The following is a 143,503-nucleotide window of genomic DNA, read 5'->3' on the forward strand; positions in this document are numbered from 1 at the left end:
TGAGGGTCAGAAGTTTGAGGAGGTGTGTGCTCATAAAAAACTTTGTTTTTCATCTGCTCTGCTCTTGCTAGTGTGTGTGTGTGTGTGTGTGTGTGTGTGTGTGTGTGTGTGTGTGTGTGTGTGTGTGTGTGTGTGTGTGTGTGTGTGTGTTGGGGGGGTGGGGGTGGCAATCTCAGTAAAGACCTGGTATTTTAAGTTATTATAAATCATATTTGATGAATTGTAAAATTATTATTGTAAAATTATGCTTCTTGCAAAATTCTTGCAAAAAAAAAAAAAAAAAAGTCCCTGTCAATGGTTAGGGGCAGGATGATCATTACAGAGTACTTTTGAATTAATTATTGTGTTTTGCGCATAATGCAATTAAACACGATTAATCACAGAAAAATTATGTGATTAATCGTGATCGAGAAATGTAATCATTGCCCAGCACTAGTTTCTGTAAATGCACTGGAGCACAACATGGCTGTACAGTGGATTAGCTGTCATATCAGACTGTCTGCATACTTTGAACTGGCATGGCTTCATAGTGTAACTGTGGTGTCCCTTCTGTAGCTACTGGCTCGCAGTGCGGCTGGTTTTTACGTGCAGCTTCTCATCTTCTGTCCAATGCCTTTAAAAATGACAGCATGAGACCAAACCATGGCTCTGAGATCAGCCACGCCATCCTGTTTATACTCGTGAAGCTACATATTGTTTGTGACAGCAGCAAACCGGCAAGCTGAATATCAATTCTACTGCTCTGCAGCTCTCTTTCACATCACTGTGTTTTAGCGGAGTGTTGTTGATTGATACAGCAGAGGAGCAGCTTGCATTTTAAAAACAAGCAGAAGAACAAAAGTTAACATCAGTCTGGTGAAAAACTTTTCAATCATTGTTTAAATGTGTACTTTGCAGGCAAAACACCAGCTAATTGCATCGGCTTTAATGAGCCTCCACAAAGACGAGCGCTCATCATGTCACTGCTGTTTGTGGCTCAGGCTCCACAAAGTGGAGTAATGAATGAGTGCAGGTGTTGCCATTTTGTAATTAATAGTTTTACAATTGGACAAATGAATGCGCAGCAGAATGAAATATCCGAGCAGACGTGTGGGGGAAGCAGTCGTCTCACAGGAGAAGACAGATTTCAACTGGTGTAATGAAGAAAAACTTGACTAAATTGCTTGCTCCACCCGCCATCTGCTTTTACTGCACCTGCTCTCCATGGCCTCAGCCACTGCAGGCGTCTTGATTTTATAGAACAAACAATAAAAGACGATTGTGATCGAGTGGATAGAGAGAAGGTGTAATCCTGTGGTCTGGTCCTTCATGTCTGATTCCGATCTGGTCTTCTGTCTGACAGGTTGTTCTGAGTCTCGGGGTGGACCCTCACAGCCATGGGCCGCTGGCTGGATCTTTGAGAGGAGTCGTCCTCCCCCCCCTCCCTCTCTCCTCTCCTGTCTTCGCTGCTCAGAAGTGGAAGCTGACTCATTGGAAGCCGGGACCGAGGCGTCCTTCCGTGTATTAGCACCATGCCGGGTCTTGTCGAGGCGGTTCCTGGCCCTTGGACCCGCCCCCTGCCACTGCTGCTCTACGTTGTGCTGCTGCTGCTGAGAGGCTGGAGCCACGCCGCTCCGTCCGGCCCGGAGTCCGACTCCTGCTCCACTTTAGTCCAGAGCCGCTTTTTTGGCTCCTTCCAGTCGTCGGAAGTGTTCCCCACTGTGCCTTGCTCCTGGACCCTCCAGAACCCCGATCCTCGACGCTACACCATCTTCATCAAGGTAACCAAACCCGTGGAGGACTGCGTCCCGGCGCAGCTGCGCACGTTCCAGTACGACTCTTTCGTGGAGACGACGCGCACCTACCTAAGCATGCAGAGCTTCGACCAGGTGGTGAGGCTGTGCGACGCCTCCGCCCCGGTGGCCTTCTTGGAGGCTGGCAAGCAGTTCCTCCAGATGAGGAAGGGCCCTCCTCGGTCGGGCGCGGCGCCAGCGGGCAGCGACGGGGAGTTCAAGACGGAGTACCTGGTGGTGGGGAAGCGTAACCCCAGCATGGCGGCCTGCCAGATGCTGTGCCAGTGGCTGGAGGACTGCTTGGCCGCCAGCTCGTCCAGCAGGCCGTGCGGCATCATGCAGACGCCGTGTCTGTGCTGGGAGCCGCCGCCACAGCTCAGCGAGGGCGACGGCTGCTACCACAATGGAGTTTACCTGGAAAACTGTTTGCCCAGCCTGAAAGAGACGGGAAAGCCTGGGCAGAAAGCCGGTGAGTCCAAACATCTCTATCAGTCAGCCTCACTGTGGATGTATCGGCTGCACTGCTTCTTCAAACAAACACAAACAACCATTCTTTGTCCTTCTCTGTGAATCACTGGGCGACTTGATTTAGAACTAAAAGCAGAATAGGCTGATTGATTTTGACCTCAAAAGGTCAGCCCGGCGTTCAGCATGCTCTCAGCACAGTGGCAGAGAAATGGCATCTTCAGAAGCAATCAAGCCGGGGAATGTGTATGATTGGTGAAAAGTGAGGACAATTGTGTGACATTGGCTTAAAAGCCAGTGGAGTGCTTCTGCTGGGGAGAGGGCCACGAGGCAAATGGAAGGTTTAGGATTTCATCCGATCGAAGCCGGCTCTGCGACCTTACAAGGTCGGCGGCTCACTGGGTATCACCGCGGTCCAGGAGAGACACTCGATCGGCCTCAGGGAGGCTTGTGGAAGCAGATGAGAATGGAAGCTCGTACCGGACCGCGGTGGGGGCCGGCAGAGATGTAATTAGAGAGGAATAAGGAAGACAGAGGAAAAGGCTGAAATGTGAAGGGCCGAGGGCCGTGGCTGCTCGTCTAATTGTCTGCTGCTTGATCCCGGCTCCCTGCCGTCCCTCCGCTGACAGGATGTGGCCTGACATCTCTATCCTGGCTTGGTCAGGACCGTGGCCGCAGGGACGGAACATTTCTCAGCTCCCCTCACCCCCCCTAACCTTTCCACCATCTATCGCTCCCTCCTTCCTCCCTTCTCTCCGCCGCCCTCCCTGTGGTCTTCTTCCCCCCATCCCCCCCCTCCGATGAGCCGCCGCCGCCGCCGCCGCCTCCCCAGGCTGGCAGTGGGCTGATACTGAGCCAGTCGTGGGAAGCCAGCCGAGCGGAGGAGATGTTTCAGAGGGTATCTCCGGCGCGATCCTCCTCCCGCCCCCCCGGCTCATCTCCCATCGCTGCCCCGGCCTCCTCCTCACCATTAGTTATCACACTTATATAATCCCACGTCGCTGCTTGGCGGCGGGGCGTGGGCTGCGTGCGCCTTCAGGTGTGAGAAGTATAAAAAGAAATCCACCCTCCACTGTTCGTTTAGGTGGAGATTAAAGGAGGGTGGCTTTTCTCCTTCTGCACACATCCACAGAGCTTCCTCCTCTTCCTCTTCTTCCTCTTGTGAGGTTGAGAGTGCAGGCGCCGCTCCGAGGCCATGATGAGCGGGAATGGAGGAGGCGAGCAGCGGTGAATATTTGGCGAAATGGATGAGTGGATGCTGTGAATTGGTGGATGAAGACAAAGGGAGACTGGGGAAGCGTAATGGATTCTGTGTGGAAATAGGTCGGCGAGCCGAGCGGTTATGGCCCGCTGTGCGATAAAGAGGGGATTCAGACAGGTGATCGTTGTGAGTGATGAATGAAAGAGAGACACTGATACAGAGAGAGCGAGAGGGCGAGGGAGAGGAGGATGAGGAGCAGCGTGGATGTGGAGAGGGGGAGTTGTCGGAGGCTGATGAAGATAGATGTCTGTTGTTTGGGTCAAGCGATGCGCAGCCGGCCCGGTGTGGTGCGAGGACCTTTAGCAGGCTGAGGACCAAGCAGCCCAGCGGCAGATGGAGGGGTGAGGCCTCCGTCACCCTCAGCAGCACTCCGCCTCCTATTAGTACTTCCTGGAGCTTTGCTCCGTCCTCCTTTGGCCCTTTGTACTCCACCACTCTAAAGGAACTTTGAATCAAGAAAACGGACAAAAGTGAAGTGCTTCCACAGTGAAGGTAGATAAAGCCTCTCTGGTGCTTCCTGGTTCCGTTTCACTTCAGCCTGACTATCAGCCGAGCGGCCGTACCTGACACGGCATCATTTAGCTTCAGCGCTAATGCTCAGCGCCGCTGCAGGGTGTAGCCTGCCTGTTACCATGGCGAGGGAGGAGGTTAAAGGTGGAGAGGTCCGGCTGGGGGATTTGCTCTCGTGAACAAAGGTGATTAATGATCGAGTTGACATTGAAATGAAGGTGAGGCTGCTGCACAGCGCAGGTCGCCGCATGAAGCCTGGAACCGCCTGAACGAGTGGAGGGGCCAGCTCCCATCCAGCAGCTAGAGAGGGGGGTTAATTTCTGACACGCTTGAGTTATTTGCCATCTTGTTATTTAGAACATAGAACATAGAACATAGAACATAATTGGCATGTCTTTGATTTTTAGCTCTTATTAAACAGTTATTAAATCTGATCCAGAATGAAACATGTCAGTCGCTCAGGTCAGACATTTGCTTCATCTCCAGCTGAAGCGGCTGGACAGTGTTTGGACTTAATATGAGCACCGTCGAGTCCCGCTGGATTCTGAGAAACCAGCCCCCCTTCCCCGAGCTGCGGTTCTCAGACCGACCCACCCGGCCGCTGCTAAGTTTTCATTTGACTCGTTACAACTTAAACTGACCAGAAAAATGGTCATCAGCTCTTCCAAGTGTTCTCTTCGTTCTCATTTGACCGGTGAGGGGTGGGTCGGGTGTTTCGGGCTTCGCTGGAGAAGCTGTCACAGCTTTTAGAATCTGTCTGCGAGTTTCTCTGAGACAACTTCTGCAGCAGCCTCAGCGTGTTCCAACTGTAGCAGCCCAGGGATCCAAGCAAACGCACGTGACCTCAAAACAAAACCACGGCTGGTCGTCCTGGACGCTGCTGTGAGACCTGGATCTGGAGAAACGTGAGACAGAGCGATGGCGTGCGAGCAGCAGGAGAGACGTTATGTTTACAAAGGTCAGTCTTGTCACAGACTGATTGCAGCCGAGGCTTCCCAGCGTCCTCTCTGCTCCCGCCTCGCTAATGATTCATTGATAAACCATTAATTACTGTTTGCCTCTGAGGAAACTATTAAGTGACGGTGTGCGGGGGAGGAGGGGGTCTTCACGTGTGTGTGTGTGTGTGTGTGTGTGTGTGCGTGCGTGCGTGTGTGTGTGTGTGTCTGCGTGTGTGTGTGTGTGAGCTATAGGATCAGACTGCTGTATTGACTTGCAGATGAATTAGCTCAGGTTCACCTCTCTGATATGATGGATGGAGCTCCAGCTCCAGTCAGAATCTCTGTTCTACCCCGAAACGCCGCGGCTGACCTTGGAGACGATCCGGCCGCTCCGCTCCGCTCCAGTGTTTGTGTCCACTCTGAAGTCCGTGCTGTAAAGCATGTTTAATTCTTGAGAGATGAATTGTGTGTGTGTGAACGTGGCTGTGCCGCTAATGAGCGTGAGTCCAGGCTTCCAGCCATCTCCGGCTCGCGGTGTGACGCCGGCGCCGCTGTGTGATAAATCTTTAACCTTTAAGATGAGCCGACTGGTGATTTCAGGGCTATTTTTGGAGCATTCTGACATTCAGATGGTCAAAGTAAAAGGTTCAGGGACAGAATATTGGGTGCAGAAACATTCTTCATGAAAGTCCATGTTTTGGTGGCACTCCTGTGCGTAGGTGAGAGTGTGTGTGTGTGTGTGTGTGTGTGTGTGTGTGTGTGTGGTCGGGGTGTGAGTGTGTGACGATGTGTGGCACGGAGCAGAAGAGGATTCATTTGTCGTCCCTCGGAGGACAGCAGGCGGCAGTGAGTGATTAAAGGATGGCTCAGAGTGATGTGAGGAGATGAGAAAGCACATGACTCAGTTCGAACAAAAGACTCCAAAGAAAAGAGGCAGAAGTGAAGGACGGACACCCCAACCGCCGTCCTCTGGGCCCTGACCTTGGTGGCACATTGTGCACTCTCAGTTCCATCTGTTGAAGTGTGAAATATTTAATAAAGCAGAAAGCATGAAAAGTACCAAACAAGGACAGAGTGAGACGGTGTGAAGGTTCAGCCAGGCCGCCGGAGCAGCAGGGGGCGCTCCAGCCTCGGGACCGGCACAGCAGCCGCCGCTGGAACAGGACTGGAAGCCCCACGGAATGAAACCCGACCCGCAGACTCTGTCCGGCCAGCCACCAATCAGAGCACGAGCTCCTGGACTGACCAGCAGGAAGACGTTCAGCTCACCAGTCCTTCTCTGGTCTCCAGTAGACCGCAGGCCGGTCACGCTGCAGGGCCCAGTCTCCGTCCGGAGGTCCAGAGAGTGAACATGTTCATCATCAGTGATCAGAAACCCTGCAGTGAGAATGAATCGACGCTGGAGCCTGTTCGCCTCACTGTGCCGGGAGTTACAGACGCCTCGATGAAGGCGATGTCGGTGTTTCTGAGCCGACCCGTCAGGCGCTGGCCTGTCTGATTCCACTCTTTTTTTTTGGCCGTTCCAGTTTTCTCAAGGCTTTCAGACAGGCTGAAATTACTGTATTACACTCATCATACTGCTAGTGGTGTGTGTGTGTGTGTGTGTGTGTGTGTGTGTGTGTGTGTGTGTGTGTCTGAGTGCGCTTTCACATAAAATTAGATGACTTGTTTGGGGGAAACACTGAACCTCCACAGAAACAGAAAAACGTGAATTGACTGAGGTTAATCCTGAGTGCTTCACCGTGAAGCTGCAGTGTGTGTGTGTGTGTGTGTGTGTGTGTGTGTGTGTGTGTGTGTGTGTGTGTGGGTGTGTGTCCGTTTAGCTCGTTTGCCTTCATAAATATGCAGTATTGCGCCTGCAGCGGGACGTGCAGACTCCTGGATGGAGGCAGCGCTAATAGACTCATTAGTGTTATTTACCAGGCCTGGAAGCAGCGCGCTCCTTCAGGATGGCTCCTGTATTTAAAGCCTTTGACAGGGAACGTGCACGTCAGCTCTCTTCCTCTGCCGTGACTGTGATCAGAAGCATGTTTCAGTCCATCGTACCTGACTTTCTTTAGGAAGGTTACTTTTCTTCGGTCAGAAAGCGAGCGCTCAGCCATCACGCTCACATTGACCAGCAGCTCATGAATCGGTCTGGTCCAGGTCTGCAGACTCCGCCCTCCTCTCAGGAGCTCCTCTGCATTACTGATGCAAGGAGAGGAACTAATTAAACTGCTTTGTTTCTCCACAACACTCCTTTGATCAACGTGAACTTCCTCTCCATGCTGTCCAAACCGACAGGTTTCCCTGATCACCCTGACCGAGGTGTCTCGCCATGAAACACGCTTCCTAATCAGTATTCATGGAAATGTGTTTACTGCCCTCAAACATTAAGTCCACAAATGGGAAGAAAACAACATCTGAAGTTTCCTGTCGATCCTGTTGACTTGGTCAGCTGATGACAACACTTCCTGTTGGTGTGTGAGCATTTCAACTGTAACAATCTGTCCTCCAAGCTTCGTCCAGCCTCAGCGAGACAGGAAATGAGACCTGCTCACACACTCCAGGAAACACTGCAATCCACATCCACGGTTTCATTCTTCCACTCATCACCTGGTCAGTAGGGCCTTCACCGAGCCGGCCATTGAAGAAACACAACAGAATGTGGTTTTGAAACTAACACAATTGCCCCCTGCTGGAATTTCCCCAGAATTACAGCTTTTTTGCAGTTCCGCATTATGGTCATGTTTTATGAGCGGAGGCTGGCGCCCGGTCAGAGCAGGATCCAACCTGTGACCCACAGATGAAGAAGACGGGGATTAGTTCAGTGTGTTTAACATCCTGAAGTCTCTGCGCTGGATTTTTTGGCACTTGTTTTCAGTTAATAGCCAGAAAAATCCTTCCACTTTTCCCTTTTGAGCAGTGAGAGAACTGTGTGAAGTGGAAACGGCAGAAAGCCGTGAGAGGCATCAATTCCGCCGCTCTGATCACAGCCTGATCGCTGCTGTCCCACCAGCTGATTGTGACGGACAGCGAAAGAAATAATAAAGGACCAGCCTCTTTAAAAGCGCGAGATGAAACACTCTGAAACCCTCCTGACTTGCACTTTTCCTCTGCTCGCTGGCAGCTGAGGAAGATGAATGCGAGTGTGTCTCCCTGCAAGCTTCTGCGCAGCTCCAGCACATCGGAGCTAAACGGAGGGATTTCCAGCCCGCCTCCATCAGGAGCGCCGAGGAATCCTGAAGCAAGGCTAATGCATTAACTCCTCTGCACACACACGCGCACACACACACACACACACACACACACACAATCAGCTCTATCTGCTCCCGCAGCCAGCCTCCCACATTCAGTCATGAGGGAAAAGTGCGTGGTTGCACCAGAGTATGAGACATTTTTTCAATGCGACATTTCACTTGCTGTGTGTGTGTGTGTGTGTGTGTGTGTGTGTGTGTGTGTGTGTGTGTGTGTGTGTGTGTGTGTGTGTGTGTGTGTGTGTGCGTGTGTGTGTGTGCGTGTGTGTGTGTGTGTGTGTGTGTGTGTGTGTTCACTCCAGGAGGGACCGTGTGGGTAAGGATAAAGTGAGGAGAGATGGCAGAAAATGGCAGTGTGTTGGTGTCCAGGTCTGTTGCAGGTCTTCAGAGAGAGACAGGGTCACAACAGTCTGAAAGAGCACAAAGCCGAGTATTCATGTCAACATCCTCATCTTCGTAATGATGATGATATCAAATTAGTGAGGAATTGTGGTTATTACTGCAATTTGAGCAGTTATCAGTGACGGAGCTGGGGCGCTGCAGTTGAAAGGTGACCTGATATATTCAAACAGGCGTGAGGTGGATGGCTGGAAATGAATTCCACTCTGGGTTTAGCGGTCAGAGGTGTCCAAAGGTGGAGCAGGGTGGAGTGTGGGGCTCATTATGACCTGACTGCAGTGGATATGATCAGTGTCAGTTAATAGGATGACATCCAGCCGCCCTGATGGATCCAGCTGCCGTGATGGATCCAGCTGCCCTGATGGATCCAGCTGCCGTGATGGATCCAGCTGCCCTGATGGATCCAGCTGCCCTGATGGATCCAGCCGCCATGATGGATCCAGCTGCCCTGATGGATCCAGCTGCCCTGATGGATCCAGCCGCCATGATGGATCCAGCTGCCGTGATGGATCCAGCTGCCGTGATGGATCCAGCTGCCCTGATGGATCCAGCCGCCGTGATGGATCCAGCTGCCGTGATGGATCCAGCTGCCGTGATGGATCCAGCTGCTGTGATGGATCCAGCCGCCCTGATGGATCCAGCTGCCGTGTGGAATCCAGCTGCCGTGTGGGATCCAGCTGTGTGGACATAATGAGAGGATCCAGTTTTACATCACTCTGAAATGTGTGCTGAAGTTTCTGCAGAAATCCACCCATCCAGATGGTGTTTGTGGCGTCTTTGTGCTGTTGTCGCTGCAGGATTTCACTTCTGAGCGTCCTCCTCCTCGACAGATGCACATTAAGCCTGGAGGTCAGGGGCCATCCTCTGAATTCAAGATAAAATGTGACTTTTCAGATGTGATATCAGCTCTTCCACTACCAAAGCTCTCATTCCTCAGTGAACAAAAGGTCCATGGAATGAATGTGATGCCTGTGTCTTGCTGCATTTGCATCAAAAGCTTTACTTTGAGGAAAAGAAACTGATTCAGATTATAAAGGTACGAACTCCAACAACAAAAAATCCACCCGAACAGAAACTGACGGAGGATATTAAAGAAAGTACTTCAGTCTGATTGACAAAGCTGATTCAGGAACAATGAAGATATGGAGTTCCTGACAACACGTCTGTATTCAGTCATGTTTAACAGAGCAAGAGAGGAAGATGGGACCTCTGGATGAATCCGGTGATTCTCAAGCTGTGGTGCTGGTAGACCTGATGGTGCTCCAGCTCCCACTGCTGGTGCTGGTCTGAGGCTGGTCTGAGGCTATGGAGAGGAGAACAAGCGGAGACAGAAGTCGCGGTATTCAGACGAGGTGTGACTCTCTGGTTGTGATCCAGTGAAGTGATTCCTCGGAGGCCGGTAGAGCAGAGCCGGTCGCAGTGGAGGGAGGTCTGAGGAGCGGGACTTACCGGGGCCGAGGCCGTCTTCTGAGAGCCGGGTTGCAGGTACTGAGCGGACAGCTGAGGGGGGCCGGCTGAAAACAGTGGAGGAAAACAGAGTTCACAAACGGACTGAGGTGTGTGCTCCCATCCAGCGTGGAGCAGAGCCTGAGGCGGAGCTGAGGCGGAGTCTGAGGCGGACTCTGAGGCGGAGCCTGAAGCGGAGCCTGAGGCAGAGTCTGAGTCTGAGGCGGAGCCTGAGGCGGAGTCTGAGGCGGACTCTGAGGCCTGGCACACAGAGGAAACCGTCTCCATCCGGGACCTGGGGGAACCCGAACCCCCGACCGGCAGTCGGTCCCTCACTGCTCTGAACAGCAGAGAGGAGATCAAGAACAAACCCACAGCGCCCCGACATGGCGGCACAAGTGCAGGTCGTCTTCTTTCTAATGACTTTTATTTTGATAGGTCATCATGTCCAACAATAATTTTGCTGAAACCTTTCTTCTCATCTGAAGCAAAGAGAGAAGCAGTTATTCACCTGGAAGGGTCATAATGTTACGGCTGGTCATTCTGCCCGATGTGTGGTTTGAGTATCGGAGGATAAAGGAGGATGGGGAGAGCTTTCAGAGGCCACTGGCAGCAGGGCTTCAGAGTGGGACTTCTGGACATTCTCACTGATGGACGTGTCCGTCATGGATGGCTCATGTGTCCCTCAGCCCCCGTCCGCTGTCCTGTTGTCCCGTCCCGTCCCGTCCCTGTCTGTGCTCGGCTGCAGAGACTGTCCAGCTGACGTCAAAACCCCAGGAGATGGCTTTGGCTTTATTCTGACCTCTGCAGACCGGCTGCAAACCCTGAGAAAAGCAGAGAGAACGTTTGACAGCAGCTCAGCAGGTGTTCTGGCCAGACCCCCCCCCCCCCCCCCCCCCCCCCCCACAGACACTCACACACACACACACACACACACACACACACACACACACACATCACCAGCATGTTTTTCTTTGCTGATATGTTAATAAACACTAAAAATATGAAAGCAGAACGAACCCCAAACATGCAGATTGTACCTCACACTTGAGTCTTTTTCCTTCTGCGATTCAGGTTTTTGGCAGTTAATGTCTGCTCTGAAAACAGCAACACTAAATTTAAAGCACGGTTTAATAAGAACACACAGTGTGTGGGAGGTCATATTAATGTGACTCAGCAGTGATGGATCTAATTCAGCTGAGAACACAATGGAAGAGAAAAGCTGCTCTGAAAAGGTTTGGATGAAGTGCAAAATGGAAGTAAAGACAGAATGCAATAATTTGGTCTTCAAAAGTGAAAACAGGTTTACCAGTCAACAGGTCATTCGCTTCTCTGCGCTGAAAAGAGCATGTGAGAGAGGAAGAGTGGAGGCATTTCAGAAGATGTTGCTCCACTCTGAGAGGCTCCACAGGGAGCCAGAGGCTTCATCCTGCACCAGGTCAAACCTCCACCACGTCAAACCTCCATCAGGTCAAACCTCCACCAGGTCAAACCTCCACCAGGTCAAACCTCATCAGGTCAAACCTCCACCAGGTCAAGCCTCATCAGGTCAAACCTCATCAGGTCAAACCTCCACCAGGTCAAGCCTCATCAGGTCAAACCTCCACCAGGTCAAACCTCATCAGGTCAAACCTCCACCAGGTCAAGCCTCATCAGGTCAAACCTCCACCAGGTCAAACCTCATCAGGTCAAACCTCCACCAGGTCAAGCCTCATCAGGTCAAACCTCCACCAGGTCAAACCTCATCAGGTCAAACCTCCACCAGGTCAAGCCTCATCAGGTCAAACCTCCATCAGGTCAAACCTCATCAGGTCATACCTCCATCAGGTCAAACCTCCACCAGGTCAAACCTCCATCAGGTCAAACCTCCATCAGGTCAAACCTCATCAGGTCAAGCCTCCACCAGGTCAAACCTCATCAGGTCAAACCTCCACCAGGTCAAACCTCATCAGGTCAAACCTCCACCAGGTCAAACCTCATCAGGTCAAACCTCCACCAGGTCAAACCTCATCAGGTCAAACCTCCACCAGGTCAAACCTCATCAGGTCAAACCTCCACCAGGTCAAGCCTCATCAGGTCAAACCTCCATCAGGTCAAACCTCATCAGGTCATACCTCCATCAGGTCAAACCTCCACCAGGTCAAACCTCCATCAGGTCAAACCTCCATCAGGTCAAACCTCATCAGGTCAAGCCTCCACCAGGTCAAACCTCCACCAGGTCAAACCTCCATCAGGTCAAACCTCCACCAGGTCAAACCCCAACCAGGTCAAACCTCATCAGGTCAAACCTCCATCAGGTCAAACCTCCATGAGGTCAAACCTCCATCAGGTCAAACCTCCACCAGGTCAAACCTCCATCAGGTCAAACCTCCATCAGGTCAAACCTCCATGAGGTCAAACCTCATCAGGTCAAACCTCCATCAGGTCAAACCTCCATGAGGTCAAACCTCATCAGGTCAAACCTCCACCAGGTCAAACCTCCATCAGGTCAAGCCTCCACCAGGTCAAACCTCCACCAGTACAAACCTCCTTCAGTGAACCTCATGCTTCCAACACAGCGTTTTCCCGCTAAATGGAAGTCATGCAGGTCATGCTGATGTTGCCGCAGCGGTGTCGGTAGATCCAGTGAGCTGGCCTGCTTCCACTCCCCAAACCTGCACCAGCAACATGTTTCAAAAAGCAACCGACGCCATCCGTTTGTAGACATGTGTACAGAGACCTGTTGCTAGAAGAGGTTCACTCAGGTGAAGATTTTCAATTCACTTCATTTTTATGTCTCCAGCTCTGAAAACAACTCCGTCACCCGAAGCACTTAGAGAGAAAAGCCAATAATTCTGCAAGAGCAAGAGGAGGAGACGGCGGAACAGAGAGTGAACTCAGACTGCCTCAACAGGAGGAAACCTGCAGAACCAGACGTCCTGCTCCTCCAGCTGCTGCAGGACACAGTGGCACTGATACTCGTCCTCAAGGCAACCCGCCCTGCAACTTAACCAGCAACTCAACCATTAACTAGCAGCGCTCTCTCTGCTGAGACTGGTTCTGTCTGGCTTTGTTCTTGAATTTGGTGTTTTCACCTGTTGGTGAACATCATGTCGAATTCTGAAGTAATGATGTGAAAAAGAATGTATTGTTAACACAACAGGGTTGTTTTTGAAGTGGCGTCTGATTGGTGGAACATGTTAACATGCACAGCATGCATGCACGGTGCATGGTGGGTAGTAATCCCAGGGGCCGGACCGTCTGGCGTCATCCCTGCCGCCGTGGCTGCAGCCTCATTACAGAGAAGACTGCAGCGTTTGAAGTTCAGGGCTGGGCGTTGTGCTCGTCACCGTTTCCACATGCTCTCTGTCAGACCGGCGCTGACGGCCGGTGAAGGATGTCCGGCGTGGCTGCTGGCGGCGGCTCATCACCGAGCGCTCCGTCTCAGGTTCCTCCCCATGCATCTGGAGGGTTTATTAAACATTCATGCTTTAATTAAGCAATTTTACCACCGATAGTTAGTGGGTGATGATAAAAACTCTGCTCCAGGATGAGCACGGCGAGCGCTCGTGTGTGTGTGTGTGTGTGTGTGTGTGTGTGTGTGTGTGTGTGTGTGTGTGTGTGTGTGTGTGTGTGTGTCCTCTGTGAAAGGCCATTAATTTCCTGCCATATGAAGAAGTGTGGGGATTAGAGAGAAGACAAGCTGAACTTTTTTACCTCCGTCATCAGTCATGTGTGGCTGCAGGAGAACGGCAGGCTGAGGATGTTGGGAGGTGACGGGAATCCTTCTGCCTCTCTGACGGCTTGTGACGACGGCTGCTCTTCTCTCCATTTTACACCTCATCACCCTCTTTTCTTCCTCTTTGCGTCAGATTCGGGTGGCGTCGTGGAGATTTGAAACTCTCTTCCCCCTCAGAGAAATACTCTATTATTGAGAGAGTGTGTTGAGGCTTCAAAGGGTGAAATTGTGTGTGAGTTGGAAAATAGAGAATTAGAGCGTGTGTTCGTGTCTCCTTGGCTGTGAGGACATTTAATGCGAGTCGGACTGTCTCCCCGCCGTTCTTCTCATTTCATGACTGGGACAATGAAGATGAATCGCCTCAGATCTCACTGCAGCGCATGGCTTTACTGCTGCCGTGTGTGTGTGTGTGTGTGTGTGTGTGTGTGTGTGTGTGTGTGTGTGTGTGTGTGTGTGTGTGTGTGTGTGTGTGTCCTTGTTAAGAGCGGCCCATGACTCTGCAGGGCGGCTGTAAAGGCCTTTGCAGTATCAACCTGAAATGACACCCAGAGGTGACACACTGTCAGAGCACACACCCACACAGGACACAAACACACACACACACACACACACACACACACACACACATACACACACACACACACACACACACACACAGCACAAAATGAGCCGATCTTGGCCAAGGCCTGCCAGGTCCAGGAGGAGAACTCATTAGTGCAGACATGTTTCATGAACTCTTGTAAACACGCACACCCGGATGCGGACACATGCAGGCACACACACACTGTGCAGCTGGACACCTATCGTAGTGCTGCACGATTTGGGGAAAAGGTGCGATTGGCGATTAGGTGGACAATATTGCGATTGTGCTTGCGATTTAATAAAAAAAGTTGGTTCATCATGAGTCTACAGACTTGCTTGGTTATCACGGGGAATAAATCAAGGAAAAGGCAGAGATGGATTACTGAGGATTTTAATTGTGTGATAATTCTCAAAATATCCAAACTTACTGTAAACAAACAACAGTGTCCAGCACAACAGAACTGTTTTGTTTTTATCCAAAATAGCAGAATTATGCATTGTACAAGCTAAAAAGGCACATCTCTGTAAACTGAAAGCAGTGTGAAGTATCTTCTGTGTGATACACACTGGAATGATAACACAGAACTTCACCACAGAGAGGGCTGGGCGCTACCACAAAGTCTTATATCACGGTATCACGGTAAAATCAGTATAATATGGAGACGAGAGACGTGAAGCAGCTGGAACAGAATGTCAGCTGCTCTGCACGGCAGTGAGGAGACTCCTGGTCCCTCATGTTCCTCCACTGAACCAGGAGATGACAGTCAGAGCTAGTGTTCATTCACTCAGGATAATTCCTGTATTCAAAGCAAACCTCTGCTTGTCCCAGACAGTTGGAGTGGAAAACTGCGAGCAGCACAGCTCCAAAGCTTTGAATGAGTGAATAATGGAGAGAGGTGTTGGAAGCTTCCTGTCTCTGACAGATTCACAGTCTGAAGGTTCAAGGTTCAAAGTCGTCATTATTTTTCTGTAAGAAAAATCCATATAAATCCATATGAATACGCACATGGCCATAAAAACAAGTGAATAGAAATACAGAGTTGTGGATTCAAAGGGCACAGCAATACAGTCCACTAAAATGTGCAAATCTGTATTTTTGCAGCGGTAAATAAATGGTTCAGTAATAAAGGTGAGGGGCTGCATGCAGGCCGGGGCAGTCACTGTCCACACGTTCTTCTCCAGTCTCTGAAGTGTCCGTTTTGAAAACCTAGCGTCCATATCACCTTTACTGTGTCACCAGTCCCAGTGAGCTTCATGACTGCCAAGCATTCGGTACACCCTCCACTAGGACTCACTCCCCTTCAGTCTTCCCCACAAGACCCGTCAAGGTCTGGTAAGACCAGATGAGAAATGAACTGCAGACTCTGCGTACTCACCCAGAAGAGCTACAGCTGGAGGAGCTTTGCATACCCGGACATGTCCGGAGCATGACCTGAACACACCCCGTGACCCGAATGTGTCCTGACCATGACCTGGCCATGACCTAGCCATGACCTGAGCATGTCCACAAGGTGTCCTGAACATGACGTCTCATGGCTGTGCTCTGGACACGAAAGGGTTTCTTTAAAGAATTGAGACGGAGGTTCAGACCTTCATCTTTTCTCTGGTAGCCAATCAGCGGGTCTGCAGTCCCTTAGCTCCTCCTCTTGGTGGTCTACATTCCTTTAGCTCCTCCTCTCGGTGGTCTGCAGTCCCTTAGCTCCTCCTGCTGGTGGTCTGCAGTCCGTTAGCTCCTCTTGGTGGTCTGCAGCCTGTTAGCTCCTCTTGGTGGTCTGCAGTCCGTTAGCTCCTCTTGGTGGTCTGCAGCCCGTTAGCTCCTCCTCTTGGTGGTCTGCAGCCCGTTAGCTTCTCCTCTTGGTGGTCTGCAGCCCGTTAGCTCCTCCTCTTGGTGGTCTGCAGTCTGTTAGCTCCTCCTGCTGGTGGTCTGCAGCCCGTTCGCTCCTCTTGGTGGTCTGCAGCCCGTTCGCTCCTCCTCTCGGTGGTCTGCAGTCTGTTAGCTCCTCCTGCTGGTGGTCTGCAGCCCGTTCGCTCCTCTTGGTGGTCTGCAGCCCGTTAGCTCCTCCTGCTGGCAGTCTGCAGTCCGTTAGCTCCTCTTGGTGGTCTGCAGCCCGTTAGCTCCTCTTGGTGGTCTGCAGCCCGTTAGCTCCTCCTGCTGGCGGTCTGCAGCCCGTTAGCTCCTCTTGGTGGTCTGCAGCCCGTTAGCTCCTCCTCTCGGTGGTCTGCATCCTGCTTCCGGTCTTGTTGAAGAAGACTCCTTGCAGGGTCCAGGTTCTGCAGGCTCCTCCTTCCTCTGGTCCTCTGCTGTCTTGGCTGTGGTGTGTCGCAGTGCCGTCAGCTGACTGTGTTGATTTGATGCTGTATGATTAAAAACAGTGGAAAGGCTGATCTGAGAGACCGCCGGCCCGGATCCGTGTGAAACACCTCCTGACGTACGCCTGTTCCTCCCGCACATGGTAACCTGCTGCAGAACATGTTGGACACACCTGCGTCAGAGAGAGAACTCTTCTTACAGGAAGTCGGCTTTTTTAAGTCTTCTTCCATCATCATCCTCAGAAACATTACTGTAAATACTTAAGTAGTTTTTGTTGTTTATGTGTAACTCCTCGCCATATTTATTGTGTTATTGCTGTTGTGTAATTTCTTTCTCTTAATTTCCTGTTTTTATTTTATACTTGTGCCTTTTAAATCTGTCTTTTCGATGCTTGCTCCTCCACCAAAACAAATTCCTTGGCAGTACACCTGTTTCTGATCCTGCTGCTCATCAGCAGTTGTGTTTGTTTGTGTGGCAGCAGACAAGAATTACAGACATTAATAGTAATATTAGCCTCCTGACTGAATACCAGGAATATTTCAGGACGGTAACGCCAGCCAAGTCTAAATAACCAGAGAGCATAATGAGGAGAGAAAACATCATTCTTGTATTTATACGAGCCATAATGCCAGCTTGTGATCGGCTCCTCGGAGCCGCTCGTCTCTGCTCACATTTATTTACTCGTTTATTTCTCATCAAAGCATTACAGCATAATTAAACGTTTGAAAATGTGCCTTTTCACACTTTCTCATTTATGTGCCTGATAGCTTTCTTATCTGTTCATTGCTTTCATATCTGCTGGAGATTATATTTCTCAATCTAATCTCAAACAAAAATTACAATTAATTATTGGTGCATTCTGGAAAACACATTGTGTGATTGCAGCGCAGACGCCGGAGGCTGACGGAGTGAATCCGCTCCGTCTTTCCCACTTAAATCAATCCTGCTGCTCCGGATGGCAGCCGGCTCTCAGCGCGGCGTGGCAGAAAGATCACTAATGAATTATCTTTATCTGCGCTGCGGCGAGCTGCCGCTCCGGCTTTCGGTTCAGGAGATAAATGTAGTTTTTAAATAGTTTGATCGCTGAAGGTTAAAAACCTGCGTCTGGAACGGAACTCCAGTCAGCAAACTCCTCCCAGCTGAGCTGCCAGGGACCGTCCGGGAGCCGAGGACGGGGTGTGAATGTTGACTACTAGACTCCAGTGCTGTGCCAGTTACTGAAAAATAGTAACTAAGTACAGTTATTAGTTACTTCATGAAAAAGTAACTCAGTTACTTAAACCAAAAAGTAATGCGTTACTGAAAAAGTAACTTAGTACTTTTAAACGTTTTTCCAGTGCTCTCAATAAATAAAGGTTGACTGATTGAACTCCCTGTTTTCCCTTGTTTCAGTCTGGACTGATGTTATGTTACAAACCGACCACTTTAGTTCATCTGCTCCACATCACTGAATCTAACCACTAACTGGCCATGGAATACTATCCACTGTGCACCAACACAAACGCCAAAGTATTTGTTCACTGCCTCTTTATTTTATTCAACAACAGCCTGCAAACAATTAAAGTGGCTTAAAGCTGCTGTAGGCAGGATTTTGCTAGTCAGTGCTAATTTTTCTGTGTTTTCTTTGGATTAAATGTTAGAGTATCCATTGATAATCCTTTAGGAGTGTAGCATAACTGCATTACCGCGAGGGCGCAGCGTTTCCATCTGTCTCTGTTCTGAGCTGAAAAGGAATCTCGACAGCTCCAGGTATCTTTGACCAATCAGAAGAGCCCCTGAGGCTCTAACCGTGATTGGTCGAGGGGCTTAACTTGCATAAGGGCGTGATGTCAGAGAAAACAGGACAGGATTGGCTGTGCTGGGTTTCAAATCACCATCTTAGATGGGTCAAATCGCCATCTTGCTTAGGTAGACCTAAGCAAGATGGCGGAGATGTGGAATCCTGCCTACAGCACCTTTAAAGCAAACATAGACATTGTGATACAATCATTCAGAATCAAGTTGGACAAATTAACGAGTTTTCACTCAGCACTAAGAACCTCTGTTAAAGACAATGAATGAAATATGAAATGCATCCTCATGCACAACACCACATGCAGGGAGGACAGAAACCTCCCGTAGAGCAGAAGGGCAAAAGCTCGCTTGATCTTGATTTTCAGTATGAGTACAGACCGTGAAAGCGGGGCCTCACGATCCTTCTGACTTTTTGGGTTTTAAGCAGGAGGTGTCAGAAAAGTTACCACCGGGATAACTGGCTTGTGGCGGCCAAGTGTTCATAGCGACGTCGCTTTTTGATCCTTCGATGTGGGCTCTTCCTGTCATTGTGAAGCAGAATTCTCCAAGCGTTGGATTGTTCACCCACTAATAGGGAACGTGAGCTGGGATTAGACCGTCGTGAGACAGGTTAGTTTTACCCTGCTGATGATGTGTTGTTGCAATAGTAATTCTGCTAAAATAAGCCAATTAGCTATATCACAGGGAAACAACAAAATCCCCTTTGCAACATGTAAACAATAATAAATGCAAAATGCACATCAAGAAAAAAACAATGTGCAATGTGCTGTAGAAACGCACATTGAAGATAAATTTCCATGTTTCAGAATAAAAACAATTACCAAATATCATAGAAATACTAACTATTATCCATTCTCGTGCGTCTCGCTCTGCAGCGCCCCCAGTGCGTCTTAGATACAAGATGGCGGCGGCGCTCCTGCAGTTATGCTTAAAGATGTCTCCCAGCTGGATGATGCCTCGGTCACGTGTAACATGTTGTTCAAAAGCTTGTGAGACGTAGAACGTCAGCAAACTTTATTTAAACTCCCAAAATTAACGACAAGCCCACAAGATGGCGACAAGGGGCAGCACATGCAGTCTGGTGACTACTCCAGAGGATTGTGAGGTTAGTTCTGGTCAGAGGAGCGCGGATAGATGGAAAATAACCACAAAACGGTGAGGAAATAAAACATGTTGTGTTTGGAGTGAACAGCTTTGAGGTTTGGTGAAGAAGTGTGTGAGAAACATGATCTGAGGTGCTGCTGTGAGATGTGAAGCTGGGTTCTGGGTGTGTTTTGCGCTGGCGGGAGGCGGTCGGCTCAGAATATTCTGCTGCTGTCTCTTAAAGTTCAGCTTTTCTAGTTTCATATGAGACCCAGCATGTCGGGCGGAGCAGACGGATCTGACGTCGTGTAGCGTTCTGTGTCTGGAGTTGGGGGAGGGGGGCGTGTCGAATCGTTGCATCTGGATTTTAAAGTTGTTGTAAAACAAACACTCGGTGGTCAAAGTGCAGCTGGAGCCTCAGGTAGTGAGATCAAGGCTTCTGGTTTGAGACACATTGAAAGAAATCATCCTCACAGCATTTTAGTCTCTTTTTACCCACAGTGAAGTGGAGCAGGCAGCTGCTGGACCCGGTACAGGGTCCGTCGGGCCAAACAGGTTCAATAATGGAATTAAATTAAATCACAGTCAAAGTAGTATTGCTATATGGAATAGATTGTTTCATTTTTACTGAAAATCCCTTGCAAGAATGTTCCCGGCGTCACACACGCAATAATGCGTGAAATAATGTGAATTTCTCCACGATGGAAACTCTTCTTCTCTGCCGTCTTGTTGCTCATCAGACCAGAGTGGTCGAGAGGCACTGACCTGAGGACCAGGAGAGAGAGCGCCAAATGCTTTGTTGTCAATTCAGTGAAACTTTATTGATGTTGGAATGTTACAGGACTGTGTGCCGTTGTCATGGAAACGTTTTATGAAAGCTCACCAAAAGGAACGGAGTAACGCAACGTTTGGTAACGGAAACGGAGTTACTGAATTAAAAAAGAACGCGTTGTGTTACTCGTTACTGAAAAAAGTAACGCTGTGTTACTACCCAACACTGCTGAACACAGACACACACACACACACACACACACACACACACACACACACACACACACACACAAGCGACCACATGCACACAACAGACCAAACTCCCTGGCAGTCTGCACTGTGCTGTATGTTGTTCACCCCCGTCCTGCTGACTCGGTGGACGTGTGGACGTGTGGACATGTGGACATGTGGACGTGTGGACATGTGGACATGTGGACGTGTGGACATGTGGACATGTGGACGTGTGGACATGTGGACGTGTGGACATGTGGACGTGTGGCTGCAGCTCGTCCTCTCATGTCAGTACAAACTCAGTCTGAGGCTGTTTTCTCCACCGCCGCTCAGAAATTCTGCTTCCCAATAAAACAGAGCACCAGTCCTCCCAGCCCGTGTCTCAGGGTTTATTAGTTTATGTCCGTCAAAAGAAACGACTTCACTCTGGAAAAGTAAAAACAACATTTCCACCACCTCACAAACCTGACGGCAAATTCAGTCTGACAAAGCAGCCCTCCGGTTTCTGTGTCCCTTTGCTTCTTCAGATCATCTACTTTCTCTGTGTGTGTGTGTGTGTGTGTGTGTGTGTGTGTGTGTGTGTGTGTGTGTGTGTGTGTGTGTGTGTGTGTCTGTGTGTGTGTGTGGTCTAACCTGTGTCTCATCACGTGGTCCGGGGTCCAGACGCGGCCCCCAGCAGAACCAGTCTTCTGCACTCAGACAGTTTTAACAATGTACCAGAGAAAGTGAGAACGTCCAGAAAAGAAGACATCAGGAGGGACATGAAGAGACATGAAGACACAGCTCCTGGCCTCTCCTCCAGAACAGCCGTCTCTGCAGCTGAAGTCTGCTTCACATTCCTATCAAGCTGAGGTCAGAGGGAGACACACCCGCCAATGGGAAGCCAGCTTCAGCAGCATGCTGCTGATAAATGAAGTTTAATCTTTCCACGTTTTCAGATTGAATCCAGCTGCAGTACCGTCACCTACCACCGGGGGGCTGCGCTCCACAGAACCACCCACCTAATCTCAGCTCCAGTGCACACGGAACCAAACACGACATGAATGGAACTTAGAACAGATCGAAATCTGGAAGAACAGAACGGAACAACATGTAGAAGAATGGAACGGATCAGATTAGAAGAGAAGATCAGAGGAAACAGTCCAGAGGATCAGGAAACACGACAGAACACAGAAACATGAGCTGAGAGGAGAGAAGGCAGCAGAGTGCAGCTGAAATATTTCATTTAAATGTTTGTTCATCGCCGATGTAAAACAGATGTTGACTGGATGTGAAAGCTTCCTGGCTGTGCCTGGTTCTCCTGCCGCCGCCCCTCTGATGGACCAGCCCTGGACGGTCTGCAGGACGGCGCCTCCTGGCCGTCCCGATGTGGACCTGCAGGGCGGGGCGGCCCGCTGCACGCCTCTGTGCGTCCGTCTGTCATCTGCTGCCGTGGCGTGAAGTCATGAACATTTATGGTCTCATGAATAGACGATGGCTGGAGCTCGGCCGCAGAGCAAATCCCAGATGTTCTCTGTTTTTAAAGTTTCACCAGACTGCAGGTCAAGGAAGCCTGGAATGAAATGAGGGGAGGATTATTTAAAGCCAGAGGGCAGCAGAGTGGTGCAGTGTGGGAGAAATGCTGTGTAATGTTGGCGGTGGCAGTGACGGGCCGTGTGGCCGGCTCCCAGACCCAGACCCGGTCGTGGCTCAAGCAGTTGTGGGGGGGGGCTGCAGCCCTGCACAAGGACCTGGAGGGGGGCGTGCACGTGCACGTGCTGTTCAGCAGCTACTCCTCTCACACAGGTAGACTCAAACCCGAAGGCCGAATGAACTGCAGACTGTAAGAGAACAGCTTCTCTGCGTCACATCAACACCTCTGCTGCCTGAAGGCACAACGGCAGACTGACCATCGCTGCACTGGCCGTTAGTCCTTCCTCACATCGCGCTCCTCGTTATTTAATGTAGGGCTGACGAAAGACCACACTCAGGGCCTTTTTTCAGTTTGACAGTTGGCCTACATGACACTTTATTTTGAAAGAAAATCCAACACGTGCCAAAAGGACTGTGTGTTTGATTCCCTGGTCAGAAATCAGCGGCTGCAGGAAGTCGCCTTGCTGACATTTCAACGCTGACTTCAAAGTCGACGTCAGAACTGAAGGTTGCCTGAGGAGGCTTGACGGTGTGGGCTGACAGCAGCATGCAGAACTCAGCTCACAGCCTGATCAGTAATTTATACATGATGAGTTCTCTGTCACTGTGTGGTCACAGTCTTCCTCCTGTGTGTGTGTGTGTGTGTGTGTGTGTGTGTGTGTGTGTGTGTGTGTGTGTGTTTGTGTGTGTGTCAGTGTGTGTCTGTGTTTGTGTTTGTGTGTGTGTTTGTGTGTGTGTGTGTGTGTGTGTGTGTGTGTGTGTGTGTTTGTGTGTGTGTGTGTGTGTGTGTGTGTGTGTGTTTGTGTGTGTGTCAGTGTGTGTCTGTGTTTGTGTTTGTGTGTGTGTTTGTGTGTGTGTGTGTGTGTGTGTGTGTGTGTGTGTGTGTGTTTGTGTGTGTGTGTGTGTGTGTGTGTGTGTGTGTGTGTGTGTGTGTGTGTGTGTGTGTGTGTGTGTGTGTGTGTGAGACGACTGACGTCCGTCCTCAGCCAGTTTGCCGCCTCACCGTTTCTCCAAACTCCAAAGTGCTGATTTCCTTGCGTGCAGCCGGCGCCGCTGATTCCCCGCCTGCTTTTCATTTTCTGTTTGTTGCGTTATATTCCAGCCCCAGAAAGAAGATAATGGTTTATTTGAAGTATGAAAACTGAAATTGAATTCATGCACTCACAAAAGGCAGCCTTGAGTGTGTTGAGTCCTCTGAGCTGCTGCATTGATTTTCCCTCCTTTCATTCCTCCGTATCAATCTTTTCGGATAATTCCATTGTTCCAGGCCGCTGTTTACTCCAAACTGAATTAAAGGCTGAATTATAAAGCCTTTTTTTTGTTTGTTCTTTTTGATTTAGGCCTCCGAAAATGTGGATCTCTGAGTTCTCTCAGTGCTTAGCACAGGTTTTCACTTGGAAAGTCAGCCACACACACACACACACACACAGTACAGGTAGATTCTTGAGGAACTGCCGTGTCGTCTGAGATGCTGATGGCGCTGGTGGGTGTGACTTTCTGAGACGCTCCTGGTGAAGAAGCAGATCCTCGTCCCCCTATGTGACCTGGGTCTCTGCAGACGCCTGCAGCTCCAGACCCGGGTCTTCCTCCTGCTCTGTCTGCAGCTGGTCCACCTGATCCTGCATCACAGTGGGAGCCTTATTTTGAGCAATGTTTGCAGTGTTTTGCTAAATAAAACAAAGAGGAGATGATTTTTCTGACAGGACGGCGGCAGGTTTCAAAATAAAACAGTCCGGTTTCAGTGAACATCTCTAACGGACTCAGGTCATGTGGCTGTTTTCCACCCTGGTTTCCTCAAACTGACATCCTGCATCAGAAAAACTCTGATTGTTAAAGCGGTTGGAATGAAACCACGCTGGACGGCGGCGGCGCTCTGAGCCGAGCCGGGAGAATCAAACGCTCCAGCTGCAGACCCGGAGCAGGAAGTGGCTAACTGAGTCTTCCTGGAGGGCTGGTGCTCACTCACATAGACATATTAAAGAGCAGCTCCTGCATCGGCCGCTGCCACCGATGGGCGCTGTCGAGCAATGCGGCCGCCATCTTGGTCCGGTCGTCCGCCTCGCTCTGCTCCGCTGTTTGACCGGAGCGGTGACGTCTCAGCGCATTAAATGAATCATAGTTACTCAATACTACGCTTTTTTTTAATCTGCAAACGTCATTCAAAGCGACATGATAGAGGCCACAATTTTTGACGTTTTCAAATGTTTATAATGAATAAAATAATATTTTAGAAGATGCTGGCAGAGCTGTATGCCAGAGTATAATAATTAATCATGGATATATATAGGTTTAGAGCTAGGTTCCTGCTGTGTCTCAATAATTATTAATAACTGGCAGTTTTAATAGGCTAATTTAATATTTTTAAGGATTTTCTTTAGTTTAATTTTATATATCTATTTATCTATTTATATAAACATGTCAAAATATAATATACTGTCATGTAGAAGCAGACTGTTTTAAAATGAAGACAAGACAAAAAGACATAGATAGATAGATAGACAGATAGATAGATAGATAGATAGATAGATGGAGAGAGAGAGAGAGAGAGAGAGAGAGAGAGAGAGAGAGAGAGAGAGAGAATCACAATGATAAGTAATTTCTGCCCTGTAATCGACGGAGTATTTCCCTTCATCAGCGCTAACAGCCTCATTGTGAAGCTGCTGCTCTCTGGAGGAGATCTGGAAACTTGAAGACTGAGAACACACTTAAAGCAGGTTTTCCATGTTGTGTTTTTGCTTGTTTTTCCTTTTCTTTTCTTTTGTTGTTGTTTTTGCTTTTTTCTACTCATTTTATGTGTCTTTTTGTTTTTTGGGGGGTGGGGGGTGGGGGCGTGATCTGTTTGGACAGATTCTCTCTATCATGATCACTGTGAACGCTGGAATCAGTTATTTCTCTTCACCAATGGGGGAAATCTAGATATTCCTGTTCCTGTCCCTGCTGCGTCTACGTTCAGCTACTAAAGCAACTTAAAGAACAATTTAATATCTTAATATCTGACCTGATCCAAACACAATGACAGACACATGAGATACCTGGGAGTTGCTTTAGATTGTCTGTTTTCTTTTATTCTTTGTTTATCTTTTTTGTAAGATTTCTCTTTTTTTCTTTTCTTTTCTCTTTATTTTTCTTTTCCTATTTTTGTGCTGGATCTTATTTCATCTTCTTATGTACGACTTTTACATGGTCATTTCTTTTTTTTTCACTTTAAGTTTGTGCAGGAGCAGCATTTGTACAAGCTTTTTGGCTTTTTTTTTTTGTTCCCATGCACATACTCATATTGTTTTTACTATATGTGGAAAAATAAAAAGATGGATGGAATAACGCCATCTGTAAGGCGGACAGCCTGTCCCGTCCTGTCCCGTCCTGTGGACGTCCTGCTCTCTGAAGTCTCACTAGCAGCACAGACGAGTCTCTTGCTGGGAAATTCTCCCTCCTCAGAGCGATCTCCCACTTCTTCCTCACATTTCTGTCTTTAGGAAATCTGCAAAATGAAACAGGAGATCAACACAAAATAATCTAAGAGTTCACTTCCTTCCTTTTTCATTCTATTTTATTCCTTAAAGTTTCTTAGAACCTCTCATTCTCATTTTTCAAGTTAATGCAAATCTGTTCCTAAAAGTTCCTATACTTGTTAATGAGCAGCTGTTTGCAAATGACTCTGCAGTCAGGTGTGATGCTGAAACAACCTTTAATCCTATCTGAGAAAGGTTATTCCTTGAGCGCTGCTCGCTGCCGTCCCACACAGGAGTCACAGAGCTCCGGCTGAATCCCACCAATGACCGGAGCGTCTGCGCCTCTGGACCGGACCAAGATGGCGGCCGTATTTCTCGTTGCGCAGCGCCCCGAGCGGGGTCCACTCTTTAATATGTCTATGCTCACTCAGCTTTTCCTTTAGCTTGACTTCCTTTGGCGTTGGCGTGGACAGCGTTTCAGGTTTAACGTTGGCGTTGTTGCTGGCCAGCAGAGGAAGAGGCTGTTCTCACTGTAACACATGACAGGAAGTCTCTGACCGGACTCTGAAGGAGTCAGCAGCTCAAAAGAAGCAGTCGCAGCGGAGACGGGCTGTCAGACGAAATCCTCACACCTTCTCTGAATTTACATGTTTATTAAAATAAAAAAAAAAGTCTGATTGAAGTTGTGTCGTCAAACACATCCCAGTCCCCCGAGCTGCGATACAGATGTCAGCGTTTCCACGTTTTCGCTTCCAGGTGTGAAGAAAACACCGCAGAGCCGCAGAAGCCTCATGTTTTTTCACAGAGTCGGTCCACATCCCTCCCCGCCCAGCAGAGGCCATCGAGGGGAAGGACTTTCATTTCCATATATCAGCCGCGATAACGGCGCTCCTCTCCGCGGTCCGGCAGGACGGAGCGGCGGCTCCTCATCCATCTCCTCCGCTCTGAGTCACCAGCCGCCGCCAGCCCACACTGTGGGAGAGCAGCCTCTGACGAGAGCCGCACAGCGCGTGGGAGAGCGGCTGCATTGCTCACACAGCCGTGTGTGTGTGTGTGTGTGTGTGTGTGGTACAGGTTAGTGATCCCTGGACGCCTCTGAATATGTTTCATATCGTGTAACTCGCTGGATGGCTTTTAAATGGAGCAGTTTAATGCACTCACAAAGTTCCTTGAAGAGACACTGAGAAGAAGAGGAAAAACAACGGAGCATTCATGAGCGGCGAGCGGGCGGAGGAGCGGCGGCGAGCCGAGGACACGGGGAGCACAGCGGGGGCGAGTTCAGCCTTAATGGCCTGAGGAGGAGGGATCCACTGCGGTCCACAGAGGAAACGGATCCGCCGGCTCCGGCAGTTCCCATAGGAACACTTCAGCCCCGAGGAGGAGGAGGACCTGTAAACACAGCATCAGCACTTCTCTGACACACACACACACACACAGACACACACACACACACACATTTAAGTGTGTTTTCAGTGGGTCGTGGTGTTGCTGACTTCAAAAATCATCAGACTTTATCAGGGAATCCAATGAAGCCACACCTGGAGTCAGGACGGACGGACACACGAGGACAGCGTCTGTCCTCGTGAGCGTCTGTCCTTGTGAGCGTCAGTCCTCATTCATCCTCGTGAGCGTGGGTCCTCGCCGTGCGCGCCTCTCTGGACGGATGTGTGTGGACAGCAGACAGTCTTGTTGGCAGCAGTTCCCATCAGGCTGGAGGGAGGCGTAGAGCCGGGGGCCCTGTGGCGAGCAGCCGGGGCCCTGTGTCGAGCCGGGGCCCTGTGGCGAGCCGGGGGCCCTGTGGCGAGCCGGGGGCCCTGTGTCGAGCCGGGGCCCTGTGTCGAGCCGGGGCCCTGTGGCGAGCCGGGGCCCTGTGGCGAGCCGGGGCCCTGTGGCGAGCCGGGGGCCCTGTGGCGAGCCGGGGGCCCTGTGGCGAGCCGGGGCCCTGTGGCGAGCCGGGGCCCTGTGGCGAGCCGGGGCCCTGTGGCGAGTGGCCTCTGGAGCCGTCCCTGTCGCTCCCTCCGGATCGGAGCGTCCGTCTTCAGAACGCAGTGTCTGCTGGCCGACCCGCTGCAGCCTGAGGAGTCCTGGTGTGTTCAGGCGCCTGCAGGTGAGCCTCCGCCGGGGCAGACATCTGCCGCGCTGAGGGATTAGCAGCCAGCCGGAGTGTGTGTGTGTGTGTGTGTGTGTGTTGTTTTGAAAATATGCGTTTGACTGATGGCGGGGCTCTCTCCAGCTCGTATCTGACACGCCTCGCTCCGCCGCGCTGGCAGCTTGACACGACCATCTCATATTCCAATCACATTTCTGTCAGGACGCCAGCAGCGGCGGACTGGATCCGATTCTGCTTCCTGTCAGACCCACAGCGGCTCACCTCACAGCCAGCCGGTCCCGCCCACAGAGCCTCCCGGTCCCGCCCACAGAACCTCCCGGTCCCACCCACAGAACCTCCCGGTTCCACCCACAGAACCTCCCGGCCCCGCCCACAGAACCTCCCGGCCCCACCCACAGAACCTCCCGGTTCCACCCACAGAACCTCCCGGTCCCACCCACAGAACCTCCTGGCCCCGCCCACAGAGCCTCCCGGTCCCGCCCACAGAACCTCCCGGTCCCGCCCACAGAGCCTCCCGGTCCCGCCCACAGAACCTCCCGGTCCCGCCCACAGAACCTCCCGGTCCCGCCCACAGAACCTCCCGGTTCCGCCCACAGAACCTCCCGGTCCCGCCCACAGAACCTCCCGGTCCCGCCCACAGAGCCTCCCGGTTCCACCCGCGGTGTTTGTCCAGGTTCTAAAGAAAAGGCCTCTTCCCGCCACACAACAGGCGAGAGGAGAGCGGCTTCCTGGACACGGCGGACCAGCGGCCAGCGCTCCTGCTTCATTACAGCCAGTCCCAGTTTGCATGTTCTCCCAGTGTGTCTGACCAGAGAACACTGTAGAACCGGCCGTGAAGGGATCCTGGAGGAACCGTTAACCGTGATGCTGCAGAGCGACCACTTCCTGTCTCCGTTCACCACGGCGCCCAAAGAGGGCTGAGCTGGCTCCACTGGACGGAAAGAACCGCAGAACCAGTCCACAGCTGAGGCTGCACGGTGCTGATGCTGCTGTTCAGCAAGATGTAGACATCCAACCCGCATCCACCCATCCATCATCCATCCATCATCCATCCATCCATAAACCATCCATCCATCATCCTTCCATCATCCAATCAATCAAATTTTATTTATATAGCGCTTTACAACAACCCAGGTTGATCAAAGCGCTGAACATGAGCAAAAAAACGTGAATAAAAAACAAATATATATAAAATATGTCAGTTCATTACATAAAAATAAAAAAAACCTCAACAGTCAAAGGCTGACCTGAACAAATGAGTCTTCAGCCTGGCCTTGAACAGGGACAGGTCCATGATGGAGCGTAACTCCAGAGGCATCATCTCACTCATCCATCTTTCAACCAGCAATCATCTATCATCCAGTCATCAGCCATCATCCGTCCATCAGCTTTACTGCTTCATCCTGACCAGGGAGCAGGAAACAATCTCAGTTAACTCTGGGTGAGGACAGGTTCATCTGGACAGGTGAGGACAGGTGAGGACAGGTCCACTTGGACAGGTGAGGACAGGTCCACTTGGACAGATGAGGACAGGTGAGGACAGGTGAGGACAGGTCCACTTGGACAGGTGAGGACAGGTGAGGACAGGTGAGGACAGGTCCACTTGGACAGGTGAGGACAGGTGAGGACAGGTTCATCTGGACAGGTGAGGACAGGTGAGGACAGGTCCACTTGGACAGGTGAGGACAGGTCCGTCTGGACAGGTGAGGACAGGTGAGGACAGGTCCGTCTGGACAGGTGAGGACAGGTGAGGACAGGTCCGTCTGGACAGGTGACTCACAGACCCCGGAGTAAATTCTCAGCGTGACGTTTGCAGCGTGTTTCAGTCGCTGTTCAACCTGTCAGCAGCGTTTCTGTCATGTAGCTGTTCACACTCATCCATTCACCGGCCGGCCGTCCTGCTGGTGTCCAGCAGGTGCAGCTCTGCTCTCAGCTCTCAGATTGAGCCATTATCTGCTTGTCTTTGTCCAGCGAGTCTGGCCGGCGGCGGGCTGCAGGCTGCTGACAGCGGCTCCACGCCGTTCGTCTTCTCTGGCAGGGTCAGTGGCGTCAGTCGATTACACAAATAATACCAATAATCACTTATCTGACTGCATTAACTGTGATTAATCACATGATTTGTCAACTTTAAATCAACACAAAATTCACCAGTTTAATGCAGAAACATGGTGTATTGTGGGTCTTTTAAGTAAAGTGCAGATTATTGATATGTATTTTAACTCATTGACTGCCGGATGTTTTCAAGGACTTTGGCTGATGTTTGAAGACCCAACTATCAAATGAAAGAGTGCACTCTCTTCTTTTATCTGGACGAAGAGCTGTGTTACGTTTTCCCATTCGTCAGTAATCAGCAGTAGAAGACAGGTTTCTCCACAAACAGCTCTCTGACTAGAACATGAGACAAGCTTTTTGACTAAAATCTTGACAAAATCAAGCAGAAAACCTACTTTGTACAAATATTTTTTCCTGAGTGACTTCTGAAACATCTGAGCTGTTGTTCCTTTCCCTACAGCTGAATGAAAACACTGGGATCAGGGACTTCGATTGCAAAATAAGCATTTATTTTCAGCAATAACTATGTTCAATTCAATTCCAAAGAAGTCCACAAAAAAACTTTTCCAAACATTTCAGTGTGTGTGTGTGTGTGTGTGTGTGTGTGTGTGTGTGTGTGTGTGTGTGTGTGTGTGTGAGCCTGATGGTCCGGGTGGACCCTGAGGTGAGGACCTGCTGGAACGTGGCGCCTGACTCGCCCATCGCCGTCGTCCTCGCTCATGGTCGTCTCACAGCTTCCTCTCCGGTTTAAACCAGCTGCTGCTCACTTCCCATCCTGAGTCGCTGTGGCGCCTCTACAGGCAGAATTCATCACTGCATCAAGTTCTCAGACTGAAAATCACTGACAAGACCCCCCAGGGGCCCCCAGAGCCACCAGGGGCCCCCAGAGCCGCCAGGGGCCCCCAGAGCCGCCAGGGTGGGGCCGATGCGGAGAACGTTTACGACAGTGAGCTTTCACAGGAGGCCAGTAGGGGGAGCGCGAGAGCAACAGTTGCATAGTTCAGCTTCAAGCTGCTCTGGGTCCGGCTCCTCGGGTTCTTCCTGTTGAAGGGAGTCCTTCCACCGTCTGCTCTGCTTGCTCATGTGGAATTGTTGGTTTTCCTCCATGAGTGTTCTGAAATGTCCTGTTTTCATCTGGTATATATAAAGTTGACCTGACCTGATATCAAACAGTGGATTCAGAGTTAGAAGGAAGACGACGTTCAGACTGACCAGTGGTGCCAAATCCAGAAAGAGAAGCACCGAGTTTCCTCCTCCACTGGTGGATCTGAAGCCGTCCGTCTGCCCTGAAGACCTGCGGCTGCTTCAGCTGAAACAGAGACTGGAAACTGGACGTGGACCAGTGTTTGGACTCCGTCTTGCTGGTGTGCTGACTGGGTACAGAGAGGAGGGAGAAGGGTTAGAGTGAGAGAATGAGTGGGATGAATGGATGAAGTGGCGAGCTGCCCCGTGAGCCTGTTCCTGTGAATGCGTTCACTCAGACCGCCGCTCCGAGCATCATGGGATTATTCCATCAGCATATTGTCTCCTAGAAGTGCCACGTTTTGACCGCCGCCTCTGTCTGCTGCGAGTCAGCCCGCAGTCAGCGGGAAAGAAATAAGAGCCATCATGGCTTCCTTTATGAGACGTGCATTTTCAATTATGTGCTCTTCTAACAGTGTGTTGAGTTTGACACAAGCTGGCTGCCCCTCCCCCTCCCCCTCCCCGCTCTGCTCTTATCTGTCCTAACATTTTCCTTGGCTTTCTGTTCCTGTCTTCCTTCATCTGGCTCCGTCCCCCGCCCTCCTTTCAGCCGTTATCTCTGCCGTGCAGTGGACTGCCTCTGTCCTCTGGGTGTCAGCACTCGCCTTATCCTTCATTCCAGCCGCAGCTCAGCCTGCACTCCATGTTTTCTCTCATTCTTTTCTCACATCCGCTTGTCTCTGTCTGTCTTAACCCGCATCACCCCCACCATCACCACCACCACCACTCCCACCATCACCACCACCACCACTCCCACCATCACCCCCACCATCACCACCACCATCACCCCCCACCGCCTCCCGCCATCGGCCCCTGTCCCCACTGTCTTTTGTCTTTTTACTTGTTTCCACAACATCTGTCAACATCATAATTTACCCATTCTTCCTGCTTTTTACAGCGACTCTTACACACACACACACACACACACACACACACACACACACACACACACACACACACACAGAGTTTTCAATCAATAAATGTGCAGTAACCCTATCTTGATGAGCTGTGTGTGTGTGTGTGTGTGTGTGTGTGTGTGTGTGTGTGTGGGTGTGTATGTGTGTGTGTGTGTGGGTGTGTATGTGTGTGTGTGTGTGTGTGTGTAACAGGAGATTCTCGTCCTCTCCTCTGCTGTGGCTTCAGATCGGAGGTGAAGGTGACTTTCAGAAAGTTGATTAGACTCAGAGGAGGAAGATGATGAACCATGAAGCATGTGTCAGAGTGTGTGTATGTGTGTGTGTGTCTCTGTGCCAGTGTGTGTGTTGGAGGTCAGAGTGAAGCGAGGATTTGCTGAGGTGAAGGAGGAGGCTGGTGGAGGTGACTTTGACTTTGCTGTTCTGACAAAAGAGCCTGCTGAATTATTGAGAACGGAATGAAACGTCTGCAGAGGAAGAAAGACACCCCCCCCCCCCCCCCCCCATCTCCAGTGTGAGTGTGGTGGTGGATGTCTGAGCAGTGATTTTTCCATCCCTGTAGTTTCGTCCGGGTTTCTGTCTGAGGCTCCACTCAGCGTGACTCCAGACCTGTCCTCCGTCCACCGAGCCACGGGCTGCTTCTCTTTGGTGGTTTTCGGGAGGAATGGCTTCCCCCCATGACCCCACCCAGCCGGACGGGAGGAGGTTCTGCTGGCTGTTGGTGGACCGGCAGAACATGGCAGAACACCATGTCTGGTCTTCTACCATTTGATTACTGGGGCCCTGTGCAGGGCTGGACCCGGGACCACATCCAAGGATGGACCGGGGTTTTTGGTGGGACAGTGGAGGGATGGAACAGGGCCCGGAGTGCCTAGAGGACTTTAGTGGGGGATAGAGGGCCAGAAGAGTCCTGGTTGCCAATAACTTGGTCGATTCATCTCTTTGGCACTGGTTCAGTGTTTTGATGCCATCGAAGGACCTGGTAGAGGACATCCAGAGGACCTGGTAGAGGACAGGTAGAGGATCTGGGGACTGCTGGTGCTCTGTGGGGGAGGATGAGGAATCCAGCTTCATATTCTGATCAGCAGAGCTCCTCTCTGGGTCTGATGTTTGCTCTTGTTTTAAAGTAAATGCCCTGGATTAGTAAGATGAGAAACCTGTCCCCTCCGGTCCTCCTGCAGCTCTCTGCAGCTCTGATGAGTATGGAGGTCTGTCCCTGTCCCATCCCCTCCGTCCCTTCTGTCTCCTAGAGAAGAAGAAACCTAACCCAGTCTGTTTTCTCTGCACCTTGCTGAAGTCTTCATGTGACGGGAATCTTCTGTCCTTTGCTCCAGACTGCAGTCATATGAGCATCTGAAGGTGACGGTCCGGCGCCGCTTTTAGTCAGGTTCACTATGTTTGGAATTTAACCTTCGTTGGATTTTTGTGGATGGTATCAAAACTATACATTTTTGGAGCCCTTATAACATGAACAATCAGAAAAACATTGTTTCCATTTGGCCCGAGTCCTATATTGCCACCATCTTGGATTTTACAAAATGTCTGCTGTGAAAAGCATTTTCGTCAATATCTCATCTTCTAAATAACCTACAACTTTTATTTTGACAGCTAAACTACCAACTGTAAGGCCAAGGATTCCAATGCTCCTAGCTGCAGGTGTGTTGAGACATTTGTTACTGCAGTTCTTTCAGATATTATCCAATTTCATAACAGCACTTCATCATTAAGCCATACTAGGAACCAAACACAAGGATACCTTTATCTAGTGATCTGATTATTGTAGTAGGTCTATATTATGTAATTTGAAAGTTGAACAGGAAGAGCACCAGTCCAGTATTAGGTTAGAGATGACACACACATAAAACGCATCCCATTGAGCAGGTTCCTTTCACATGACAAGACGAAGGCTGACCAGACCAACTACCTTGCTGCAAAGACTCTAGAGTACAACAGAACATCACACAAACTGGTGATCACCTCTTCTTCAGGGCGTACCAGGAGCAACAGAGACTTGCTCTTCCAGGACAACAACCATGAAGAAGCAGACACACTGTTGATCTATCAGACTGTCCTGAAATCCATCAGATGCACCGATGGTTTTCTTCTCCCCAGACACAGATGTCCTAGTGTTCGTCATAGCAAATTATGAGCTCATGTTGAAGAACACGTCCGTTTCCATGGCCTCTGGGTTTATAGGGATAGAGCCAATATGGAGAGCCATAGGGGCAGAGAGAGCAAAGGCTTTGCCAGCCTTCCATGCGTTCACTGGAGCTGACAACACTGGAAGGTTCTTTCGTATAGGCAAAGCAACCTGGCTACAAGTCTACATGAAGGCAGATACAGATGTAATCAGTTCTCTGCAGATGCTTTCAACAGAGGCAGAAGTGACCGAAACTATGTTGGCCAGTCTAGCTAGCTTCGTCTGTGCAGCCTTCTCCCCAAAGGCATCTAAATCAAGGCCATCTCCGAACTGTGATGGCATCTCTTCTGCAAACATATGGCAGAAAGTAACAAGCTACCTCCTACCCCTGTCCTGAGAGTCCATATCCAAGCAAGAGTGTGGGGACGGGCAAACATTGCTTTGCAGGATCCTGTTGGATCCCCTGCAGAATGGCTACCACCTGGGGTCCCATGGCCAGCTGAAACCAACCATGACGGATGCCCTTCCAGCTCCAAAGGCCATCACTGAGATGGTTAGGTGTCAGTGCAAAACAGATTGTTCTTCTGCCAGACTTTCTTGCAGAACAAAGAACTTAAGCTGTACGGATTGTTGCCAGTGCAGCAGTGATTATCAGAATGATGAGGACACACAGAACAAGCATGAAACAGATGATGATGATGACGATGATGGTGAAGATATGTAAAGACTTGCTGTTTGACTAAAAGATTAAACCCATTTCTGTCTTGAGGAGCATGTAGGTTCTAAATGGGCACTAACTTGGTGAAACGTTCATGTCTGATCACTTGTTAAACATTCAATAAAACGGAAAATTTCAATGAAATAAGTTTGTGGTTGAATTTAGCTCATTTTTTGATAACATTGAATTCCTTGGCCCTGAAAATGGTGGATTGGCTGTCAAACTCAAATTTCTAGGTTATTCAGAGGCTGAGTTATTGACGAAAACCTTTTTTATGGCAGCCATTTTATCAAATCCAAGATGGCGGCCATATAGATGTCAAGGCAAATGGAAACATTGTTTTCTTATTGCTTACCCAATAAGTTTCCAAAAATGTTTAATTTTAATACTCTCCAGAAAAATCTGGCAAAAAGTACAGAGTGAACTCGACTACATGTTGGATTTCTCGGTCATAAACAGATGGAGTTCCCTCAGTAGATGTCTGAGCTTCATCAGGGGAAGATCAGCAGGTTTCCACACGGTGAGAAGCACCGGACCTTGATGTCCTCATGCATCTGATATTTAGTGTCTGTTCTGATGCAGATTGATCAGCTTCTGATAAGTGATGACGCTGGTATTGGAGGACATGGAATGTCTTTTATTCAGTTTTATTTCTGCAGCTCGTACTTTTCAGTGCCGTTCTTACAGCCCTTTGCTCTTGAGAAAAAACACAGCTAGCATGAACATGGCTGCTCAGCAGGCACCGGTCAGGCTGGGGGGGGGGGGGGGGGGGGGGGAGCAGGAGGAGGTGTGCTCCTGGTGCCTGGTGGCTGAATAGCTTGTCGCACAGGGCCAACTCGTGGCTCACGTTCAGCTGAAGAAGCTTGCTCTTGTCAAACATAAAGCCTCACAGCTCTGCACAGAGGTTTTCCGAGCGTTTTCTGTCCTTTGTCTTCTATTAATGGGCTTGTTCCTGCTGTGGCTGCCTCCAAACAGAAGCTCAGACATGTGGGAGCATCCAGGTTTGGATGAATGAGGGCGGCAGCTCGTGGCGCTGACGACATTCCGCTCCGGGTGACAGGACGGCACGATGCCGAGCGCAGCAGTGTAAACATGTCTGGACTGACTCACGCTGCCTGGCTCGCTGCACCGCGCTGGAATCACACACATCACACACTCTTCACACAGCGACGCTGCAAAATGTCACAAGGCAAACCTTTTTCTTTTTATAACCACTGATGAATCATATCCACTGCTGGAAAGTTACAGTTCAGTAAAATAACTTGTGCACCATTTTAATTTCTTCTAAGTTTTTCTTTTTTTTTTTTTTTTTTTTGGTAAGTTGGCAGTGTTCCAGCTTCAGCCAGCTCAGTGAGCATCAGTGTAATGTTCACTTCTGAAATTCAACTGATCAGGCAGAGGGAGGAAGATGCTCTGTAACCTGATGTTAGAGGAGGAAGATGCTCTAATATCTGGATGTGAATTCAGTTCAGCTTTATTCATACAGCAAGTACAACACAGACATTTCTGGGAACTTTCACAGAGAAAACAGAAGCAGAAGTGACCGTGGGAAGGAAACCCAGCAGAACCTGCTCAGAGGAGGCTTTCTGCAGGACGGTTGTGGTGAGAGGACAGAGGGTCTCCGTCTGTCTGTCTGTCCCTCTCTCTCTCTCTCTCTCTCTCTCTCTGATCGACCTGCAGTGAGTGGAGCACTGCTGAGTTGGTTCAGTCTGTGTCCTCTCTGTCTCTCTCCTCCTATTGGCTGGGTTGCTTGTGCAGCTGGCAGGAGACGCCAGAAAGAGTTGTGGTTCAGGAGCAGGCCTCCACGGTGTCCTCTAACAGGTCCGAGGAGCTGGTCTCTCAGATCTGTGCTGCAGGAAGCAGAGCCTGGCTCTCAGCAGTGAAGATCCCAGTGAAGACAGACAGCAGCTTCAGATCTCAATCAACCTGCTGAGGCTGATGGACCACTCTGTGTGAGCCGAAGCTCCGGACCTGAAGGCAGCTTCAGCATGGGGACCATCCCACATAGCACAGACACTTGGGCCACATCTGGCTGGAAGCTGGCACAGGTGGCATTCGGTCGGCACTGGCATGCAGCATGTGAACCAAACATGGCCCAGATGTGGCGGAGGTGGTGCCGTCTTTAAGGTGGCAAACCGAATGTGGGCCAGATGTTGAGTTTAATATGTGGCCCACGTGTCAAAAAAGAGCGGTGGGCCACAGGTGGCATTCAGTTGGTATCACTTTAAGGTGGAAAAAAAGATGTGGGCCAGATGTTAAGTTTAGTATGTGGCCCACATATCAAATTTGAACTGTGGGCCACATGCGGCCCGGGTCTATTCTTCATGTAAAGATAAGCTCACAATGACAGATATTATTGTTTGTACCAAATGCAATAAAACTTAAATTTCAGGTGTGAAATACCATTAACTTTAATTGGCCTCTTTTAATGCACAATATTTTTGGCCTACTTCTAGAGGCTGATCAATTTATTTGTGCTCTCACTCATGTCGTTCATTCTGTGAAATCTGACAAAGATTTTAATTGTTTTTAATGTATGTTGACATGTCAATAACATCATAGACAAATAAAAATCACACTTTTTCCTGGAGAAGATTTTGGGCCCATTTACCATCATTAAAACCACTTATTTTCATTATAGCATATAGCATACATAATATATATAACTTCAAAATTACAGATTTGTTACTGCTGTAGCCTACTATTTGCTTATAATATATTTTTTGCTATTCAAACTTAAATCTGAAAAAAGTACAACATTCATGACTATTTTATAAAGTGAAGCATTAGCCACAGCATCACTGAAAATCAAGAATACTTAAATCAAAAGCAGAGGGAATCTCTAAACTCACCTATGCAGCCATTTTTTATATGTTGATAATAAAACCTTCTAGTGCATGGATAAGATGCTTTTTAAATATTTTTGGAAAAAACCTGTTGTCGTGAATACATATGAGAATGAAGGACTCAACTTCATAGACTTCGATACTCTAAACAAAAAATTTAAGATTAAATGTGTCAAAGTGTTGTGAAAAAATGTGGATTTTTATTTCTAGCCATGCTATCTGGTTGGAGGCCGAACATTTCCTCTAGAGTGTAACTATAACATTGAAAAAAATCCTGTTCATCTTTCAAACTTCCATAAACAAGTTTTACTTGCTTGGTCCTTATATAAATTTCTTCTTTTAAAATTGTACACAGTTAAAAATAATTCTACCAATTAGTCATGATAAATTAAGAATTTTAGTCAGCAGGACTTCAAATTATTGAAACAGTTGTGATAACTCAAGATGTTATGTTTATGTTGTGTTCACTAAAGAAAACGTTCCAAATTTATTAAAACGATTCCAGTGGAATTAGGAATTTGAACCGATGATACTTTTCCTCATTGGACATTTCTGATGACGTCAGCACGTTGAACGTGCATTCAAACAGCCCGGCGGTTCGTCCGCCAGTTTCTGCAGCTGCACGCGACGTGTTCCTTCAGTCTGGCTTCAGTCACGCTCACATATTCAGAAAAGGTAAGTCACCGTATGATATGAATACTACCCTGATGTTTATTCTTGCCTTTAAATTGTTAAGTTATTAGAAGGCTAAACGTGAGACTTTTAGCTAACTTTTAGCTATGCTAACTGGAGCTTCTCAAGACAACGAGCGGGACACTCTTTGCGTTTTTAAACATGTCAATTCACAACTTGTCCCAGTGAATGACAGGAATCCAGCCTGCTCTGTGCAGACTGCACCATGAAAACGCCAGTTGAATTAAAGCAGACAACGTTTGACGACGTTTGTGGGTGCGGGGGGAGATGGCATGGCAGACGGTCGGTTTGTGTGCTTGGGGTGTGCACGGAGAGGAGTGCGCGGATGGGGGAGTCACGTGGGGCACGCGGGTGGGGGTGCAGGAGCAGAGTGTGTGCAGGCGGGAGGATTAAATCTGTCAGTCTTGTACATCTGTCAGAACAGATTCCATGCATGTTTCTGACATTAAAAGGATCATTCAAAAACAAGCATTTTTCAGTTTTAAGTGAAAATGGTGTTCACTATTTTTATTAAATTAAAGGTCCAAGTCTTCAATTTAGTTGAGGAATATACAGTACAATGCTGCTGCCCTCAGCCCACCTAAAATATTTTTCAGCTTTTAAGTCCTGCAAATTGTTGAATTTGACACAAAAACTATATTATCAGTGCACTAGTAGGCAAGTGTATGTGCATGCCTCTAGAAAATCAAAACAGTTATGATTGTTGAGTGTACTGTAACCATTGTCACTGTACTAATATGAGATTTTCTGTTGTAGCTCATCGTATTTGCTCCACCTGGCTGCGTCTTGGATGAGATGGACAGGTAAGTTTTGCACTTCTGTCACGGGAAACACAGAAGAACACTTGAACACTACAGAACCAGTCGTGGTCATGATGGAAGAAGTTTAGCTCTCCTTTGCATTTACAGTGATTGTGTGTTTTTTCAAGTCAAAAGTCTTTCCAAACCCATGTGAGACAACATGGATTTAGCAGGAGCAAACCAGTGGACTTTAGATTTAAATGTCTTTTTTGGAACTTGCAGACAAGTAAAAACTCTAACAGTGCTTTTTTTTGTTTTTCTTTTTATCTTTGAGGAGCCCACAGATATGGAGGACGACATGACGAGGGGACTGAACGTGGGAATCCTCAGAATACCAGAAGGGGAGGATCTGACGGACCTGGCTGTGGTGCTGGAGGATCAGATCATCCTGCATGGCATCAAGGACTACTCACTGCCATGCTGTTTGGACTTCTGTATGTGCTCAACATCCACTTTACTCTATACCACCACTATACACTATACTACATCGAATTGTTCTGTTGTATTCATTTCAGTAAGAGTAACTTCTGCTTTGTCCAGTCCTTCACAAGTTTTCCACTTACCCCAAACTTTATTTCTGCTGCTTCATTACTGTTTTCAACTACATATCTCACTTTTGGGGGTTATTTGTATTCAGTGTGGTATATATGTTGTATAAAACTTTTGTTTTGCTTTTAAAAATGTATAGTATTAAACTTGTTAATTTTATATACTGTTTTAAGATGATATTGTAATTGTATCAATAAATAAATATTTGAAACTGTCATTGTTGGAGCATTTTGTTTTCTGGGCCAAATACGGCAAGTGAGTGTATTAAAGAAGTGGCCCGGTTACGGTTTAGTTGAGGCTGACATCTGGAACCAGTTCTGAAACTTGTCTGGTCCTCCTTCGGGCCAGTTGTGGTCATACAGGTGGTTGACATCTGGGAGAAAAACTAAAACTTACCTCGCCCAACACTGGGCCAGGACAGGGCCACATGTGGCTAAATAGGTGGCTGACACATGGCACAATCATGGGCAATATGTGGCAACCAGAGGTGGCCCTCCCAAGTGCCGTAATTCATTGCGGTATGTGGGCCAAGTGTGAGTGAGAAGTGTGGGCCACTACTGGGCCAGACTAATTTTGCTATGTGGGATGTTTCCCCATGGGCCGCTGGTCCTCAGGAGGACGAGCGGTCCTCTGGTGGTCCTCAGGTGGGCCTCATGACCCACCTGAATGGATTCCACCAGCACCACCATCAGCAGTGTGGCTGCAGACAACAAACACATCAGCTGTGATTCCAGAAGCATCAATCAGACTGTCTGCCCCCCCCAGCTGGACCCATCACAGCTGACACCTCTGGAGGAGTGTGTGTGTGTGTGTGTGTGTGTGTGTGTGTGTGTGTGTGTGTGTGTGTGTGTGTGTGTGTGTGTGTGTGTGTGTGTGTGTGTGTGTGTGGGTGGGTGTGTGTATGAGTGTGTGTGGGTGTGCGTGTGCGTGTGTGTGTATGTGTATGTGTATGTGTATGTGTATGTGTGGGTGTGCGTGTGCGTGTGCGTGTGCGTGTGTGTATTCTCTGTAAAAGTGTCCAGAAATGACTGCTGTGTTTGGCGCTATGTAAATAAAGCTGAATTGAATCGAATAGAAATTAAAACGTGTCGAGCTTCGTCTTGATGCAGATGGATTCATGTCATTGAGGCGTGTGGAGCCGGCAGGCTGGCAGGCAGGTGGAGGTGGAGGTGTCGCTCCGTGGCGGCCGATCCTCTGCTCTGTGGGTCTGGGATGTCTCTGGGTATCCTGGACTCCTCTTTGTCCCAAGATGTGTGTGTATAAGGTGTGTGTGTGAAGGTTTTTCTGTGTGATAGAGTAGAAACATGTCCACACTGCAGGAAGCCTCTCACACAGCGCTGGCTGGATGTTCTCCACAGGCGTCCGTTCTGGACGAGGGGTTCGCTCACAGCGAAGGCTCCTCTCTCCGTTGGTTTGGCTGCTGCTGCTGTCCCGTCCCACTTCAGCCGAGTGTTTCCACAGAGGGAATCATTCTGATTCTGACAAAGCAGCACCACAGTCCACTTCAACCTGACGAGCAGAGGACGCTGTGTCTCACCGGCCCTCAGACCTGGACCTTCCCCTCAGTCTTCAGTGGAGGAATGAGAGGACGATCCTGACTCGACTTTCTGGCCTCAGACCAGCCTGGAGATAAGAACTGGGGCTGCACGATTAGCCGACACCTCATCCAAACGGAGGTTTTAACTCCTGCGGTAACCGAGCCGCACAGGGCTGAGGTTTTTCAAGGCATTTGAGTGACAGACCTATCCGCCAATCAAAACTTTCGAGTCTTGCGTTCCGGGCCACCGGCCAATCAGAAATGACAACAGGAAGCAAGTATGTCTGCACTGCACCGCTGCAGCTAACCAGCATCAGGTTGCTAACAACAAACCCTGCAGTGTGCTCTGCGGTGTCGTGAGGAGCAGAATGTTTTCAGTGTGACTCGTTCAGGGTTTGAAAATGGCTGAGATGACAGCAGGAGAGGGGGCGGAGCAGCTGGTATTAAAAAGAACTGCAGTTCAGCTGTTTGGACTCTGGGTTTGAAAAACACGACGTGCAGCAGCCAGATCAGAGGAAACACGTCTAATTTGTACCAACACCTGGAGACTCGCCGCTACACATTACAGAAACGTCGACACGTCGTAGGTTATTCTCGCTCTCCCCCGATCGCCCCACAGCCCTCATGTGATGCTCTCTCTCTCTCCATGAAAACATGAAGCTGCAGCCCAAGAATGTGAGGGAAGACGACCCAGAGCAGGATTACTAAACTGACTGCGATCTAAGAATATTACAGCAATAAGGATTCCTTTTTTTTACCCTTTATCTGTAGAGGCTGGCAAGTTTGTTTTGTTTTGTTTTTTCGGTTGAAGTTGGTTTCACAGTGGTGCCTGTTTGCGGTTCTGTATTGAATTACGATTTGGACAGATTGAGTTTTGATTATTTTGTTATTTCATAAAAACAACACACTCTTTTTTTTTTTTTTTCCCAAACGTGATGCAGACCCGCATGGTGGCGTCTCGGCTGAAGCTTTGTCAAGTTAGTTTACATCAGGTTCTTTTATGTGTCAGTTTGAGCAAGACCATGTAAAAGTAACAAGAATTTTTTTCGACCATAATTTTAGCTGTTTTCTGCATTTAAAAAGAATAAAATGTGAAAATCGCAAATCGAATCGCAATCGCATTATCGGTCAGAAAAATCGCAATTAGGTTTTTTTGTCAAAATTGTGCAGCCCTAATAAGAAGGTCTCCATCGTGTCACCGTCCTTTCTGCCCATGCAGTGATTTTCTCTAAGGAGTTAAAACTACTCTCTTATTGGCTGAAATGTTATCATTATTATTTATTTTAGAGGGGAAATATATAAATTGGCAAGTTCAGATCATGATATATCATTTTTCCAGAAACAAAATCAAAACAACCAAAAGGGGGAAAACAGTACAAATACAGATAATTGAAACCCAACAACGTTCTCCATGTCTCCCTGGAAGATCACACACAGCGTGCTCAGCAGGACAGCACACTATTTCAGCATGACTTGGTCAATCATCATGCAAGAGACAAACATATGTCTGGAAAGACACTGAGCCTGTGGAACAGACACACCTGTCCTCTGCGTCTGGGCTGGTTTAGACCCCTGGGTTAGAAATGATCAGAAATGATCCCTGCCTTTCACCTTCAGCCGGACACCAGAGACGAGCCTGACGCCCTCAGCACCCCGCCAGTCTTCATCAGCTGGAACACCCTCCTCCTCCTGCCCCCCCCCCCCCCCCCCCCATCATGCAGTGATCACCCGGTACCGAGCAGTGCGCTGCTCACATGGAGCGTCCAAGCAGCCGCTGCTGCTGCTCCGCAGTGCGCAGCTGCTAATTAGCCGCAAACGCAGCGCTTGTTTTTTTTTTTCCTGTCCGTTGTCCGGGCGCTGCAGAGTTTAGCGCGGGACTGAAAAGGTCATATTTACCAGAGCTCTTTCCCAAGCTTTCCCAAGCTTTCCCACGCGACAGATTTACAGGAGACTGGCGGGTCTTCCAACTCCACACACTGCATCTCTCATTCCGCTTGTACTTTCTTCTTCGTTTGTTCATATTTGGACCTGCTTGCTGCTTGTTCTTCTTCTTCTGTGGTAACGGTGGTCGCTGGCAGCTTTTAGGCTCATTACTGCCACCTAAGGTTGGAATCAGGACTTGCTTTTTTTTTTTTTTTTTTTTAACTCACTCGTGTATTTGTCGTGTGATTGTGTGTACCAACCCGTGACCCCGTACCGACGAATACAAATACCGTGACACTCCTACTGCAAACCCAGAAGGCAGAGTCCATATGTGAGACTGATCGTTACTATACCATGGACCCAGAGGAAGCACCACTAAGTGTTTCTGTGTGGTGTTTGCATGTTCTCCCAACGTGTGTGTGTGTGTGTGTGTGTGTGTGTGTGTGTGTGTGTGTGTGTGTGTTTCCTCTGGGCTGTGCTGTGAGCTTTAGAGACCCTACACTGCCTCTAGGTGTGAATGTGACTGTCTGTGGTTGATTGCCTTGTGATGGACTGGAGACCTGTCCATGATGCATCTTGTTCTCACCTGTCCTCACCTGTCCTCACCTGCTCTCAGCTGTCTAGGTGTAGCTGTCCTCACTTATGGTTAGCTGGGAATAACTCCAATGCCTCATGACCCTGAATGGAAAAAGACAGTGTAGAAGATGGACCGATGGATGGATGGATGGATGGATGGATGGACCGATGGATGGATGGATGGATGGATGGATGGACCGATGGATGGATGGATGCATGGATGTGCTAGCTCAGCAACTAACACAGAAGGGAGAAAACTAAATCGTCCTTGTTGTTGGGAAAGTTTAAATTCTTCTTGAACTAGTTCAAAGTTCAGTTCACTAATTTTCAAATGAACTAATGCAGTTATATTTGCTTCTCTATACACTGCCAAACCAGGCTGTGTGAAAACGGTAGAGCCGGTGGAGCACCGTTAATACGCTGTGGGAGGCAGAGGACCTGCTCTGATGTGTAGTCCCTCTCTCCGACCGGGAAAGGCTTCAGTCCAGCGCTCCAGGTGTGCTGTCTGCTGTCGGTGGACGGAGGTGCTTCTTGACATCCGGAGGTGAAGCTGAAACCAAAGCGTCAGGTTAGGTCCATGTGGATCGCTGGACTCGGCATGTGGTGGGTCTGGACGTTGCGGGGAGGATCTGAAATAACGAGGTGGCACGTCTGTGTTTCCAAAAACAATTCATTGATTTGAATATGACAGTTCCAAGAGATTGTTCAAACATTTCCAGAGCGTCCTCCTCCTGCCTGGCAGGAAGCAGGAAGACGTCTGTCCTCTCCGTCAGTCCCCCTGTACACTGGATGAAGCCCTCTTTAAAAAAAAGCCCAGCCCAACACTAGCTGGTCCAGTCTGGACCGGCCGGACTGGACCCAAACTCCAAGAGGTGTTTTAAAGACGCTAAATCACCATTGAGGTGACGCGCAGCACCTCCTGCACAGGAAGTGTTTGAGGAGTGAGCTGGAGTTGTGCCAAAGGTTCAGAGGGAGACTGGGAGCAGTGGGCAAAGCGGTGCAGGCCGTCATGTGGCAGAACACACACTGATGCCAGAACGAACGCGAACACGACAGATTTACAGCACGCTCTCTCCACGTTCACCCAGACTGTCAACGTTCAGCACTGACTGCCACTTCCCAAACGTAATACACACTGCGACAGTCAGCCTCCCATGAGGCACGGCTGCAGATGGTGCAGCTGGTGGGCGGAGCTTTGAAACACCTTCTGCTGCTGGACCCATCTTCCTCCCACTTCTGGAACAGACCTGCCAGCATCCGTCAGTCAGTACCACCAGGAGCTCCACAGTTCCGTCCCTAACCTGTTCTTTCAACACACACACACTGTGTGTGTGTCTTCCAGGTGCTGTGCAGGTCCATCCTTTTCATAGAAGGTGGGGCTTTCCTTTGTTTTCTTTTTTCAAAATCAGCCTCATGAAGGCTAAGAGGAGCAGATTGCAGATAAAAGCTTTGGGTTGTTTTTGACAGAAAAAAAACTGACCTGTGTGGTTAAAGCAGCGAAGTGAGTTTCAATCTGGAATCCCTCAGGGCGCTCATAACTTTGTGGAGAAAGGAACTAATGAAGCAAGCCGAATATTAGCTTGAATTCTCCAGTTTGCGTGTGACGTCTGTCACGGCTTGATGAGTGGACCGCCCACTGACGCTGGAGATCAGGCTCGCAGTGTGACTGACTACAATGGAAACGGCGGTTCTATTTCTGGAGGTTGTTGTTGTGATATAATGCTTTGGCACGTTGTGTGGTTTAAACAGAACAGAAGGTTCTGTGTAAAGCTTTTCAGCGTTTCTCCTCACATGCTTTGGCTGCTTTCCACTCCGGAGCTGCAGGAGGAGACGGCTTCTCAAGAAGAAGAACGAATGGCTGCTCAGATGTCAACTGTGTGTGTGTGTGTGTGTGTGTGTGTGTGTGTCCAGGCGGCTGGAGTGCGTGGGGCCAGTGGGCGCAGTGCAGCAGTGACTGCAGAGGCGGGATGCAGACCCGGACCCGGACCTGCCAGTCTCCTCCGGAGGACTCGTTCCTCTGCGAGGGCATCGTGGAGGAGGGGCGGCCCTGCACCTCCGAGTCCTGCTCAGGTAACTCCTCACCCTCAGTCCCCATGCGTGTGCACATCTCTCAAAGCTTTGTGGGTAAACGCAGTGTGTGGCGTGTGCAGTGTGTGCTTCCGGCTCCTGTCCACATCCAGTCCATCAGCTGTGTCCATTCTCCAGAAGTCTCTGCTGACTTAAGGAGTGCATGTTGGAAAGGGGGCTTTGATCGATGAATTCCAGTGGCATGGTCGGTCTGTTTGAAGGCCACACATGCACAGTACGTCCACATGGTCACTACACCGAATGAGCACAGGGACACCTGGAGCTCCGGTCTCATGTTCCTGTTGAGGTTTTCCTGGAGGACTGATGTCCATCCCTGTATACATGTTTCTGTTCTGTAGTTCGTCCTGGACCCACAGACATTCCAAAACCAAACCAAACACAGCACACACGTCACACACATCAACAGTACCGGCACAACACAAGTCCCAAGTTTGGCTGATGCTGTTCTGGGTGACCAATCACGTCACGGTTGTGTCCCGAATATAAGCGATTGATGAAGGAGCTGTGGATGCTAACCCCGCCCCTCCTCCCCTGGCCTTGCCTCACCCTCCTTTAGGCCATGGCCGCCATCTCTCTCGCAGCCAGTCCCTTCGCTCGGTGGACAGCCGCAAGCGTGAGGACATAGACAAGCCCCGGCCCGGACCGCAGAGCCCTCAGACAGGTAAGACAACAGGACGCAGAGGGATCCCATGCATCAGTCGTTACGGCAGCTTGGGTTACACCCCACACTCCTGCAGCACAAACCATCATCAACACACCTCCACAGGGAGCCCCAGAGTCACACCCACCCCAAACACACACATCCATCAAAATCTCCCACCACAGTGCCTCGTACGCCGCGGACGAATTCCAACATGGACCCTGAAGAGCCGTAGTGGGAGTGGTTTATGTGAGGTTCTAACAGGACTCTGTGCACTGTCTGTAAAGCCAGATCTGAAACGGAGTCCTCCCTCTCTGTTCTGTGATACTTCACCCGGAATCTGGAGCCGGACTCGTTCTTCAGGAAACGAGGACTTATTCTGTTCCCAGAATTCAAGAAGAAGGATTTCCTGATAGTGGCTGAGCTTTAGCTGCTTGGACCAGGATGCATTAGCCCAACCCAGACTGCAAATAATGCAAGAGATCTCAGAATCTTGCTGGTTTTGGTGTCGACATGCAGTGAGGAATCATGAACCTGCTCCACCTCTCCTGAACCTGCTGGGCCTCCTTCCCTCAGAAAGCATGTTTCCTGCTAGTCAGAAACCAAAAAGCTGTCTGCCTGATCGCTACTGAGGGAAAGCTCAGTGAGGACCTTAAAGAATATATTTATGTCAGTGATATGTTTAAATTCCCTTCAGCTCTTTAAAACAAGGCTCTCCGACCCTGGTCCCTGAGATCCTGCATGCTCTCAGTCCCTGACTGTCAGTAGGAGCTCTGTTCGGATCTTTCTGAGAAGCTTTGTGATGATTCTGCCTTCACCGAGCTCCACAGAACGGATCCCGAAGTGAGGAAGCAGGTGAACACGTGAAACCTCTGAAGCTGTTCTTTGGTTGAGTGTCTTCCTGCGTTTGGATTCAGGGTGAAGTATCGCTGTAACATGCTGATTGGTCCCCTCCTCCTGCTCAGTCTTCCTCTCCCTGCTTCACCAGCGGTGGCTGTCCAGTTCCTGTACTGTGGAATCAGCGGGCAGCGGCCAGTGAGAGACGCCTGGCATATCCTCAGTGAGTGGCATTCACTTCCCCTGGAAGTCAATGCACAGGGTATGGCAGCGGGCCTCAGACATGAGTGGGACAATCCGACTGGAAGCTGGGGTCCATTTCAGGGGCCGTCTCTCCTGAGGACCTGGTCTCCAGGCTGCCAGAGGGTTGCTGGCTCTGACAGGTGTGCATTGGTTTGGAGCGCTGACGGCCCTCCAGGAGCATCCGTTGTGCCTGCAGTGGAGGTGTTCCGGTCATTTGGAACAGAGCAGTTCCATCACAGGCCTTTGACAGACGGCTCCTCAAATGTGGCCCAGCTAGAACCCTCTCTCACCGCTACCCTTCTTCTTTTGGCCGCCGAGGCTACATCCTGCATGGTAATTAGTTATGGCCCTCTCCTGTCCTTCTCCTCCCCTCTTCCCTCTATCTCCCCATCCTCTGCCCATCCCTTCCTCCTCAGTAGACTCAGCTTCAGGTGAGGAGTGGTCAGCGTGGAGTATGTGTTCTGCTACATGTGGGGAGGGCTGGCAGAGTCGCACTCGTTTCTGTGTGTCCTCCTCCTACAGCACCCAGTGTAGTGGGCCACTGCGAGAGCAGAGACCCTGCAACAACTCTGCTATTTGTCCAGGTAAGCCCCCCTCCACCGCCTCCTGCCACCTACCTGCGCTTGCCCAGCCCTCTCCCGGACCTTGCCCCACCTGACTGGCCTCTGCAGCTAGCTAGCACGATCAGGACCTCTGCAGCCTGACCAGCAGAGTTCCCCTTTGATTTCCACCTGGTGTAAGAGAGACTTAAGTCTGTTCTCAGGCTGACAGGCAGGGAGACTCCTCCTCCACCATAAACTAGTGAAGATCCGAGGAAGACCCGCCTCAGTGTCCCAGTGCCTTACCGTCACATGCCGAGTCCTGTCTGTCTATAAATCACACTCCAGCTGCTCTGATTGCAGTGCACGGCGCCTGGGACGAGTGGTCACCCTGGAGCTTGTGTTCGTCCACCTGTGGCCAAGGCCTCAGGTCCCGGGCACGTACGTGCACGCCCCCGCAGTTTGGGGGGAAACCCTGTGACGGCCCTGACGAGCAAACTAAATTCTGCAACATAGCAGTGTGTCCAGGTGAGGACGTCCACCACAGCGCTCAGGACAGGAATACCTCGCTGGCAGTCTGTTTTACTTTACCATGAATATAATTCTAGCTTTTGACAATACCGCCCACTTCCCTGAGCAATCTGCCAACTGTGAGACAGTAAAGGATTCAGCTCTTCAAATAGTTTAGTTCCATTCTTCTTTAAAGGATATTCTGCAGTCCGATGTGTGAACACACTTCATAACACGTGCACTCCAGAACAGCATGTAGAACAGGCAGAGAAGGCTTCAGTGGGTAGTTTAGCAGTGGCGGTTCTCTTCTCAGGACTGTGGCGCTCTCTACTGGGAGGCATTTAGCCATTTAGCCATGTGCAGTGCGACGTTGTTTCTGTAGGTTCCCTCCTGCTGCAGCCCCTCTCACATGTCCCCTCCGTCCCCTCAGTGGACGGTGTCTGGAACGAGTGGTCCAGCTGGAGCTCCTGTTCGTCCTCCTGCTCCAACGGGACCATGCAGAGGACTCGGGAGTGTAACGGCCCCTCGTACGGGGGGTCCGAGTGCAGAGGGGAGTGGCTGGAAACTGTGGACTGCTTCCTGGGAGAATGTCCGGGTAAGACCGGAACACACTCCTGATGAAACTCTCTGGTTTAATGTAACTCTCAGTGACTCCATCGTGGGTTCTCTACCATCACTGCACATTTTCCATGTTTCGTTATTAAAAGTTGAGACTAGTTTTCACCCTGAGTTTGTTTTTCTGATCAACGCCTGAGCCTGAGCGAGCTTTCCTCTGCGTCTTGCCTGTCAGTGGACGGGAAATGGCAGCCGTGGTCACTGTGGACGGGCTGCTCTAAGACCTGTGGAGGGGGCAGTCAGCACAGGAACCGGATCTGTTACGGCCCGTTCTTCGGAGGCGAGCCGTGTCCGGGAGAGCGAGAGGAGGTCCGGCGCTGCAGCGAGAAGCGCTGTCCAGGTCAGAGGAGTCCTGCCCCGCCGCTGGTAGAAGCTCGTCTTCCGCTCACGTCTCTGCCTCCGTCAACAGAACCCCACGAAATCTGCAGTGAGGACAACTTCTCCAACGTGGTCTGGAAGATGACTCCGGCCGGGGACACGGCGGCGGTGCGCTGCCCTCCCAACGCCATGGGTGAGCACACGGCCTCGTCCTGGCGCTGGCCGAACGCCAGCGCTGAATGAAGGTCCGACCGAGTGTCCTGTGTGACCGCTCAGGCCTGATCCTGCGCCGCTGCACCCTGGACGAGGAGGGCATCGCCTACTGGGAGAACCCCACCTACATGAAATGCATCTCCAACGACTACCGCAGCATCCAGACCCTGGTGAGCAGCACGGCCTCGGCAGACGGCTGCTGTCCTGCCGCTCTGAATTTCACGCTTTTCTGCTAAGAGGGCTTCGCTTCACAGACGTAGCTCTGATGAAACCTTCAGATGTATTTCTGTGCAAGAAAACTGCCTCAGCAGCAGGAGAAGACAGGTCCTGTTTCTCTGCAGTGTTTTTTTGAAGGTCAATCAACCTTAAATACTGTGAAGCTGAATGTATTCCAAAGACGAATGAAGTCTTTCCCCCTCGTCAGACTCGGGAACATCTGTCCAAAGCCCAGCGCGGCCTGGTGGGAGACGGCGTTTCCGAGGTGATGACCAAGCTGAGGGTGACGTCCAGCGACGGCACCAGCTACAGCGGAGACCTGCTGGCCATCGTGGACGTGCTGAAGAACATGACGGAGATCTTCAGGAGGGCCTACTACAGTCCCAGCAGTGCAGACATGAGGGTGGGTTCCTCAGCTGAGCAACCACAGTACACCGTTTCCATCTGTCATCATTCAGATCCAGCTACCGAGTCCTCTCTCTGTCTGAAATGATGCAGTCCTGCAGATAAAGCACAGCGACGGTGTGTGTGAGTGCTCCATAAGCACCCTGTGTGTTGGAGAAACATGTTGTTGGGACTTTCTGATGTTGGTCTAATCAGGTCGACATGAGTGGGAAATACAATCTGTCAGGCTTTTTGCAGCAGAAGGAAGCGCAGCATATTGCTGGTGTTGTTCTGGAAGTGTTGTGTAACTGCTCATGACTGGCTGAATGTGAACACATTGGAATTTGTTGTCTCTTCCAGAACTTCGTGCAGTCGGTCAGCAATCTGTTGATGGAGGAGAACCGGGAGAGATGGGAGGAGGCACAACTGGTTAGTGGCAGCTCGTCTGTGAGTAATCACAGCTTCGCCTCGGCTTTGTGTTCGGAATAACCGCAGAGCGGGCGCCAACGAAGACACAGGTGGAACACCTGCCCACCTGAGGGAGGGGAAGGTAAAGCGGGACCAGAATAACTGCAGCTAATGAGTAAGTGATGGGCGCCTCCGCCCACGCCTCCATCTGCTGCGTTCAGATCCTCGGTCCAGCCGTCCGCCCGTTCCGAGGGAGCGCAGGATAAAAATACCCACGTTCTGCTCTGAGGACCAGTCAGTCAGCTTCCTGCAGCTTCAGGAGGCTCTCTCACCTCCCCCACACCCTGCTCTCCAGCCGGCCTCCCAGAGAAGCCTCCGGTGGTTTAGAGCTGTGTGCAGCACTGTGAATGTCCTCAGTCAGATACCGGCTGCTCCTCCAGTGGGACAGACGCTTTAGAGACGGTGTCTCCATACAGCAGTCAGAGTCTGAAGGCAGTCACTGAACACTGAAGAGAACATTAAAAGATCACATCACCTGTTTACCTTGAGTGCAGTCGAAGTCTCCCATGCTAAGTGTGTAGGCTGGCGCCTATCTCCGTGTCGTAACCCCAGGCCACACAGCTACTGTGAGTAGTAGTGGAAGTTACAGTTGGGGGGTTAGGCCTCTGGTAGCTCTGTGTGTTCGACTCCCTACCCCATTCTATATATGCCGAGCACCTGGCTAGGTGGCAGCAGGTACCATTTTTAAGATCTTTGGTATGACCCGGCCGGGGCACGAACCCATGACCTCCCGGTTGTGAGGCAGATGCTCTACCACTAGGCCATCACTCCGGTCCACCTTGAGTGCAGGCTGGTGGTGTTTTCCTTGTCATTTCAGTTTTCTGTGTTGTTTCTTAATTTAACTGGAAGTTGTGGTCCGTGTCCTTTTTTAAATAGCATTTTTGTGGTGTTTCCTTTTAGAAAGTCGTTGTCGTGTTTGTTTGTTTATTCATTTATTTATTTGTTTGTTTGTTTGTTTGTTTGTTCTGGTTTTAATCCTGATAATCTGTGATGAGTTCCAGATCAAACAGTCTTTCCTGCTTGTTAATGGATTAAAAACGTTTGCATCTCGTTGGGTTTTCTTCCAGACTAACACTGCTAAAGTCAGAGAGACATGAGTCACAGATTAATTCATCTGAAGCTGGAGTATAATCCCCACTGGATTGACTGTGAGCATTTCCCTGAAGTGGATCACATCACACTGGACTGGAGTCCAGGTTCTCTGGAGGACAGAGATCCACCAAGCAGAACCTCACATCTGCTCATGATAAATGAAATCTTGATGTTTTTCATGTTTCCACAGTGAACACATGTAAATGTAGAGAAACACTGAAGAGGACGTTGACTGAGGCTCTTCATGTTGTTGCTTTAGTTTGCTGGTTTTGCTGGTCTGTAGTTTGATTCCTACTCACAGTTTCTGTGTATCACTGACATCCAGCTTTAGCTCCAGTGGCACTTCCTGCTCGGCAGGAGGAGGTGTGTGTTTCACACACCTCCTGTGTTTGGCCACCATGTGGAGCTCCAAAGCTCACGATGTGAAGCTCCTGTAATGCAACCCTAAACAGCAACCAGCAACCAGCAACCCTAAACAGCAACCAGCAACCGCAAGCAACGAGCAATCTGTTCCATAAACATGAAGCAACGTAATCCTCTCATCTGTGTGTGTGTGTGTGTGTGTGTGTGTGTGTGTGTGTGTGTGTGTGTGTGTGTGTGTGTGTGTGTGTGTGTGTGTGTGTGTGTGTGTGTCCAGCTGGGACCTAACATCAAGGAGCTGTTCCGCCTGGTGGAGGACTTTGTGGACGTCATCGGCCTGAGGATGAAGGACTTCCAGGACATGTACGAAGTGACCGATAATCTGGGTCAGTCTTTTCTCCATCCTGACCGTCTCCTCACTCATCTGTCTCCATCCGGCACTGTCTCATCGCTGTCTGGACTGAGATAGTGAAGCAGGAGCGGTGAGCTGCTGGTTCAGGTCTGGAGACACTTTGTCCTGATATTTGAGGATTAGCTCCCCACTGCAGATCTTCAAGACTGCAGACATTCTGAATCCACATCAGGACCCTTTCTGATGGACAGAGGACAGAGCACTGGACGTAGAGGACAGGTGTTTTTGCAGTGGCAGCACCTGGTCGTCTGCAGCCAGCCAGCCATCCACCCCGACCTCCTGTCTGCACCTCACAAACTGACCATGTCCTCACTTTCATCCTGAGAGGACAGCGCCACTGCTCAGCTGTGTCCCCTGATCAGGAGGCTGCAGCCAAACACTCTGAGTGGAAAGATTCATGATGGAGATGATGATGGTGATGATGAAGATGCTGTGAATCCGGCACAAACCCCTGACAGCGCCGTGTGATTTGTGTCCTCCAGTCCTCAGCATCCACAAGCGTCCAGTTGTTGGACATGCAGACATCAGCTTCCCCATGAAGGGCTGGAGGGGCATGGTGGACTGGGCCCGCAGCTCCGAGGACCGCGTCACCATCCCCAAGAACATCCTGACCACCGGCAAGCCAGGTGTGTGTGTGTGTGTGTGTGTGTGTGTGTGTGTGTGTGTGTGTGTGTGTGTGTGTGTGTGTGTGTGTGTGTGTGTCTGATTTCTGATCCAGTGTTTACTGCCATTAATCTGAGCAGCGAAGCGCCGCTCAGACAGACACATGCAGAGATACTTGTATTTAATGCTGCAAATAAAACATGCGGGAGCCCGGCAGAGTCGTCTTGCATCACCCGCTGCTCAGCAGCTGTACGACACACACACACACACACACACACACACACACACACACACACACACACACACACACACACACACACACACACACGTTGTCTTCAATAACTCCACAGCAACTTTCATACATTGTTAATACGATACGAGCCCATCTGCCTGAACAGTGCATGAATCCAACAGCAGAGTGTACAAAACACTGAGGACAGGTGTGTGTGTGTGTGTGTGTGTGTGTGTGTGTGTGTGTGTGTTCTGCCTTTCCCTGTAAGAATAATCTCTGTGAATCAACTTTTTATTCTATTTTCATTTAATTAATGTTTCACACGTCTCCTTCACCCCTTCATCTCCCTCCCTCCACCCCTTCATCTCCCTCCCTCCACCCCTTCATCTCCCTCCCTCCACCCCTTCATCTCCCTCCCTCGAACCCTTCGTCTCCCTGCCTTCACCCCTTCATCTCCCTCCCTCGAACCCTTCGTCTCCCTGCCTTCACCCCTTCATCTCCCTCCCTCCACCCCTTCATCTCCCTCCCTTCACCCCTTCATCTCCCTCCCTCGAACCCTTCGTCTCCCTGCCTTCACCCCTTCATACATCATACAGACAGAACTCGGAGTTTTCGGTTCTCTTCCAGTTTCAGTCCCGACATCTTCATGTCTGACAAGATTGGAGAGAAATGAGGATTTCACCCATTCATCCTCACTGATTCATGTTTTGAGCTGCGTGGTCTGAGGCTTTAGTTGTGAACTGGGTGAACCCGGCGTGTTTTTTGCCTGTTATTCATCCGTTCATCCCCACAGGTGTAGCAGGAGCTGTGTGTTAGCTGTCAGTGTGAACACACACACTCGCTCTGAGTGTGTGTGTGTCGTGATTTTCCTCGCCGCCTGTCCACGTCCCGGGGCGTCTCCACGCTGTACAGCGTGCCGCCGTGCCGTGCGTGTGGGTCCAGAGCGCCTGGAGTCCCAGTCCGGTCCCTCAGGCAGCCTGTTGGACAGACAGTGTGGCGGAGCGTATTGGACGGTCGGAGTGGGACGCCACGTCTTGCTGCGTCCCCCCGATGCCGCTGGGAGCTCAGCTGCTGCCCAGAGCTGCACCTTCTGCCTGAGCGCCACACTGCAGAGGAGCTGGCGTCTTCAGACCGGCCGGCAGGTGGAGGCCGTCATCTGCACCCGTCATCTGCAACCAGGAGGAATCCTCTGGAGGAGCCGCGGCTCAGTGGGTCAGCGGTTCAGTCCTCAGTCTGCTGATGTTTCCTTGAGCAAGATGAGGTGTGAGTCCTTTGTGCTGCAGCTGCTGCCCGTTGTTAGGAGTGTGAGGGAGGTCCGACCCCTGAGCCGTCAAAGGTCATCTACACCACGTATGAGTGGAACCACGGCTGACCCTCACCCTAACCTCAAAAAATAACAGCAACAGCTGGAGCGACAGCTGGAACAACAGCTGGAGCGACAACTGGAACAACAGCTGGAGCGACAACTGGAACAACAGCTGGAGCGACAACTGGAACAACAGCTGGAGCGACAACTGGAACAACAGCTGGAGCGACAACTGGAACAACAACGAGAGCAACAGCTGGAGCGACAGCTGGAACAACAGCTGGAGCGACAACTGGAGCAACAGCTGGAACAACAGCTGGAACAACAAAGAGAGCAACAGATGGAACAACAGCTGGAACAACAACTGCAACAACAGCTGGAACAACAGCTGGAACAACAACTAGAGCAACAACTGGAGCAACAGCTGGAACAACAACGAGAGCAACAGATGGAACAACAGCTGGAACAACAACTGGAACAACAGCTGGGACAACAACGAGAGCAACTGGAACAACAGCTGGAACAATAGCTGGAACAACAGCTGGGATAACAGCTGGAACAACAGCTGGAGCAACAGCTGGAACAACAGCTGGGATAACAGCTGGAACAACAGCTGGAGCAACAGCTGGAACAACAACTGCAACAACAGCTGGAGCAACAGATGGAACAACAACTAGAGCAACAACTGGAGCAACAGCTGGAACAACAACGAGAGCAACAGATGGAACAACAAACAAGAAGTGAAACAGCAGAAGCTGTAGCATTGAATAGAACTACAGCAGAAACAACAGTGAGAGTACAGCAGGAGCAACAACAACCACCGCAGTGGAAACAACCAAACAACTGAAGCAACAACAGCAACACAGGAGGATTCAGACTGACTGGACTGATTCACTATCAGCATACAGACACCGCTGAGCCAGTGTATGTGTCTGTGTGTGTGTGTGTGTGTGTGTGTGTGTGTTTCTGGCTGGCTGCTCATGTGGGCCAGCTGCAGTGTAAAGGCCTGTGTGTGTGTGTGCTGGGTGGAGGCGTCATGGTCGACCTGCAGCTTCCTGCCGCTCCTCAGCGGCCTGAACACACACCGGGCTGTGTGATGTGTGTGTCCCGCTGTCTCAGCGTGTCATATCTGTCCTCTGTTTCTCCTCCAAATGCAGACTCGGACGACTCGTCCACGTTTGTGACCGGCATCGTCCTGTACCGGAACCTGGGCAGCATCCTGAGCTTACAGAGGTAGGAGCGCCGTGGAGACAGCTGTCCGGTTCTGTCCGGTTCTGTCCGGTTCTGTCCGGTTCTGTCCGGTTCTGTCCGGTTCTGTCCGGTTCTGTCCGGCTCTGTCCGGTTCTGCAGTTAAAATTGCAACAACACATCCAGAATCAAAAAGCCACGTTGCTACGAGCGCTTGGCCGCCACGGGCCGGTTGTCCCTGAGTGACGGAGCTGACGGGTGTCCGTCTCAGTGCATGCTGGGGACGCCTCCTCTCTGCGTCTGTCTGTTGCTGTCGGTGAGCGGAGGACGACTGTCTCCCTGAACAGAGGCTGGAGCCGTGTCCTTCCTCTTCCTGAGGCTGCTCTGCTGCGTCTTCCTGCCCGTCTTCACTCGTCCTTCTTGTCCTTTCACCCTTGTCTCCTCTTCTTTTCTGCGTCTCACGTCCCAGTCGGGGAAGATGAGATGAGTGTGAGACGAGATGACACTAAAGTTTAGGTTGACTGATTGTGTTTTGGGTGCGAGGGGCCCGGGCTGTGAGGAGCCAGCGGCTGAGCGTGGCCCGTTCAACGTGTTCGGCCAGCTGGAAGCTTTCAGTGTCCCTACACCAGCAGCAATCCACGTCCTCCTGATTGTCTCATTCCACATGATTGATAGCACCTATGAAGAGCTGAAATTGCAATGCATACTAAGCAGGCTCAGAGAATGTGAAATAAAATCTCTAAAAAACAGGATAAGTGAGTGAAAAGCAAAGAGCTCCAGTGGAATGAAACGAAGCTCCAGCGTCTGCACAGCTCTCCTTTTGTTTCCACGCAGTCCAGAACTGAAGGTAGACTCAGAATTCAGAAACTTTTTCCAGACTTTGCAGACATACAGTAGCAGCGTGTGATCCAGCATGAGCAGAGTGAAGCCAGCGGCAGACAGGAAGCTCTTCTTCTCATGTGATGCCACTTCCCTCAAACTGTTAAACTAAACAAACCTGAGGTTGTGATCCTAATGCCCGATACAGAGGGTCTTTCTTACTTGTGTTACTAATGTGTATTTTAATACTCTCACTCAGTCTATTGGTCGGTTGTTCGCTTTCATGAAAGTTAATCCCACAAACCTTCAGCCAGAGTCTCTATATGATGTAATCTGAAACTAAAACTACAATCAAAATCTGTGTTTAAACAATGAAAGCGGCCACTTGAATGTCCACCATGGCCTGAAGCAGTAAGACTCAGGACGCGGTGTGTTTTTTGCTGAGTGCCGGTCTGTGTGTGTGTTGGGACGGCTGCTGACCGTCTGGTCTCTCCCGGTAGAAACGGCACCGTGCTGAACTCCAAAGTCCTGTCGGTGGCCATCAAACCGTCGCCGGCTTCGCTCTCCGCTCCCGTCGTGGTGGAGTTCTCTCATCTGTACAACGTAAGGCAGCCTCGGACATCCAGCTGCGGACTGGGCGTCGCCTCTCAGGATCTCACAGCTTCTTCCTCTCCGTCCTCTGATAGGGAACCAGCAACCAGACCTGCATTTCCTGGGACGAGAGTGACAGGTAAGACCTGCCTGCCTTCCAGCGCAGCTACAGCAGAGTTCATTCAGAATTCCCTGAGACGCTGCTGATCCGTTACCTCTCAAACATCAGTGGGAACAGTGGGAATATACAGTTAGAGTGGTAAATAAAGTGTGTATTGATCTTGGCTGTAGGTAAGCCCACGCTGATTCCCTGCGTGCTAAAGAAGTTTAATCTTTGACAAAGAGAATCTGAAGGATGAACATTACTCACAGGAGTTAAACCCCCGTTCTGCCACCTTTCTTTTCATTTCCAGAACTCAAATACTGCATTCATTCTGTAGAATCCCTGAAATGCCGTGGGAAGAGAGCTCCAGTAGAGAGCTGCTGGCTGGCTGGGCTTGCAGCTCTGGCCGGTCCTCAGGCCGCCGTCTGGCTGTCTCGTCTGGCTGGATGATTTATTGCTTTAATTCCCACTGATGAAGATCATCAGGCTCTTAGTATTCATCTGATGCACCTACAGCAGGAATCTCACAGTTACTGATGAAAACAAAGAGAAGACCCAGAGGAGCAGGATTCAGTTTGGACCAGCGGGGTGCAACATGAGGTTCACAGGACAGAGGCAGACCGCCACTGCTCTGCAGTGTTTTGTTATTAACCGTTACATCCTGCTGACCATGCTGGTCCCACAGGCCTGATTTCTGAGCTCTGCTTTTAGGGCTTCTGGAAAAGGAAATCATGATCCTTCAGTGGCCATGAGAGGAAACAGAACTAAACAGAACTACCGCCACGCTTCGGAGAGGGACGCTAATGCTATTCAGACATGAATGCTAATGCTAATGCTAATGCTAATGCTAATGCCAGGAGACCATGTTTCCAGGTGGAGTGATGCTTGGCTCATTTTCTGTAAATAACTTGCAATAAAAGAGCAGACAAACAGCTTGAAGCACCAGACAGCTCACTCCAGGAGGCGGGCCTTAGGAGCCATTCCACCAATCACGATAGAGAAGAAATGATGGACGCAATATTCAACCAACCAGCGAACGACTGCTGCTCGGGCCAGCGCCGTCTGCTTTAGAGACACTGAGAACATGGACTGAAGCTGAGGAAGGATGAAGCCTCCACCAAAGAAACTCTCCACTGGTTCTCAGACCTGCTCTCACCGCCGATGCACACTGGATGCGGTCCGGCTGCGGAATGGACACCACAGCTAATCCGTAGTCATTAAAATCAATGCTGTGGTGCACACCGGCTCCGGTCCGGCTCCGGTCCGGCTCCGGTCCGACTCCGGTCCGGCTCCGGTCCGGCTCCGGTCCGGCTGTGGAGCTCCGGTCTCTTTCCACAAGGATCCTATTTTTCCGGACGCCGCAGCCCTACCGCGTCAATCCTGACAGAAGCAAGTCGGCTACGCGATACTTGTTCCAAAATAATTGATTTCAAAATAAAACCTGTGTCGTGTTTTTGCCTTAATATTCTATTTTTTTACTTCTTCTGGTAGAATACAGAACAAACAACGTCATGTAGTCATTATAGCTTTAGAGGAATGAACGGTTTTGTACTTCGTCACTGCTGAAAAGTCAAATGACATCAAAATGGCTCAAAACAGCTCTGTGACCGGAGCAGCTCCGTGTTGCCAGATCGGACGGGTTTCTGCCAAATCAAGCGTCTTTTTTGAACACGCCGGACGGGTTGATGAAATGATTATGTGTTTATGACGCGTTTTTTATCATACAAATACGGTTTTAATGTGCATTTTCAACCGAGACGGCGGTTTGGGCTGCTTTCTGTTGAGCAAAACAGGTTTCAAATTGTCTACGGGGGATAGCGACAGATCTGGCAACCTTCTCCACCGGACTGCAGAGACACTGCAGGCGGTGTGAATCACAGTGCTGTGGTGATTCCGTTCCGTAGACGGACCGCAGCCAGAGTGCATCAGGCGTCAGACCGGTTCTTAGACCGGTTCTCAGACCGGTTCTCAGACCCGTTCTCAGACCCGTTCTCAGGCCGGCTGTGGGATTGTCATGGTTGAAGCGGTGATGCTGTCTCTGGGCCTGCAGCTGGTCTGAGTTCTGTAGCGGCGTTCCGGTTGAAGTTCCCGGGTGGATTCACCGTGTCCGGTGCTGCTCCCTGGTAGCCGGCGCCGGGTGAGTCGGACAGCTCCGCAGCTCTGGTCCGGGTGGATGTTAACCTCCACCTTCCAGCTGCTCCATGGCGATGCAGCATGCGGAAAATTGAAGGTGTCGCTCACTCTGTGGACACACTCCTCCTGCCATGATGTGAGCGGCGTCCGGAGAGCGTCTGAGCCGGCTCGTCCTCCCGCTCTGTAAGCATCCTGTTTGCTTAATAGAAGAAGAGAAGCGAGCGTGTCGGAACAGGAGCGGCGAGCGGAGGGGAAGCGGCCGACACGCTGCGGCCGTGTTGTTCTGCAGTTTGGACATTTGCATTTAGATGGCTGCGTACACTTGTTACCAAGATGGAGAGCAGAACATTCTCCGCCTCAGTCCACAGATTAAACGTCTCGCTCGGCACGTTTAAACCTGCTGCGGGACAAAAGCAAGAAAACACACCGCAGTCTGAGCAAAGCACGTGTCTGCCTCCACTTCCTGAATAAATGCAGACACTCACACCTCTGATTGGACTGTTTGTCACCAGCAGGGATTCCAACATCAGTTCCACTCACACTTTCAGTCAGTAGCTAGCATTTAGCTTCAGTTAGCAGTCAACCAGACTGGATGTTCTGTCGTTCACAGAACAAACAGAACATCCAGTACAGAGAGAAAGTCTAGAACAGCTAAAACAAACAGGTCAAAGACAACAAGAAGAACATGCAGAATATCTGGAATATACATACACAACCAACAGAACAGTGAAGGTCATCGCCGTGTGATGCCCGATCCCGCCACATCTCAGAAGCTAACAGTGGTGGAGCCTGGTCAGTACCTGGAGGGGAGACCAGGGAACGGCGAGAGGCCTGGGTGGGTGGGTGGTGAATGGGTGAATGGGTGGAGGTGGAGGTCAGAGGGCCTGGCTCAGTCTGCCCCAGGGCAGCTGTGCCAACAGGCGTAGCTTCCCACCATCGAGTATGGATTCAGTGAAGACTGTGACTCTTAAAGTGACCTTGAGTTCACTAAAAGAAGGTGCTTTATAAAACCAATACATTATTATTATTATCATTATCATTATTTTTGCAATTCAAATTTTTATTGAGTTTTCCTTTTTATAACAAATAAACAGAAAAAAAGGGTTCTGGAGGAAAAAAGAAAAAAAAGAAAAAGAAAAAAAATGGAAGGGCAGGACAGCAGGCGATCAAACACATCTCTACATATGCATTATTCCATAGAGAGGTATTCCATAATCCCGGGTACAGCAGGCATGCAGCACATCTCCATCAAACCAGGACTATCTTCATACCTTCTGGCTCTCCATATCCAATACAAATCTTCCAGTACTGTCCCATTGCTCATCCGTCACCTCAGCCTGACCGCCCAACCTCCCAACATCCTCTCGCATGCCGCTGCCTCCATCACCTGAGCTCTCCACACGTTCAACGCAGCGGCCTGGGGATCCTTCCAACACCTCAGAATTATCCACATGTCACCAGGCCAGTTTTCAAAATGCTAAAGGTATTTTTATTTATGTGGGGTACCAGTGTTGTGTCCCCGAGGAGACACAATCTTGGTGATCTTGGAAGCTCCCAGTTCAGGTAGTTACAGTTACCAGTTACCAATACATTATTATTATTATTATCATTACAGAGAACATCTAGAACAGACAGAACATGTGGAACAGACAGAACGGAGAGAACTTCCATGTGGGTGGATGCAGTGTGAGAGTGGTTGGTGGTAGTCGGAGGAGCAGTTTTACAGCCTCCCTGCTGTCAGTCCACCCCAAGCAAAAGAGTGGGTGTTTTTTAAAACAGATGGGGGTCAGAGTTTCCACTCGCCCCGTTGATATTTTGACTGGAGTTTGCACTTCAAGTTCCCTGGAACACTGCGGAAAGAACAGACTGCTCTGACTTCAGGTTCTCTTGGACACTGTGCCAAGGATGGCTGCTCTGACAGCAGCTGACTGGAGTCATGAACTTTCATCCAAGAAGCATCAGATGCTAACCTCAGGACAGTCTGGAAAACCTGTGGCTGAAGCTACAGGAGAGGGGCTGGCTTCTGCTGGCAGCGGCAGCCTCTCTCAGTCAGCTGACTTGAGTCTGTATTCTCTGCAAACTGACTCCTCGTCTTTAGCTCTGACTCACCAAAAATTCCACAACACCCAGTAGCATGTAGCGCCTAGCGATTAGCAGTTAGCGGCTGTCTGTCATGTCAGGGTCTCACACAGCAGGTCTGGACAGCTCTGCTGTGAAGAAAGAGGACAAACACAACCACTTTTAACTCCAGGATTTCTGGCAAGTCCAACATGAAAATACATGCTGGAACAAAAAATATATGACTCCTTTGAGTTTAGTCTGCACTGGAAAGCCGTCATCAACATGGACCACGTCCGGTTTATCTGTCTGATCAACACCATGGTGTCCCTTTAATCCACATCATCTGTTCCAGTCTGCAGGAGGAGGTTCTGAGCAGTAGTGTCAAATACAGCTCTGTGTGTGTGTGTGTGTGTGTGTGTGTGTGTGTGTGTGTGTGTGTGTGTGTGTGTGTGTGTGTGTGTGTGTGTGTGTGTGTGATGTTATAGAAAAATTAAAAGTTTTGCTCTACAACGGTGAAGATTAATGAGTTAATATTTAGAGAAAATTGGAGTGTTGCTCGGAGGAATTCATCCCGAGGAATTAATGAGGAGCGGAGACGCTCCGTCTGTCTCGCTGTCCTTGTTGTCCCTGCTGTCCTCTCGGCCTGCCGGTGAGGGATCAGACCCTGGAAGGGATGTATCGATCTACTCACCTCTTTACATTTAGTCTTGAATGTTTTTGGAAACTAATATTTGCTTTTTAATGAGATGTTAGGTTCAGTCATTGATTCTCTGCCTGTGCTGGTAATTAGCTCCCTCTAGTGGCACCTGGAACAAGTCTTATTAAAAACAAATACATGTTAATTCAGATAAAAAGTTCTGCACTGTTGGTGAACAGGTCGCACAGCCCAGAAGTGACTGGTGAACAGGTTTGATCGCTGTGATTACAGTTCCTGCCACAGGACTTCTGAGACGTCCCGTAATCTGAACTAGTCCTGGTGACTGTGTATTTCAGAGTGGGCTGCTGACAGCAGAGCTGGGGCGGCTGTCAGGTGTGTTTGTGTACTTCCGTCACTACGCTGTCTGAGATGCTCGACAGCGAGCTTCTTTTTCCGGATTAGGTTGTGATTGTTTCTGTCGATGTGATATCTGTTGCACAGGGTTTACAGGCCTGGTAGAAAACTGAAACTGGAATATTTAAAAGCCAGATTTATTTTTTTAAGTATGAATTTAAGATTGCAAATCATGAATTGTTCTTGGCTCTCCTACTGTGTTGCTTTCTTTCTGAGAGAGAAAGAGGGTGTGCAGCTTGTTCAGACGAGTTGAAGTGAGTTATGAAGCTGCTGCTTTAGAACAGACCAACTGGTCATAAAGACTCATCATATCAGGAGGAACCCGGTGTCTTCTGTGAGCAGACCGCCAGGTAGAGCTCCTGAATGCTCGCCGCGGTGCTGCCTGGAGAACACGCTCCAGCCCATCAGCCCAGGGAACGACTCAGGCTGTTTCAGTCTCGTCGTACTTTTGGACTCTTTGAAATCCTGTTTCCTCATTTTTTTGGTTTGGCATATATCCTTGCCTTTTCCTTTCCGGTTAGTTCGCTGAGCTCAGTGCTGCAGTGAAAAGAGAAGTCCCTGGGAGGTCGCCGAGGTCCAAGAGCACCTTCTCTCCTGACAGATGATTTTTGGATCATCTTCCCTTCAGACGACTGCGAGTCGACTTCAGGGTATTTTGAAACTCTTAGAAAAGCACTGCAGAGCTATATCTTCCCCATCTCACCACTTCCTCACCCTCCCATCCATCTTTGATCTCAACCCTAACCTTAACCCTGGCCTTCATTCCCACAGTAGACATCAACAAACTACACAGAAGTATTCTCAGATGAGACTTCATAACATACCACGGGAGACTCAAATGAACGGCCTTCGTTCCTGGAAGGGAAACACTAAAATACTTTACACGGACACCCACATGAGAGGGAGGTACAAAACCTAATCTGATATGATAAAGACCTAGTGACCGCTCTGACAGCTCACCACAGAGGCCCCTTCAATCAACAGCATGAGTGTTCATCCCTCAGAGACCGGGCCAGAACCGGGACGTAGCAAAACCTGCAGATAAGGGCGGAGCAGCACTGATCTGGAACATTACATATGGGAGGCAGAATGTTTAACTAACTGTGTGGAAGTATGGGGAAACACGTATCTAAATTCACTAAAAAGGCTTGTTATCCTGCAGAAAAAAGCAGGAAGAATTGTCCACAGTGAACACACTAATCCACTGACCGAATCAAAATCTCTGAAATTCCTGGATCTTCTAGAGTTTAAAACGATTCAAATAATAAACAGAGCAAAGAATATTTTGTGACCTCATAATATTTAAAAAGTGCTTCTGAAAGGAAGAAGAGTTACCATGGAGGGAGAGTTCCAGTTTAACGTTCATGAAGTCGGAAGCAGTTTCAGTCTCACAGTATGGAGAGAAAATCAGCGAACAAATTATCAGAGGAGACCAGACAAGGTTCAGATCTAACTGAATTTAAAAGCACAGATAAGGAACTGACTTTGACAATATACAGGATTCTGTGATGAGAGGGTTATTTACGGTGTGTGAGTGATGAATGTTGTTTACGGTGGGCTTTTGGTTCATTGAGGCACTGAAATGATCGAATTGACAAAGATGTAATGAGGGAGGATTCACTCAGCTTTTGACTTCTTCCTACTGCCTTTCTGACATGTGTAACAAGACTCATCACATATTTGGATGTTCATATATATTCTTCTTCTTCTTCTTCTTCTTCTTCTTTTTACATGTTTGAAATGACGTGCAAAGTGCATTGACAACTCACCAATTCAGACTAGCCCAGCATATCGATGAAATCATATTAACTCTGGTAAATTAACAATAAAGAGTCGGTATGTGAGAGGTACAGAAAAACCCAGACCCACAATCGATCATTTTCTACCAACAATCCAGGAAACACCAGAGTCATGGCCAAACCCATGAGATCCCACCAGGCAGATCCATAGTCTCAGGTTCTGAAAGTGAGTCCTACAGAACAGCAGAATAAATAGACTGCTTCCTAAATGTCTTGTCTAACCGCCACTCCAGCTTCATCAGGGACACGTATTAATAATAATGCAGTGACTTTATATATTGCTTACCCGGACACTCAAAGTTGCTTCACAATTGCATTGTCTGTTCATTCCACACTCGGAGCTGGTAAGCTAAGCAATTAGCCAAAGCTTCCCTGTGGTAGACTGACGGAAGTGACCACCGACCCCTCCCACCACCACCAATGCCCAGGCTTCCTGATCTTCTCTTGAGGTCTCCCGTCGAGGTACTGACCGAGGCTTAGCCCTGAGATCTGATGGGATGGGTGGTTTGGCCACATATGGCTTTGTATCGAAAATCAAGTCCATCAAGATTCTGCAATTTGCCATTTTATTCGGTCTTGATGAAGACAAACTCTACACAAACACAGACACCAGGGACGGCCTCAGGGCAGTGAGAAAGTGATAGAGAAAATTTGGAGCTGTAACACATCAATCTCACTAAAAACAGCGTTGAACTCAACCAGGATGTCTACCAACCAAGTCAAGGCCCTGCCAGGGGAAAGGTTTGCACCAGCCTACGCAGACATTTACATATCTGACTGTGAGGAAACAGACTTCACTAAATGCACACATAAAGCCACAGACTGCTGTAGATATCTGAATGACGTCTGGGGCCGCTGCACTCATGGCCCAGCTAAATTTGCATAGTTCACACAAACACTGAAAACACACAACGCCTCGACCATAGCTACCCACACACCCACAAACATGTTGGACTTTCTGGACACTGCCAAAATTAGCCACACCCACACTCTATACAAAGAAGTACACTCCAAAGAAACGGAGCCCCATGAGCCAAATCTCAGCTCCAAAGATTCCATCAAATCTGCACCCAAGCAGCGCTCTGTGAGGAAGCCACCCGAGTCCTGTTTTCAGCACCAAGGAAGTGAGATACTCACAGAGGTTCCTGAAAAGCAGACGTACTTCTCTGTAATGAGCCAATGAGACACAGGAAGACTCATCCTCCTAATAACAACATACTCACTACTCACTACTATTACTGTAGGTGTGTGTCAAAAAAATCAAGAAACATTTCAAGAGCACTCAAGAGACTTGTCCCACACTGGGAGAATACAAAGTCACATCAGCCTGCGGAAGAAACAAAGACATCAGGACATCCTAGTTACAAGCTCTAACCTAAACAAAACCGCCTCCCAAAACCACAACGGGAATCCCTGCATCAAAAGACTTTTATAAAAAAACAGAAAAGCGAAGGAAGTGTATCGCTGTCCCACAGGAAGTTGACATGAACGTACACGTGACCAAATGCAACATGTGGAGCCCAATGCATTGGGAAAACAGGGACAACAGGCCAAGACCCACTGGATTTGGACGTTAAACACGTTTTCCTGCTGAGCCTGAACACAACTGTTCCACACAATTCCGAGACGGACTTCTTCCAGGTCTGACAAAGAAACAAAGGGGAATTCTGGATGGGCCATGCACACCCAGCTCTCTCCCATTCTAATCACAACTGAAAATCATATTCCTCTTTCCCCAACCTGATCCAATGCTAACCTGATCCATTCATGACCCTACCCTAAATCAAATTTACACTAACCCTACCCTCAATCAACCCTACCCCAACCCTAGTCCTAAATTAACCATACCTTAACCCTGCAGTAAATCAACTGTACCCTAATAATACCCTAACTTAACTCTACCCTAACCCCACTTTAAATCAACCCTACCCTAACCCTACTTTAAATCAACCCTACCCTAACCCTAACCTAAATCCACTCTACCCGAACCCTACCTCAAATCAAGCCTACCTAATTCCTACCTTAACTCTGCAATAAATCAACCTTACCCTAATTGAACCCTAAATCAACTCCAGCCTAAACCTGTTCTATATCACCCCAGCTTTAGGCTGTACCTCAGGGTAGGGCCTCTGCAATAAATAAACCCTACCCTAAACCAACCCTAAATCTACTCCACCACGGCCCTATCCTAAATCAGCTCTACCCCAGAATAACCCTACTCTAACCCTACCCGATATCAGCCCTACCCTAATCCCACCATAACCCAGCCATAACCTGTTGGATGGCTCTCAGCGACTCCTCAGAGATTTCAGGTTATTTGTGAGCTTTTTTAAAACTCTGCAGGACTTTCCACACCTCACCACTTCCTGGAGCTCACACCCACTCTGATCCCAGATAGAAGAACTCTTCCTCTTCTGGGTCTGAGTCTGACTTTCTGAAACATGCTTCGCTTTCCCTCCTTCCTGTTTCAACAACAGATATGAGAGCTACCCTCATCTCACCAGGCTGTATGGACATGGCAGTGTGCAGCCGAGCCCACAGCGCTGCCTCACCTGTATGCCTTTAAATAATAGCTTTGATGAAGTGGGGATTGAACCGTTGACCCCACAATCAAACATGACCTGCTCTACTTTCCTAACCACTGCTGCACAATATAATTACTGTTAATGAGTCCATGCTGCTTGTGTGTGCTGGGAACACTTCTGATTATTTATAGTCACATGAGCTCTGGACACAAAACCCAGCCGCTCCACCGCCCTGCTCATCATCAGCTCACTTTTTCATACAGCGTGTAAAAAACCCTTCACCAGCTCAGACGAGGACACGGGCTGGCTCTTTGGTTGCAGATAGACAGATAGACAGACAGACAGATAGACAGATAGATAGATAGATAGATAGATAGATAGATAGATAGATAGATAGATAGATAGATAGATAGATCTTCATTGTCATTGAGCTTAGAGGACAGGACTGTCTGTTTGTCCCACTAGACATGAGAGGATTTCTAACCTGAGTGAGAAGGTGTCTACAGAACAGCTGCTTTGCCAGTTTTTTGAAGGTGGAAGCTTCATGTGATCCACAGTTGTTTGTGAGCCGACTCTTCCAGTGTACCAGGAGTAAAACACCATTTGCTTTCTTATTAATCTTAATTTCTGTGCTTTCTCTTAGTTTTTATACCTCTCAGGATATTTAATTGTCCCTTTCTGTCCACGCATTTGACTCAACCCACTAATCGCTTGCTTGGTTTTCCAATTTACCATTCTCAGTATTCACAGGATTTCCTAATTGATTCATTAATTGCTCTTCACCGTGCGGTGAGTGGACACATGCTCAGCTGTCCTGTCAGTGTCCCCTCCCCCTGTTAGCATGCCAGCTCTGCCACTCATTAGCATATCATTTACATACCAGCAGCGCAACGCTGCTCTTCCAATCAGGTCTCTCTGTGCGGCTATCAAACATCAGGCTCACGGGCTAGAAGCAGCCCGGAACATGGCCCAGCGCGGCCCACCTGGCAGCCAGGACAACCGGCAAGGAAAACGAGAAGAACACTTCATCGCGGTGTTTAGAGTGACAGTGACTTCAAACACACAGCGTTTTGTTCCAGAGGCAACTTTTTCCATCCATCCATCCATCCATCCATCCATCCATCCATCCATCCATCCATCCATCCAATTTACAGGTTTTGTTTAGTTTTCGTGGGAGACAGTACAAACATATTGAAGGGAACAATGTTTTTGACTGTTCTACAGTGTTTTTACCATCATTCAATAGATCTGCTGCTGAATTCAACAGTCTTCAGTGATGTTTTCTTCATTCTTCGTCATGGTCATCATCACCTGTTGAGTCTCTTCACCTCCATGATGCTGTCTCCTAGACGTCTTTTCTTTTGTCCTCAGGTTGGAGGAGATTTGGTGAATTTACTGAGATGTCTTTCAGCTTCTGAGAAGGCTTTGCTGCATGTTGTTGTGTAGGCGAGACCTTTAGTGCAGGTTGATGAACGAACCAGCAGATATCACTCCGTTTCCAGTGAGAGGGAAGAGAAGTCTTCCCCGGGGGAATGGGACTATGTGTTGGTGAACTGCTGTCTTTGTGAGGTTGTTTTATTATTCCACTGATAACGTGGAGGAGATTAGCTGGGCAAAACGTCTCTATATTCAGAACATCATTTATGTTTATTTGTGGAGTGAGACCTTTGTCTTGGTGCCTTTGGATCCTGTACAGGACTGATTCACGCCCCAGATTCCCTGGTCACTCCTGTTCTGCCTCTCAGAGTGAAACATGATGTGAACGTGTTCCGCCGCTCACGCAGATGTTTCTGTTTGTTTTCTTTGTCAATCTGTGGAGCAGAGGCTGAGGAGACAGCAGAGTAATGAGCTGCACTGGAGTGTTCACCTGAGCACTACATTCCCAGCATGCATCAGTGCTGTGTCGTGAGGAGTGCAGAAATATCTGACATGTTTAGGGGTGACAAAGAGGATTTTCTTCTCTCTCAGGCTCACATAGACATAAAAGCACGTGTTAGAAGCTACATAATGCTGCTGTGGCTCCCTGAGCTGGCGTGAGGCTGTGAGGCTGCAGCGCAGCAGCTCCGTCCTGATCGCCGCGGCGCCGGAGCGCGGGGTGGAGGTGTTGCGGGGCAGACGGAGCGCTGTCAGCGGTGTGCGGCTGCCTCTCCTCCGCTTCTCCTCCGCCTGCAGCCGGCCGGGCGCCGCTCCTCCCCCGCCTCCTGCGCTCCGACTGCCGACATGTAAAGTGGAAGAGAAGCGCCGTAACGCGGTGGGATTCGCAGCTTTTCTTCTCTGTTGTATTCACCGCATCGCTCTCTCTCTGTGTGCGTGGTGCGTGTGTGTGTGTGCGTGTGTGTGTGTGTGTGTGCGTGCGCTGTGCTCCGTGCAGCTCCTCTCTGCTGGGATCCTGGGCTGCCAGAGGCTGCAGAGCCGTGCTCGTCGACTCCTTCAGAACCAAATGCGTGTGTGACAGACTGTCCACCTTCGCCATCTTAGCCCGGCTCAATCCCGACATGGTAAGTCCAGCTGATGTCGTTCCGGAGCCGGGGGCTTTGTGAGGATGCATCAGCTGCTTTTCTCTCATTGTCATTACATATCAACAGATCCTCCCTCCCTCCCCTCCCCCTCCTCCCTGCTCTCCGTCTCCACATGCCACAGCCATGCTGCAAAGGTTATTATCGGCTCGCCAAGGAAAAGCATTCTTTGTCCTCCTCTTTTTTCGGCGGTGGTGGCGAGGTGTGTATTTCTGTGCCTGTTCAGTGGAAACGCTCACAGGAGGGGCTTCAGGCTGAGCGTCGCATCTCCACACAGACATGATGAGCGGGATTTCAGAGGTGTTTTAGCAGATTATCATACCTGTACGCCCCGACACACACACACACACACACACACACACACACACAGGATGTTCACATTAGCATATTTGAGCAGACTGGACTGTCAGCGGTGTCTCCATGGTTACCGTGTTCTGTGGAGACGGTGCTGCATGGTTCTACAGTGATTTGTGCACATTTGAGCTCTTCCAGTGGACCCAGGTGTCCTGCAGGGTCCAGCCGGGTCCAGCCTGGTCCAGCCGGCTCCAGCGGGGTCCAGCCGTGTCCAGCCGGGTCCTGCAGGGTCCTGCAGGGCCCAGCCGGGTCCAGCCAGGTCCAGCCGGGTCCTGCAGGGTCCTGCAGGGTCCAGCCGGGTCCAGCCAGGTCCAGCTGGGTGTGCAGGTCTGTGAGAGTCCCTCTGACTCCAGCGTGGCCCGTCCTCCGGGGGCAGGCCGCGGTCTTCATTCAGCACCATTAGATATTATTAGACTGGAAATTGCCTCAGAAGCAGTTTGTTCAGTAGTTGCCGTGGTAACAGCAGCCAGCTCTCTTAAAGACACAGCAGAGGGTGTGTGTGTGTGTGTGTGTGTGTGTGTAGCCTAGCATCGCTCAGTCTGCAGACATGTTGTGTGTGCGGATCGCTGTGTGATGGTTGGTGGCTTTCAGGGTTCCGTTGTTGGAAATGCTCCCTTGCTGCATCTTGGAATGGATTATTTTATTTCTAACCTCTGTCCTGGGTCATCTGAGGGAAGGTTCCTGGGTCAGTCAGTGGCAGAGCGAGCAGGGAGGCCAGACCTTCTCCCAGTTCAGCCACATCAGCTGCTGTCAGGACAGATCGCAGGATAAATGTGCCAGTCGACAGATCTGTTCTGTGGAACAGCTCTTCTTCCCATGTCTACACACAGGAACACTCAGTAGACTGAGAAGCAGGTGCTTTCCACTCAGCTGTGCTTAGAACATGGACATATTGTGTTTTCTTGAAGTACCTGAGCCAGGTTTTGTTTTTTCTGCCAGTTTTGGGTGGGAGTGATCGGAGGTTGAAGGTCAGAACTGCTCTGATTCATTCCGCTCTGATTCTTGTGCATCCAGTTCAGGATTTAGCAGAATTTGTCATGAATATTCACACTTGCATCATTATGTCTTTCTTTTTGGCAAAAGATGATGTTCCTGGAGCACATGATCGGTTTCTTCCAGCCCTGGCTGCAGATCCTGGCAGATGCCTCCGTGTCTGTTGATGTTGAGGTTTGCAGTAATGAGTGATTTGTTGTTTTCTCATGCTAGCACACCAGGTGTGTGTGATGTGTGAAACCTCGGCTCCTTGCTGTTGGAACGTGTGCAGAATGCTGGGAAACGCCTGAGCACCTCCGTCTTTATGTTGGAGAAATATTTACCTGTGTGACGACCACAGAGCGTTGATCTCCAGGCGTCGTCAGATGACTGAGCAGCAGTCAGCCCATCACTGTTAACATCACTGTCCGGGTTTTTGTTGGGAATTACAGGCTTTATTCCAGAAGTGAAAGCCTGTGACAAACTGAGTCACATCAGTCATGGAAACATGAACAGTCTGCTGGACTCAGCTGGCTGTTTGAAGAACTTTACCCTGGATCTTCTTCGCTCTCACTGGAAGGCTTCGTGACAGTTTTTAGCAGCTTCGTCTGCGATCCTCAGACTGGGTGGAGAGTGTGTGCGATCCTCCGTCAGGTTGGGTGCAGAGATGCTCCGTTGGAGGAAGGTTTGGACTTTGATCCATCCTAAGCTGTTCTAGATCTTTCTGCTGTGGCTCTGCTGGATGCTGCTGTCCTGCTGGCCTTTTCAGACTCATACAGGTTTTCCTGCTACATTGCCATGTATTCGTCTCCATCCATCTTCCATCCGCAGCCCCCCACCGCATGATGCTGCCTCCACCATGCTTCTCAGGCGGGTGGTGTCTTCAGTGCTGGTTTTCCTTCAGTTGTGGGCTCCGCTGAGCAGAGCTCCTTCCTCCATGTTTTCTGTGTCTCCAACATGACTGTCAAACTGCAGAAACCACACAGTACCAAACATCCTCTGCCTGACAGAAATACTGATACGTAGGTATTTTTCGGTGTATTTGATTGAGACCTCCTCTGATGGATGCTGAGTCTGCCTGGCCAGTGTAGTAGACATCTGTCCAGGGCAGGTTTTCCTTTTCAAACAGGAACTTTGTGTCATTGTCACATACAGAGGACATTATTATGATCACCTCCATCTTCCAAAGCAGACGCCTGGGATGATCTTGGTCACTAAACCAAAGAGGAGAGTAGGCTGATAAATGGACCGGGCGCATGCCGTTTGCCAAACGTTGCCCCGCCATGGTGCTGAAGAGACACTAGGATGAAGAAGTTGGCAGCCACGTCACACATCTGTCTGCAAAACGTGCAACATTAGCTCCCAGTCCTGAAACATGCGAAGATGTAAATCCTTCCACATGTCACCCGATACCTGAGGACCGATGTCACAGTGGGAGCAAAGCTGCAGACTTCCTGAAAGCTGTGTTGGGGCTGGGACATGCATCGGAACGGTCACGGTCACATATATCACCTCCAGCACGAGCAGCGTTACACGCCGGCCTGTTATCGGTGTGTGACTGGTACATTGTCAGGATGTTGCCAATATATGGTCGATAAGTTGCTGGTATGTTGTCAGTATGTTGTTGGTCCGTTGCCGTAAGTTGCCAACATGTTGCCAGTGTGTAGCTGACATGTGGCCTCTCTGTTGCCAGTGTGTCAGGGCGGTGTCGTCAGTGTGTTTGCAGTGTGTGTTCAGTCTGTTGCTGATCTGTTGTTGGTGTGTTGTCTCAGTGTTTTCAGTATGCTGCTGTCGGGATGTCTCTGGTATGTCCCAGGTGTTGCCAGGTCTTAGCCCTTTAATGACGTCTGATCCGTCAGATCTGAGAAGCTGAGCGGGCCTGTCTGTCCAGGACGGGGGAAGTCTGGTGGATGCAGCGTGATGCAGGCTGATGGTCTGTCTTCTGTCAGTAGCAGGGTCGCTGTGGTTACATGTAGCTCACCACCATTCAGTATGCAGGGAGTGAGGCGCTATATAAACCAATGCATTATGGTTAATGAGCTGGTTTGTCTCTGGTATGCAGCTGGTATATTTCCAGTGTGTCGTCTTTATTTTGCGGGTATGCCGTCGGCTTTTGTTGATCTGCTGCCCACATGTCAGTATGTAGCTGACATGTAGCCTCTGTGTCGTTGGTTTGTCCTCAGGATGTCCTCAGGATGTCCTCAGGATGTCCTCAGGATGTTTTCAGGATGTTGCTGGTGTATTGCTGGTGTTTGTCTGGATGTTGTCAGTTTGCTGTTTGCGTGTTGTCAGAATGTCAGGGTCTGTTGCCAGCACGCTGCAGTGTGTTGTTACTGGTATTTAGCTGCTGTGTTTATGGTGGACTGTCAGTATTTTGCTGCTATGTTTTGTTTTTTGTTTTGTTTTTTCTGTGATCAAATGTTTAATCTAATTTGAAGAATGATAATAATAAACTGAAACAAAAATACAGCAAGACAAATGTCTTCCAGCGTTCCAAAAATTAGCATGTCTCACAAACACAGCAATCATACGTCTTGAAATGATAACAGCAGCAACGATGAACAAGTGTATATTATGTTATTTTTGTGGCAGATTAATCAAAACCAGTTAGAAACAGAATCCTTTGACCCACCCACCCCTGTACCTGTAATCCTCGAAGGAGAGTCTGGAGTAAGGACCAAGGCTGCTGACTCCTGGACTCCAGCTCTTAACACCTCCAAGTAGACAAAGTCCAGATGTGCTGCAGCCCTCGCTCAGAAAGGAAGTGAATGTTCCAGGTTCCAGCAGGTCTCAAACAAAATGTGTGCAGCTGTCAGTCCGACCAGAAGGATTCTCTTCATGTCAGATCCGAAAGCCGTCCTGATAGGCCACTGAGAATCAGCAGCGGTGTTTTACTGGGATGGAGTCAGTGTGTTGTTGGTCTGTCTCTGGTGCGCTGTCAGGATGTTGTTGGTCGTTGACGATAACGCTGAGGGAGGCAGGAGGTTCAGTTTAGACCGTCTCAAGGCTGAAAAAAATACTGAAAAACAAGTCTGGCAACAAAGAGCATGCTGATTTGGTGTCCAAATATTTTGTTATGGGCTCCAAATCCCAGTTTTAGTCGAAAATTATCGAGTTGAACTGTGAATTATGCAAGCCTCATATGTCGGGCTTCGAGTTAACGCTGGTTCAACCGAACAAGTTGATGGTGCTGCTGAAGCTCCTGAAGCTGTTTGGTTTAGCATCTCCTGTTACCACCTGAAAGCTGAGCGTGCACGCTCCATACCTTTGTCTCTGTTGTTTGGGTGTTTCTGTGTCAGACTTACAGCTCCACCTAAAGGCCTGGAAGATATACGACAACGTTTTGAGTCGTTCTGAAGAGAAACACTTTAAGAACCACCGAGAGGCAAAAGATGGATTTGACTCCTGAGGACAGAGAGGACCAGACTGGACACAAACGAGTTGAGACACGTGAGGATCTGTGGGTGGAGGAGGTTCAGAGGGGTGTCGGTGGGTGGAGGTGGTTGACAGTCCTCCTGGTAGTAATAGTTAGTGCTGCACGATTATCGCAATCGCGATCGCAATCGCAATGTCAGCACGTGCAATTACGTAATTGCAAAACGGGTGCGATTGTGCAATTATTAAAAAAAGTGTAAACAAAAAAACCCTAACCCGGAGAGAGAGCAGATGTCTGCTGCAAGTCGTCTGCACTCGCTAACAGGACAGCTGGAGCGCAGTTGTTTGGGTGCATTTACGCATTTTCACAGCGTGTCCCGACGTGGTGCGGGGTTTGTTCGCTGCGTTTCATTGGTCAGGTCAGCACAGGGTGCGCTCGCGAACAACACCAGCGTATCCAGGAGAGGTGGAGCCATCATGGCGGACGCAGAGACTAGCGGCTCCGGGAGTGACGCTAAAAACTCAGGTCTTTTTTTCTTTCATGTTGTGATTTTTTTTAATAATTGAAGTTATATAAACTGGAGTTTAAAAAAGAAAACGGGACAATGAGCAAATGTGACAGTTTGGTTATTTTTAAGTAATTATTTGAATTTAGAGGAATTTCAGAGGAAAAATACATACTGTGATATATTCCGTTACCGTGATATGAAATTTCTGATACCGTGATATAAGATTTTGTTCATAGCGCCCAGCCCTCTCTGTGGTGAAGTTCTGTGTTATCATTCCAGTGTGTGTATCACACAGAAGATACTTCACTGCTTTCAGTTTACAGAGATGTGCCTTTTTAACTTGTACAATGCATAATTCTGCTATTTTGAATAAAAACAGAACAGTTCTGTTGTGCTGGACACTGTTGTTTGTTTACAGTAAGTTTGGATATTTTGAGAATTATTACACAATTAAATTCCTCAGTAATCCATCTCTGCTTTTTCCTTGATTTATTCCCCGTGATAACCAAGCAAGTCTGTAGACTCATGATGAACCAACTTTTTTTATTATATCACAAGCACAATCGCAATATTGTCCACCTAATCGCCAATCGCACCTTTTCCCCAAATCGTGCAGCACTAGCAATAGAGGACCTGAAGCTAAGCTAACAGTGCAGGACAACCTGTCCCCAGCAAACAGGAGCAGAAGGGAAGACATTCAGTCCTGGACAGAGGAAGAGACCACCATGCTGGACAGAATGGGACTGGTGGACACCCAGCAGCAGGACAAGCTGAAGAAAGACAAACACGGACCCCTGAAAAGTGCAACAGTAAAGACAGCAGTGTTAGATGTCAAGTTTAACTTGGCCAAAAATAAATGTTTTAATACCAACCAACCTTCTGATTTCAAATCTTCAAATGTCTCAAAAGAATAACAGGAAACATTTTTCCTATCCCCGCGGCTGACGTGACCTCTGACCCCTCTACGTTGACCTGGGTTTTATTGAGAGAGGTCAGAGTAAACGGGGAGGAAGAGGTTTAAACGCCACACTTTCCAGGTTATTCATCAAAACATTTGAAAACCATGAATCATTTCCCTCCACATCAAACCCAATAAGATTTGTGGTTGAAATGTGATCAAATGTGGGGAAATTCTGTGAGTTTGAGGCCTTTTTCAGGCCACTGTAGGTCATGAGATGTTCTTTATAACATCTGTTTGGATTCTGGAACTGCTCTGCTGTTCATTTTGAACTGTCTGAAAACACTTTGGAGCATCTCAGCTGTTAGCATTGTACTGAAGCTGCTTTCATCTGTTTCCTGAAAGGCTTGTTGTAAGAACACCGATCAGTGAGCATGGAAGCATCACAGCCCGACTCGCTGTGCTGCAGCAGAAAGAACCTCCTCCTCTGCTTTGCATTCTGGGACGTGGCCTGCTTCTGACATATGCAGATATGATTTTGACAACCTCACAGGAGGGAAACGCTGATGTCTGGGGTCAGAGGGCCACATGCTCAGTGGGAGGATTCCAGATATGTCCTTGGAATGGTGCTTTCAGACCATTTCTGAGTCGTCATGCTCATTCACACCACAAGATATTCGTTGAAATCAACAGTAGGCGGCAGGAGAACTGTCTGCAGTGCCACGGAAATGTTAGCAGTGGAGGGAGAAGGGATTTATTTCATTTAATGTTCTGTTCATGGCACCAGATATGTCATGATACTTTTATTTTTGGTGGGAAAAAACCCCTCCAGTTTCCAAACATTTTTAATTTTGCATATTTATTGTAAATTCCATGAATAAACCCCAGTGAAGTGTCATCATGGCCCTGATCTGCTGGGAATGTTACTGATAAACAGACTTAAATACACATGGAAGCTAACTGACACCCCACACACACCTGTTACAGCTGGAATTCAAACATTTCATGCGGTACTGCCAAACCCAACGTACTAATTTATATGTGGGCTGAATGACTGAAAATTCCATCATTGTGAGTTTGGCCAGTGTTAGTGTTGGTACCGCAGGCTGTCGGTCTGGGCTGAGCGTCACTGGTCCAGGGGTCTGCTGCAGACCGCTTTATGTGTGTCTGTTCTTAACCTGGACCTCGTCTCTGTAATAAGGCGTGGTGATGATGTAAGTTTGGCTGCAGGTCCAGGGTGGAAGCATGTCTGCATGTTCTCCCTGCAGGTCCAGGTGTCTCTTCCATCATGGCCGGGTTCACTCCACCTCCACCGGACTCTGCTCCGGGATGGAGGGATGATGGACGGGTGGATTGAGGGGTGGATGGAGGAGCTTCAGCTTTGTCTGTCCTCATTGACTTGTCTTTTATACCCATCTGTCCTCTGTCTTCACTGATTCGTCCTCTGTTGTCTTTCCTCTGTCCTCGCCGAGCTGTCCTCTGTCCCCTGTCCTCGCTAAGCCGTCCTCCTTGCCTCCAGCTGTGAGACAGCAGTCTGGACGCTAGATGCCACCTGGGGGACGCTGTGATAGCGGCAGCTCGTGTCGCCAGCCGTCCTCGTCCCCGCTCCTGTCCCCTCCCCTCCCCCACACTCCGTTATTGTGAGACGGTCATGGCAACCGCGCTAATTATTCCTACCGCAACTGAGAGCAGCTTCCAAAGGCCCCGCCACTGTCTGCAGCTCTACCCCGACAGCCCCGGCATGACAAACACCCCGGCCCCCCGGCCCCCTCCCCATCCCTCCCTCTGCTCCTCTTCCTCTCTCCAGCACTCGCTCCGTCGTCAGAGCGTCTCTCGTCCTCCGATGCAGGACTGCCTTCCTCCTGCTGCTCCTCTTCTCTCCATTTCTCCGGGTCCAGTTTTTCAGCAGAGCTTCAGAAAGAGAATCGGTGCAGTCAGAGGAAAAGCGCCTGACGTGACCCTACTGCCACCGCGAGAGCCGTCCTGCCGTCATTTTGGACGCCACAGCCGGCGTGACGGCCCTCTCGGGCCCATTAGCCAGCGTTGTAGGAGCAGCTGATACGTGAGCGGGGCGGACCGCGGGCCGGTTTACACTCTGCTCATGTTCAGTCACTGAAGAAACTGGTCGTCATGCTGCTAAAGGCTCCTGTGAGGCTGCTGCAGGGACACAGTGTTCAGAGGGGACAGACAGAGCTACAGATGATTCATAATGACAGCCCGGCACGGGACATGTTCAATAGCTAGCAGTGTAGTAGAGTATTAGCATGGTGAGGATGGTCGAATGGGCTTTATTGTGGCTTGACTGTGGTCTCATCCATGAGGACATAAAGACACTTGTCCCACAGAATCCCTAAAATCATGTTCGAGCGAGCAGAACATGGACGGCGTGAAAGGAGGACTCGGTGCTGACAGGCCGGCTGCAGGCAGCTGCTGGACTGTCTCAGACGCCGGAACAGAAGCTCCAGAAGCTTCCTGGAAAGCAGCTTCAGGTCCGTCAGTAACTAACAGATACTCATCTCTGGGTACAGAGGAGATGCACCGTATCGTCTGGTGCTGGTGCCACAGTTCTCTAGACTCCGTCAGTCAACCGACTGGACTTCATCCGTTCTAACACACTGCACTGCAGTGGAAGGCAACACACACACACACACACACACACACACACACACACACACAAAGAAGTCATTCAAAGAATGAAGAATAAACACGACCTTAACTGAGAGAAATCTGAGGATTTACAGAGCCGCTGGTCACCATGCTGCTGTCGGTTTGGGGAGACTCTTCTGTGGAGTCGCTCAGTCACTCTGAGGTTTTTCTCCCTTTAGTCCGGTCCTCCGGTCCTCCGGTCCTCCGGTCCTCCGGTCCTCCGGTCCTCCGGTCCTCTGGTTCTCTGGTCCTTCGGTCCGCCGGTCCTCCGGTCCTCTGGTCCTCCGGTCCTCCGGTCCTCTGGTCCTCCGGTCCTCTGGTTCTCTGGTTCTCTGGTTTTGTGACTTGCTGTTTCGGAGATTCTCCAGTTCTCTGTGGTTCTCCTGTTGCCTGATTGTTTCTGTGGTTTTGGAGCAAAGCTAGACCAGCTAATAGCTGAGTTCAGCTATTAGCTGAGGAAGTAAAAGTTAGTGTGTCTCAGCAGACGCTTTTTCCATTCATAACACACACACACACACACACACACACACACACACACACACACACACACACACACACACACACACACACTTTTTAAACTCACTGCAGTGCAGATTAATCAGAGAGATTTAATTAACTTGGCCTCGGCACACACATCAAACCTGGAGACAAGACAGGCTATAAACTCAGCCAATTATCTCCAGCATGAGGGCGGAGGTGTCCGCCGGGGGCGGGTGGGGTCGGGGGTGCTCTACTCCTTTGTGTCCAGGTCATCTTTTGTCCACCCACCCAGTACCAGCCAGCAGCTGCAGAGCTTTTCTGCTAGACCTCTTCCTGATCCACACAGATGAGACCAGTCCGGCCTGACGGAACCTGACAGAACCTGAAAGAACCTCACAGAACCTCACAGAACCTCACAGAACCTGACGGAACCTGAAAGAACCTGACAGAACCTGACAGAACCTGACAGAACCTAACAGAACCTGACGGAACCTGAAAGAACCTCACAGAACCTGACAGAACCTGACAGAACCTGACAGAACCTGACAGAACCTGACGGAACCTGAAAGAACCTGACAGAACCTCACAGAACCTGACAGAACCTCACAGAACCTCACAGAACCTGACGGAACCTGAAAGAACCTGACAGAACCTGACAGAACCTCACAGAACCTCACAGAACCTGAAAGAACCTGAAAGAACCTGACAGAACCTGACAGAACCTCACAGAACCTGACAGAACCTGAAAGAACCTGACAGAACCTGACAGAACCTGACAGAACCTCACAGAACCTGACAGAACCTAACAGAACCTGACGGAACCTGAAAGAACCTCACAGAACCTGAAAGAACCTGACAGAACCTCACAGAACCTGACGGAACCTGAAAGAACCTGAAAGAACCTGACAGAACCTCACAGAACCTGACAGAACCTGACAGAACCTAACAGAACCTGACGGAACCTGAAAGAACCTCACAGAACCTGAAAGAACCTGACAGAACCTGACAGAACCTCACAGAACCTGACGGAACCTGAAAGAACCTGAAAGAACCTCACAGAACCTGACAGAACCTCACAGAACCTGACAGAACCTGACAGAACCTAACAGAACCTGACGGAACCTGAAAGAACCTCACAGAACCTGAAAGAACCTGACAGAACCTGACAGAACCTCACAGAACCTGACAGAACCTGAAAGAACCTGACAGAACCTGACAGAACCTGACGGAACCTGAAAGAACCTGACAGAACCTCACAGAACCTGACAGAACCTCACAGAACCTCACAGAACCTGACGGAACCTGAAAGAACCTGACAGAACCTGACAGAACCTCACAGAACCTCACAGAACCTGAAAGAACCTGAAAGAACCTGACAGAACCTGACAGAACCTCACAGAACCTGACAGAACCTGAAAGAACCTGACAGAACCTGACAGAACCTCACAGAACCTGACAGAACCTGACAGAACCTAACAGAACCTGACGGAACCTGAAAGAACCTCACAGAACCTGAAAGAACCTGACAGAACCTCACAGAACCTCACAGAACCTGACGGAACCTGAAAGAACCTGAAAGAACCTCACAGAACCTGACAGAACCTCACAGAACCTGACAGAACCTGACAGAACCTAACAGAACCTGACGGAACCTGAAAGAACCTCACAGAACCTGACAGAACCTGACAGAACCTGACAGAACCTCACAGAACCTGACGGAACCTGAAAGAACCTGAAAGAACCTGACAGAACCTCACAGAACCTGACAGAACCTGAAAGAACCTGACAGAACCTCACAGAACCTGACAGAACCTCACAGAACCTGACAGAACCTGAAAGAACCTGACAGAACCTGACAGAACCTCACAGAACCTGACAGAACCTGAAAGAACCTGACAGAACCTGACAGAACCTGACAGAACCTGACGGAACCTGAAAGAACCTGACAGAACCTCACAGAACCTGACAGAACCTCACAGAACCTCACAGAACCTGACGGAACCTGAAAGAACCTGACAGAACCTGACAGAACCTCACAGAACCTCACAGAACCTGAAAGAACCTGAAAGAACCTGACAGAACCTGACAGAACCTGAAAGAACCTGACAGAACCTGAAAGAACCTGACAGAACCTGACAGAACCTCACAGAACCTGACAGAACCTGACAGAACCTAACAGAACCTGACGGAACCTGAAAGAACCTCACAGAACCTGAAAGAACCTGACAGAACCTGACAGAACCTCACAGAACCTGACGGAACCTGAAAGAACCTGAAAGAACCTCACAGAACCTGACAGAACCTCACAGAACCTGACAGAACCTGACAGAACCTAACAGAACCTGACGGAACCTGAAAGAACCTCACAGAACCTGACAGAACCTGACAGGTCTTCAGAGAACTCACAGTTCCGTCTCATGGACTCTAAGGGACGGGTTGGACATGCAGTCATGTGGTGCTGCTGGAGTTCCTGAGCTCTGCTCCTCCTTCACACAGTGAAAGTTGGTTAGATTTTGAGAAGACCACCTCATCTGGATTGTTGCTAGTGTGCTGAGTAGGAAGCAGTGGGGGCTTCCCTTCAGCTCCCCAGAGCGCCACCCTGAGGCCGCTCGCTACAGATGGGCAGCCTTCTGAACCGATCCGGGTCCGGTGCTCAGCGGAACCAGCTTTCTGTCCCTTTGTGTGTGTTTATGTTGGGATAAATGTTAATTTCTTGCTGACTGCAGAAGAGAGGCTAATGGATGCTAGCATGCTGACAGGTCACACCAGGCTGTCCCAGGCCACGCCCCCAGGCCACGCCCCCAGGCCACTGCAGCACTCATAGTGGCCAGGAGGACAAGGCTTGAGATAAATCCTGTCCTTCACCAGGAGCTTCCTCAGACCAGAAGTCTTCCTGCTGCAGCCAGCGTCATCTGCATGGTGTTTTGAAAAGCAGCACTTTATACTCAGGTTTGCTTTGTTGACATGCTAGCTCCTAACGTCGTTACGCTCGTGTGCTGTAATGCTGCGTTCAGGTCCTGCATGGAAAACCCAACTCTTTAGCTCCGTCACAGTCAAGGATGCGTTCAGGTACTGAGACATGGTACTGCTTGATTTGACGTGAACCGGTACTGAGCAGGCTCGCACCGTGAGCTCCAGGGTGAGGTAGGCAGGCAGTGGCAAAATACGACGCACACACCAACGACGATGTACATGTGTAGGCAGGCTCGTGCCTGCTACATCTAACAAAGTTAAGATCGTAAGAAAAGCTTAAACAATAAATTAATAGCAGTCCCAAGACTCTCCCAATTACCGTTAAATCTCATGATAACACAGAGCATTCCTTGTTTATGTTCAAGACGCAAAATGAGTGAGAAAATGACCATTCCGATGCGGAGCTGTCTGTGGTGCTGAAACCTGGCTCTCTCTCCAGGGCTACACCCCCACACAGAGATTCATGATTTAATGAAAGAATACCTGAAAACAGCAACCAAAAACAACACACAGGCCTGTGCTCAGCGCTCTACTGCACATGAGTGCAGCTCCTCTCGCCCTGAATTCAAGCCATCCACAGTTATACAGCTGACATCAGCTGTTAAGAACAAGCAGTTTAAATCCATAAAACTACGACGCCATGTTTGACCATAATCACCATATAGCTGTGAACACCGAGAGAGAGAGAGAGAGAGAGAGAGAGAGATTTTTTTTTTGATTTTTAAAACACACTTTATTCACATTTAAAAAAAAACCTTTACATTTCCATAACCATTCTCATGTTCACAAATTGTTAAGGCAGTTCACATATCAGGTCTCAGACTCCTCCAGAGCTTAAAGCCTCCATCATTGTCAGCAAACAGAATCTTACACATGAGAAAGAGTCACGGGAACTCGTTTTCTTTTTGTTCTTTTAACTCTTTTCTCACTTTCTGCACCAGTTTCTTTAGTCTGTATTTCTCCCGATCAGTCAGCTCCCCGCTTCCGGTGTACTTTATGTTGACTCCTCCAAAATAGTCCTCCACCTTAACACCTTTTTTATTCTTGGTTTTGTCCAAGAATCTCTTCATTGCTATTGTCCCATACGTACCCTCCTGGATCTCCTCGGCCAATAAGTCCCAGTTATAATCTCCACCCTCCTCCAGAGAGTCTCTGGTCCCTCCTCCACCCTCTTCAGCTGAGCTGTGATCAGTCCCAGTCTCCTGAGAACTCACCAGCTTCCTTTTATTTGACTTGACCCTCTTTCCTTTAGCTCCGCCCACTTCTTTCTGTTTGCGCTTGTCTCGCAGCACCATCCTGCTGCTCCCCTCCTCCTCCATCTCCACATCCACCCTCACTCCATCGGTCAAAGGTTGCTCCGCCTCCTCCTGACCTCCAGTCAGAACTCCACCTTCCTGAGAGTCCAGACCAGCAGCTCCACCCACAGGACCCTCCTGAGAGAGAGGCTGCTCCACCTCTGCTCCACCTCCACCAGTCTGCTCCCCATCTTGGCCTTCCCCTCCTCCACCTCCTTCTTCTGCTCCAAGTCTCTCTCCATGCTGTTCTTCTTGTTCACCTCCTCCTCCGCTCCTGTCGTCTTCGCCGCCTCCTCCGCCACTGCTTTCCTCTCCGTCACCTCCTCCACCGCTCTTCTCTCCCCCTTCACCACCTCCTCCTCCGTCACCTCCTCCAGCAGGCTCGTCCTCCGCTCCACTCCTCTCTCCTCCGTCACCTCCTCCAGCAGGCTCGTCCTCCGCTCCACTCCTCTCTCCTCCATCACCTCCTCCAGCAGGCTCGTCCTCCGCTCCACTCCTCTCTCCTCCGTCACCTCCTCCAGCAGCGTCCCCCTCAGGACAGGTCCTCCTCAGGTGTCCCTCCTGTCCACACCTGAAGCATCTCAGGTTGTCTGTGGTGGAGGACATGGTGTAGTGGAAGCCCTCCATGGTGACTGTGAAGCTCAGGTTTAACTCCCGGTTGTTATTCTTCAACACCATGAAGAGCTGTCTTCTGTAACTCACAATATGGTGGAATTCAGGGTCTTTGCAGCCAGAGGACAGCTTCCTCAGAGGAGACACCACCTTTCCAAACCTGGACAGGGTGTTAATAATGTCCACGTCTCTGATATAAGGAGGAACGTTGCCCAGGATGACTCTTCTAGCCGGTGTGGTCAGAGCCATGACAGGAACCGGGTAGGTCTCTGATCACCACACCAGCTGAGATGACAGTGCTAGCCTTTTCCTCCTCGGCCACAAACATTACCACAGCCCCGTTCATCCTGGCAGCGGAGACGATGTTAGCAGCTCCAATAATCCCTGCCACAGCCTGGACACACTCCTCCACGGAGCAGGAAAAGTCAGGTGTCATCCTGAACCCATGCTTCCTGGTTAGCCTGGTGAAGTCCATGGTGCTAACAGCTAGCGCCCTGCTAGCAGCACCACAGACCCACCAGACCAGAAACCGGTCCACAAAGCTCCCAGAAGCCAAGCCTCACTCCCTACAGCTCACTGAGCTGCAGGAGGGCTGGAAGTGCTTTAAACAGGTGAGAAAAAGTCTCAAAAACTCACTTTGTCCGGTCAGACTCTCACAGCCACTCTGCAACCTCACCAACACCTCCCACTCCCAGCATGCACCGAGAGAGAGAGAGAGAGAGAGAGAGACAGAGAGAGACAGAGAGAGAGAGAGAGAGAGAGAGAGAGAGAGAGAGAGAGAGAGAGAGAGAGAGAGAGAGACTAGGCTTGCTTTATGTTTATGTTGGACTTGTTCATGTTTGGCTGTGGCACAGGGCAGGTTGTTCAAATCACAGTATCCAGCATTGAGTTGGTCTCCCATCATTCAAAAGTTGACGTCAACTGGACCCTGACAATCAGTTTCTGTCATCTCTCACATCAAGCTGTAACTATTATACTGAAAATGACTATAATTACCTCTGTTAAGTCAGAAGGCAAATTCTCTATTATCCATTTTAACAGTCCAAGTATGTATGCAAATTTCAACTCGATTAAGGAATATTTAAAACAGTGTATACACATGGAGCACATGGAGGTGGAGGCCTGTGGTAAAGTGTGTCTTTATGTGGGTGGAGCAGGCTGAAGCGGTGCATCACGTGTTTGGGTGGAGCAGGCTGAAGCGGTGCTCTGCAGTGTGGTCATGTCCTGAATGCCAGCAGCGTGGGTGGAGGAGGGGCGTGGTGGTGTTGTGGTGCTGGAGGCTGCCGGCCTGCTGTCGGAGCTTCGCCGTCTGTCTGACGGCCATGTCAGCTGGAGAGTCAGCCGCACTGTTCAGAGGTCATCCTCTCTCCGCCGACAGTAAAAATGGACTTGCTGTTGTTGGTGTTCAGAGAGCAGAGCCTTTGTACTGCCTGCGTCTGCGGCCGCCATGTTAGACTGTCACCATGGCAACAGGGACAACGTCTGCTGCAGCGCGAGGACGGCGTCCAGCTTTCTGGAGAGAAACAGGACAGACATCTGTGTTTTGAAGTTGACTGTGTGTGTGTGTGTGTGTGTGTGTGTGTGTGTGTGTGTGTGTGTGTGTGTGTGTGTGTGTGTGGTTGTTTTTTTGCTTATTCGAGGTAATGTGGTTTCTTCATGCGTCACCTTGAAGTCACCTTACTCGGCAGCCGAGGCCAGAAAGCAGCAATCTGTCCACTGCTCTCAAACCGCAGACACTGTGTGTGTGTGTGTGTGTGTGTGTGTGTGTGTGTGTGTGTGTGTGTGTGTGTGTGTGTGTGTGTGTGTTCCTCTCATGATTCCATTACCGTGAGGCCAGCAGGGTCTCTGTATGAAAGGCACTCCGGTGGATCAGGCTCGCTCGAAGTTGACTGTGTGTGTGTGTGTGTGTGTGTGTGTGTGTGTGTGTGTGTGTGTGTGTGTGTGTGTGTGTGTGTGTGTGTGTGTGTGTTTCATCCTGCTAACCTTTCCTCTGATGACCGTAAACAGCGTGTCAGAGTGAGGGTGGGAGTCTCTCAGGTGACAGACCCGTCGCCGTGGTAACCAGGAGGAAAGCCTCCCGTCATGAAGGCTTCAGTCAGCGCTGTAACGCGTGTGACAGCTCAGAAGTCAGACTGAACTCACACTGATACAGCCGGTGATGTGAGGCGGTGTCGCGACTGTGTGGAGTCTGCATGTTCCGCCTGGGCAGCGGTCCAAAACCATCTGACTGTGTACCTCTCTGTCTCTCTCTCTCTCTCTCTTTCTCTCTCTCTCTCTGTCTCTCTCTCTCTCTTTCTCTCACTCTCGCTCTCTGTCTCTCTCTCTTTTTCTCTCTCTCTGTCTCTCTCTCCCTCCTCTCTCTCTCTCTGTCTCTCTCTCTCTTTCTCTCACTCTCTCTCTCTGTCTCTCTCTCTTCTCTCTCTCTCTCTCCTCCCTCCCTCCCTCTCTCTCTCTCCCTCTCTCTCTCTCTCCCTCCCTCCCCTCTCCTCTCTCTCTCTCCCCCCCTCTCTCTCTCCTCTCTCTCCCTCCTCTCTCTCCCTCCCCTCCCTCCCTCTCTCTCTCCCTCTCTCTCTCTCTCCCTCCCTCCCTCCCTCCCTCCTCTCCTCTCTCTCTCTCTCCCCTCTCTCTCTCTCCCTCCCTCCCTCCCTCTCTCTCTCCCCTCTCTCTCTCTCTCTCCCTCCCTCCCTCCCTCTCTCTCTCTCCCTCTCTCTCTCTCCCTCCCTCCCTCCCCCCTCTCTCTCCCTCTCTCTCTCTCTCTCCCTCCCCTCCCTCCCTCTCTCTCTCTCTCCTGGCCTCACACTGCTTGCTGGATCTGATCCAGGGACAGTGATGGGTGGTTAAATCTTCACAGAGCAGTCAGATAAGTTTCAGATCAGCATCCAGTCACTATTTTAAGAATGAAGCTAAACCGAAGTGAGAAAAATCTGGAGATATATTTGCAGTTTCTTCATTTACTCCAGACAAACATGACGGCCCTCAAGCTTTGCAGGATGATCTCCACTGGTGAGGCGGACCTGAGGGGTGTGAGAGGACCCCTCTGAAAGATAGCCACTTCTTCTCCCCTGTTTCTGCTTTGTTCCTGTTGGCTGAAGCTGTGTACGGTGTTTTTTTGATGAGCCCCTTGACTCTGCAGTGTGTGACGATCTCTTCCTCCTGGAGAGTCAGACAGGCTGAAGACAGGATGTCAGCTCTCAGCCAATCGTCCAGCAGCGACTGTTTTCTGTTCTGAACTCTGCACCGAGCCTCGGCCTCAGCTCCTCTGTTGGACCGTCCCATTCACCGTCCTCCTCTGTGTCCTCCCCGTCTGTCCTCAGAACATGGACAAGCTGCAGCTGCCGTCAGTGACGCTCATCGTGGGCTGTGGAGTGTCTTCACTGACCCTGCTGCTGCTCATCATCATCTACGTGTCAGTGTGGAGGTGAGGCCGTGCAGGACCAGCACCCCTGGGCCGGGGCAGGGGGACCAGGTCAGGGTCAGGGGGACCAGGTCAGAGTCAGGGTCAGGGGGCAGGGGGACCAGGTCAGGGTCAGGGGGCAGGGGGACCAGGTCAGGGTCAGGGGGCAGGGGGCAGGGGGACCTGGTCAGGGTCAGGGGGACCAGGTCAGGGTCAGGGGGACCAGGTCAGAGTCAGGGTCAGGGGGCAGGGGGACCAGGTCAGGGTCAGGGGGCAGGGGGACCAGGTCAGGGTCAGGGGGCAGGGGGCAGGGGGCAGGGGGACCTGGTCAGGGTCAGGGGGACCAGGTCAGAGTCAGGGTCAGGGGGCAGGGGGACCAGGTCAGGGTCAGGGGGCAGGGGGACCAGGTCAGGGTCAGGGGGCAGGGGGACCTGGTCAGGGTCAGGGTCAGGGGGCAGGGGGACCAGGTCAGGGTCAGGGGGCAGGGGGACCAGGTCAGGGTCAGGGGGCAGGGGGCAGGGGGACCTGGTCAGGGTCAGGGGGACCAGGTCAGGGTCAGGGGGACCAGGTCAGAGTCAGGGTCAGGGGGCAGGGGGACCAGGTCAGGGTCAGGGGGCAGGGGGACCAGGTCAGGGTCAGGGGGCAGGGGGCAGGGGGCAGGGGGACCTGGTCAGGGTCAGGGGGACCAGGTCAGAGTCAGGGTCAGGGGGCAGGGGGACCAGGTCAGGGTCAGGGGGCAGGGGGACCAGGTCAGGGTCAGGGGGCAGGGGGACCTGGTCAGGGTCAGGGGGCATGGGGACCTGGTCAGGGTCAGGGGCCATGGGTACCTGGTCAGGGTCAGGGGGCATGGGGACCTGGTCAGGGTCAGGGGGCATGGGGACCTGGTCAGGGTCAGGGGGACCAGGTCAGGGTCAGGGGCCATGGGTACCTGGTCAGGGTCAGGGGGCAGGGGGCAGGGGGACCAGGTCAGTGGCAGGGGGCAGGGGGACCTGGTCAGGGTCAGGGGGACCAGGTCAGAGTCAGGGGGACCAGGTCAGGGTCAGGGGGCAGGGGGACCAGGTCAGGGTCAGGGGGCAGGGGGCATGGGGACCTGGTCAGGGTCAGGGGCCATGGGTACCTGGTCAGGGTCAGGGGGCAGGGGGACCTGGTCAGGGTCAGGGGGCATGGGGACCTGGTCAGGGTCAGGGGGACCTGGTCAGGGTCAGGGGGCAGGGGGACCTGGTCAGGGTCAGGGGGCAGGGGGACCTGGTCAGGGTCTGCGTTCGGTCTGTAGATACAGAAATAATTATTTCAGCAAGATGAATAACTGAAAGGAAACCGATCATGCTGCATTAGTCCGGCGGTGAAATGACTTCTTCCACCATCACATGATAGACGCAGAGCTGCAGCCTCGTCCCACAGTGGTGACCTGTCCACTGTGGGAATCCAACCGGCAACTGCAGGTCCCGAGTCCATTTCTCCAAACTCACAAAATAACTACTCAGGCTACTCAGGTCATGTATTACAGCAGAGAGGAGAGATGTGTTAGTCTCTGACAGACTTCTCCAGTTCTCTCCATGAGACAGTGAGAGGACAGAACAGGACTGACTCTTCCAGCATCAGGAGTGTTTATGGGGGGGCTGGCCCCCACAGAATGACAGAACGACCTTCTCTCATCATTCTAATGTGTTGAATATCACTAGCTTCCTAGTTCAGGATGTGTTGTGTTGGAGGGACTGGGTAAGACCTGCAGGTTCTGCAGGTTCTGCTGGTTCCAGTCTCGGTGCCGATCCCTCTCTTCTCCCTGCAGATACATCCGGTCCGAGCGCTCCGTCATCCTCATCAACTTCTGCCTCTCCATCATCTCCTCCAACGCCCTGATTCTCATCGGACAGACGCAGACTCGCAATAAAGTAGGAACCGCTCACTGCATGGACAGAGAACCGGTCTGACTTCAGGCCCTGACCTGACCCGGTCCATCCAGAACCAGAGGACCGGCTCCCTCTGAACGGGGTCCCTGTCCACAGAGGTTCTGCTGTGTTCTGCCCCGGCGGGGTTCTCCTCTGACGGTTCTGGTGTTCTCCTGGTCCCCAGGTCTTGTGCACCCTGATTGCAGCGTTCCTCCACTTCTTCTTCCTGTCCTCGTTCTGCTGGGTTCTGACGGAGGCGTGGCAGTCCTACATGGCGGTGACGGGCCGCCTCAGGAACCGGATCATCCGAAAGCGCTTCCTGTGCCTGGGCTGGGGTGAGCCGGCTCGCCGCATGCCGCCGCGGCCCATGGTGCAGCCCTGTGGCCCCGCCCCGTGGCACCGTGGACCGTGGCGCCACCCTGTGGCCCCGCCCTGTGGCCCCGCCCCGGCTAACCGGGCTGGTTTCCCCGCAGGTCTCCCGGCTCTGGTGGTGGCCATCTCCGTGGGATTCACCAAGGCCAAAGGATATGGAACGCAGAGCTAGTAAGCATGCCCCCCCCCGCCCCCCCCGGCCCGCCTCATGGACACATGCTGGCAGAGGACTGGAGGGGGGGACGCTCCCCCCTCTGTGTCTCACCTGTCTTTTATTGTCCTCTCTCTCTTTCATTTCCTCTGCTACCTTTCACCGCCCCGCCCCCTCCCTCCACCCCCCCCCCTCCACCCCGGGTAGCTGCTGGCTCTCTCTGGAAGGAGGTCTGCTCTATGCCTTTGTGGGACCGGCTGCAGCTGTAGTCTTGGTATTTCTTCTCCTCTCTTCTCGCCGGTCTTGCTGTCCATCATGCTTCTGTCTCGTCTTCACGCTCGGCTCCATCTGTTTTCAGCTTTTCATTCAGCCAGCTTCACATGAGCCGGTCCACGTTTCAGAACACATTTCTAATCAAATCACAGACGTGTACCGACAAAGCAGGAGCAGGTTTACATTTAGAAGAGGATCTTTAACGGCCAGCGCCCACATACTGCGGAATGGCTTCGCCGCGCCACGCCGCGCCACGCCGCGCAGCACTCACGCAGCACTCACGCAGCACTTACACACCCATTGAAGTCAATGAAGTGGCAGCAGAGCGCCCACTGCCCGGCGAGGGCTGCGTCGAGCGTCCGCCCGCCGGCGTACTGCAGACAGCTCTCCACACAAAATCGGTCCAGGTCTATTTTTGCCGGAGGCGCAGCGGAGCCGGAGTCCATTTCCCATCATGTCAAAGCAGCAACAGGAAACCAAAAGAGAGCAACATCCGTTTTATCAGAACAAATGACTACAAAGGTTGACTTTTTTATTCCTAGGCATATTATTTATATAAATATCTATATAGATTACTATTGAAGCGGTCACACATGTTTTTACATGTAAATAAAAGTGTAAATATACACTTTTATGGATGAGTGTTTTATTTTGAAACCTGAACACGCTCTGGCGTCGCAAAACAAAGGAGTAGTGAAGTTTTTAAACTGGAACTGATCCTGGACAAGAGCACAGAATCCTCTCTGACACCAGTCATCTTTTTATAAAGACGCCAGCAGGACGGAGAACACTCGGGCAACAACAGCTGAAGTTACTGGCGTGAGTGGTCAGTAAATTGTAACGATATAAAGTGCCTGTTCAAACATGAAGACCGTCATGGAAACATAATCCCACGCATGCGCTGAGCTCATGTCAGGTCAAAAGGCGGCGTGCGGAGACGCAGCCGTATCAAACCAGGTGGGATCACTGGTACGACTGCGGAACGGCTGCGAGCTGCGCGGCGCGGCGGAGCCGTTCCGCAGTGTGTGGGCGCTCGCCGTAATGTGAACACTCAGTGAACTTCCTCATAACGTAGATAAGACGTTAGAATTTATGTCACGTTTCTTTTATTATCAGTATATAAGTGAAAAAGATAATTTTAATCCCCAAATATCCTGAACTCCTGCTTTCTCATCCTCTCTTCACGTTTTGCTCCTGATCTCTGGCGTTGTTCTTTCCTTTGACTTTCCCTCTTCAGCCTGCCTGTTCTTCTTTATTAACCCTTTGAGAGTTTCCATGTTCTCTCCCACCGTGATATAAACCGATGCGGTGAGAGTCTCAGTAAACTCAGTCTCCATCAGCGGTCTCATTCCGAGGTCCTGTAGGACCCCTGTCCTGATCTGATCCCACCAGCACACACACACACACACACACACACACACACACACACACACACACACACACACACACACACACCTTCAGTACATATCAATTGAATTCAGTTTATTCTTATTGATAAAGCGCCAATTACAGCATCGTCGTCTCTACATCTGTAGACACTTCACAGAAAACCCAACAGGTCCACAAGCAGAGACTGAGGAAGGGAAATGTCCAGGTGGCGCTGTCCCCTCCTGTCCCCACCTGTCCAGGTGGAGCTGTCCCCTCCTGTCCCCTCCTGTCCAGGTGGCGCTGTCCCCTCCTGTCCCCACCTGTCCAGGTGGAGCTGTCCCCTCCTGTCCAGGTGGCGCTGTCCCCTCCTGTCCCCACCTGTCCAGGTGGCGCTGTCCCCTCCTGTCCCCACCTGTCCAGGTGGAGCTGTCCCCTCCTGTCCCCACCTGTCCAGGTGGAGCTGTCCCCTCCTGTCCAGGTGGCGCTGTCCCCTCCTGTCCCCACCTGTCCAGGTGGAGCTGTCCCCTCCTGTCCAGGTGGCGCTGTCCCCTCCTGTCCCCACCTGTCCAGGTGGAGCTGTCCCCTCCTGTCCAGGCGGCGCTGTCCCCTCCTACAGTAAGCTGTGATTGGCTGCCCACAGTGCCGTGCGGTGAGCTTCATGCTGGGGAGGCGCTGCCGTCACCAGTCAGACTAACAAACAGCCTCCAGAGCAGCCTGTTCACAAGTAGCACAGATAAACAAACATTTAATAAAAAAACAGAAAAAGATGTGTCAGCAGGGAGGGCAGGTGGGACGGGGGCTCCAGGACCCTGCAGACCGCCGGCTCACTTCACCTCACTCTGGGTTTTCTGAGATGCTTTGTGGGGAAATTCAGATTGAAGTGCAGAAACTGCACATGACACAGAATTTGGTAAAGAAAGCGAAAACCGTGTGATTCCATGGTAATTTATTCCTCTTTCTGCTTCATTTTGCTGACCCCCTGGTTTCTCAATCATCTACATCTGCTCCTTCTTCATTCTTTCAAAACTCCACTCGTTTTGTGGGTGAAACTCCTGTTTTCTCCTGCTCCTCTCCTTCCTCGCTCACCTGCATGAGCTCAATATGCTCTTTTTAACTCCTTCAAAAGTGATAAGTTCAGGGAACATGGACCGAAGCTCCAGGAGTCCTTCAGAGGAGGTGTGTGCTCATGTGGTGGATCTCTGAGGGACATTTCCTTTAACACACTGTCAAGATACCAGAGACATGCTGAGGATCTGCTGGACATCTGGACCTGTCCCTGGTGGTCTGCCTGATGGTCTGGGCTCTGCTGGGAGCTGGTCTGGGAAAAGGAGAAGCACAGGAATTGAAACATTTCCACTTGTCATGGTGTGAATGTGCAGTTAGTCAGTTCACTCCAGGTCCCAGACCAGAGCCGAGTTGTTCTAGAAGGAACTTCAGTGGAATGTAGCTGTGAGGTCGAAGCAGGCAGCTGCTTATGTTTCAGCAGGAACCGAATGTAGACATCAACCAGGGTGGAGGTCTAGGCGGAGGTCCTGGGGCAGGTCTTGGTAAAGGTCCAGGGGGGCTTCAGGTGGAGGTTCAGGTGCAGGTCCAGGTGGAAGTCTCGGTGGAGGTCCAGATGGAGATTCGGGTGGAGGTCCGGGAAGAGATCCTGATGGCGGTCCTGATGGCGGTCCAGTTGGAGGTCCAGGTGGAGGTTAAGATGGAGGTTCAGGTACAGGTCCAGGTGGAGGTCTGAGTGGAGGTCCTGATGGAGGTCCAGGTGGTCCACTGCAGTCAGAGTGTGTGTGTGTGTGTGTGTGTGTGTGTGTGTGTGTGTGTGAGGAGCATTAAGGTGCAGCAGCTGCTGTCTCGCTGTCTCAGGCTGGTCCCTCCAGAGCTCCAGAGCCGGCTCAGTCTGGCTCCGTCAGACCAGGCCCAGACTTATATCCACCAGAAACATCCTGCGGCTGTAGTTTCCTCCTCACACTGATGCGGCGGCTCCCCTGGTGCTCCGCCCGACTCCCTCTTAAATCCCAGCCGTAGCGCTGGCGGCTGACGCTCCGTCCTTGTTTTGCTAATCGGAGCCGTTAGCGAGCCTTCCAGACAGCCGCTGCCTTCTCCACGGCCGCTGGCTCGTCTTCCTCACATCCTCCTCTCTGATGAAGAGTTCAGGACCGTCCTCCAGCCAATCAGACATCCACCACCTCAGCCGCCGTCTGGACGCTGCCCTTCCTTCAGCGCTCGCTCTGATCAGAGAACAGCTCAGTCAGGAATCAGTTTGTCTCCTCATGTTTCATTTGATGGCTGCCTGTCATTAGCATGTAGCACTGCGAAGCTAACAGTAAGTACACTGTGTGTGTGTGTGTGTGTGTGTGTGTGTGCTCATCATGTGTATGCATCATGTTCATACTCCATCCTGGTGCTCACAGTCATGCTGCATGCTCTGATGTTCTGAAGTGATTGAGTGTGTTTGCTCTGAGGTGATGTGTGTGTGTGTGTGTGTGTGCTCTGAAGTGTGTGTTTTCTCTGCTTTAATCCTGTCCCTCTTCTCTTCGGCAGGTGAACATGGTTATTGGGATTCTCGTTTTTAACAAACTGGTGTCCAAAGACGGCATAACTGATATGAAACTAAAGGAGAGGGCGGGGTATGCTCTAATCACACATCCCTCTACCCAGCGGCCCAGAACCAGACCACAGCAGACCGGCTCTGCTCCGTCAGGGTGGCTGGAGGTTCCTGTCAGGAGGAGAACCCGAGAACATCCCGTTTCGCTGCCAGACACGACCTTGTGTGAAATGGAAACATGTTTAATGGAATGAGGTGCAAAATGTGACCGGTTCAGACTGTGATGGGAACCACCAGGACCCGGTTCCTGACTCTGAGCTCAGAGAGCAGACCTGCTCCTCCTCCTCCGCCCACAGGACGAAGAGCAGCTCGTCTTCACCTCACACACACAGTGTCAGTCAGCCTCCCACCACTAGCAGGCGCTACACAGTCAGACTGCTGGACTCTAGTGGACCCCCTGTTGCTGGACTGTAGTAGACCCTCTGCTGCTGGACTCTAGTAGACCCCCTGCTGCTGGACTCTAGTAGACCCCCTGCTGCTGGACTCTAGTAGACCCCCTGCTGCTGGACTCTAGTAGACCCCCTGCTGCTGGACTCTAGTAGACCCCCTGCTGCTGGACTGTAGTAGACCCTCTGCTGCTGGACTCTAGTAGACCCCCTGCTGCTGGACTGTAGTAGACCCCCTGCTGCTGGACTGTAGTAGACCCCCTGCTGCTGGACTGTAGTAGACCCCCTGCTGCTGGACTGTAGTGGACCCTCTGCTGCTGGACTCTAGTAGACCCCCTGCTGCTGGACTGTGGTAGACCCCCTGCTGCTGGACTGTAGTGACCCCCCTGCTGCTGGACTCTAGTAGACCCCCTGCTGCTGGACTGTGGTAGACCCCCTGCTGCTGGACTGTAGTAGACCCCCTGCTGCTGGACTGTAGTGGCCCCCCTGCTGCTGGACTGTAGTAGACCCCCTGCTGCTGGACTGTAGTGACCCCCCTGCTGCTGGACTGTAGTGGACCCCCCTGCTGCTGGACTGTAGTAGACCCCCTGCTGCTGGACTGTAGTGACCCCCCTGCTGCTGGACTCTAGTAGACCCCCTGCTGCTGGACTGTGGTAGACCCCCTGCTGCTGGACTGTAGTAGACCCCCTGCTGCTGGACTGTAGTGACCCCCCTGCTGCTGGACTGTAGTAGACCCCCTGCTGCTGGACTGTAGTGACCCCCCTGCTGCTGGACTGTAGTGGACCCCCCTGCTGCTGGACTGTAGTAGACCCCCTGCTGCTGGACTGTAGTGGACCCTCTGCTGCTGGACTGTAGTGACCCCCCTGCTGCTGGACTGTAGTAGACCCCCTGCTGCTGGACTGTAGTAGACCCCCTGCTGCTGGACTGTAGTGACCCCCCTGCTGCTGGACTCTAGTGGACCCTCTGCTGCTGGACTGTAGTAGACCCCCTGCTGCTGGACTGTAGTAGACCCCCTGCTGCTGGACTGTAGTGACCCCCCTGCTGCTGGACTGTAGTAGACCCCCTGCTGCTGGACTGTAGTGACCCCCCTGCTGCTGGACTGTAGTGGACCCCCCTGCTGCTGGACTGTAGTAGACCCCCTGCTGCTGGACTGTAGTGGACCCTCTGCTGCTGGACTGTAGTGACCCCCCTGCTGCTGGACTGTAGTAGACCCCCTGCTGCTGGACTGTAGTAGACCCCCTGCTGCTGGACTGTAGTAGACCCCCTGCTGCTGGACTGTAGTGACCCCCCTGCTGCTGGACTGTAGTAGACCCCCTGCTGCTGGACTGTAGTAGACCCCCTGCTGCTGGACTGTAGTAGACCCCCTGCTGCTGGACTGTAGTGACCCCCCTGCTGCTGGACTGTAGTGGCCCCCCTGCTGCTGGACTCTAGTGGACCCTCTGCTGCTGGACTGTAGTAGACCCCCTGCTGCTGGACTGTAGTGACCCCCCTGCTGCTGGACTCTAGTAGACCCCCTGCTGCTGGACTGTGGTAGACCCCCTGCTGCTGGACTGTAGTAGACCCCCTGCTGCTGGACTGTAGTGACCCCCCTGCTGCTGGACTGTAGTAGACCCCCTGCTGCTGGACTGTAGTGACCCCCCTGCTGCTGGACTGTAGTGGACCCCCCTGCTGCTGGACTGTAGTAGACCCCCTGCTGCTGGACTGTAGTGGACCCTCTGCTGCTGGACTGTAGTGACCCCCCTGCTGCTGGACTGTAGTAGACCCCCTGCTGCTGGACTGTAGTAGACCCCCTGCTGCTGGACTGTAGTAGACCCCCTGCTGCTGGACTGTAGTGACCCCCCTGCTGCTGGACTCTAGTGGACCCTCTGCTGCTGGACTGTAGTAGACCCCCTGCTGCTGGACTGTAGTAGACCCCCTGCTGCTGGACTGTAGTAGACCCCCTGCTGCTGGACTGTAGTGACCCCCCTGCTGCTGGACTGTAGTAGACCCCCTGCTGCTGGACTGTAGTAGACCCCCTGCTGCTGGACTGTAGTAGACCCCTGCTGCTGGACTGTAGTGACCCCCCTGCTGCTGGACTGTAGTAGACCCCCTGCTGCTGGACTGTAGTAGACCCCCTGCTGCTGGACTGTAGTGACCCCCCTGCTGCTGGACTGTAGTGGACCCTCTGCTGCTGGACTGTAGTAGACCCCCTGCTGCTGGACTGTAGTGACCCCCTGCTGCTGGACTGTAGTGACCCCCCTGCTGCTGGACTGTAGTAGACCCCCTGCTGCTGGACTGTAGTGACCCCCCTGCTGCTGGACTGTAGTGGCCCCCCTGCTGCTGGACTCTAGTGGACCCTCTGCTGCTGGACTGTAGTAGACCCCCTGCTGCTGGACTGTAGTGACCCCCCTGCTGCTGGACTGTAGTGGACCCCCTGCTGCTGGACTCTAGTGGACCCCCTGCTGCTGGACTGTAGTAGACCCCCTGCTGCTGGACTGTAGTGACCCCCCTGCTGCTGGACTGTAGTGGACCCCCTGCTGCTGGACTCTAGTGGACCCTCTGCTGCTGGACTGTAGTAGACCCCCTGCTGCTGGACTCTAGTGGACCCTCTGCTGCTGGACTGTAGTGACCCCCCTGCTGCTGGACTGTAGTGGACCCTCTGCTGCTGGACTGTAGTGACCCCCCTGCTGCTGGACTGTAGTAGACCCCCTGCTGCTGGACTCTAGTGGACCCCCTGCTGCTGGACTGTAGTAGACCCCCTGCTGCTGGACTGTAGTGGACCCTCTGCTGCTGGACTCTAGTGGACCCCCTGCTGCTGGACTGTAGTGGACCCTCTGCTGCTGGACTGTAGTAGACCCCCTGCTACTGGACTGTAGTAGACCCCCTGCTACTGGACTGTAGTAGACCCTCTGCTGCTGGACTGTAGTGACCCCCTGCTGCTGGACTCTAGTGGACCCTCTGCTGCTGGACTGTAGTAGACCCCCTGCTGCTGGACTCTAGTGGACCCTCTGCTGCTGGACTGTAGTGGACCCCCTGCTGCTGGACTCTAGTGGCCCCCCTGCTGCTGGACTGTAGTGGACCCTCTGCAGTTCAGGTGTGAGCTCAGGTCCGTCAGGGAGGAGGCGAGTCGTTGTGGTCTTCCTGTCTCCTGGACTCCAGGTCCTGCACTGGGATTCAGTTCCATTTGGCACAAGGTCCTGCCTCCCCGGAGCAGGGTGTGGGTTCCTCCTGGGGGAGCTGCCCGGTGCCCTTGAGCCCGGCGGAGGCGGTCTGGTTGTGGGCCCTGCTCAGACTGAGTCAGCTGATGAACCCTCTCATTGTTTCGTCCTCTGCGTTGCCGTGTGCTGCTGCGGCGGCTCTGTGGTCCAGGTGTTGCCCTCCGTGTGAGGTCATGTTCATCCCTCCACCTCCCTCCTCCCTTCTGTTGTTGTGGACTGTAAAGGGGAGCAGGGCTGCCAGAGGCTCCGTTTCACCTGAATGCAGTACCTGCAGCCACAGACAGGGCGGCAGTGTCCAGGCTGCAGCAGAGCTGTGGCGGCTCGGGGAGTTCACCCTGACCACGCTGGCCGTCACCTCCGAGGTCGTCAGTGGTCAGGACCCGCCGGCTGCTGGGGCTCGCTCCCGCGGCGCCCTGCTCCTCTTTACCGGAGCCGTTCTGTCTCCATCTGCATCGTTGGTGCTTTGAAATGTTCTTTTCTTTCCTTCTTGAAATGTTGCTTTCTTCCTCGATGACCTCTCTGTTTGACTGTACTGTTTCTGCTGTCTGAACTGTCGTGTTGGAGTTTGCACAGAATCCCCTCTCTCTCACTCAGGGCTCCCCAATCAGGAACACTTCAGTCTCAGAAGGCCCCTCCCATGTCAACAGTGATTGGGTAAAAAGACCCGCCCATTCCACCCTCTTCTTAACGTATCTCCACACCTGTAGAGACTAGCTAGCTCCTGCGATTGGCTTCCTGCTGCTTCCTGCTTCTTCACTCACTGCCTCTCTGTTGACCTGGTGTCTGGACCTGATAACCGGTTCTGCCTCAGGCCTGGGAATCCCTGAAAGGCTGTTAGAAAACGTCTGACTTACTTTTCCAATAACACCTCCTTTGCCATATTAATGGTTTCAGTTCTGTGGCACTGCATTAAAATGTGTGTATTGTAGGTTTGTTCGGGGACCTTGACTAACTGATGGAGCTCCAGATCTGAAATGCTCAACCTGGCTGTTGTACTGAGCACACTAATGCCACTGAGCCGTTTCTGGTTGTTTCAGAATTTGGGAATGAAGTGCTGAAGTGTGTGAAACTGGGTACGAAGTTAATGTTGTTCACACAAACATGAGCAGATCTGCTGGCGTCTGACGGATGTGCTAAATACGTAACAACGAGCATGAAGAGTGTCTGTCTTCATGAACATGGAGTACTGGGCCTGTTGTGGCTCACACAAGTTACTGGGATCAGTTCATAGACCACAGACGAGTCCACCAGCTCTGACAACATCCGTGTTGTTCTATTTGAAGGCGAGCTGTGAGTGAGATATCAATCAGCTTTTAATCAGCTTTTAATCAGCTTTTAATCAGCTTCTAATCAGGCGTACAACGGCTGAGGATCAGCTTTCAGTCACCTGTGAATCTCTGAATGTGCTTTCAGTCAGCTTCACATCCGCAGTCAGTTACCTGTACGGCTGTTGGGAATCAGCTGTTACTCAGCTGTCAATCACCAATTCTCTACTGAAATTCTTGCATGACCTTTGAACCTTCAGAAGCACTTTAGGTCATGTGACCCATGCTTTACTTACTTGATGTAACTGTGATGTTGAAGCAGCTGGACTGTCAGTATGAAGCCAGCAGTTCTTACCTGGGAGGCGGCGATACTCTTCTCATCATCGTCATGGAGAGTGTCTCCAAATCAAACCAGGAAAGGTTGGGCCGATGTGAGCAGGATGGAGCCTCTCCTCTGCAGAGTCAGACGAAGCCGCTGGACTTGTTCTGATGCAGGATTCCAGCCTCTTTAACCGTGCGGGAGTTTTCCTTCTGGACCTGTTGATGACCTCTGAACTTCAGACCGACAGGTTCCTCTGCTCCGCTGCAGAGCCGTCCTGCCACTCTGTGATACCTGAATGTTTTCTCCGTGAGGGTTTGAAGGGTCCGGGTCCTGTCCAGCATTGAACCGCGTCCTGCAGCGAGCTGGACGTGCAGACTGCAGGACAGACCAGCTCCGCTGTGGAACGTTGACGTCAACTCGAGCAGGCTCCGATGTTGGAGGTTCGGTTTGTGTTTTCACTCGTATCTGTAAGTCGCAGAGTGAACCGCGACAATGACTTCTGGCCGCTGTGATGGTTTCCAGTCCGGACTCATGGCTAGTAGTCTCAGCACTGCCTGAGAACCTGAAGGTCACGGTTTCACCAGGTACCTTCAGCCCTGTGTATAGCGGGATGGCTGAAGAGTCTGAATTCACGTCATTTCTTCAGAATGACTGCTCGCCCTTCAGCGGTTTCGGGCTCGTCTTTGCTCCTGAGAGCGCCTCTGCTTGACCCCGTCAGACCACCGACCCTCTGACCGGCACTCCAGCTGGTCCTGATGAGGACCAGCATCCTGTTTCCCATCTCCAGTGGTTTGACACATGGACATGGAGCTTTGATTAGCTAATTATTAATATCATAGGTGTACGATAGGGAGTAAGATAAGGTTCATGAGACTCAGGGTATCAGATTGCTGTTTTACTTGTCCCAGCTTTTGTGAAAGTTGAATTCTATGCACTGAGCCTGGGTGGTTTTCAGTGCTCATCACAGGAAAACTCAGATGGTGCAAAAGTTGCACACGAAAAGTGAAATCTGTAGTGAGATTGCCTCCTGGGTGGGCTGCCGTTCTGGCTGGCCTGGTGCTTCTCCGGTTTAAGGTTTAAGGGTCACTCTGTTTTCCTGAGCAGTTCATGCTCGCCTCAGGGACATGGGAGGGATCCTCCAGGGTTTGGGTCAAAATGGTCCGAAGTCCTTCCAGACTGGATCATTCCAGCTGATGATCAGACGTGGGGGGCCAGCTGCAGGCTTCGCTGTGACGTCCATCAGGTTTTACAAGCCTTCTTTTTAAACCGGAGTCTCCTGTTTGTTCCCTTCAGTCTAAAAACATGCCAGAGCTTGGTGATCAGAGGAGTGAATGAACTGTTTGTTGTGTCTGCTGCGTTCCATTAACCGTGCTAATGAAGAAGAAGGTTTTATCAGTTTGTGCTTTAACATCAGTTTGATATTTGGAGCTCATCCATTCCTCTGCTGAGGTGAAGAATGGCAATGCCAGTGTTTGGCCGACGGACTGCCGGGGGTCTGTGGATGTAATGAGATGAGCCGGCCTCTCCGTGTGGTGACGGAGCTCACTGCAGCTCCTCCAGGTCTCCACCCGTCCCCGCCTCTCAGTGGCGGACCGTGCATTTCACATTAAGGCCTTCAGAACAGATCCACCTGAACCAATCCACCTCTCAATAACTATTTTGTCTACAAAAAAAAAATCTTATTATGCAGATATGCACATAAAGAGTTGTTGCACAGCAGATAGATACTTGTGCAGCCAGAATAAATGCCTTTGCTGAAGAGCACAATTCTCCTACTACATCTGTGCACATACAATGAGCATCAACAACTTAATAAAACAGCAATATTATTTAGGAAAAGAGGAACATTTTACTCACCAAAATCCCGATTATTTGTAAACAAAATCCATCCTCCTTTCCTTCCTCAAAAAGAGTTCAACTGCTCTGTCATATAGATTATCCAGCGTTTCAGTTCCATAAAGCCAGGGCTGAAAGTCCAGCTGCCCTGTGGGATTTCTGGCCTAAGTTTTATTTCTCTTCAGGTCTTCTGCTTCTTCTTCTTTGGAATAATTGAGGTAGGCGACCAACAACTTAGGTGCATAGCGCCCCCTACTGTATCTCTTGGTGAATGTAAATCAGAGGGCCTGGATCTGCTGTTGTTAGAAGCTAGAAGGCGCTGAGTCGCCAACTCGAAATCTGATTGGTTGAAGCAACTGTCTGATTGATTGAAGCAGCTGTCTGATTGGTTGAAGCAACTGTCTGATTGGTTGAAGCAGCTGTCTGTATGACGCTTCACTTTACTTCACTGCGCCATCAGGAACGGACAGCGAAGGCCTCGGGCAGATTTCTTTGACCCTAGCAACAGATGATGCCTGAAATCTGATTGGTTAAATGATTTAATATGAAAAAAACATGTCTGGAAGCAGCGCAACCACGGGAAAACTATGAAAGGAACTGGAGCATACCGTTTGGAATCATTTATTAATTATTTATGGACAAAATATAATTTACATCAGTCTGTAATTCAGATAATTTCTAGGCCAGCAGAGAAGGCTTTGCAGGCCCTGACGGCCCACCTCTGCCGCCTCTTCCTGACCCCTCAGCAACTCCACCCAGACGCCGCTGCAGCATAATGTTTCTTCAGGATCAAGTGCAAAACACGGTTAATGAAGCTAATTAATTTGTGCTGAATCTAATTAAGTGTGCAGCTCGCAGGTCGGCTCTCGCGTTGGAGACAGGCCTCCCCTCCAAAAACACCAGCAGGATAATTCTCAGAGAAAATTAAAGCCGACAGCAGAGGCAGGATTGAAAGCAGCGCTGCAGCTTGTTTGCTCCCTAACAAGAGTCTAACTGCTCTCAGTCATCACGCTGTGTATTTACAGGTTGTTGCACCGCGTTAATTAAACATTAACTCTTTTAACTACAAGGGCTTGATTGGTTTCTAAAGTGTGTGGAAGGCTTACATTGGACTGTTTACCTCCTTCCTGACTGCACAAAGTGTGGCTCGGGCCTCGTCTGGGGCCGCCTGAAGGCCTTCAGTGGCCGTCCGGGGGAAGAGAAAACGTGACGGAGGGACAGGAGTGAAGCTTCAGTCCAGGAAGGCTTGGTTTCCACTGAGACTGGAGTCCAGCTGGTCCGGACAGAGCCTTCGGTCCTCACCGTCTGCAGACCCGCCAGAGACGTCTGGCTGTGCCTTCAGCCGCTGGCAGCTCATTTCATTCCCTCATTCCAGTGTTTGATACCCAGCAGCACTCCTGGAAGAAACAGTCATTCCAGGAAAATGAAGAGGCAATAAGTCTGTAGTCACGTCTTTCCCACGAACAGAGGAGCATCTTCAACGTCCCTCTTCTCTCTTTCTGCTCCATTCTGGTTTGTTGGACAAACGGTTTATGTCGAACTTTCTTTGCAGCACAGATCAATGTGTTGTTTGTCCATGCTGGACATTTATGTCTGGCCCCAGCGCTGCACCACCTCTAAACTCTAAATCCAGGGAAATGGAGTATTTCAAAAAGCGTTGATTGCTTTTTAATATCACTGCCTGCAGCGTACATTTAGCGGCTATATTGCCCTTTTACTTGAAATTGAATTTCTTCCATTATGTGATTTTTAATCTGGGCGTCCAGAGGCTACAAAAATCGATTCCCTCACCTCCTCAGCTCTAATTGTTGTTTAGCAGGAGGCCATATGGTAACAGATTAGTTTGTTATTACTTGTCGATATCTGCAGCGTTGTAGTCAATCTGCGTCCAGCAGCAGAGGCGTGGAGACAGAAAGAGTTGGAGATGGAGCCTGGCGCTTTCGGGGTGTGGGGCTGGAGAGACGGCTGCTTTCACAGCTGAACTGATCTGAGGAACACATGCACTGAGAGGTTGTTCCATAGTCGTAGTTAACCGAACCCTCTCCAAAATACTCTCCTGTTTTTAACCACACCACTCACACCAAGCAGAGCCTGGCGTGGTTTGGTGCTGGTCTGCTGGTTCCAGTCTGGGTCCTCATTGACCAGAACCACGTCACTGCATAACCATCAGACATCAGAGTACACTGCTTCCATCGGTCAGAATCCTCAGCAGCCTCAATTGTGTCAACGAATCTTTCATAGTATGTTTGATTGTATGTTAATTCTTATTTCCATCCCTGTCCAGAGCCTCAGTATTTAAACTCTGTTCTTCACTGTGACTGTTGTTATTTCTGTCACTCAGAGCCAGGGAATTAACAAAAGTCAAAGTGAAGAAACCGTGATGAAGCTGTGCGGCACCCAGTGTCCACAGTAGGAACAGCAGCCACTTTTCCATTTGTTTATGTCTTTTTTGTGACACTTTTCAAGGCCAGTCCTTTAACATGCTGGATTTGACCCGAGAGCCACATGTTGAAACCCCTGCAGACGGCAGGTTACACTGAAATGTAGCTTTTCCTCAACAGACGTGTGTGTTTTCGCCGCGGACGAGAGAGGGTCAGTATTGGAATGTGAGCATTGTGCATGTCAGTCCGTGGAGCAGAGGTGGCTCGGCCCCTCAGAAACACTGAGTGTGTATTCACTCAGCTGATCACTCAGAGGTGATTGTCAGCGCTCACTGTGCAGCGCATAGCAGCCAAGATTTACCCATGATCTGTGGGATTCCGTCAGATTCTGCATCAGACACACCAGATCAGTCCAAACTGACACCAGTGCTCCACTTCACTGTGACTGCAGTGGAGTGTGTGTCGTCCCAGGCTCTGAGTTGATTGCTTGTGATAAGCCTGCAGCTCTGTCACTTACCATTGCCTGTGCAGAGAATGTGAAATGAAGGGGATTTCTGCTCCCAGGACCTCCGGCTGTGTGTCTGCTGCGCTGTTTCTTTACAGAAGGGCTGGCTGAGGGAACACAGGGAGTTTACTAATGGCTTAATTGCTTGTTGTACATTAATAGCAGCAATAAAGGGAATGCAGTGATGTTATGTAACAAATCACAGCAGGGAGGATTTCTTCTTCTGTGTGTTCCGACGTTGATGGCTGAGAGAGCCCATTACCTGCTCACATACATTTTGTGGAGGTGTGGGAGTGGGCCTTCAGATGTGTGAGAGTGTAAGTCGTTGCGTTGGAGCTCAGTGTTGCTTGTCATGAGCAGTCGGTACGTGCATGGAGGAAGACAGTGAGGACTGTGTGGAACGAGGCAGGGCGATTCACTGAGACCCCCCGGCCAGGTGTCCCAGCAGGGCTCTGTACAGCCCCCCCACCCCCACCCCCCCAACCCCCCACTCTGAGTAACACACAGGCAAACACACACACACACACACACACACCAAAGCAGGAGACTGTAGCCCTGAGAGAGAGACTGTGCAAGACACTGTGATTCACTGTGTGTGTGCGTGAGTGCTTGCGTGTGTGCGTGTGTGTGCGTGTGTGTGCGTGTGTGTGTGTGTGTGTGTGTGTGTGTGTGTGCGCGCACTCGTGTGCCCTGTGTGTGTGTGAGTCAGTGTGCAGGTGCATCTGTTCTGTTTGTGTATGTTACAGCGTGTTGATTTGACTTTGCAGTCAGATGACAGTGCCACTGTACAATATGACGCTCAAATGTGCCAAGTGCGGAGTTATCTCTTCGGCTGACGTTTCCACCACAGCTACCAGTAACGCCATGTTAGTCCCGCTAATTATTTTCCTTAACTCTTCTGACTGCTGTTTTCTCCTTTGCTCTGCTCCTTTTCCTCCCTCACATGATTGGTTCTGTCCTTCTTCCCGCCTCTCATGTTTTCCTCCCTGGTGTCCTTGCAGGGAGAGTCTGTCTCAGTCTAAGAAGCTCTCAGAGCTTGTGCGATGCTCCTGTATTAACGATGTGTGTGTAGATAACTGAATACTCATGTGCTTGATGAGTGAATGGGTGTGAGCGAGTGTCCAAGCTGATGGAGGCTCCGGTTCTCGATCAGAGGACGACATGACACAGTTATTCCTTCCTGTGTTTTCATCCATGGCTTTCTGTGACGTTTGAATAGATCGCTCACTTTTTGAATAGTACTTCAGGCTGGGCCGATGTTTTTCTAGATATGATAGCTCCGATAAAACTACTGATGAAAACGGTTGTTTAGCTGTCTGATTTAAGCAAGTGTTGCTCTCAGTTACAATCCACAATTACATCTGATAATACCAAGCTGTCTGATACCCAGAGAGTAAGTAGTGCATCTCTTAATGGCGCCTGTATGTCACACACTGAAAGGATCCGACAGATCCACACAGAGAAACATGGTTCTCAGCCATGAATCACTGCGGCAAATGCAGCCTGGTGAACTGTCAGGGTGACCCCGCCCTCACCCATATGAGGGCCCCCGTGACCCTGAACAGGAACACCGGGCTGGAATAAGGGTGGATGGGTAGATGGGCGGAGCTTCCTCTTCCTGAGTGAAGCTTGAGGTAGATTTCAGAGGGCTGTAAAGCTGCCGTCAGGCTGGTCCCGTGGCTCGGAGTCCTCTACATCCACGGCCTCATGGCCCGGATCTGAACCGCTGTGGACTGGACTCAAACCGAGGTCCAGGATGCCAGTCCAGTGGAGACCTCAGTCCACTCCACAAAGACAGAAGACCTGCTGGTGGACAGTGCTCGGAGCATTAAAGGTTGTCCCTGCCGTCTACCCCAGTGTACACTCACTGGCCCTCCAGCTAGCAGCAGTCAGCTGCTGCGGATTTATCAGAGCATCCAGAAAGTTCCAGCACATCCTGAAAGAGCTCAGTTTGAGTCCCGTTCTGTCCTGTGAGCGTCAGGCTTCGTGCTGCTGGAGGTTTTCATCAGAAGACGTCAGTCTGCATCCAGAGCTGGCTTCCTGCAGACTCTGGTTGTTCTCAGTGGTTTTTTTCAGCCACTGTTGATTCCTGGATGTTTCGGTTGTTTCAGTCTCAGTCTGGTGGTTGGTTGAGTAGATAGTAGCAGTGTGGAAGTTTCCCACAGGTGTATCGTATGCTGTGGAGCGTGACTGGATGCTACCTCCTTCTGATTGATGTCTCTCTGAATAATACAGTTTACGTAAACACAGAAGCATATCCTGTCGTTATATCTTCTGTAGAGGGACGACAGTTTGTCAATAGCGTCACACACAGAGCTCTGCTGCCACGACTGAAGTTTAGCTACACACAGTCTTGCTTTTTATCACACAATCTCTTTTGACTTGGTGAAATTGTGGCATTGTCATTGAGAACAATGTTTTGAGATGAAGCGGTTGTCTGTGAAAAAGTGATTATGAAAAACAAGGTCTGGACTAAACTAGACTGGTAACCTCAGCTGTGTTTACACAGAGGCTCAAAGTGTGAAGAAAAGCCAGTTCAGATCGTCCTGTAAACAGGTCCTGATCTGGTCCGTTCGGAGCCAGAGGACTGGTTCTGTCCATCCTCCTACTGAACAGGGTCCATGTCCAGTCTGGGTCTGACCCGGGTCTGTCAGAGCTGGACTGGAGGACTGAGGAGGATCTGCTGTCTTTACCTAGGATGTGAGGCCCTGTGATCATGCCAAGTTTTATGGGATTGATGGACTGATCTAAAACGGTCGGTTCACTTTATTAGGCCAGACAATGTGAAGAGAGAGAAGTGATTGAGACTGAACGAGTCAGCTCGTCCTGGGCTTCAGCTGACGGGCCGTCCTGAGCTGGACGGAGACAGACAAGCTCTCCTCTGCACTGTGGCTTCTCAGTTCTTTCCATAACTCAGAGCGCAGGCTGGGCCCACCATGCCTCGCAGAGAGAGTCATTAAGTGCAGAAGATGCTTTAGTTTAAAAACTGGTTGAAACAGATCAGAAACAGTTCAGTTTTATTAGATCTCACACACAGGACAGATACTTTTATTTATTAATAAAGTTAACGTAGACATTGACCTTCCCATCTCTCTCTCTCTCTCTCTCTCTCTCTCTCTCTCTCTCTCTCTCCTCTTTGCGTTAGCGTTCTGTCTCCGCCTCCCTCCCTCCCTCCCTCTCTCCTTCCCTCCGTCCCTTTCTGTCCTGTGGCGCTCGCTCCTCTCTGGTTTGAACCATCTGAAGCATACATGCATGTAATATATGTGAAATACTAACATATATCTCTGCAGATAATGGATGTATGTATGTTTGTGATAGTAACATGACGATTCGTGGTGATGTGCTGTTTCCTGTGCATGGTTGAAGAGTGAGGCCTGCTAACACTGTCCTGGCAGGGTAGACAGATACAGAAAGACGACAGGACGTGCTGTCAGATTACTGTTTTAGACAAGAGAAGATAAATCCAGTTTATTCTCTTCATTTGCATAGAAAATAAACATTGAAAGCCTAAAATGTTTTCATGTTAAACCCCTGATAAGCATAGCTCCTGAAAGCGAAGTGTTTTCTGAGACTGGTCCTGACTGCAGTTCATCTCCCCGCCTGCAGGGCGTCACTGTGGAGCTCCTGTGTGGTTCTGCCACTCCTCGCCCTCACATGGATGTCGGCTGTGCTCGCCATCACCGACCGGCGATCTGCGCTCTTCCAGATCCTTTTTGCAGTGTTCGATTCCCTGGAAGGCTTTGTGATTGTCATGGTGCACTGCATCCTGCGTAGAGAGGTGAACGCTCGCTCCACACCCACTGCACACCTGAAGACACCTGAACGCACCTCGGTGTGCCCAAACACATCTTTATACACCTGAACGCACCTCAGTATACATTAACGCATCTAAACTCACGTGAACACACCTCAGTGTGCACAAACACATCTGAAGACACCTGAACGCACCTCAGTGTACATGAGCGCATCTTTGTACACCTGAACGCACCATGAAGCTGCTGGTAAGGATGCCGGGGGAAGGATAAATATGTTTGTGCTTCATCATACTCCTTTGGACCATGTTGATGCAGATGTATTGATGTCAGAGACTTTCTAATTGGCCTTTTGTCCTTTGACCTTTGCTGTGAAAGCCCCCCTGGGTGTCAGAGTGTTCATGGTGCTGAGCGGTGTTGGTCTGGTCCTGGTGGTCTGCTGCAGGTCCAGGAGGCAGTGAAGTGCCGCGTGGTGGACCGGCAGGAAGACGCCAATGGAGATTCGGGGGGGTCCTTCCAGAACGGCCACGCCCAGCTCATGGTATGAAGACACTGCTTCACCTCCAGGATGTATAATTCAGTGTTGGCTTGATGTGCGGCCCTGATATAATATTTATTGTTGTGTGTCCTCAGACTGACTTTGAGAAGGACGTGGACATGGCGTGCAGATCAGGTAATCTCCGGGCTGGGTGTGTTTGATTTGTGTGTGCTCTTGCTGTGACTTTGGGACAGATGTCTCCTCGTGCCTCCTCTTTGTGTTTCGACTGCTTGAAATTCCTCGGCGTTGTAGGAACAGATGTGAGGTATGTCCCCCCTCCTTCCTGCACCTGTGCCGCCCGATCACCATCGCCGCCGCTCCGGCTCGGCTTTGACAGGCGATGCAGCACGTTACTGCTGCAGAGCGCAGTTCGGTGCAGGCTGATGGGACGGCGGCGGGCGTGTGCTTAGCACTTAAATGCAGATAAATAGGGCTGTCGAAGCTTCTCCTGCGCCGCCGCTGCATAATTAAGTCCCTCCGACAGCGTCGCTTCAGATATTGGCTCTGCTCGAATCCTCCAGGAGTGAAAAACTGATTATCTCTGGGACAGGAAATCAAAAAAAGCATCTGGAGCAGAACAACCACTGAGACAAAGACAAGAAAACAGAGGGACTCAGATGGTAGCTCCTTCCTCGGCTGCTTCTTGTCGAGCAGAAGGTGGCACCGTGGAGCGGGATCGCCGGAGACTGACTGTTTTCCGACGTTGTCATGGGGACAGGTGTGATTGTGAAGTGACATCCTCAGGAAGTGTGTGAAAGCTGAGATCATTGTCACTGTTTTATCGATCATCTGCTTGTTTTTGGGGACCAGACCGGCAGTTGAAGCGTTCCGTCTGTTTCTTCCAGGAACCACGAAGCGCTCGTCGCTGCAGGGGGAGGAGAAGGCGTCGGCTGGCTCTGCTACTCTTCAGAAGGGATCAAACTTCAACACCATGCCAGCCAGCATGGCTAAGGTCCACCTCCAGAACGTGGCCGACTACACCAGCCACACGCTCACGCTGCGCCGGGAGAAAGGCGCCGCCAAGGGCATCAGCACCGAGCTGCCCGGCGCCAAATCCATCTACATCTGCGACGGGGAGCTCTTCAAGCAGCTGGACGGAGAGATGCCTCGTGGGAACGGCGAGGGAAGCAGCTCCGAGGCGGCTGGCAAGGCGACCAGGTACGCCACCCTGCCAAGCACCACACACCCCGAGAAGAGAGCACATGTCCATGTTTAACACTGGCTTCCAGCAGCTGAGAGCTAGACCAGGCTCATTCACCTGGACCGGGCCTGGACCTGGACTGGGCCTGGACCTGGACCAGGCCTGACCCAGGCCTGACCCAGGCCTGGGTCAGGCCTGGAGAGCCTGCCTGCTGACCGGGTCAGTGTGTCCTGTCCTGACAGAGACTCGCCGGCACACAGCCTGCAGCCGGTGCCCAGAGACTCCCAGGCGGGCGGCACCGTGTGTGATGGCGGGGAGCCCGGCAGCTCGGCGGCGATGTCCAAAGGCGAGACCGTGTCCACGCTGTCCATGAGTTCACTGGAGGTGAGAGCGCTGCTGATCCGGAACCACGTCAGCCTCATTCCTCACACATTCCATAAAGTCACAGATCCGGACTCATTCCTCTACCGGTTCCTCGATTGGCTCGCTGTAAACAGTCTCTGTAATCGGCCATCTTCTACCAAGTGTTTCAATATTTGCTTTTCTCTGAACGATTTTACTCCAGTGTGATTGACAGAACATCAGTCCCATCAGAGCAGCAACGGTGATAGCAGAGATCAGCCACCTCCCCTCCTGTTCACCCTGACCCCGGGCCTGACCCCTAACCCTTTCATCCAGCAGCTGTGAGAACTAGTGCATGAAGATCCATGCAGCTGATGTTTCCTATTCACTTCACCGTCGGTCAGCAGTTAACCAGTCTTCTCTTCACGTACTCGCTGCTCTTCACCTGTGATTCCCACCTCTAGAGGGCGCTACAGAGTCAGACTGTCTGCAGTACTGGAGGAAGGAGCTGCTAGCTGTGACAAGTGCTCCACCCACATGAAGCACCACCTTAACCTCCTCCACCCGATGCCGAGCCTCAGGCTGTCTGTGGAGAATTGATTCCTGATCAGCTGCAGTGAGGGATGTAGTGAGGTAGTGAGGGATGTAGTGAGTGAGGCAGTGAGGGATGTAGTGATGATGCAATGAGGGAGGTAGTGAGGCAGTGAGGGATGCAGTGAGGGATGTAGTGAGGGATGCAGTGAGGGATGTAGTGAGGTAGTGAGGGATGTAGTGATGATGCAGTGAGGGATGTCGTGATGATGCAATGAGGGAAGTAGTGAGGTAGTGAGAGATGTAGTGAGTGAGGCAGTGAGGGATGTAATGAGGTAGTAAGGGATCTAGTGAGGGATGTAGTGATGAGGCAGTGAGGGAGGTAGTGAGGCAGTGAGGGAGGTAGTGAGGCAGTGAGGGATGCAGTGATGTGCTGCAGACAGACAGTTTACAGTTTAAAATCAATGTAAATATGTGACAAACTAATCACTGTATGAATAGAAAGCTCCACCGCCATGCAAACAGCAGTGTAGTTTAGGTCGCTGTGTAGGTTATTATCTATAATGATATATATCTATTATATATATTATATATTTATTATATATCTAGTGTGATTTGGTGCGATGGCCGTCCACCTGCCATTCGTCTGACTACAGTCTTGGGGGGGAAAGCAGCGATGGGCGTAGTGATGTGATGGGCTTAGTGATGGGCTTAGTGATGGGTGCAGTGGTGGGTGCAGTGATGGGTGCAGTGGTGGGTGCAGTGATGGGTGCAGCGGTGGGCGTAGTGATGGGTGCAGCGGTGGGCGTAGTGATGGGCGTAGCGGCGCTCTGGCGGTGGCCTCAGGGGATTTCAGGGTGGAGGTGTGGCAGTGTTTCAGCTTTACAAGGTCAGGCAAAGAAAATGTAAAGAAAATAGTCGACAGGTCCAAAACAATCAGGAAACGTTGTAACCAGCCTTGGACTGACGAGATCCTTCGGAGTTTCTTTCCTGTGAGATTTGTTTTAAATGTATTGGATCTTTTCAAGAGCAACGCTAATTTAAGACTTTTGTTGCGGTTCTCTGAGTGATTGTCTTTGGTATGATGATCAGGAGTTCACCGGGTAGTGAAGGTTAGAGTGCACAGGCCTGTGTCACCGTGAGGCACAGCTAGCAGTCATTCACAACTAATCTGGACTTTACCAAGAATAAAATGATCAGGAGTATTTAAATTAACTCATGAAGGTCAGTTAGTTCTGTGCTTAGCGTACAACAGCGTCAGTTTTGACTGACTAAAGAAATGCTGAAGTTATCCTGTGATGAAGTCTTTCAGTGACTGTCGGGCGGACCTGGAGGTGACAGGGTGAAGAAATGTCTGCTTTTGTTAAAGAGCAGCTGGCAGGGTGGTGGCGACACTGTTGCTGCTCTGATGGGTTCGTTCTTCCAGAAAAACTAATAATTCTGAGATAACAACAGTTTATTTGACTGAGTCTGGCTTTAAAAGGTACAGCAGTGCGATGCTCATCGTCTGTGCTCATCATGTCTCCTCTCTCACTGCAGCAGCATCAGACTCACTGTGCAGTAGCTTCACTGTTTCTTTCTTTACCATGAATGCTTCCATCCATGTGACGGCTCTGCTGCCCTCTGCGGACCGAGGCAGATCACGCTGGAGCTCGGCTTTCTGCACTCATTTCAGCTGCAGGCCGGTGTTACGTGGAGGAAAGATTAGGAGCTCTGATCTCCCAGGGAGGCACACTTCAATAAACCCAATCTGAATTCCTCTTTGAGTGAAGGGGTCATTAATTAGGTCTCCACAGAGAGCTATGTCCTGATGCCTCACTGCTCCCCGTTAACCCTAACCTCAGTCTACATGAGGACGTGGCCCTGTGTGAGGACAGCATGTCCCTGAGCTGTCCGCCTGCTGCTGAAGGTCAGCCTTTCCTCCACCGCTCCCTGAAGGAGGCGTAAAGGTCACTCGGCCACAATCTGTTAACTGCAAACCTGTGCCAGTGAGATCGGAATGGATTAAAATGGCCTAAAACAAGCACATAAACGCTCACAAGGCGCACATCTTTAATCTGTCTGTCTCATCTCCCCCCAGAGACGAAAATCACGCTATGCAGAGCTTGACTTTGAGGTAATTTTAGTCTCTTTGATTCCTACTTTTCAGAAGCAGACCGAATGTCCTCCAGCTAACCAGCCCTCTCATTGTTTGCATACACTTCTTCTTCTTCAGTTTGCAGTGGCATTAGAGGCAGATAATGTGGAGAGGGCTGAAGTGGGATTGATGCTGGCCTGTGTGTTTGCCTTACATAATGTGCAATGTCCCTGTGTAGAAAATAATGCACACCCGGAAACGCCACCAGGACATGTTTCAGGACCTGAACAGGAAGATTCACAGTGCAGACAAGGATAGAGAATCTCCACCTGTTGACGCCAAAGCTGCCAAAAGATGGAGCGTGTCCTCCGCCAGCAGCGACAAGACCAGCATGAGTGTAAAGCTTTACCTTTATTCTGTCCCGCCCCTCCCCTTCCCAGCATCCCCTGTTTGCAGCCGTTGCTCCAGACTGTATTTCATGTGCTGACAGATCCAGGGTTCACACTGGGCTTCTCAAAGTGAGGGGCGCGACTCCCCTGGGGGGGCGCCGTTGAGCTCACGTAATGAGGAATCTCACTGACTGCAGCAGCATGTTCAGAATGGCAGCCATCTTGGATGAGGACACTGTTGTCCCACAGTACTCCTGTTGAAGAAGGACTTAATCATTTCCACTGGTTTGGTTTGTTGTGACTCAATGAGCACCTCCTTCACGGTGGAGACGAGGGTCCTCATCCAAGATGGCGGCCTCCTCTGCCAGCTCCAGCAGACAGTCAGTGAGGAGACTGCGTCTCAGTGTCCATGTGTCCATAGATAGCGGTGTGAGGGTCAGCAGAGGCCTGCGCCCTGCACTAAAAACATAAACATGCTGAGCTTCATGTTTCTTTTCTATTAATGTGATGCAGACCCATAGTTATAAAAAGAGCTATATTCTAAAACAGCAGCTGCAGCAACAGTCGATACTGTATCTTTGACAGCAGGAGGAGAGTGATGTTGTTCCTTGGCGTCCATGGTGGATTCAGCCTCCCACACTTTGAGAACCTCTGCTCTAACTCAGTGCATGCCACATTCACCCAGTGAAGTGCTGTCAGGCGCTACTGCTGCGCTACGATGGGTCCAGTGCTGAGGAATCAGGGCCAACAAAGGTAGAACATGCAGTTAAACTTCTTCTGGTCAGTCTTTGGACAGATAATTACACCAACATACACTTTATGAACCATTTCAAGTTAATATCGACATATTTAACTTCACCAAAACAAGTTGTTAGTGCTGCTGAAGGTACAGGCGATGCATGGATTTGGTTCTCAGTGTCAGAATAACTGAAAAGGTCTTTCCGGTTTTTGACCTTGGGTTTCTGTGGTGAACTTTAAAATGTCTTCCTCAGTCCTAGAAATCATAAATATAATTTTTTAAAAAGTGTTCTATTCCTTAAAAAGCTGCACCAAACACTGATACTTCTGTTGTAAATTAACTTTAAGAACAGTCATCTTAAAAACACCTGACAGATATTCTGTGATTGTAGCGCTTCAGACAGACTACACTGGATTAGATTAAAGTGAATTAATTGAGAAACTCCTCCCAAGAGCGGTTTGGTTTGTGTTGGTTCCACTCTGAGCTTCCTGTTTGTATGCTCAAAGCTTCACGGCTTCATCCGCTGTGAACCCCCCCCCATCTGGACATTCCCCTCCCCCGTCCGGACGTCCCCCCCCCTCCCCCGCCCCAAATTACTTATACACCAAAGATGTTTGACATGAAGGTGTAGGTAAAAGAAATACACTTCTTTAAAATACGGCCCGTGGTAGAGAGCTGAGGAAAACCATTTCCACCCATCCATCCATCCAAAAATCAAAAACTTTTTAACTTTTGACTGGTTGCAGTGCAGCAATATGAAAAAGCTCCTGAAATCACACAACTCGATGCGGGAGCATGTGAGTGTGTGTGCATGTGTGTGTGTGTGTGTGTGTGTGTGTGTGTGTGTGTGTGTGTGTGTGTGTGTGTGTGTGTGTGTGTGTGTGTGTTTGTGAGCAGCTCACATCCCTGCAGCTGATGGAGGAGAAACGGTCTTCAGAGTGAGTTTTTAAAGTGTCTGGTCATCACAGCAGCGACTGCAGCTCTGGGTCCTGGATTCACTGGTCCAGCCTCTCAGAGCTCCAGTTGAAGACCGGACCTCCAGAAACCTGGACCGCTAAAGATCAGCTGGAACCACAGCTTCAGTCATCTGTTCATCATCCATCCATCCATACATCTGCTATACCCATTCTATCAACTCTCTCACACACACACACACACACACACACACACACACACACACACACACACACACACACACACACACACACACAGCTTACCTGAATGAATGGATGGACAGATAGATGTATGGATGGATGGATGAACAGATGGATGGATGGAGGGATGTATGATGTAGGATGGATGGATGTATAGATGGATGGATGGATGATGGGTGGATGGATGGATGGATGATGGATGGATGGATGGATGGATGATGGATGGATGGATGGATGGATGGATGATGGGTGGATGGAGGGATGATGGATGGATGGATGATGGGTGAATGGTGGATGATGGATGGTGGATGGATGGATGGATGATGGGTGGATGGAGGGATGATGGATGGATGGATGGATGGATGATGGATGGATGATGGGTGGATGGATGGATGGATGGTGGATGGAGGGATGATGGATGGATGGATGGATGGTGGATGGATGATGGATGGATGGATGGATGGTGGATGGATGATGGATGGATGGATGGTGGATGGATGGATGGATGGATGGATGATGGATGGATGGATGGATGGATGGATGGATGAATGGTGGATGGATGGATGGATGGATGGATGATGGGTGGATGGATGGATGGATGGTGGATGGAGGGATGATCGATGGATGGATGAATGGTGGATGGATGGATAGATGGATGGTGGATGGAGGGAAGATGGATGGATGGATGAATGGTGGATGGATGGATGGATGGTGGATGGAGGGATGATGGATGGATGGATGAATGGTGGATGGATGGATGGATGGATGGTGGATGGAGGGATGATGGATGGATGGATGAATGGTGGATGGATGGATGGATGGATGGATGGATGATGGGTGGATGGATGGATGGATGGTGGATGGAGGGATGATGGATGGATGGATGAATGGTGGATGGATGGTGGATGGATGATGGATGGATGGATGATGGGTGGATGGATGGATGGATGGTGGATGGAGGGATGATGGGTGGATGGATGGATGGATGGATGGATGGAGTGGCAGACGAGTATGGTCAGTCTGGGAGGACGATGCTTCCTGCTGGTTGAGCCCGTGCAGAGCGGCGGCAGCAGGAAGCCTCGGTCCAGCGTCCGTCTCATGAGCAGTGAGCTGATTGGCCAGAGGAGCAGTCAGAGAGCAGCAGCTGCTGGACCCCCAGAGAGACGCCACACACTCACCCCCCCGTGTCCTCCCCCGCCAGGACAAGCAGCAGACCCCCAGTAAGAGGGCGTGGGACGCCATCAGGAAGACGCACTCGCCGCCGTCCTGGGTGAGGAAGGACCTGGAGGCGGTGGGCGCCTCGCCCCTGGAGCTGCAGACGGTGGAGTGGGAGAAGACCAGCGCCACCATCCCCCTGGTGGGCCAGGAGATCATGGACCTGCAGACCGAGGTCTGACCCCAGAACTTCACTGCTGTCCCAGTGCTGTCACACACACACACACACACACACACACACACACACACACACACACACACACCGTCCTGCTCTGGCTGGACAGGGCCTGGTGAGGAGACTGGAGACGGAACAAGGACTCGCTGGACCGTGGGACCCAGCCGGAGCCTGGCGCTCTGCTGCCACATGTAGACTGAGTGCCCAGGCAGCAGGTGAAGCACCCAGCAGGGGGCCGGCCACGCCGCCCCCCCTGCGGTCCAGGCCGTCCTCCTGATCCTGTCTTCTTCCCACTGTTGGACGTACCGTTGCTCTGCTGTCCGTCCCCTGAGCGCTGCTGCTGGACGTCCTGGACTCTGCGTGGTGGGGGTCTTCAGGACCGCCCCTCAACCTCCCCTCCGTCTCCATCCCAGCGGGGAAGGTCACACACTTCACCCCCGGCTTGCCTTCTCACCGGGTCGGAGACGCTGCCGGTGGACGGCGAGCGGCCGCACGGCGTGCACGGCGTTCATGGCGTGCACGTGGCTCCGGGCGCAGCCTGGCTCAGCGGACCGGTCTGGACAGCGTGGACCGCTGGTCCTCGGTGTGTGTGTGTGTGTGTGTGTGTGTGTGTGCTGACCGCTGGGTGGCGGCGGTAGGCGAGGCGGTGTAGATACGCTGTGAGGACGCCGTGGCGAGCAGAAAGCACAACGGCTCCCTGGGAGTCCCGATGTACAGCCTGTAATTATTCTACAGAGTTCTACAGAATGATTTTAGCCTATAAATATCTTTCTTACTGTGCTCGAGGATAGTTGTTATCATGAATATAAATATGAAGCAGAGTATTCTGATACTGACCCCTGACCCCCGTCCCGACCTCCGGCCCGACCCCCCCCCCCCCCCACCCGCCCGCTCCTTTCAGGGTTCTGGACTATACGAGTGTTCTGTATCGCAACGTAACAGTGTGTGTTTTGATATCTCCACCTGTCACTCCCTCTGATCTGTAATTGTCAAAGTCCTGACCCTCCACCTCCTCCTCCTCCTCCTCCTATATGCACCCCCCCCCCCACCACCTCCCCCCCCCCACCACCTCCCCCCCCCCCCCCCCCCCCCCCCGCCCCGCCCCGCCCCGCCCCCCGCGGCTCACTCCCCTTTTTATTTGACTGGAGTTGCCTCTTTGTTAATGTACAGTTTTCAGAGCACAACATGAATGTGTCTTATTTCTAATAAAAGCATATCGATACAAGTTTGAGAGTTTTTTGTTGTTTGCTCTGTTAGTCGGAGGCTTGACTCGGTCCGTCGGTCCACCCGGTGTCAGCTGTGCAGACTGAGACAACTTCCTGGACCGGCTGTCACCACCTTTAGACTGTTTCTGTGCTGTGAAGAGCTCATGACTGCAGACTCACTGAGGCAGCAGGCAGAGAAGCACAGGGCAGAGCCGCCGTGTTCATACCGTGTACTTCATAATGTGTTCACACAGCGGCGGCTGGAGAGCAGCGCCCTGAACTCTGATGGTTCTCATTCAAATTAACGCTGCAGCAAACACCCCGTCGTCTCGGTTTTAAAGGTGGAACACGATCCGTTTCTCCAGGTGAGTCTCTGTTCAGAAAACTGCAACAGGTTGCAGATGTAGGTTTTTATGGTAAATCACTGCGGTTGTGCCGCAGCAGTGACACTGAAGACATGGAAAATCCATTTCAACCACATTTCTGAATGTTTCCTCTTATATACAGAGGCTGTTGTCAGGACGGCCCTCGTACGTTCGAAGTGCGCTCGATGGTTTGTTTGAAAGGAGCTGCCTGAGGGAGGGTTGGAGTCGTACTACAGACCGGGCAGCGGAGCCATGACGATGGAGGATGTCCCAGTGGTGCTGGTGAAGGCCGAGCGGGAGAATCTGCTTCTCGTGTAGAGCGTCCTCTAGTGGCTGCAGTGACTCCAGCAGCAGGAGAGAGGAGCGGCAGAACGTGGCAGGCCAGCCGGAGGCAGCTCACGTCTGGAGAGAGACGGAGGACACTCCTGGATACGCAAGAAGACCGAGCAAAAAATACATTTTCTGTGAACCGACACAACATATCTCCATGGTGGAGCAAAGCCAAAACAGGCTGAAGCATAAAAACCAAACAAATCCAGCAGTTCTGTCCCCTGAAGTCCTGAATAAATGACCCCACATGTCCATGAGGACCTGTGTGTCTGGACGGCCTGTCAGAGCCTGTCTGTCACTCATCATGTATCTTCTGTTGGATTCCACACCAGCTTCATCATCATCGTCAGTTAACCGGGTCCACGTCAGCTCTCTACACCCCCACATTAATGTCCCAGCCCCGCTCTGGATCCAGGTGTCAGGACTCTCCCTGGCTCTGGGTTCAGGTCTGAGCTGGAACAGAATGAAACCGGTGTTTACCCCTGCAGACTGACATGACGTTCACCAGGAGGAGCAAAACATGCTGAACCTACTGAAACTGGAACAACACAGCTCAGCAAGGTGTGAACTCAGCACACACACATTCTCCACATGCATCTGCTGGAGGAAGACCCATGGACTCGTGGACCCCGTTTCAGTACTGCCAAGAAGCAAGTCATTCTCATATGCTATATCATATATATAAATATATAACTTAACCGTGTTCTCAACCAGAGTCCTGGACCTGGAGGGTTCTGCAGGGTCTACTACAGTCCTGGAGCTGGAGGGTTCTGCAGGGTCTACTACAGTCCTGGAGCTGGAGGGTTCTGCAGGGTCTACCAGAGTCCTGGACCTGGAGGGTTCTGCAGGGTCTACCAGAGTCCTGGAGCTGGAGGGTTCTGCAGGATCTACCAGAGGCCCGGGAGCTGGAGGGTTCTGCAGGATCTACCAGAGTTCTGGAGCTGGAGGGTTCTGCAGGGTCTCAGCTGTTCTAGCACTGCTCTTCTGGTCAGAGGTCTCAGATGTGGTCCAGGTCTTTCCTGGAGCCATGCCTCCAGCTGGGGGGTTCCTGTCCCTCCCCCCATCACTCCTGGACCACTGTTCCTTCACAGCCCTCATCTCCTCCCGCTGCTCCTCAGTCCTTGGTGGTTCTCCAGCGGTTCCTGTTCCTGATGTTCTGTCACTGGGGTTGATACATCCTCACTACTGCTCTCTGCTCCTGGTTCTCCTGGTTCTCCTCCACCACCATGTCAGGGTGATCCTCCATCACCAGTTAGTCCATCTGGATCTTGAAGTCCCTCAGGATCTGGTCTTGGTGGTTCTCCACGTCTTTCGGGGGGGTTCTCCATCTAGACTCTGGGTTCTCCAGTCCGTCCTCCACAGATCTTCCTGTAAACTCTGCCTCAGCCTGGTTCTGGTTCCAGGTCTGTCCTGCAGCATCTGGCCCCCTGCTGTGATGGTCTGTACTGTTTCAGGACTTTCTGTCTCAGTCTGGTCCTGGGTTCTGGTCTAGTCTGGTCCACCCCGGGTTCTACTGATCTGCTGTTTAGGGCCTGTTCCTGTGCAGCCATGATCAGAGCCTCTGCTCTCTCAGTCCTGCCTGTTCCAGACACTGGAATGTTCTCTCTGTGTTCTCTCTGTGTTCTCTCTGTGTTCTCTCTGTTCTCTCTGTGTTCTCTCTGTGTTCTCTCTGTGTTCTCTCTGTTCTCTCTGTGTTCTCTCTGTGTTCTCTCTGTGTTCTCTCTGTTCTCTCTGTGTTCTCTCTGTGTTCTCTCTGTGTTCTCTCTGTGTTCTCTCTGTTCTCTCTGTGTTCTCTCTGTGTTCTCTCTGTGTTCTCTCTGTTCTCTCTCTGTTCTCTCTCTGTTCTCTCTGTTCTCTCTGTGTTCTCTCTGTTCTCTCTGTTCTCTCTGTGTTCTCTCTGTTCTCTCTCTGTTCTCTCTGTGTTCTCTCTGTTCTCTCTGTTCTCTCTGTGTTCTCTCTGTTCTCTCTGTGTTCTCTCTATGTTCTCTCTGTTCTCTCTGTGTTCTCTCTGTTCTCTCTCTGTTCTCTCTGTTCTCTCTGTGTTCTCTCTCTGTTCTCTCTGTGTTCTCTCTCTGTTCTCTCTGTGTTCTCTCTCTGTTCTCTCTCTGTTCTCTCTGTTCTCTCTGTGTTCTCTCTGTTCTCTCTGTTCTCTCTGTGTTCTCTCTGTTCTCTCTCTGTTCTCTCTGTTCTCTCTCTGTTCTCTCTCTGTTCTCTCTGTGTTCTCTCTGTTCTCTCTCTGTTCTCTCTGTGTTCTCTCTGTTCTCTCTGTGTTCTCTCTGTTCTCTCTCTGTTCTCTCTCTGTCAGCCTCTTCAGTCTGTGGTAGAACATGACCTGTAGGGGTTTGTCTTCCCATGATCCTCCTCTGGCTCCTGGTTCTCTCGGGGTTCCACCGTCTGAGGCGTTCACTGAGCAGGTTCTCACTGGGTCATGTTCTGGATGTGTTCTTGGAGGGATGATGTTTCCTCCTGGATGCTGGCTTTGACCTTTGACCCTCCCCAGTCCTCGGCCTCCAGCCTCAGGACCTGGACTTGGGGTGGAACCCTCCTGCTTTGTAAGGAGGTTCCTGGTCTTGATGTCGGCAGCTCTCATCTCTGCCAGAGTCCAGGATATTATAGCAGCTGTGTAATCTGATTACTGGTAGGACAGACATGTTAATGTCCTGGATTTGATTCCTGCCATCCGCCCTCTTGTGAGGCTGTGGCTGACCTCCTGACCTCCGGGCCTCGTCCGTCTGTCCTGGCTCTAAAGTGAGACGGACCGTGTTGACCCAGAAGGCGTCCGAGCCGGTATGGCTGTCTCATTTCTGGCTTCGCTCATGCCAAGGTGTGTACACGTACCGTTCAGGGCCTTGTTCCAGAGCCCGACTGGATTATCCATTACCGACTGCTGGATTACCTGGATTATTTGCCCCCCGACCAGGATTTGAACCGTCGCCACGGTCACCACCTCCAAAGTCAGTGTCCTCTACCACTGAGCTGTCCAGCCACACTTCTACTATAGAATTACTATTATATTACTATTACTATAACTATTACAACTACACATCACCAGCAGGGTGAACTAACCTGTCTCACCACGGTCTCACCAGCTTTCGCTCCCTTAGTGGAAAACAATCCAACACTCGAATTCTGCTTCACAATGACAGGAAGAGCCGACATCCAAGGATCAAAAGCCACGTCGCCATGAACGCTTGGCCGCCACGAGCCGGTTCTCCCAGATAAAAGGGTATAAAAACAGGAAGTCAAGGAATAGAAACAAATAAGGTAAACTATGTCGTGATAGATTAAAAAAATGATAATAATAATAAACATATTTCAGTTCTAAAGTGCTCTTGCAGCTGTTGAGCAGCTCCCGGGGGCTTTCCAGCCTTCCTCTCACCCCAGTGGAGGCAGCTGCCGTGCAGGAGCTCCGTCCGCCCGCTGGGAGCAGCTTGGGCTTCAGTGTCTTGCTCAAGGACGCTTTGGCAGGGGGACAGGGGATTGAGCCTTCAGTCTTGTGACTGAGAGAGGACCCCTCTACTAACTGAGCCGCTGGTGCCCTTGATCAGCTGACAGTGTGAATGTTTATTTTACTGAAGGGATTCGACTGCAGTCACTGATCCAGGATCAGTCCTGCTCCTGTAACATGCTGTACTGTCCTTCATGTGTACAGATCACATCTGATCCAGCATGCTTTCTCCTGTCAGTCGTCGTCTCAGGTGCCGAGGATCAGTCCAGGTTGTCTGACCCCCGCCTGGTTGGTGTTCCTCTCCTCAGGGACGTTCTCATTCCACTGAAGACGGCCAGGACTCACTCTCTCCAACTTACATCCAGCCACTTTCATTTCAGGAAAAATATTAAATGCCAACTGTTTCATTATTGGTGAGGTGCTGCAGCCATCATTAAAAGGATCAAGTGAAGAAGAGGAATTGGTTTGGGTCAGTGTGGATGTGAACAGCAGGCAGCTGACAGATTCTAATAATTGGTAACTTCATAAATGAGTCAGTGTTCACTGGGGGAATTAAAGCAATACCACTTGTGATAATGTGGAAAAAAAGGGAGGACTGAAAATAAATGCTGTCAGAAGGAGGGAAAACTCAATAATGCAGCATTTAGATGAATCAATTACTCCTAAGACGTTAAGGAATCTGTTCCCAACCACTAGAGAAGATAATATCTGCTGTCCTCTGGACTTTCTGAGACGCTTCAGCCTCCGTGACCCATCAGTTCATCCAGACGCTCGTGGCTTCGGGACGTGTGAGGCTGTCGGTCGGTAGCAGAGCCAGGCCGGATTCGAACAGCGGCTTTCCATTTCTCCACTGGGAGTTTGAACTCCAGCATGCAGCAGACCTCGACAGGCGGGCAGAAGCTGCCGGAACGGCGACAGTCGCTGCAAACCATAATTAACGTGTGATCCTGCTGGCATTATGTGACGTCTTCACCCCGACAGGAGGCGGCGGTCAATATAATGCATTAACACTCTGATGACGACTTCCTGCGCCTCGCTCAGGAGCATCAAAGTGTCAGTGGTGATTCATGGCGCCCATTCAGCCGCTCTTTATCACCATTTCACCATTATTGGTGACAGGCTCAGCTGGGAAATGAAGGAAGAGTGACCTTTAGAGATTTCGCGGCACTTTGTTTGGAAGTGCAGCGCCTGTCACGCCGCTGTGTGGAACACTCCCACCGGCCGCCGCGGCGCTCATGAACTCCTGACTCACGGCGGGCGAGCTGCTCCTCCTGACGCCGCTCCGACTCCAGCAGAGGACGTGTGACGCCCAGAGGACGAGGAGACGGCGGCCTGGTGGTGTCCGGCCAGCCGTGCTCATGCTGCTCCTGAAACATGTCCACTGTGTCTTCCTGCTGCTGTTTGTTCCCGGTGTCCCCGTCTGTCACTCATGTCCTGGACCTGTCTGTGATTAGAAATCAGCTTTATTTTGTTCTTACATGTTTGAAAAAAAGCCTCAAACAGCCAACCAGTAACCATATTGACTATAGGTTAAGCCCAACACTTTTAATCAGTTCTGGCCCGGCTGCATTTGGACTTCTGTTCTTCTGGCTGTTTAAAGCAAAGTGTTGACGGAGTTCCACACAGAAGCGACTGTACGAGGGGGAACCGGAAAGAAACCGGACTGTGTTTATAAAATTAAACCAAGAATGATTTCAGACTTTTGGCCGTTATATGTGGCTATAGCATAGCCATAAGCATCACTGTGAAAAATTTCACCTCCCAAAGACACACAGGCAGCTCACAGCCAGTGTTTGTTACTACAGTCCCCCCCTCCTTCGAAAAATCCCAGAATGCTCCAGCGCCTCTGAACCAGGAGCAGAACCAGGCTGGGTGGACATGTCCAGGAGCTGAAAGGCAGCTGGAGGACGATGGAGGCTGTCTGGAAGATCCTCCCTGCTGCGGCGCTCCGGGAGGCGGTCAGGCTGAAGCGGCGGCGCTGTGGGAGGGGGGGGGACTGTTTTACCCACAGGGCTTTGCGGTAAAACAGTTCCTGGTGAAAAACGGCATGGCCCTGCTGCTCCATCCGCCGTATCCCCTCCATTCAGCCCCGTGAGACTTCTGTCTCTTGCCAAGAATGAACACAGAACTGAAGGGGCGGAGCTTTGATGACGTGGAAGAGGTGAAAAAAAAATCGAAGAACGCTCTTAAAGGGACCATTACGCAGCAGCATGCTGACTGTTCTGAGCAGTGGAATCCCGGCTGCAGCGCTGGATTCAAGCCGAAGGAGAGGACTGTGAAGGTGACAGTGTTGATTAAATGTGAAAATAAAAAAATAAAAAGTTATAACCACAGTCCGGTCCCCCCTCGTACTTTGGATTTTCTCAAAGATGCATGAAGATGCAATGAAACGCTTGAACAGTCGAGTTTGAGTTTGGTCTGCTTATCCTGAAATAAGAGGGTTTAACTCCTCCCCCTTACGGCGCCCCCACCATGTGTGTGTGAGAGAGTGGGCGTGGCCAGACCAGGAACCAGGCTCAGAAACAGCCTGTTCTGAGGAGGCTCCTCAGAGCCACTTTTTAGACCCTGACCCCCGATGTACACTGGATGCGGTCCGGACACCGCAGCTAATCCGTAGTCATTAAAATCAATGCTGTGGTGCACACCGGCTCCGGTCCGGCTCCGGTCCGGCTCCGGTCCGGCTCCGGAGCCTCTGCGGAGCTCCGGTCTCTTTCCGCAAAGATCCTATTTTTCCGGACGCCGCAGCCCTACCGCGGAAAACCAGACAGAAGCAAGTCGGGTGCCGGAAGGAAACGCGATACGTGTTCCAAAATAAGTGACTTCAAAATAAAACCTGTGTCGTGTTTTTGCCTTAATATTCTATTTTTTTACTTCTTCTGGTAGAATACAGAACAAACAACGTCATGTAGTCATTATAGCTTTAGAAGAATGAACGGTTTTGTACCTCGTCACTGCTGAAAAGTCAAATGACACCAAAATGGCTCAAAACAGCTCTGTGACCGGAGCAGCTCCGTGTTGCCAGATTGGGCGGTTTTCTGCCAAATCAAGCTTCTTTTTTGAACACGTCGGACGGGTTGATGAAATGATTATAGGCTCTAATTTGACGGCGCAACTTGGCGATGATCACCGGCGGAGGCAGCGCATTCCTATTTTCGACAGGCGCAGAAGAGGGTTTCTGACCGGTCTGCTGCACTTGCGCCGAGATGGGCGTGGCGGCGCACCAGGGGGAGGGCTCGACAGAATCAGCTGGGCAGTGAGAGTTTAGTGCAGAAGGTGTGAGCAGGCTGGGGAGGAGGATCTGATGATAATTTGTCTGAGAAAAAAAACCTCAGAGGCAGGGTTTCAGCTTGTCAGTGTCATGAAAGATACTCAAAATCACTCATGAAGCACATAATTGTTTTTATTATCTTCTTTAACACTAGAACATCCAAGACGTTTGGGTTTTTAGAATTCAAATAAATCTGTTAAAATAATTCCCCTGTCCTCTAATTCTTTGAATTTTCCTAAATATGTGTCTTGTATTTTTTTCTGAAGCAAATAAGGTCCTAACAATGACACAAATAATATTACAAAGCATTTATACCTCCAGAGGCAACAGCGTCTCGCAGACCACTGATAAAAAAAGACACACTTTGCGCTGCTTTTTTTCTGCGATTGATTTGTTTTGGTTCATATGCGGCATCTGAACAGGGAGCTAGCTCTGACTGCAGACAATCAGACAGACGGCCAAAAATATCAACCAAATCCCAAAAGAAAGATAGTAAAAACAGGCATAAATAAGAGATATAAGGTGGAAGAAGCTTTAGCAAAGACACAGGAGGTCAGTGAGGGGGAGTCGAATGGAGGAGACGTGTCGGACATCAGCCATCTTGACTGGAGTGAAGAGGAGGAACGTTCTGAATCAGAGTCAGAACAGCTGCGGGCCAAACAGCGAAACAAATATAATGCTGCTGCCCCAAAAATACCCGACCGACCTCCAGCTGCTGTACAGTCCAGCAGAACCTGCAGTGGCGCATGAAGCGCTCACGCGTCACCTCCAGGTAGAGAATTACTGTAGGCTGCTGTCAGTTTACAACTAAATAATAATAATAACATAAAATGGTGTTAAAAAAAAACAAAAAAAAACTAATGTGATAAATCTCAACACAACAGTGAAAACGGTATTGACAGCAGGAGCACTGCAGCGTCTCCAGATGTGCCAGTTACAGATTCAGGTAAAATATTATATCCTCCATCAAAGTACAGCAAACCAAGTATTTTTCGTTTCCAAAAATTAATTTTAGAACGAACATATTTTCTGAATAAATACCTTTGTCCTGTGGAGCCTGCAGTCCCAGAATCAAATGAGCAGGGTGAGGACGGACCGTGTGGGGGGGTCCGTCCTGGTGCGCAGCCGGGGAGACTTATTTTACTAATTTTAATATGTTCTTATTGACGGTTAATAATACAACTATTTTGTGTGTGTTGGCGTGTGTGTGCGTGTTTATCAAGGAAACGAGTGCCCGGAGTGTGAGAGGTGACGCTGCGCAAATGCGCACTGTAAAAAGTCCGATAAATTTTAAAACCTGATTTGAGGCATTAATAGAGCAGATATAAGGCATTAAAAGTTTTACTGATCCTCTTGACTTAATATTTTGTTTCTTTATCTTAATTTCTAATGCATTAGATTACAGAAAAGCAACCTGTTGGTGTGCTCCTGCGCAAAAACACTGCATATGTATGACAGCCTGGCTGACCATAGCGGCCTTTGGAGGGGGGTAAGAATGCTGGCAACACGTGAAGCAGAGCGGAGGACGGAGCAGATAGCAGATGTCGCCACCATTCTCTCATAAATGATTATCCTTCGTCTGGGATGGCCGGAATGCCATGTGTGTGATAGGAATTATAGGGAATCATTTCAGAGGACATTGATCTGGATGACAGCAGAACCAGCAGTCCTAAACTCACCCAGCTCCGCTGTGCAGCTGCGCTGAGTGATTGGCGCGCAGACACCTGTAATTCTTTGTGCTTTCCCAAATGTATCTTTAAGAGTTATGATGCACACAAATAAAAACAGATTTTCCCTTTCCCTACAAAGTCTGTATGTAGCCTCTAAATGCAGGGTGTCTGCATTTTTATTTCATTTGTCTGGCTCCCCAAGCTCTACAAGAGATTATTTATTTCAAAATGCAGTCATATACATTGTTGCTCCACTATGGTTTAGTATTGAGGCCAGGAAATAAAATGTATTTCATCATGTTAATGTAGCAGTGTCCTTCGCTGCAGTGCATTTGAAAAAAAAGGAGAGGTGTTCATTTGATTGGTCAAATTGCGCTTAGCCGGGTTAAACCCACTTTCTCTCCTCCCTCTTGCGCCACCTGCGCCGGTGGGCGGGATGGAGGCGTGACTGCGCCTGGTTCACGAAATTAGTACAATTTTCTGGACACGCCCCGTTGACTTTATCTGCCGACGGCGCACTTTGCGCTCCGCTGACAGCGGGCGGATTCGGCGCAGTCTACGAAGCTAGAGCCCTATGTGTTTATGACGTGTTTTTTTTATCATACAAATACGGTTTTAACGTGCATTTTCAACCGTTTGGGCATTGGGCTGCTTTCTGTTGAGTAAAACGGGTTTCATAATGTCTACGGGGGATAACGACAGATCTGGCAACCTTCTCCAGCAGACTGCAGAGACACCGCAGGCGGTGTGAATCACAGTGCTGTGGTGTACCGGGCCGGAGCCGGACCGGAGCCGGACCGCATCCAGTGTGCATGAAGGGTGAAACTCCGAACAAAGGATACATTTGGGGCGAACAAACTTAAATACTATGTTTTGGGGCTTCTGAGACCGAAATGACGTGACTGAAAAATTGAGTTTCATCCGGTGTCTGTCTGTTCGTTCAAGTTCAAGTTTTTATCTCTTGATCTGCCGCATAGACGGATTACTGCATGGGCAAAGTGGGCATGTGCCCAGGGCCCAAGAGCCAATAGGGGCCCTCAGCCAGGCTTCAAATTTTTTATTTTTTTTTTGTCCAAAACAAAACAAAAGTAAGTACAACGTCTCAACAGTTTGTTTTCAAAATGGAGAAGCGGGCGCTCAGTGGTTCGGAAAAACAAAAGCTATCACTCATGGCCGTAGAACAGTGGTCGGCAACTGGCGGCCTGTGAACGATGATGTCTGGCCCGCCAGATGATTTTAAGAATGTGAGGCAGCTGCTTCACGAGGCAGTAACTCCGCCCATCAACCTGTCAGGACCGGCTCCTCCTGAACCGCCTTCATTACCTGTGAAACACCTGAAACCCCCTGATTCAGAGAACAACCTGAAACCCTGCAGCTCCGTGCAGCACCGTGCTGCGTTCAGGGACACTTTGTAAAAGCATCCCGCTGCTAGGCGTCTCAGTCAGCTGTTAGCTTAGCTGCTAGCCACCAACGAACTAGCTGGATTTGAACGATTCCTTCTTGCTAAAACATCAGTCGACGGGACGCATCTCAACTTCTGAGACGGTGGAAAGAAGATTTAAACGCTGAGCGTCTCGGATAGAACAGGAAAGGTTGTTACTGACGGACGGTTCAGTTCTGAGAGGACGGATCTGAGCGGCGTGGCGGCGGCTTGGAGAGAAGGAGGGAAACATGGTTCTGGTAGGTTTAGTTTCTGGTTTAGCGGCTGTTTACTGTTCCATTGTTGTTTTCTCATCATCTTGATGTTCAGTGATCGTCAGGAGTGACGCTGCAGCTGTGAGGCGTTCAGGTTCCTCAGGCTCTTTCAGATCAGAGGTCTTATCAAACATTTGTAAATACTCACAGTCGGTGCTTCTATATGTTCGTTTGTAAGGAAGAGCGATCGTTCACAACATTGAAATGGGTCTAAATTGTTGGCAAAACAGAATTAAAATTATTTATTAAAATGTTCTTTCCACATTTCACACATTCTTGTCTTAAAACAGTTTATTTAACAGCTGGTGACTGAAGACAGCAGCCACAGTGATCAGGCTGCTGCTGTCAGGTGTTTCATAATTCAGCTTATTGTTGTTGTTTTTTTGTTTTTAACTTTACTGAGTGAAGCAGCCGCCTGGAACAAATACAAGCTACTTTTTTAAATCACGAAATTTATGACATCATTGTTTTAACGTTCAAGATTAGATACTTGTTTAGATTGGAAAAAAAAACATCTTTGATGAAGTGTGCGCACAGCGCAGCCCCCCCCCCCACAATACAAGTGCTCAAACAAAAATTGTCCCACCACCAACTCAAGCTGCCGACCCCTGCCATAGAAGCTGAACTGGTCCGAGATTTGGATTTCAATGACATCATCCAGGACTTTTCCTCGAGGAAGGCCAGGAAAAAGCCAGCAGTTTAGGTAAGTTTTGGTGTATTTTATTTGAGGTGTGTTTTATTGTCAGGTGGCCTGGTACGTGCATCAGTGCTGATATATGTAGACGGATCATTGGGCCGAGTGTCGTGGACAGCGCCAGAGCTTTTTTTTGTGGTTGTGTATTGCCCAGTGTTACGTGTGTGACACACACTCTGTTTGTATGGTGGCCGTGGGCCGTGACAAGTTTGTGTCCGGGGCCCTTGGTGATGATAATCCGTCTATGATCCGCCGCTTGTGTGTGTGTTCATAGACATGTAAGTTTGTGCCGTTTCCATCTCGGGTGTGTTTTGTTTGTTTCATTGATGTGTGTCTGCTGCTGCAGACTGTGGTGCTTTCAGTGTAGATTCTGCACCTTGTTGGTTTTTTTGTTCAGAAGGTTTTGATTTTGCACTTTTTTAGTTGAAAATAAAAAAAAAGAACATGTTAAAATCTAGAAGAGACAGCAGCTGTTTAATGTTATTTTGCACATTTAGCAATAAATATAGAATAGAATAGAATAGAAGACTTTATTAATCTCACAGTGGAGAAATTCACAGGTGTATCGGCTCATAGAACCCACAGCGGGGTGCAAAAGTAATGAATGGTGCAATAATTAACAAGTTATAGTGCAAATCATACTAGGACTGATAATAGAAGCTAAAGACAATGAAGATCTAACTGTATGTACAACCTGAGTCTTAAAAATATAACAGGAAATATATAATATATACAATATATACAATACAATATGCAATATATAATAATGGATGATAAAGTGTTGCTAAACTTCTTAAGGGGGGGGGGGGGGTGCAGGATATTATAATGTCCAGGATTATTGCTCATATTCTACACAGTAGAACTGTACAGTCTGACAGCGGTGGGGATGAGAGGCCTGTGGTAGCTCCTTCCTGCTCTGAGGGTCTCAGTCTCCTCTGAAGGAGCTGCTGAGCTGCTCTGCCGTCCGGTGAAGTGGCTGAGAGCTGCTGTCCATCATGATGATGATACTGGAATGATAACTGTCTCACTGTAGGCCTCAAATACAAACTGATCAAGCTGATCATGAGTTATTATCTTGTTACTGTCAGTGTAATGCAGTGGTCTAATGTGTTTCCATAGTCTGTAATAGGTATAACTGTGGCAAAATGCTGTTATATGTGCATTTTGACCCCCCCAAAAACCCAATTTTTTTCAGCTGCCCGCGAGAGGCGTTCCTTATTCCAGTCTCTGGGAGTTGGCAGCCCTGGGACAGATGGAGACGGGGAGCCAAACCTCCTGACGGAGAGACGAGCGCTGCGAGCTGCAGCTGCATCACAACACTGTTTGGTCATTTGATGTTCGTCTGAATTCCTCCTGCGGTTCACCCTTCTTCTCACCTCATCTTCATTCATTCATTCATTTGTTCATGTTCTAAGCTGCTTGTCCTTGTCAGGGTGGTGGGGTGGGGCCCGGCCCAGCCCGGCCCGGCCCGGCCCGACCAGACACTCCTACATTCAGACCTCGAGGTGATTCCGGGTCGCCAGTCAACCTGGCGTCTCGCCCCTCGTCCTCCCCAAAAACCAGTTTTAACAATACTGTCTGTTTCATGATGTCTGCCTGTCACTGTGTGTGTGTGTGTGTGTGTGTGTGTGTACAGCTCACTTGTTGTGCTCATGTGTTGTCAGCTCTGTTTAAAACCCCGCTGCTCCAGGAGTCCTGGTTCTCTCTGAATAACTGGAGCAGTTCTAACCAAAGCTTCAGACTCAGATTTACACTTCATGCTGCCCTGAGGAGACCTCCGTCAGAGAACCTGCTCCATCAGAGAACCTGCTCCGTCAGAGAACCTGCTCCGTCAGAGAACCTGCTCCATCAGAGAACCTGCTCCGTCAGAGAACCTGCTCCGTCAGAGAACCTGCTCCGTCAGAGAACCTGCTCCATCAGAGAACCTGCTCCGTCAGAGAACCTGCTCCGTCAGAGAACCTGCTCCGTCAGAGAACCTGCTCCGTCAGAGAACCTGCTCCGTCAGCGACCTGCTCCGTCAGAGAACCTGCTCCGTCTGAGAACCTGCTCCGTCTGAGAACCTGCTCCGTCAGAGAACCTGCTCCGTCAGAGAACCTGCTCCGTCTGAGAACCTGCTCCGTCAGCGGCCTGCTCCGTCAGAGAACCTGCTCCATCAGAGAACCTGCTCCGTCAGAGAACCTGCTCCATCAGAGAACCTGCTCCGTCAGAGAACCTGCTCCGTCAGCGACCTGCTCCGTCAGAGAACCTGCTCCGTCTGAGAACCTGCTCCGTCAGAGAACCTGCTCCATCAGAGAACCTGCTCCGTCAGCGACCTGCTCCGTCAGAGAACCTGCTCCGTCTGAGAACCTGCTCCGTCAGAGAACCTGCTCCATCAGAGAACCTGCTCCGTCAGCGACCTGCTCCGTCAGAGAACCTGCTCCATCTGAGAACCTGCTCCATCTGAGAACCTGCTCCATCAGAGAACCTGCTCCGTCAGAGAACCTGCTCCATCAGAGAACCTGCTCCGTCAGAGAACCTGCTCTGTCAGAGAACCTGCTCCATCAGAGAACCTGCTCCGTCTGAGAACCTGCTCCATCAGAGAACCTGCTCCGTCAGAGAACCTGCTCCGTCTGAGAACCTGCTCCGTCAGAGAACCTGCTCCATCAGAGAACCTGCTCCGTCAGCGACCTGCTCCGTCAGAGAACCTGCTCCATCTGAGAACCTGCTCCGTCAGAGAACCTGCTCCGTCAGAGAACCTGCTCCATCAGAGAACCTGCTCCATCAGAGAACCTGCTCCGTCAGAGAACCTGCTCCGTCAGAGAACCTGCTCTGTCAGAGAACCTGCTCCATCAGAGAACCTGCTCCATCAGAGAACCTGCTCCGTCAGAGAACCTGCTCCGTCTGAGAACCTGCTCCATCAGAGAACCTGCTCCGTCAGAGAACCTGCTCCATCAGAGAACCTGCTCCGTCAGAGAACCTGCTCCATCAGAGAACCTGCTCCATCAGAGAACCTGCTCCATCAGAGAACCTGCTCCGTCAGAGAACCTGCTCCGTCTGAGAACCTGCTCCATCTGAGAACCTGCTCCATCAGAGAACCTGCTCCGTCAGAGAACCTGCTCCGTCTGAGAACCTGCTCCATCAGAGAACCTGCTCCGTCAGAGAACCTGCTCCATCAGAGAACCTGCTCCGTCAGAGAACCTGCTCCATCAGAGAACCTGCTCCATCAGAGAACCTGCTCCGTCAGAGAACCTGCTCCGTCAGAGAACCTGCTCCGTCTGAGAACCTGCTCCGTCTGAGAACCTGCTCCATCAGAGAACCTGCTCCATCAGAGAACCTGCTCCGTCAGAGAACCTGCTCCGTCACACGTTACACTGAGAAACACCTTCCTATGTTTACATCAACTTTCAGCAAGACACAGATCTGCCACACTGCAGAGAGACAACCTCTGCCCCCTGCAGGCTGTTTCTCTGGTATTCAGGATTGACCTGTGGTTCCTCCGCCAGGTGTTCCCGCTGCGCCCCTGGTGGCTGGAGTGTGAACTGCAGTGTTTGTCTGCTGTGCACTTCGTCCATGCGTCTATTTCCCTTGTTGGACTGTAAGTGTGTGACAGGGTGTGTGTTGTTTCTGACGGCTCTTCCTCGGTCCGGTCTCAGCTCCGTCCTGCTGCTCTGTCCTCGCAGCTCGTCTCCAGCAGCCCTGCTTCGTCCTCCAGCACGTCCAGCGCCGCGCTGTCCCGATGTGTAGAAACACATCACACTCTGCCGAGGTTTTAAACCCAGTTTATTTTCTTATTTTGTGGAAAACTTTGTTGGAAAAACTGAGTGGAGCATACTAAGTTCTCACTAAGTGTTGTTTTTCAATTTATGTTTGTTTTTTATGTTTTTTTTTCTCTTGTGGACATTTTAATAGCAGTTGCAGCAATGCCACTGTAGCTCATTAGCATTGGCAGTTGTCTTTACTGATTTATAATCAATAAAGTGAACCTCTACAATTCAGCCTGTTGGAGCAGAAACACAACTGTGTAAATACAGAATTTAATGAGAGAAATGCTGTATTAGCCAGAAGGAAACTTCAAATCAGGATAAATATGCACAGCAGTGAATCACTTGCGAACACCTGTTGATTCTCCGTAAATATTCTCTGGTTTGTTTCTTGTTTTTTCAGTTCGTCTCTGTCAGGCCGCTGTAACGCCGGCTGGCGGCTGCTCCTCGGAGTCCAGGACAGTAAATCTTTACGGCCTTGCTCTTCTGGAGGTGTGTGTGGTTGCAGCGGGTGTGAAGCGGCGGCGCCGCGGTGAGCTGCTCCGGCTTCCCAGTTTCCAGGGAAACATTATTAAAATTCAAGGCTGTGATTGCATCGTATTTGTGTGGGAGACACATGAGTCATTACAATTTCATAAACAAGCGCCCTCCCTCACATCTCCCACAAAGCAAAGAATCAGCAGATCATTAGGATAAGCTGCGTCTACATCAGCGCCGCGGCGGGCTCAAGGACTGGTTTGGCGACAAAATGAATTTCACTCCCAGCAGCAAGAGTTTGTCCTTAAAAACACCTGAAGAGCGTCACAGTCGCTCCAACAGGCCAAGGCTGAAACAGGAAGAAACCTCTCTTAACCTGAAATAATCCAGCTAATGAAAAAACCTGCCGTCCAGCATCAGTCCGCTGTGGACTGAAACGCCGAACCCTGCTGGGAGGAACTTATTCACACACCGTCTGAACGAAACACAAACAAAAGGAGAAACATCGCTGAACAAACTGCTGCTGCGGAGCTTTTAGTCCTGAGAGCAACTTCTGCTTCTGCTGGCCAAATGTCAGAGCAGCTAAGACGCTGTGCGTGTGTGTGTGTTGGGTGTGTGTGTGCAGCAGCTGATTGGAGCAGACAGCCAGCAGCCAGCAGAGGTGGCGGTTCAGCACAGGCCGGGTTCTGGCTGCAGAACAAGGCTCTTCTCCGGCCGGGCTCGGGCGCGTTGTGACACCAGCAGCGCTGTCCTCCTCTGAACCGCAGGAAATGCAGATTTATATTAGTCACATCTCATTCTAATGCAGCGGCTGCTGGGTGGAGACCCGGAGCTTTCCAGAGGCCCAGGCAGGGAAATGGCCTCCTAATCAGATTGTGGTATGAAGATAGATGAAGAGTGGAAGGTCAGTTCATTGCTCTGCTGCAGGTACATAAAATATAAGCCGTTCTAAAGTGTTTTCCTCCCGTTTGTCTGCACTGCCGGCTCTCTCAGCCTGTGTTGGCTGTAGGACTCCTGGGCCTCAGTCATCAACCACACCTAGAAAAGGTTCTGGATCTGTCTAATGAATGACTTCTGCTTACATTCAATGAAAAGTGATCCCAGCGAGAAAAGAAAGCAACGGACAAGATCCAGAAAGGACTGAAGAGCTCACAGGTCGGACGAAGCGGGCTGAGGAAGACCAGCTCCGGTTCAAACATCTGGAAAACAGATGCAATCAGAGCCAACGTGGTCATTTCCACCAATCGCCCCACGTATTGAGCCGGAGCTGAAACCCGACGAGGAGAGACCGAGTTCAGGACTCGGCAGAAGTCTCCTGCAGAGCAGCTCAGAGCTGTGGATCCTGACCAGGAGGACACAGAGCCCAGACCAGTCTGGACACACCGACACGCCGATCAGTGTCACGCTCTTCTCTCGGACCCCCGGGGGGAACGCAGCACCCTCCTGCTGTCTCTGGGTCCGCTGGTGGCTTAGCTTTAACAGTTGAGGGAGCGCAGCGAGACGCAGAGGGGAGTTCCTGCAGGTGAGCCGCTGACAGCCGCTTCTCTCCATGACCTCCACACACACTAGAGGAGATCTATTATTCAAACTTTCAAAAGTGCTTTTCAGCCACTGAGCACCGAGTCAGGCGGAGCGCGTGTTGTTGTTTATTCGATAGACACATTCCCGTCCCGTCACTATTAATTTGCCACTTCTGGAAACAGGCCTGCTGCAGCTGGACGGGGACAGACAGAGAAAACAACGACCGGAGGCAGCAGGCTGCACGTTGCAGGGAAGAATGAAATGAGCAGAAGCCTCCCGGCTTTATGTCCTAGGTCGTCGGTTAATTTTTCATGGCTGCCTCACTAATTCATGAGGACATCTGTTTTTGCAGCTTCCGTTTTTTAAGTCCCGTGTTCGGCAGTTATGACTGACTCCAGCTGCAAACTGATGAGAGGCGACTTCTGATGGAAACTCAAGCAGAAAAAACAACAGCATGCTGGCATATGGTGGAGCGCTCCTGCAGTTCACAACAGACAAAGTTTGAGGAGAACTTTACTCCCTCCAGCCTGATGGAGCCCAGTCAGACGGTCCCTCAGCGCCGCTCTGTGGGGGGTCTCACAGCGAGGGTCATGGTGCCGCAGAGCGCCGAGGGGATCCGGAGGAGGTCCCATCCACGACGGAGGACTGGCGGCTCCTGCTGGCTCCACCGGGAGTCCCCGTCTTCCTCAGGACCGAGGAACACCCCGATCCCTGAGAGCGCTTCCACCGCAGAACCGTCTGCAGCAGGACTGGTCCGGATCCAGCGGGGGGCCAGTGTGTTCATGTTCCCCAGAGTGTGTGTGTGTGTGTGTGTGTGTGCTGTGAGGCGAACCTGTCTGCAGCTCCACTGAGACCCTGACTCTGTCCTGACGATGACGGAGAGGAGGACGCCTGTGTGGACACCTGAACCCTTCCAGAGCTTCTCTCTGTCAGATCAGCTCTGAAGCTCTTCTGCAGAAATGAAGGTTCTGTTCTGAACCTCTCCACACAGAGTGCTGACCTCGAATGTTGCTGAAAGCGTGGGCCCTGAAGCAGCGCCCCGGCTGCGTCGCAGGCCGCTGAGAGCAGGACTGGTCACTGATTACAGGAGTTTGTTGGTCTTTCCACTTGGTCCAGGTCCATGCCCAGCTTCCCTGCCATCCCGGGCTGTTCTACAGTGTGTTTTCTTCCATTGGCAGCACTACGAGGAACGTGTTCCCCTGCGGTAATAACAGAAATATTAATAGATAACAACTTTCCATTTGACTCCGTCATGTGATCTGAAGACATCCAGTCAGTTTTCTGAGAGAAGCTCAAGCGTCTCTGTCCTCTGTGACTTCCTCAGCTTCTTCCTGTCTGTCTGGGTTCTCTCTGCAGAGACGTCTTCATTATTTTCACCGAAACCCAGAAAAGGCAGCAGATACGACTCGATCTCAGCCGTTCAGGAAAGATTTGTGAGTGGCCATGGAGGATCATCCTGTAAATACTCGGCACATCTCCATGTGCCAAAAAACCCTCCATATAATCGGATTGTAAGTGGAGCGGATTGTAAATGTGTCATAAAAATACTGCTTCACTCGGAGTGGATTATATTTCTGATCCGATTGTTCGAGGTCGTCTACACCGATCAATAATCTGCTGTGTCTCATGTAAACCTCTCCTGACAGCAGAGCCGATTAAACGGGAGATTCTTGGTTCTGCCTTGCGTTCCCTCGTACGTAGTGATGACGTGACAGGAAACAGGAAACAGGAAACAGGAAACAGGAAAGTCAAACACAAGCAGACGAACTGGATGGTGGCTGAGAAACTGAGGACTGCTGCTGCAGAGCTCCAGATCCGAACCGGAACCTGAGAGACTTGGCGCTCATGTCACAGGACGCTATATGATCCGCTGAGCGGCACTTTACAAAGCTTCACAGCAGACACTTCTCTCCACTGGCCCCAGAGCTCAAACATGATACATGATGAAAAAGTAGTTTATTTACAGTTGTAACGACTGTACTTGATGGCTTCTGTGTTTCAGGTGTTTGGAGAAGCAACACTTCAAAACAAGTCTTTCGTAGAATCGAGAGTGGAATGACCTTTGACCCTTCAGGGACTCTGAGCCTACACGGTCAATAGCTTTCAGCGCACAGTGTTTGGACGTGAAAGTGTCGCTGCACTAAGCTGAATCTGCCGACCCGCTGTGGTGCGCCGCCACACCCACCTCGGTGCAGTCCGGACCGCCACATCACCAGTCTGGGTCACGCGGTGGAGCGCCAGACCAAACCGCCACGAGCCACATGGCTGCACCCTGACATTAGAGCCCGTTATGAATGAGTGAAAGCCCAGTAACACAGATCCCGAGATGATGGACATGTTGCCCCCCCAACACACACACACACACACACCCCGCTCTCAGCCGGGACTTCCAGTTAGTAAAGTTAACCGCAGTGAAAGAGGTGTGAGTCCCTGTGGATGAAGTGACTCCCAGTCTTTCAGCCTTATACTGGAGGAATCTGAATCACGTAGCGCTCCTGCAGCGGCGGCGGCGGCGGCCTTATCCATGTCCAGCCTGACAGTGGGGCTGGGTTATTACTGCAGGGGGAGATAAGGTGCGCCGACAGACTGGATGCAGGCCTCAGCCATAATAGCCAGGCGCTTATCTCAGCTACAACACTCCGCTGACAGAGAGCAGCTGGAACCAAAGGCAGACCCGCCGCCATTGTCTCCGCCACTTTTCTTTAACACCGGCCATTTTTATTATCCGCACATACCTGCAGTATGAAAGCAGCTGCGGCGCTCACCACATTAACGCCTCCGCTGAGTGAGAGAGAGTGTGTTGTTCTCTCCATTGTTTACCTCTGTTAATGACCAGGAGACTTCAGAACGGGATATAAAGACACTGGCTGGTTCCTCCGCATGAGAAGAATAATCACTGTAAATGTAATCTGCAGGAGAGGCCTGTATCCAATTACATGGAAATTAAGGCTCAGTGTGTTTCTGTCATGCTGTTAGCCTGATTGTTCATGAATGGACATGAGAGCCGTCTCATCTCTCGCTCGGTTTCTCCCCACATATCTCCGCCTGGGCATTTCTTTCCAGGCAGAAGCTACACGAGTTCATCAAGCCAGATCAATACGATGCAGCTGAAAATAGCCGCTTCTGCCTCTGCGGATGGAAATCCTGCTGACCGCGCTCTGCCACACTGAGGATTCCAGCAAACGAGCTAATGAAACGGTGCAAATCAACAAATGTTTGTTACTGCGGGATGGAGAGCAGAGTGAAGCCCGAGGTCAGAGTGATTCATTCCTCCGCCTGCTCTCCGTCACGAGGATGCAGGACTCACCGAATCACAGAGCAGCCCTGAACAGAAGAGGAGTGGCGCTGCATGTTCCCAGCAGGAGACTCTTTTCAAAGTGTTTGATGTTCTTTTAACGTGACGTGAATTTCCTGAAGAAGGCAAACTGCTGCTGTTGATCTGATGGAAGCTAATCTGGAGTTTGGACACAAGACGGAGATCAGCGATCGCCCTCGTTCAGCCTTTCACCTTTTGATCAGTACTTCTTCCGACCAGGGTGAAGTCAGAGGAGTGAACACAGAAACATGAAGTTCCAGAAGCTAGAGCCTCCTCGTATCACTCATTTTAATGGTCCAATGTTCTTTATAGCTCCAGAACAGCTGGACTTGGCAGAAAGTCACTGAAAAGGCTCTTCTGGTCATGAATGCTGCAGAACGCTGTGCTCGCCCCTCATGCACGTATAGAAGCACAGCTCCCTGACTGGAAATCTGCCTTGGTTTTGGCCGGTTTTAAGCTCTAAACTGACGGTGAGCTGGTGAAGATTCTCAGACACATGAATGACTGACTGTGCCGACACTGATCAGATCTTCGGTTCTCTGCACGGGCACTCATAGCAGCGCTCCAGCACGGTCCGATCCCTCTGCAGATCCAGAGCTCCACGTCGGCCTCGTCAGCGAAGTGAGTCTGCGTTCCAGCTAAAAGGAGAGCTCTCTCTGCGAGGCTGGAGTCAAGCTTCACGTCTGAGGTGGAAAAGTGTCGGATCTCAGTGAAGTCAGAGCGGAGACAGGTGGCCAGTCCGTCTCAGGGCGAGGAGGCAGATGTAATCAGATTATTTACACAGTCTCTGTTTGAAAGCAGCCATAGAAGCGGGCGGGTTTGCTCTGGCAGTGTTTTTACGGTTCTTTCATGAGAACTCTACTGTGTTGATTGTTTCCAGTTAATATTTGCGATTCGAGCGAACTCCATGTCCTGCAGAGCAGCCAGATGCTTGAATGCTGTCCAGCTGTGCTCCTCAGTATTTCCTGGAACATTTCTTGAGCTTTGCTCAAGCAGATTTAAGATCGTTTCTGTTCATTCTGACTACACTCAATGAACAACCAACATGATAACAAGCAAGAAACACAAACTTCATTAAAGAATGTTCCTTCAAAAGGCTCACTAAACACACACGCATTCAGAGTTGGACTGTAAATCAGATCACAGCCACCCCCCAGCCCAGCACCTGCAACAAAACATTGTGGTGATTATAAGTGTCTCTTTGCGTTCACGTCCAGGGACGGAAATTTACCACTGAGCCGACAAACAAAGACTGATTTACAACCTGTCGCCTCGCCCGTCGGACGGAGAAATATTCCCATCGGGGCGGACGGAAGCCTTTCCACATAGATCTGCGTCTGCCCACAGCCGTGATTAATGCTCCTGTCACCTGACACCCAGCCGCACACCGGCCCAGCTTCACACACACACACACCGAGCAGGCCATCGCTGAAACACACACACACACCGAGCAGGCCGTCGCTGAAACACACACACACCGAGCAGGCCATCGCTGAAACACACACACACACACCGAGCAGGACATCGCTGAAACACACACACACACACCGAGCAGGCCGTCGCTGAAACACACACACACACCGAGCAGGCCGTCGCCGAAACACACACACACCGAGCAGGCCGTCGCCGAAACACACACACACACACCGAGCAGGCCATCGCTGAAACACACACACACACCGAGCAGGCCGTCGCTGAAACACACACACACACACCGAGCAGGACATCGCTGAAACACACACACACACCGAGCAGGCCATCGCTGAAACACACACACACACACCGAGCAGGCCGTCGCTGAAACACACACACACCGAGCAGGCCGTCGCCGAAACACACACACACACACCGAGCAGGCCATCGCTGAAACACACACACACACACCGAGCAGGCCGTCACACCGCCTCCAGATGCCCACAGTTTCAGAGGAAAAACAAACTGGCTGCACGAATGCTCCTGTGCAGGTTTGTGTGCATGTTTCTGCTCGTGCGCGTGCTGGTGCGCGTGCTGGTGTGTGTGCATGTGCACATGCTGGTGTGTGCGCTGGTGCAGGAGCTGGACTGGGGTCCCTCCACCAGCTGAAGCTGTGCGGTGCAGACCGGCTCCACACCGGCGTCATGGATAACTTCTAATGGGTCTTATTGCTTGCATAATTGGAAAACTCATTAAAAATAAATCAACAATGGTGCTTAGCTCTACAGTCATAACAGCAGAGCCATCAGTTGCCCGTTCATTTGAGACGCGGTGGCTGCAGAGAAATAGAAAAGTTTACTGTAGAAAAAAGTGTGTGTCAGAGTCCTGAAAAATGAGCCTTACTCCACAGGGCTTCAGGAAATTACATTAAAGTGGTGGCATTCAGAGCAAACGGCACTCCTGGAATACATTCAGGCTGCAAATGTTTTCTAACTGCCATAAATGGGTTTACAATTGATTCACTCAGAGATTAATTACAATGGAAATAGATGCACTCTTCAGTCATGGTTTCTCTGAGGTTTGAAGTGAAGGCTTCCCCTCCGGCCACTGACCTGCCTCCTGCTCCGGCGCCGGCTCGCCGCCGCCCCCTCTGATGCATGCCTGCGCTGCGGGGGCTGAAAGGAAGCCTGAACCTTGGAGAATGAGCCGTGCCAGAAAACCTTTCAGAGTAATAATGCTGATTAGAAATCACAGAAATGATATGCGTCACTGGGCTTTTGTGCTGCCTGAGCGGAGATGATTCTTGTTCCTTATAATGAGATCCAAATGACCCCCGGCTATCCAGAGCGCTCCGCTCTCTGCTCGGGCTCAGGACGACAAGTGCTCCCAGACTGCCCCGCTTCAGAGCTCATCGGGTTTGGAAACACGGCCACTGAATCACTGTATCGTGATAAGAGCATGAATAAAGACGCAAAATGACTTCATGTACCTGTTTCATTGATTTACATGCGCTGGCGTATTGCCGTGTCAGTGTCACGTGATTGGAGACCCTGGACAGTTCAGGTGGACCATGAGGGACCTCCACACTGAGTCACTGTACCTTAAATGAATTTCACCAACGGAACACTGGAACGTCAGCTCTTCAGGACAGTTGGAACAATCCAGGCTGCGAGGGCTGTGTGTGTGTTCTGTGATGACCTGGTGACCTCTTCAGGTGCAACCTGAGTTCATCCATCATTTGCTGGGATCAGCTGCAGCACCCCTGAACCTGAATTGCAGAAGAGATGATAGACCATTAGAACAATGTGTAACAATAGAACAGCATAGAACAATAGAAGAGTATGGAACAACTCAACCATATACAACAGGAAAACAATATGGAACAATGGAACAGCACAGAACAGTAGAGCAGGACAGACGAGTAGAACAGTATGAGACGCTGATGCCGGTATTTCAGCAGACCTTTCCGTGTCCTGCAGTTGTGTCTTCTGTCTGTCCTCTGTCTCTCAGCCTTCCCTCCAGACTCCTCCTGTGAAGCTGGGAGTTCCGGATCCACATTTCTTGTTCTTATCGGTCCAGGATGTGTTGGCTGTTTTATTATCTCACTGTTTTTCTCCTCATCCTTCCTGGTCCGAACAACAAGCTGCCAGTTCTAAATGAACTTGCTGGACTTTCTTCCTTGCTCAGCTGTTTTTCTTTTCCCCTGCGGTCCAGTGAGGCCAGACTGCTGAGGGAGGACTCAGGCAGGGCGTCCACCGGTGTGATTCATGAACTCCTTCATGTTTTGGGCAAACGTGAGCTGAACGTTCTGTTTCTACCTGATGAACATGACTGAGAACACCTTCATTTTCGTGCATGTGAACGTCTCCCTTTCACAGTTCATCTTTGTTCAAGTGAGTCCCAGATTTCCACAGAGCCTTCCCAGTAGAACCCACCGTGAACGCTGACCACGCCCTGGAGGGCGAAGAACGGCGAACCTGGCAGCACCGGCCGTCCCAGCAGCTCCGTGAGATCTTCTCCCGCTAACAGTAGCAGCTCCGCTGCTTTCATCGCCCAGCCGCAGCCGGACACGCTCGGAATGGAGAACACCGTCGGAGACCTGTAGCCTTTGAGAAAAGAGCAAAGCCCCGCTTTCATGAATTTAATTAAGGGATTGCAGCCATCCAGAAAGATACCATCAAGGAAAAAAAAGAAAATACAGACACTCCTAAACAAGGAATTTGAAGAAAACATATGAAGCTCAGACTCTGGTCTCTGAGGTCGATACTGTGAGCACAACAGCAGATTGCTGGTCAGCTGTGAACAAAGCATTTAAGGGCAACACTATCCACTGGATAAACTGGTGTTTCAAAGAGACACTGCAGCACCAGCATGCCGCTGGATTAAAGCTAGGGTCGGCCATCTTGGAAAACTAGCATGTATTCGAATGTAGCATCTCCCCAAGGCTCTGCCTAGCTCCGCCCAGCTCCCAGCCCATTGGGTTTGAAGAGGATGCCAAGGAGAGAAGAGCAAATATCATTAATTAATGATTAATTAAAACCTCCAACGGGACGCACCTGCTTACATGCACATGTACCTTGGTGACCTCGGGCAGTCTGCCAAATCCAGTCTTAGAAACCTGGGGGTTTTCTTTGATAAAGACATGTCTCTGGTGCAGCACTGCAAGCAGCTGACGAGAAACTGTTTCTTTCAATTGAGAAAAATCTCTAAACTTAGGAAAATGGTCTCATTCAATGATTTAGAGCTCATCATTCATGCTTTTGTCTCTTCGCGCTTAGACTACTGCAACAGCTTGTTCTCATGCCTGAATAAGAAGGAGCTTTCGAGGCTGCAACTTGTGCAAAACTCTGCAGCAAGAATCTTGACCCGCACAAACAGATGGACCCGCATGTCTCCCATTCTGAAGGAGCTTCATTGGCTGCCAGTCTCTTATAGAGTTAACTTTAAGATTTTGGTTTTAACCTTTCGGGCCTTGCACGACCAAGCTCCCTCTTATATTCTCGACCTGCTCCAGCCTTACTCCCCTGCGAGGGCTTTAAGGTCTGCGGACCAGAATCTCTTAAAGGTGCCGCGTACCCGCTTTAAGACCAGAGGAGCCCGATCATTCCAGGCCGTTGCTCCCAGGCTCTGGAACGATCTCCCGCTCTCTCTTCGATCAGTTGTGACTGTTGACACTTTTAAGTCACAACTTAAAACTTTTTTATTCTCTCAAGCATTTGCTTAGTTTTTCGGGCCTGTTTTGATCACATTTTTAGTGCTGCTTATTTATGTATGTGTATTTAATTGTTGTTTTATTTATGTATGCTGTGAAGCACCTTGTGACTTTGTGTCTGTGAAAGGTGCTATATAAATAAACTTTACTTACTTACTTACTTACTTACTTACGGGGGAAACGCACTGGACGCGGAAGTGCTACGTGCACGGAGTTTGTGATCGCCTCCAATGTTATTCACCTTTCTGACTGCTGCACACAACACACAGGGGAGCGCAGCGCGCCCACTCCGCTTCGTTCTATTTTTCACGCGAGCCGCGAGCGCCGAGAGCTCCTTGGCAACGTGCACGCTCTGAACCAGGGCCAGTGCACGCCATTGAAATGAACGCACAGGGGGCTGGTAGAACGGCGAAGGGATTTGATTGGTTCCTGAAGAGCGGTCCGCGCTTTACGACTGGTCGGAGTTTTTACTGTCCTGTGGCCGCTACTGTTGTTAGATTTTTTCCGCACCTTTTTCCGTCCACATAATGTATTGACTTCTCCAGGGGGCGAGGAGCATTTCACTCAGTATGACTAAAAGTGCTGTTGGACAACATCGCCTACCCGAGCTTTAAAGCAGCACGTGCACATGATGTGTTGTCCAAAACAAGGCTGTGTGTAAAGTGACAGACGATGCTGCAAATGCTGACAAGGCATTCAACTGTTTTGGGACGGATGTTGTGAAAAGGAAGATGAAGCGGTCAGCCGTTGCTGCTGCCAGTGAGAGTTCAGATGCAGAGGACCAGATGGAGCCTGAGCCTCTCTCAGGTCTGGAGCTCTGCAGGTGCATGGCTCACATGGCTCGGGATGGGCTCTGTTGTGCCAAATGACAAGATGTGACTCTGTCTTTCTGGCCATGGAGCGAGTGTCTGTCACTACCTGCCAGGGCAGAAGTGGACCCGGCTGAGGTCACCCCTCCCCGACATGACGAGCTGA

General features: G+C 50.6%; 1 protein-coding gene across 1 annotated transcript; it reads left to right on the forward strand.

Annotated features, from left to right (window-relative positions):
- Positions 1 to 1,511: 1,511 nt before the first annotated feature.
- On the forward strand, positions 1,512 to 115,766 carry LOC115397246 (adhesion G protein-coupled receptor B1-like). Its single transcript, XM_030103476.1, has 31 exons — positions 1,512 to 2,241; positions 45,613 to 45,771; positions 46,346 to 46,450; positions 47,926 to 48,093; positions 48,412 to 48,576; positions 48,989 to 49,153; positions 49,349 to 49,513; positions 49,583 to 49,684; positions 49,768 to 49,874; positions 50,129 to 50,323; positions 50,665 to 50,733; positions 52,502 to 52,610; positions 53,119 to 53,262; positions 55,935 to 56,010; positions 57,285 to 57,387; positions 57,471 to 57,514; positions 69,419 to 69,545; positions 86,992 to 87,095; positions 88,861 to 88,963; positions 89,145 to 89,295; positions 89,434 to 89,503; positions 89,691 to 89,757; positions 93,666 to 93,751; positions 107,228 to 107,399; positions 107,819 to 107,914; positions 108,007 to 108,046; positions 108,757 to 109,069; positions 109,295 to 109,436; positions 112,006 to 112,041; positions 112,241 to 112,399; positions 115,486 to 115,766. The coding sequence occupies exons 1-31, from the start codon at positions 1,512 to 1,514 to the stop codon at positions 115,678 to 115,680; spliced, it is 4,467 nt and encodes a 1,488-aa protein (XP_029959336.1). The 3' UTR covers positions 115,681 to 115,766.
- Positions 115,767 to 143,503: the final 27,737 nt, after the last annotated feature.

This window comes from Salarias fasciatus, chromosome 11 (assembly GCF_902148845.1).
Source record: "Salarias fasciatus chromosome 11, fSalaFa1.1, whole genome shotgun sequence".
In the NCBI taxonomy this organism is placed as follows: Eukaryota; Metazoa; Chordata; class Actinopteri; order Blenniiformes; family Blenniidae; genus Salarias; species Salarias fasciatus.

What these genes read in the sequence shown, in the direction of transcription:
- LOC115397246 (XM_030103476.1), top strand. Translation starts at nt 1,512, where the DNA reads ATGCCGGGTCTTGTCGAGGCGGTTCCTGGCCCTTGGACCCGCCCCCTG. An exon ending in ACCGCAGCATCCAGACCCTG is followed by an intron (nt 49,875 to 50,128) that starts GTGAGCAGCACG and finishes CCCCCTCGTCAG; the next exon opens with ACTCGGGAACATCTGTCCAA. An exon ending in TGTCCATGAGTTCACTGGAG is followed by an intron (nt 109,437 to 112,005) that starts GTGAGAGCGCTG and finishes ATCTCCCCCCAG; the next exon opens with AGACGAAAATCACGCTATGC.